General features: G+C 36.6%; 1 pseudogene; it reads right to left on the bottom strand.

Moving 5' to 3' along the window:
* Positions 1-24,279: 24,279 nt before the first annotated feature.
* Positions 24,280-120,767, bottom strand: LOC128659756 (zinc finger protein 721-like; annotated as a pseudogene).
* Between the last annotated feature and the right edge of the window lie 23,412 nt (positions 120,768-144,179).

The following is a 144,179-nucleotide window of genomic DNA, read 5'->3' on the forward strand; positions in this document are numbered from 1 at the left end:
GTGTGTATTAACCCTTCACTAGCACAGAGAGCAGCACAGTGTGTATTAACCCTTCACTGGCACAGAGAGCAGCACAGTGTGTATTAACCCTTCACTAGAACAGAGAGCAGCACAGTGTGTATTAACCCTTCACTAGCACAGAGAGCAGCACAGTGTGTATTAACCCTTCACTAACACAGAGAGCAGCACAGTGTGTATTAACCCTTCACTAGTACAGAGAGCAGCACAGTGTGTATTAACCCTTCACTAGAACAGAGAGCAGCACAGTGTGTATTAACCCTTCACTAGCACAGAGAGCAGCACAGTGTGTATTAACCCTTCACTAGCACAGAGAGCAGCACAGTGTGTATTAACCCTTCACTAGCACAGAGAGCAGCACAGTGTGTATTAACCCTTCACTAGCACAGAGAGCAGAACAGTGTGTATTAACCCTTCACTAGCACAGAGAGCAGCACAGTATGTATTAACCCTTCACTAGCACAGAGAGCAGCACAAAGTGTATTAACCCCCTCACTAGCACAGAGTGTATTAACCCCCTCACTAGCACAGAGAGCTGCAGTGTGAAATTACCCCTCACTAGCACATAAATCTGTAGTGGGTATTAACCCTCCACTAGCACAGAGCAGCTAATGTGTATTAACCCCTTCACTAGCACAGACAGTAGCACAGTGTGCATTAACCCTTCACTAGCACAGAGAGCAACACAGTGTGTAATAACCCCTTCACTAGCACAGAGAGCAGCACAGTGTGTATTAACCCTTCACTAGCAGAGAGAGAAGCACAGTGTGTATTAACCCTTCACTAGCACAGAGAGCAGCACAGTGTGCATTAACCCTTCACTAGCACAGAGAGCAGCACAGTGTGTATTAACCCCTTCACTAGCACAGACAGTAGCACAGTGTGCATTAACCCTTCACTAGCACAGAGAGCAGCACAGTGTGTATTAACCCTTCACTAGCACAGAGAGCAGCACAGTATGTATTAACCCTTCACTAGCACAGAGAGCAGCACAAAGTGTATTAACCCCCTCACTAGCACAGAGTGTATTAACCCCCTCACTAGCACAGAGAGCTGCAGTGTGAAATTACCCCTCACTAGCACAGAAATCTGTAGTGGGTATTAACCCTCCACTAGCACAGAGCAGCTAATGTGTATTAACCCCTTCACTAGCACAGACAGTAGCACAGTGTGCATTAACCCTTCACTAGCACAGAGAGCAGCACAGTGTGTAATAACCCCTTCACTAGCACAGAGAGCAGCACAGTGTGTATTAACCCTTCACTAGCAGAGAGAGAAGCACAGTGTGTATTAACCCTTCACTAGCACAGAGAGCTGCACAGTGTGTATTAACCCTTCACTAGCACAGAGAGCAGCACAGTGTGTATTAACCCTTCACTAGCACAGAGAGCTGCACAGTGTGTATTAACCCTTCACTGGCACAGAGAGCAGCACAGTGTGTATTAACCCTTCACTAGCACAGAGAGCAGCACAGTGTGTATTAACCCTTCACTAGCACAGAGAGCAGCACAGTGTGTATTAACCCTTCACTAGCACACATAGCAGCACAGTGTGTATTAACCCTTCACCAGCACAGAGAGCAGCACAGTGTGTATTAACCCTTCACTAGCACAGAGAGCAGCACAGTGTGTATTAACCCTTCACTAGCACAGAGCGCAGCACAGTGTGTATTAACCCTTCACTAGCACAGAGAGCTGCACAGTGTGTATTAACCCTTCACTAGCACAGAGAGCAGCACAGTGTGTATTAACCCTTCACTAGCACAGAGCGCAGCACAGTGTGTATTAACCCTTCACTAGCACAGAGAGCAGCACAGTGTGTATTAACCCTTCACTAGCACAGAGCGCAGCACAGTGTGTATTAACCCTTCACTAGCACAGAGAGCAGCACAGTGTGTATTAACCCTTCACTAGCACAGAGAGCTGCACAGTGTGTATTAACCCTTCACTAGCACAGAGAGCAGCACAGTGTGTATTAACCCTTCACTAACAAAAAGAGTTGAACAGCACTTAGTATCCCATTGCCTGGCACAAGCAGATTAATAACAAGCATTAAAAGAACATGTATAACAATATATAAACTTTTTAAGCAGACTAGAAAGTGACTAAAACGTTTATCACACAATACACAGCCTGACTCACTCACCCAGCAACAGCTGCACAGGAAGTAAATGGGAGGGGAACAAATGTCCGTTCAATACTGAACTACATCTCCCAGAATACATGCAGAGAAGTCACATGTTAAGCAGCAGCCAATCAGACAAAAGATGCAATAATTTCAAAGACAAATTGGATGCTTTTTAACATTGTTTAAATGCTGGAAATTAATAGAATTAGTAACTGAGCCCATTGTCACTGTCATATCCTCTACTAGTGCATTACAGCTACACTATATACATAAAGCTACACAATATATATTAGCACTTTCACTAGCACTGAGCACATTGTCACTGTCATATCTTCTACTAGTGCATTACAGCTACACTATATACATAAAGCTACACAATATATATTAGCACTTTCACTAGCACTGAGCACATTGTCACTGTCATATCCTCTATTAGTGCATTACAGCTACACTATATACATAAAGCTACACAATATATATTAGCACTTTCACTAGCACTGAGCACATTGTCACTGTCATATCCTCTACTAGTGCATTACAGCTACACTATATACATAAAGCTACACAATATATATTAGCACTTTCACTAGCACTGAGCACATTGTCACTGTCATATCCTCTACTAGTGCATTACAGCTACACTATATACATAAAGCTACACAATATATATTAGCACTTTCACTAGCACTGAGCCCATGGTCACTGTCATATCCTCTACTAGTGCATTACAGCTACACTATATACATAAAGCTACACAATATATATTAGCACTTTCACTAGCACTGAGCCCATTGTCACTGTCATATCCTCTACTAGTGCATTACAGCTACACTATATACATAAAGCTACACGCTATATATTAGCACTTTCACTAGCACTGAGCCCATTGTCACTGTCATATCCTCTACTAGTGCATTACAGCTGCACTATATAAATAAAGCTACACAATATATATTAGCACTTTCACTAGCACTGAGCACATTGTCACTGTCATATCCTCTACTAGTGCATTACAGCTACACTATATACATAAAGCTATACAATATATATTAGCACTTTCACTAGCACTGAGCACATTGTCACTGTCATATCCTCTACTAGTGCATTACAGCTACACTATATACATAAAGCTACACAATATATATTAGCACTTTCACTAGCACTGAGCACAGTGTCACTGTCATATCCTCTACTAGTGCATTACAGCTACACTATATACATAAAGCTACACAATATATATTAGCACTTTCACTAGCACTGAGCCCATTGTCACTGTCATATCCTCTACTAGTGCATTACAGCTACACTATATACATAAAGCTACACAATATATATTAGCACTTTCACTAGCACTGAGCACATTGTCACTGTCATATCCTCTACTAGTGCATTACAGCTACACTATATACATAAAGCTACACAATATATATTAGCACTTTCACTAGCACTGAGCACAGTGTCACTGTCATATCCTCTACTAGTGCATTACAGCTACACTATATACATAAAGCTACACAATATATATTAGCACTTTCACTAGCACTGAGCCCATTGTCACTGTCATATCCTCTACTAGTGCATAACAGCTACACTATATACATAAAGCTACACAATATATATTAGCACTTTCACTAGCACTGAGCACATTGTCACTGTCATATCCTCTACTAGTGCATTACAGCTACTCTATATACATAAAGCTACACAATATATATTAGCACTTTCACTAGCACTGAGCCCATTGTCACTGTTATATCCTCTACTAGTGCATTACAGCTACACTATATACATAAAGCTACACTATATATATTAGCACTTTCACTAGCATTGAGCACATTGTCACTGTCATATCCTCTACTAGTGCATTACAGCTGCACTATATACATAAAGCTACACTATATATATTAGCACTTTCACTAGCACTGAGCACATTGTCACTGTCATATCCTCTACTAGTGCATTACAGCTGCACTATATACATAAAGCTACACAATATATATTAGCACTTTCACTAGCACTGAGCCCATTGTCACTGTCATATCCTCTACTAGTGCATTACAGCTACACTATATACATAAAGCTACACAATATATATTAGCACTTTCACTAGTACTGAGCACATTGTCATTGTCATATCCTCTACTAGTGCATTACAGCTACACAATATATATTAGCACTTTCACTAGCACTGAGCCCATTGTCACTGTCATATCCTCTACTAGTGCATTACAGCTACACTATATATATAAAGCTACACAATATATATTAGCACTTTCACTAGCACTGAGCCCATTGTCACTGTCATATCCTCTACTAGTGCATTACAGCTGCACTATATACATAAAGCTACACTATATATATTAGCCCTTTCACTAGCACTGAGCACATTGTCACTGTCATATCCTCTACTAGTGCATTACAGCTGCACTATATACATAAAGCTACACAATATATATTAGCACTTTCACTAGCACTGAGCACATTGTCACTGTCATATCCTCTACTAGTGCATTACAGCTACAAATAGTGAGTGAGTGACGTTATTTCTATGTGTTTATTGCATTATTAGTCACTGTACGTCTGTGACACACAGATAATATCCCGGCACACAGCTGATATAACAATAAAATTAGACATTAAATAGTGAGTGAAGTTATTTCTATGTGTTTATTGCATTATTAGTCACTGTACGTCTGTGACACACAGATAATATCCCGGCACACAGCTGATATAACAATACTATTAGACATTAAATAGTGAGTCAGTGAAGTTATCTCTATGTGTTTATTGCATTATTAGTCACTGTACGTCTGTGACACACAGATAATATCCCGGCACACAGCTGATATAACAATACTATTAGACATTAAATAGTGAGTGAGTGAAGTTATTTCTATGTGTTTATTGCATTATTAGTCACTGTACGTCTGTGATACACAGATAATATCCGGCACACAGCTGATATAACAATAAAATTAGACATTAAATAGTGAGTGAAGTTATTTCTATGTGTTTATTGCATTATTAGTCACTGTACGTCTGTGACACACAGATAATATCCCGGCACACAGCTGATATAACAATACTATTAGACATTAAATAGTGAGTCAGTGAAGTTATCTCTATGTGTTTATTGCATTATTAGTCACTGTACGTCTGTGACACACAGATAATATCCCGGCACACAGCTGATATAACAATACTATTAGACATTAAATAGTGAGTCAGTGAAGTTATCTCTATGTGTTTATTGCATTATTAGTCACTGTACGTCTGTGACACACAGATAATATCCCGGCACACAGCTGATATAACAATACTATTAGACATTAAATAGTGAGTGAGTGAAGTTATTTCTATGTGTTTATTGCATTATTAGTCACTGTACGTCTGTGACACACAGATAATATCCCGGCACACAGCTGATATAACAATACTATTAGATATTAAATAGTGAGTGAGTGAAGTTATTTCTATGTGTTTATTGCATTATTAGTCACTGTACGTTTGTGATACACAGATAATACCCCAGCACACAGCTGATATAACAATACTATTAGACAATGAAAGTATACGGTAAAGTTGTTTTCCTAGGAATAATTAGTCAGTTTATATTACAGTCTCAAGGTGTTTACTGTCATTTTAGTCAGATCTAGCTTTGTGCTATCTTGTTGTGAATCCTTGTTTAATGAAGATAACATTGTGACAAATCTAACAAGATATTGATTATCTAGAATACCATTTTTATTATCTATTATTAATTAAAGAGATATAAAGGTGCAATAATGTTTAATATGTTAGATCAGTTTATTATTGTACCACTGATTGTATATAACTATTTATTTAAAGGGACAGTCTACACCTTGATCATCTTAAAGTCTTACCTTAGATTAAGCTGCAAATAGCCTGCTGCACCTTTTCTATACCATGCAGCAGGAACAATAAAAAAGTTATTTTAAAATGAATATTGTATCTGGCCACTTTTAAATGGCTGCCAAGCTCAGCCCACTGATGACATCATTATGGTAGCGGTAAGATGGCAAAACGTGCTTGTGCACGATCTCCCCATAGGAAACAATGGGGCTGAGCTGGCTGAAAAACAAACTGACACCTGCAAAAAAGCAGCGTTCAGGTCCTAACGCAGCCCCATTGTTTCCTATGGGAAAACACTTTCTAAGTCTACACCTAACACCCTAACATGAACCCTGAGTCTAAACACCCCTAACCTTACACTTATTAACCCCTAATCTGCCACCCCGACATCCTCGCCACCTGCACATTATATTATTAACCCCTAATCTGCCGCTCCGTACACCGCCGCCACCTACATTATAGCTATGAACCCCTAATCTGCTGCCCCTAACATCGCCGCCACCTACATTATATTTATTAACCCCTAATCTGCCATCCCCAATGTTGCCGCCACCTAACTACAATTATTAACCCCTAATCTGCCGACCGGACATCTCCGCCACTATAATAAATGTATAAACCCCTAAACCGCCGCACTCCCGCCTCACAAACACTAGTTAAATTTTAATAACCCCTAATCTGCCCCCCCCAACGTCGCCGACACCTATCAACAATTATTAACCCCTAATCTGCCACCCCCAACGTCTCCGCTACTATATTAAATGTATTAACCCCTAAACCTAAGTCTAACCCTAACCCTAACTTAAATCTATTTTTAATAAATCTAAATAAAATTACTATAATTAAATAAATTATTCCTATTTAAAAATAAATAGTTACCTATAAAATAAACCATAAGATAGCTACAATATAACTAATAATTACATGGTAGCTATTTTAGGATTTATATTTATTTTACAGGCAACTTTGTATTTATTTTAACTAGGTACAATAGCTATTAAATAGTTAATAACTATTTAATAACTACCTAGGTAAAATAATTACAAAATTACCTGTAAAATAAATCCTAACCTAAGTTACAAATACACATAACACTACACTATCAATAAATTAATTGACCTTGCATTCTATTGGCTGATCCAATGAGCCAATCGGATTAAACTTCAATCCGATTGGCTGATTAAATCAACCAATCGGATTTTTCCTACCTTAATTCCGATTGGCTGATAGAATCATATCAGCCAATCGGAATTCGAGGGACGCCATCTTGGATGACGTAATTTAAAGGACCAGCCATTCGTCGGGTAGTAGTCGACCGAGAAGGATGTTCCACACCGGAGGTCTTCAAGATGGAGCCGCTCATCGCCGGAAGGATGAAGATAGAAGATGCTGCTTGGATGAAGACTTCTGCTGGATGGAGGACCTCTTCTGCCCCGATCAGATGAAGACTTCTGCCCGGCTGGAGGACCACTTGTGCCCGGATCGGATGAAGACTTTGGCCCAGCTGGGTGAAGACGGCTTTATTTTTTGTAATTTAGTGGGGGTTTTTTTTTTAAATTTAGTTTAGTTGATTTAATTGTAGATATTTGTAGGTAGTTTAGTTAAATAATTTATTGATAGTGTAGTGCTAGGTGTATTTGTAGCTTAGGTTAGGATTTATTTTACAGGTAATTTTGTAATTATTTTAACTAGGTAGTTATTAAATAGTTATTAACTATTTAATAGCTATTGTACCTAGTTAAAATAAATACAAAGTTGCCTGTAAAATAAATATAAATACTAAAATAGATACAATGTAATTATTAGTTATATTGTAGCTATCTTATGGTTTATTTTATAGGTATTTATTTTTAAATAGGAATAATTTATTTAATTATAGTAATTTTATTTAGATGTATTAAAATAGATTTAAGTTAGGGGGTGTTAGGGTTAGACTTTAGGTTTAGGGGTTAATACATTTAATATAGTTGCAGCAACGTTGGGGGTGGCAGATTTGGGGTTAATAATTGTAGGTAGGTGGTGGCGACGACGTTGGGGGGGCAGATTAGGGGTTAATAAAATGTAACTAGTGTTTGCGAGGCGGGAGTGCGGCGGTTTATGGGGTTAATACATTTATTATAGTGGCGGCGATGTCCGGTCGGCAGATTAGGGGTTAATAATTGTAGTTAGGTGGCGGCGATATTGGGGGCGGCAGATTAGGGGTTAATAAATATAATGTAGGTGTCTGCGATGTTAGGGGCAGCAGATTAGGGGTTCATAGCTATAATGTAGGTGGCGGCGGTGTACAGTTGGCAGATTAGGGGTTAAATAATTTTATTATAGTGTTTGCGATGTGGGGGGGCCTCGGTTTAGAGGTTAATATGTAGTTTATGGGTGTTAGTGTACTTTGTAGCACTGTAGTTAAGAGCTTTATGTTCCGGCGTTAGCCATAAAACTCTTAACTACTGACTTTTTTATGCGGTAGGAGTCTTGGAGGTAGAGGCTGTACAGCTCACTTCTTCCAAGACTTGTAATACCAGCGTTAGGCAAATCCCATTAAAAAGATAGGATACGCATTTGATGTAAAGGGATTTGCGGTATGGAAAAGTCGTGGAAAAAAAGTGAGCGGTACACCTGTACCTGCCAGACTTGAAATACCAGTGGGCGTTAAAAAGCAGCATTAGGACCCCTTAACGCTGCTTTTTAAAGCTAACGCCGAACTCGTAATCTAGCCAATAGTGTTCCCTGAAAAATTGTATACAAAAGAGAGTTTCCGGTTCCTGTGGGTGGAGCTAGCACCTCTTGTGGACACTGAGCGTGGACGCAGAAAAGCTCGATACGAACTACCCAGCCTCTTTGCCCGTTATTGGAAGATCTTTACCTCCCTAGGGCAGTAGCATCTACTACAAGGTGCTGTTGGCAAGGAACTTCGGAACAAGCTTGGTAGCTCGGTTGCTGGAGCCAGATCAACGAAGCAAAGGAGTATTAGCCCCACTGAATTCCCTGGTTTCTGAAAGGGAGAAGTACGCAGTGTTGACTGCGAGGGGTGAACAGGTGAATTGAGTTGGAGTGGGAGACTGGGTTTTCCCACATACAGTTGTCGCCAGCAAGCATGAAAGTCTGTTGAACAGCGGTGTAAAGGCCCCACAGCAGAGACCGACTTTTCTGCGGAGTGATAACATATCTGAGGTGTGTTGGGCCACTGGTGCTTTTTGGGGGCCATAACCCGGTTTGGATGACAAAAATCATTGGAAGGAGAAGAACATATGGATGACAATAAGGATGGTAGAAAGGTGTCCCTGGACAGCGCAAGTATCCTATGCTTTACACCATATAGTGCTATAGTGAATTGATTACATATTCCTCTTGAGCTTAATTATATCAGCTCCTTTCTTGTGGCCCCCACGGTACATGCTTACTTTAAGTGACTAAGTGTCTAAGGCCCACGTTAAGAATCCTTGGTGTTGTGTAGAGGAAATTGGGCCTCAGCTGTTATCAATGACAAAGCTGAAAAACGGATATATGACAACAGAACTTTGTGTTTTCTTTGACATCTCAGTGAGATCCAACAGTTGAGATTTATTATGTTCCTTTGAATTTAATGGACTAACCCTGTCTATGTATTTGTATGCAACTATACAAAGAGTGGTGGCATATACTTACAGGCATAAAGGAATAAGGGTCTGCAGACTATGTGTAACAAAATAACATACTAAAATATCTTAATATTATATTCTATAAGGTCTCAGAAGAGCCCAAACCTGAATAATATTACAAAATAAGCAAACAGAGTATAGGGATAGCCTGAGAATATTAAGCCGTATTCTCTAACTTTATTTTTTGGTATTTTCTCTAAAGCAGAGTTATAGTGATATCTGTACTCTATAATAATATTCAGGAAGTTAGAGTGTGTTAGACTGAGATATATAAAGGAAAGCTGGATCCCACCGTTACTATTGACACAGATGAAATATGGATACATGCCAATAGATTTCTATGACCCCTGATATCTGACATTGATAGAATTGTCATCATGTTTCCTTTTAAATGATTAACTTTGTATATCTTTTCATATATAAACAAACAAACAACTGTGGTATTATAAGTATAAAAGAAGAGGGGTTATCAAAATATGTGTAATAATCCCATATAAAAACAATATATTAATATACTCAAGAAGATATGCTATAAGGTTTCAGTAGAAACACTAAGCAATGCATATAGATCATAGGAATAACTAGGAAACATTAAGCGGCATTTTCTAATAATATGTATAGTGATATTATATTCTCTTTTTATTTAATTTATAGTAATACCTCTATTGTTTAACAATACCATAGAAACTTAAAGTGCATCAGACGGCAGATATTGGTAATAGTGTTGTTGGTATAAAAACCTTAACTTGAGGGGAACCATAGTAACAAATTTACCATATGCAGTAACTCTTTAGGGATAATATGTGTTTTTACTCTATACATAGATAAGTTAAGAGAAGAGGCGTGGTCGGCGAATAAGCCTTCACTTATTTGGATTTGGCCTTTTTCCCCCCTATAGATAGATCAGATAGATACTTATTTGTTTGTCTTTCACAGGTTATATTAATTTCACATATATAAAAAAACACTGACACATGGATAAATACATCACTAACATTAAAGTTAAGTCCCCGGCCATGCCTGCCAAGCAAAAGGATAAAAGAGTACGAACATCTGAAGCACATTTAGAACATTTGAATGAGTCAGTACTGCATAAAATCGACATACAACCACTTGTAACTCAGATGTCTGAGATTTGTTTGCCACAATTTGAATTGTTGAAAACACAAATGACAAACATAATGGTTGAGTTAAGACAATTTTCTAGTCGACTCACAGAAGTTGAGAACAGAGTATCAGGTAACAAAGATTTACTATACAAACAAGAACAAAACATAGAGGATAATAGTAAAACACTGAAAATACTGCAGGATAAAATACATGAATTAGAAGACCGATCACGCCGAAAAAATCTGAAAATGATTGGCCTTCCAGACAATGGAGATTTTTCAGACCTGATGGCTTTCGCTAGTTCCACATTATCATTGGCGGTGGGTATACCACCAAATAATCCCCCACAGACTGGGTATAATTAGAGATAGCCAAAGGGATAAAAATTACAATAGGCCGGTGATGGTTAAATATTTAAATTATCAGGACAAAATTAATATATTAAAACTTTACAGAAAAATGGGAAGTTTATACATAGGCCAATCTAAAGTGTTAATTTTTCAGGACTACTCTAGTGAACCCTCGCTTAGAAGGAAAGAGTTGGCTTCTTATTGCACCAAATTAATTAATGCAGGCCTTAAAGCCAGACTTATATATCCTGCTAAGATAATCATTGAGGAACCAGATGGTAATGTTACTATAACAAATGAGGAATATGCCAGAGAATTCTGTAAAAAAAGAGGGTACTCTAATTAGGGTTTGGTAAACCATATTCTCGATTTCAAGTATAAATGGTTCATGGGTCTGAATGTTTTTAACATATTTGTTTTTTCATTCCCTCTGCTGTTTTGTTTAGACAGAAGTCAAAAGAGAACTATGCTAAAAATAGGGAAATGGTTTAGTTACTGGATTTGGAACATACCAGAAATACAATTATATACAAATGTAGTGGTGTTCACTCTACAGCTGTTAATGTTTGGTTCGATGAGAGGGGTTGGGTTTTTTTTTCTCTCTTCCTTCCTCTGCTCCCTGCCCTGGATTTACCCCCTGTTTTCCAGTGGTTGTAAATAGCTATAAGGCATAGTATCTCAAAAAATCTAGATGAGGAAAATTAAGTTTATCTCATGGAACATAGGCGGGATAACGTCAACTAAAAAAAGGAAGTTGATAATTAAGCATCTGGCGAAATTTAGACCTGATATTGTTCTATTACAGGAGACTTACTTAAAAAAATCGGAAGCAGAGAAACTTAAATGTAAATGGGTCGGTCAAATAATAGCTTCAGATTGCTCCAGGAGGAAGAGGGGTGTTGCTGTTTTATTTAACAAAGAATTGGAGAATAGCATACAGAGAGTGCAAGCAGACTCAGATGATAGATGTATAATCCTTTCAATTGAGATCCTGAAGATAAAGTATATAATATGTAATGTATATGGCCCTAATAATACAGATCAGCCTTTCTGGGACAATATTATTGCTAGACTTTGTGTAAAATCTGAACAAAATATAATACTTGCTGGCGATTTTAATTTAGCACCAATATCTTTATTGGATAGATTTTCGCCTAGACAGAGCTGTGTGGCTCCTCAGAAATCCAAGATTTTTTTTCAAATATGTAAAAATTTAAAGCTACATGATATATGGCGTATTCAACATCCTGATAGTAAAGGTTATACTTGTGAATCTCGCGTGCATAGATCTTTTTCAAGGATTGATTTTTTTCTAATTTCTGATTCTCTTCTTAGAGATGATACTAGGGCAGAGATAAATGATATTGTACTATCGGATCACGCTTCATTATCATTGGTGATTGGAGCCCGATCAGCCCAGACGGCTACAGTAAATAACTTTTATTTCCCAAAACACCTGTTAAACAACATACCATTTCAAAACTGGCTACAAAATAAATGGGGCGAGAATATAGCATAAATAATCAGAGCTATGCAAATAAATTAGAGGTGTTTTGGGAAGCCGCAAAAGCGTATCTTGGGGGGGAGATAAAAGCTTATATGATTATGACTAAAAAGAAGTTTAATGCACACAAGTTACAATTGGCAAACACCGTTACCAAAGCCTATAAAAAATATATAAATACCCCACTTAGGAAATATTGGGATAAGTATAAAATAGCCAGACAAGATAGAGATCTGTTCCTTAGCTCCAAAATGACAAATGAGGAGACTAGAATGAATGCATTATATGCTGGCCGATACGGCAAGTCTGCTAAATATCTTGCAAGGTTAGACAGGAGTAGAAAAAAGAACAATATAATTGAGAATATTATTATGGGAGATCAGAATTATACACAACCTACTGATATTAAAAATGCTTTTCTAAATTATTACAAGAACATATACTCCGCTAAATCAATAGATGTACATAGTAATACGTTTTTCTGGAATAAGATTATCTGTCCCAGGGTTACACCAGAACAGGTCGAATCAATTAATGCTCCTATATCTCTGGACAAAGTCCTAAAGGCCATAGAGGAAACTAAACTAGGTAAGGCCCCAGGACCGGACCAACTACCGGCTGAGTTTTATAGATTGCTTAAGTCGGAGATTGTTCTCACTTTGACTTGTGTAAGGGTTAACTGACTGTACCTTTAAATCTGTCCCAGCTTCCTGCTCCTCTTGATTGGCTGCTACACCTTTATTACACCTGTTCTCATTACACTCAATGCTTAGTATTGTTTTAGTTCTAGTGACTGCGTGATACAAGCCACCTCGCTAACTAACAGCTATTTGATTCTGTTTCCTATCGTCAAGAGCTTTACACTTCAACTACTTTTCAGCTCAAGCATCGTTTGGGACCCTGCAATCCTTTTCCAACCTTATTAAACTCACTGGGATTTGAGGTAAACAGATTGTGTTGGTGCCAACAGTGTGATCAAACCTGCTGCAGTAATTTTCTGCTTTCAGAGCGCAGTTAACTTTGAGTAGCTAAACGGACCTCACACTGTGACGTCACTTCCTGACTTCTCCGTGACTGAAACAAGCCGCAAAAAACTCAAGCTAACCAAGAGACTGTGTGGACAAACAAACATTCTAGTAACAGGTACCACTAAAAAAATGTGCTAGCTGAATCTTCATTTAAGAACTTTACCGCTACTGTTTGAAGTGTTAAGTAAATCTCTTTCACTCAGGACTGTTTCCGCTTGTTTTACTCCTGCTTTGCTCCCTCATACTAAACAGCTCCGTATCTGCATAAATCCTTGCTTGTCTGCATAAATCTTTGCTTGTCTGCATATATTTGTGGATTGAGAGAGTATAGTAGTACGCTGGCAATAAGGGTTAAATACCAAACACCTAAAAAATAGAAAGATCCTTCCGTCTTTCAACAAACGATAGAGTATATGATTAGGAGTGGTAGGTGCGCTACGAGTAGCTAAAGGTATATTTTAAGAGTATTGTAAAGAATTTTCTAACTTGTGTGAGATATATCTCTGTGTAATAGAATACGATGTGAGATCTTATAGGGTGGATTGAAAAGTTTTTCACATATATCAAAAATTATATAGTGTTCGTGTCTGTATAAAAGTAGTGTTATCTAACACTATTACAAATTGTAAAGAAAAGAAAATTATATAACCACTGTTGGTAAGAAAATATATTTATAAAATGATGAGATACATATACACAATGTAACGGTTAATATAAAAACATCAGATTAAAGGGACGTCTCCCTAATTTCAAGGAAAATCACAGAAAATAATATTAAAACAATGATTGTGTTTGCGACACTCTAAATAGTATTTAGGTAAGCTGCCCCATACATAAAATTATGTATAAGTGTCCGTTTCTTTGAACGTATAAGAAAGTTCAATGTAGTATCCGTATACCCAGCTTATGTAAAAATTGACAATGGACAGTCCAAATATTTGTGACCATATCAGCCAGTGGTAGATAGAGAAAGTTATTTCTTAAATTAGTATTACCTCCGGGTAAGACAGGTTACCATACATATGCTTTACAAATAGGATCGATTACCTGTTTTTCTTTAGACCCGTTTCACAGCATCCGTCTCCCCTTCTCACCTGGTGACTGAACAGCGCCGCATGTGTCTTGGCGTCTGACGTCACAACTTGGTATCTCGGGTGGAATTGGCTGGAGGTGTTAAAGGACGATCAACTTCTTTTAGATGATAAAAACAGATCCTTCATATGAAATAAAGATATTGTAGACAAATCCTGCACTTAGTGCTAAGTGCACGCAGGAGTGAGGAGGTTCCGATAAGTGTATGATAGACAACCCGGGTTGTTGCAGCATTAGAACTGTTTCCACTTGATAAAGCTCTCTTGAGCGAAACGCGTCGACCTTGTGACTGCTGACCCTAAAATGATGTGAAATAAATACACAAAGAGACTTTTTAATATCAAGTGGAAACAGTTCTAATGCTGCAACAACCCGGGTTGTCTATCATACACTTATCGGAACCTCCTCACTCCTGCGTGCACTTAGCACTAAGTGCAGGATTTGTCTACAATATCTTTATTTTATATGAAGGATCTGTTTTTATCATCTAAAAGAAGTTGATCGTCCTTTAACACCTCCAGCCAATCCCACCCGAGATACCAAGTTGTGACGTCAGACGCCAAGACACATGTGGCGCTGTTCAGTCACCAGGTGAGAAGGGGAGACGGATGCTGTGAAACGGGTCTAAAGAAAAACAGGTAATCGATCCTATTTGGAAAGCATATGTATGGTAACCTGTCTTACCCGGAGGTAATACTAATTTAAGAAATAACTTTCTCTATCTACCACCGGCTGATACGGTCACAAATATTTGGACTGTCCATTGTCAATTTTTACATAAGCTGGGTATACGGATACTACATTGAACTTTCTTATACGTTCAAAGAAACGGACACTTACACATAATTTTATGTATGGGGCAGCTTACTTAAATACTATTTAGAGTGTCGCAAACACAATCATTGTTTTAATATTATTTTATGTGATTTTCCTTGAAATTAGGGAGACGTCCCTTTAATCTGATGTTTTTATATTAACCGTTACATTGTGTATATGTATCTCATCATTTTATAAATATATTTTCTTACCAACAGTGGTTATATAATTCTCTTTTCTTTACAATTTGTAATAGTGTTAGATAACACTACTTTTATACAGACACAAACACTATATAATTTTTGATATATGTGAAAAACTTTTCAATCCACCCTATAAGATCTCACATCATATTCTATTACACAGAGATATATCTCACACAAGTTAGAAAATTCTTTACCATACTCTTAAAATATACCTTTAGCTACTCGTAGCGCACCTACCACTCCTAATCATATACTCTATTGTCTGCATATATCCTTGCTAAAGCTGATAGTAAAGACTGACTTTCAACTGCTGCAAAACAACATATACCTAATTGTCATTAGCATTTCCTGCTGTGCCAAAGTCTGAAGTTAGTGAGCAAGAGACAGTACATTTTGAATCTGTACAACTAATCTTACAGATATAAAAAAATCCACTTTATCAACTTCACTAAAAGAAAGATACCATTTGCTTGTAGTGATATCTGATATTTAGTGATACAAAACAAATATTTAGTATCTACAGTTGTGTTCCACTTTATATATTGTTCCAGTTCTTATATAATACTAAGCCCAAAATGCAAATAGAACCAGTAGATCTTCCCCAAATTGTATACAACCTGACACAAAGGGTTGATCAACTAGCTCAAGGGCTACATGACCTACAAGTAGAAAATGTGGCTTTAAGGAATATTATAAACGATTCTATTGCAGTCAAATCTACTAATTTGGATATGAATATAGAACCCCAAATCTCATTACCAGATCTTTTCTCAGGTGACCGGAAAAAATATAGGCAGTTTAAAAATGCATGCCAATTACTTTTTACCATGAAACCCAGATCTTACCCCACTGAGAGAGTGAAAGTCCTAACAACTATATCCTTTCTCAGAGGGGAACCAAGAAATTGGGCTGATAAATTCTTCGAAACTGAGGATCCTATACTGGGTTCCTTAGATGCATTCTTTATAAGTATGGATGAATTGTTTCAAGACACCAACATTCAGCTAACAGCTGAAAACTCTATGAGAAGCCTTAAACAAGGCAAAAGGCCTGTGGAAGAGTACATTTCGGACTTTAAACAACTAGCAACCGACACCCTCTGGAATCCAATAGCCTTACGGAATCAATTCCGTCTAGGACTCTCAGAGACACTCAAAGAAGAATTCGCCCGGATTGAGATCCCACAGAATCTAGAAGAATTCATGAGAATGGCAACTCAGATTGATCGCCGATTGAGGGAGAGAAAGGCAGAAAGATACTCAACTGATCAGAAATTCAAACCCACAGGTACAACTACACCCAGTTCCTCCTATACACCTACTAGGTCGCAGGCTGAAGCAATGGAGATAGGATTTCTGAGAGGTCCCTTAACACCTGAAGAAAAGCTCCACAGAAAGGTGAAAAACCTTTGCATGTATTGTGCGAGTCCCTCCCATAACGTCCAGGACTGTACAACTGATGAAAAACAAGAAATGTAAGTTTAAACACATATACACTTCTGTACAACCACAACCTAAACCTATATATTGTGCATTATCTCTTTCTCTACAGCTACATCAAAGCCATCTGAGGATTGAGGGTGCCATAATCGACACTGGAGCTTCTGGGAATTACCTGGATCTCCAATTCTGCTTGATGCAAAAAATTCCATTAATCGAGAAGAAGATACCTATACCCATTAAGGTTATTGATGGGTCACCAATTGCCTCTGGCCCTATAACTCAAGAAACTGTACCGATACGTGTAAATATCCTAAATCACACTGAATTAATATCTTTTGATGCGTTACCCTCTCCCCATTTTACTTTAGTTTTAGGCTTGAAGTGGCTACAACTTCACAACCCCTCTATTGATTGGTTTCCATTCCAAATAAAATTCACATCTGATTATTGCAAAAACACCAGTTTTCATGCTCATTTGTTATGTCAACCTATTTCTCCTATTCAAGGTTTGCCATCTGAATATATTGATTTTGAGTAGACATGTGCATGGCGAAAAAATTTGGTTCGGATCGATTCGGAATTTTTCGAAGTTCGGTTCGGATCGATTCGAATTTGGAAAATTTCGAATCGATTCGTTTCGGCTTTGTTTCGGATTCATTCAGATTCGAAGAAATTCGGCTGGATTCGGTTCGATTCGTAAATTCGGCAATTCTGTAAGTGTTAGGTGTGATTAGACTAGTATTATACTGTATATTAGGTGTTAACCTAACATACTGTATAATACTAGTGTAATCCAATGGCCATCTGAATTTACGAATTGATTCGATTCGGAAAATTCGGCAAAAGTTTAATTTTGAAATTCGGTTCGATCCGAATCGCCGAATTTTCCGAATTTCCGAATCGAACCGCACATGTCTAATTTTGAGGACGTGTTTAGTAAAACCGAAACAGAGTCCCTACCACCCCATAGGGTCTATGACTGCCCTATAGAGCTTCAACCAGGAGCTCGGATTCCATTTGGTCATCTATACCCATTAAGCGAACCAGAATTACAACATCTGAAAGAATATTTAGAGGAAAACTTAAGAAAGGGCTTTATAAGAGCCTCCACATCTCCAGCAGGTGCTGGAATATTTTTTGTTCGCAATAAAGATGCCAGCCTAAGGCCAATAATTGACTACCGCGAACTAAACAAGTGTACAATACAAAATAGGTATCCTCTCCCGTTAATACCTGAGATGATTGAACGCCTGTCAGACGCAACAATTTATTCAAAACTTGATCTCAGAGGGGCATACAATTTAATTCGCATAAAAGAGGGCCATGAATGGTTGACAGCATTCAGGACCAGGTATGGCCTGTATGAATACCTCATTATTCCGTTTGGGCTATGTAATGCCCCTGCCACGTTCCAACATTTCATTAACAATGTTTTTCGGGATTTGTTGGATGTGTGCCTTGTCATCTATTTAGATGATATACGTATCTATTCAAGGACAAAAGAAAAGCATATAAGACATGTAAGACAAGTACTCTCCAGACTTAGAGTGCATAAATTATATGCAAAGCCAGAAAAGTGTTTCACACAAAGCACGTATCGTTTCTAGGATATAATATATCCCCCTCCGGCATCCAAATGCAAAAGGAGAAAGTTGATGCTGTGGTTAATTGGCCAGAACCCAAAACCAAGAAGGAATTTCAACAATTCTTGGGATTCTCCAATTACTATAGAAAAGTAATTAAAAAATTTTCATCAATAGTAAAACCGCTCACTCACCTTACTGGATCAACGATACCCTTTTCTTGGAACAAAGAAGCTGCTACAACCTTTCAAAATCTAAAGACTAAATTCACAACTGCCCCCATACTACAATTTCCTAACCCATCATATCAATATACCCTGGAGGTAGATTCATCAGATTACGCCATAGGAGCAGTATTATCTCAACAAAAATCTCTCAATGAGCCCTTGCACCCCATCTCCTATTTCTCAAAGATTATGTCATCAGCAGAAAGAAACTATGCCATTGGTGATAAAGAGTTATTAACCATCCGACGTTCACTGGAACACTGGAGACATCTCCTAGAGGGAACAACATTACCTATCAACATCTTCACGGACCATAAAAACCTGCAGTACCTGCAAACTAACAAGACTCTTTCTGCACGACAGGTACGTTGGAGTTTGTACTTCGATCGTTTCAATTTTAATATCATATACAGACCAGCTGAAAAGAACAAAAAAGTGGACGCACTATCACGTTCTTTAGAAAAACCAGTAAACGAACCATTCAGGAATTCTATCCTGTCACCAGATTGCTTCATTGGTCTCACCACTCCATTCCTCTCGGAACTTAGAACTTACTACAAGGACTCAACAACTCCACCTGAACCCAAACTTATCAAGTCTTCTGGAATATTCTATTACGTAGAGTAGGTTAAAATTAACACTTTATTAAACATTTATGCAAAGACAGACAAATTATTCAAATTGGATCTCACTATAGAAACCGGTAATCACCAAATGTTCCTATATTGTAGTCATTGTGAACATGTTCACAATGACTACAATATAGGAACATTTGGTGATTACCGGTTTCTATAGTAAGATCCAATTTGAATAATTTGTCTGACTTTGCATAAATGTTTAATAAAGTGTTAATTTTAACCTACTCTATCTAATTACTATAGTGCCTAATTCAGCACTTGACTTAAATGTCACAAATCCTTTGAATTTCCCCTAACCTACCAAATATTCTATTACGGCCAGAAGATTTATCTACCTCCACATTTGATAAAAGAAATTATCAAGACCTCTCACGACTCTCCACTAGCTGGGCATCCAGGCATTCAACGAACTCTGGATCTCATTAAACGAACATTCTGGTGGCCTGATATGAAAAGTGAAATACAGACTTATATTGAGACCTGTAAAACGTGTGCCACAGCTAAGCCAGAACGAAAACCCCCATACGGTTTATTAATGCCTCTACCTGTACCTAAAAAGCCATGGAATCATGTTTCCATGGACTTCATTGTGGATTTACCACCATCCAATAAACAAACTACAATTCTTGTCGTGATTGACCTCATAACAAAGATGGCACATTTTATTCCCTATCACAAAGTCCCCACGTCCTCTGAAACAGCTCATTTGTTCATAAACAATATTGTCAAGTTACATGGCATACCCCATATTCTGACAACAGATAGGGGGACACAATTCACCTCCAAATTTTGGACAGAATTATGCAGGACCACAGAAATTGACCACTGTTTTACTACAGCTTTTCACCCACAGACTAATGGCCAGTCGGAGAGATTAAATCAATGGCTTGAACACTATTTAAGATGCTATTGTTCCTACCATCAGTCAGACTAGATGAAATTTATTTCCATGGCAGAATAAGCATATAATAATTCCATAAACTCTTCAACAAAACTGACACCGTTTTACGCCAATTATGCATACCACCCAGATATTACCCTATCTACAGAAGGCAGCATTAACTCACCACTAGTAGATGACATTCATAACTCACTACAGGAAAACTTCAAATTCATCCAAGAAAATATCTTGAATGTCCAAAAATCTCAAAAATACCATTACGACTTGAGAAGGATGAAACCATCTGAGTATGTTGTAGGGGATTTAGTGTGGTTATCCACTAAAAATTTAAAGCTCCAGATACCTTCAAAGAAGTTGGTCAGTCTTTTCATTGGACCATTTCCTATACAGAAAATTATCAATGAAAATGCAGTAAGATTGCAACTACCTCAAACCATGAAAATACATCCGACTATACATGTCTCATTGCTGAAACCTTATATAAAAACTAGGGATGATCAGGTTCTTCTGCCTCCAACTAGACCCGATCTTGCAGATGATGAATATGAGGTTGAATCTATACTTGATTCAAGGTATTATAAGGGGGTTCTGTAATATCCGGTAAGATGGAAACATTTCTCAGCAGATGAGGATTCTTGGGAACCTGTCTCCAATTTGAATTCACCCAGACTTCTGTCTCTGTTCCATCGCAGACACCCGGATCTTCCCAGACCAGTCGCTGAGGATCAGCTCCCTTGAGGGGGGGGTCATGTAAGGGTTAACTGACTGTACCTTTAAATCTGTCCCAGCTTCCTGCTCCTCTTGATTGGCTGCTACACCTTTATTACACCTGCTCTCATTACACTCAATGCTTAGTATTGTTTTAGTTCTAGTGACTGCGTGATACAAGCCACCTCTCTAACTAACAGCTATTTGATTCTGTTTCCTATCGTCAAGAGCTTTACACTTCAACTACTTTTCAGCTCAAGCATCATTTGGGACCCTGCAATCCTTTTCCAACCTTATTAAACACACTGGGATTTGAGGTAAACAGATTGTGTTGGTGCTAACAGTGTGATCAAACCTGCTGCAGTAATTTTCTGCTTTCAGAGCGCAGTTAACATTGAGTAGCTAAACGGACCTCACACTGTGACGTCACTTCCTGACTTCTCCATGACTGAAACAAGCCGCAACGAACTCAAGCTAACCGAGAGACTGTGTGGACAAACATTCTAGTAACAGGTACCACTAAAAAAATGTGCTAGCTGAATCTTCATTTAAGAACTTTACCGCTACTGTTTGAAGTGTTAAGTAAATCTCTTTCACTCAGGACTGTTTCCGCTTGTATTACTCCTGCTTTGCTCCCTCATACTAAACAGCTCCGTATCTGCATAAATCCTTGCTAAAGCTGATAGTAAAGACTGACTTTCAACTGCTGCAAAAAGTCTGAAGTTAGTGAGCAAGAGACAGTACATTTTGAATCTGTACAACTAATCTTACAGATATCAAAAATTTCACTTTATCAACTGCACTAAAAGAAAGATACCATTTGCTTGTAGTGATATCTGATATTTAGTGATACAAAACAAATATTTAGTATCTACAGTTGTGTTCCACTTTATATATTGTTCCAGTTCTTATAACTTGTTTGTTCAATGATTATTTTATCGGGGAAAAAACAATGTCACGGTTTTTCTCGGCATCAATCATCTACCTTATTCTTTAAAAAAGATAAAAATCAATCAGACCCCGGGTCATATAGGCCTATCACTTTGCTGAATACAGATTATAAATAGCTTACTTCTATAATAGCCAATCGATTAAAAAAACCACTACAAGAAGTCATACACCCGGATCAATACGGGTTTATGATTAATAGATCTCCTACTAAGAATATTCAGAAAACATACATGGTATTGGAATATTCTTGGAATAAGTTACACCGGGATAAACTAGTATCTAAACAGGACCTTGCTATGGTGATGGTTGATGCCGAGAAGGCTTTTAATTCCATAATTTGGGAACATTTATATAACGCTTTGTTTAACTTTGTTTTTTTGGGGGAATTTGATAAATTTTATTAAAACCATATATAATTATCCGATTTCAGCTATTCTGGTTAATAATAGTCAAACACCTTTCTTTAAATTAGAGAAGGGGACACGACAGGGATGCCCACTTTCTCCCCTCCTCTTTAATGTAGCCTAGAGCCGTTAGCAATTTACTTAAGACAAGAACTAGAAGGAATACATTTCGGGAGTCAAAAATGTGTTCTATCACTTTATGCTGATGATTTGCTACTATACTTCAAAAACACTAGTATAAACATACCAATAGCCCTGAGGTCATTGGACTTATTTAGTGCAATCTCAGGATATAAGGTTAATACCACAAAATCAGAGATTCTTTGGATATATAGAAACAAAGATAGTTTGAAACAGCATAATCTAAAAGAGGTTGAGAGTTTTAGATATTTGAGAATTAAACTACATAAGGATCTGAATAAAATGTGGTATAAACTTAATTTTACACATATAACATTGAAGTTGCAACATTGGACCCTTTTTCTGATCCCATTATCAGCTAAAGTGATGTTGATCAAAACGATCCTCTTCCCCCAAATAATATATATTATGAACAATCTCCCTTTATTTATCAAGGATAAAGATATTAGGGATCTAACATGCTTGCGATAGTAAAATTATCACAGTTCAAGGAATTTGGAGGTTTAGCATTTCCTGATATAAGGACATATAATATTGTTATTTTAGCACGTTATGGAGTTGAATGGCTTCTATCCTCAAATTATCTGACCAATTCAATAATCGAAGATAATCTTATACAACCAATTTCTCTTAAAGCAATTTTACATTGTCCTCATTTGCAACTTCCGGACAATATTAAGATTGCCATTAGTTTTTATAATGTGGCCAAAGCATCGCAGCAATTATTCGCCCGTTTGAAGATTAATTTCCATATGTCAGTTTTTTACCAGTTAGAGGAAATTCTGAATTTTTACCAGGGTGCCAGTATATGATATTTAGAAGATGGGCCGAAAAGGGTCTTACAAGTATAGTACAATTTCTCGATGAGAGGCTCAATATGAGAACATTTGAGAATATTACTGCTGAATATAATCTATCTAATAAGAGTTTCTATGCATATTTGCAGCTTCAACATTTTTTAAACAAAAAATTGCAGATAGGAATCTGGTCGAAAATTTTTTAAATAATTGGGGATTATATCAATATATATAGACAAGGAAACCAATCAATATCATTACTATACAAGATTCTACTGGCAAAGCAAGGTTAGTTAAATCTAGAGCAGTTTCCACTATATTGGTCTAAACATTTTGAAGAGATTAATTATGATAATATCAAGAGGGGCATTAAATGGCTAAACGCAGCTCCTCTTCATTTCTCCTGGAAGCAATCACATCTAAAGCTCCTTAACAATTCCTATATTTCACCAAAGAGACTAGCTAAATGGACATCAGGACAATTAGGTCTTTGTTATAAATGTTATATGCCTGGGGCAGATTTGCTCCACTGCTTTTGGTATTGCCCCCAAAAAAGACAATTTTGGCAGAAAGTAAATTTCTGGTTAAACAAATGTACATTGGAGCATTTTCTCTTTGTACCAAGAGTTATCATCCATTTAACTATAGAAGAACAGAGTCAGGACTTAATACGATTATTTTAGTAGTCCGCAATCTGATATTGAGAAATTGGAAGAATAAGAAACCTAGTCCTTCAGAGTATTTATTGAAGCAGTTAAACTACAGATCATTTTTGAGCAACATAATATATCAAATATACATAACAATTAAGTACAACATTTTTTTAATAAATGGATGAAAATTATTCAGTCATATCCTATTTCCACACAATATATACTTACTAAAGTGTTTCATAAATCTGAATACTTTGAGGGTTTGATACTAAGGGAGATATTTCCAGTATTTTGGTACTGAGCTATCAAATTTTTGGATTCAGGTATAGAGACTGTGGTAGTGGAGGCTGAAGTGGAGGTAATTTCATTTCTTAGGATACTATTGCACTTTTTTGGATATGGGGGGGGGGGGAGAGGAAGAAGGAAACTTTCCCCTTTTGCTTTTTTTTCCCTGCCCATCCCCTCTCGCCCTTAAAGTGTGTATAATGCCATGATTTCACCTTGTCCAGTAAAAGCTGGATATTCTTGTTCTGTTCACTGTCAATATAATATGTATAAAATGTCAGGATATGGATTACATTTTCCTATGTAATTAATGTGTGGATTTTCTTTTTATATACAAGCTACACAGAGCCTTGTATGGCTAAATGCATACTTTTTTGTTTTGTTTATTATCCTGACAATCAAAATAAAAGATATATATATAAAAAAGACATATAATGTTCCCTTTATATATACAGTATGTGCTATTATCAGTTCTTGTGGCTTCTAACTAACATGAAAACATCTAACAGACATAATATCAAGTTACAGAACATGACATACATATTACATACCCAGTATACATGTAGGTTATAGTAGCCATTTAAATTAAACTGATTATGATCACATGACACACATATTACATACCCAGTATACATGTAGGTTATAGTAGCCATTTAAATTAAACTGATTATGATCACATATGTACCGGTTACTGATATTGTGTCTAATTAAATAAAATCAGTTCCCCCTCAGTAATTCCTCTGGTATATAACATGTACAATGCTAAGCATCTATTGCTATAAGAAAAGGTTTATCCACATGATGTGCACAATAAATATATCTCCCAGATGTCAATCATTTGAGACTGATGTTCTTGTTTATATAATTCTCTAACACTCTATTCATGTAATTATTTCCTCCCCTATGTAAAACAAACGTACAACTCCTAACACTGACATATTAATAAACAATATTGGGGTGCTTTAGTGGTGAATGGTTGTGTAAACTGGTCAGTATGAGGACAGATCTGTATATTCCTGTGTGGTGTTTGTATTCTATCACTTTGATATGAGAGAAACTGAGGTGCATATATATAAAGGAACAAAGGACAGCAGGAGAGCACTTCAAATCTTAGGGTTTTTATAACTGGGATTTAGAAAGTATTATTTACAATAGGATCCTTTTTGATGCTTCTATTTAGAGAGTTTGTCCTGTTTAGGATAAATGTAAAAAGGTTTGTACACTGTGTATATAAAATTTATTTGCGAGTAAATATTTGGGTTTTGTGATACTTCATTTCAATAAAAACCTTTTTCCACTTTCCAATCATGTTAAAGGTTTCTTCCATTGTGAATCAATTCATGAGTTTTCAGAAATTTAATTTGTTTAAAACTTTTTCCACACTCTGTACATGTGAAAATCTTTTCTCCTGTGTGAATCAATTCATGAGTTTTCAGAAATTTAATTTGTTTAAAACTTTTTCCACACTCTGTACATGTGAAAGGCTTTTCTCCGGTGTGAATCATTTCATGATTTTTCAGATCACTCTTTTTTGTAAAACTTTTTCCACACTCTGTACATGTGAACGGCTTTACTCCTGTGTGGCTCCTTTCATGAGTTTTCAGATTATCTATTCGTGTAAAACTTTTTCCACACTCTGTACATGTGAAAGGCTTTTCTCCGGTGTGAATCCTTTCATGATTTTTCAGATCACTCTTTTGTGTAAAACTTTTTCCACACTCTGTACATGTGAACGGCTTTACTCCTGTGTGGCTCCTTTCATGAGTTTTCAGATTATCTATTCGTGTAAAACTTTTTCCACACTCTGTACATGTGAAAATCTTTTCTCCTGTGTGAATCCTTTCATGAGTTTTCAGACTATCCATTCGTGTAAAACTTTTTCCACACTCTGTACATGTGAAAGGCTTTTCTCCGGTGTGAATCCTTTCATGATTTTTCAGATCACTCTTTTGTGTAAAACTTTTTCCACACTCTGTACATGTGAACGGCTTTACTCCTGTGTGGCTCCTTTCATGAGTTTTCAGATTATCTATTCGTGTAAAACTTTTTCCACACTCTGTACATGTGAAAATCTTTTCTCCTGTGTGAATCCTTTCATGAGTTTTCAGACTATCCATTCGTGCAAAACTTTTTCCACACTCTGTACATGTGAAAGGCTTTTCTCCGGTGTGAAACCTTTCATGATTTTTCAGATCACTCTTTTGTGTAAAACTTTTTCCACACTCTGTACATGTGAACGGCTTTACTCCTGTGTGGCTCCTTTCATGAGTTTTCAGATTATCTATTCGTGTAAAACTTTTTCCACACTCTGTACATGTGAAAATCTTTTCTCCTGTGTGAATCCTTTCATGAGTTTTCAGACTATCCATTCGTGTAAAACTTTTTCCACACTCTGTACATGTGAAAGGCTTTTCTCCGGTGTGAATCCTTTCATGATTTTTCAGATCACTCTTTTGTGTAAAACTTTTTCCACACTCTGTACATGTGAACGGCTTTTCTCCTGTGTGAATCCTTTCATGATTTTTCAGATCACTCTTTACTGTAAAAGATTTCCCACACTCTGTACATGTGAAAGGTTTTTCTCCTGTGTGAATCTTTTCATGAGTTTTCAGATTACTCTTTTGTGTAAAACTTTTTCCACACTCTGTACATGTGCAAGGCTTTTCTCCTGTGTGAATCCTTTTATGATTTTTCAGATCACTCTGGTGTGTAAAACTTTTTCCACAATCTGTACATGTGAACGGCTTTTCTCCTGTGTGAATTCTTTCATGACTTTTCAGATACCTCTTTTGTGTAAAACTTTTTCCACACTCAGTACATGTGAAAGTTTTTTCTCCTGTGTGAATCCTTTCATGACTTTTCAGATGATCAATTTGTGTAAAACATTTGCCGCACTGCGTACATATGTTTGGCTTCTCACCTGTGTGAAATTTGTGGTGTTCTAGAAGACGAGACTTCAAACTAAAGCTTTTTTCACATTCTGTAGATTTGAAAGGTTTTTCCGTTGTATGAATCATTTGGTTAGACTGTAGACTTGTGCCTTCTTTAAACTGTTTTGAGTACTCAGTAAATGTGTGTGGTTTATCTTCTGGGATAATCATTTCACTAGATAAGGCATAAATGTCCTCTAGTTTGATGACTAAATTACTCTCTGTAAATAATGATTGCTGCCCAGTTCCTTCCAATTCATCATCTTCTTTAAATATCTGCTGTGATTTCCCCAATGTTTGTGAATAGTCATTGGTGTCTAAGATTTTTGGAGTTTGCGGTATCATTCTGATGCTCCCTTTAGTAAAGGATAGATATGAACTATTCACGTGTTTGTCTACATAAAAAGAAATGGAATAAAGAAAAATAAGACTGTTAATAATATAATCCATCTTAATAAAAAACATTTTTTTATACTCAAAAATGTCTTCCGTTTGGTATTTTTAAATTTACTTACCTGTCAATCACAAATTAAAAAGGATGAGATAGAATGTAAACATTACTACATCATAGCAACATAAATTACTAATTCCTGATGAAAACAAGTTATAGGGCCACATTATATAAGGTGTGTGTGGATAATGTTCTCAGCCAGGGAACAAGTACATCTGTATTCTGGGCATGAGAGGTGTCATCCACCATCCTCATGTCAGTATAATTATAAGAATCTCAGTAGTGCTCTCCAAATAATATGTCAGTCTATATACAATATATTTAATAATTATCCTTTTAAAAATAAACCCTCAATCAATATGCATCTACTAGAAACCATAAAATGAATATAAATACCTGAATTATTTTTATTAGTTAATGTCTATGAATACATTGGAATATATTTGTGATACCAGAATATGAATCAATATCATATGCGTTTAAAAACTATTAAAATATGGTATGCAGAGTTCATACCAGTTTACCCTTAAAATTAGCCTTACTTACAATAGCCTTTCATTCAATTAACACAATGAGACTAAAGTATAAACCACTAAAACATTCAGACTGGTACTATTTTAATAGTGCTTATATGAACAATAGAACAGTATATATATGGCGACTTCCGGTTGGGGGAAGGAGAGTGAGCACGCTGCTAAGACTCTCTACTAGGCTCTCTGGGCCCAGCAACAACTCCCCACATCATAGGACGCCTTTGCCGGTCACTACCGGCTTGGATAACGGACCATTGGGTCCCAGATGCGGAGGTCGCTACATGCCAATTTAAGCTTTGTGGCAGAAGCTGCTCTACTACCTATCTCTACAAGCGACGAACAGGTACCAAAGACAAAGCACCGACCACACAGGTAGATGAGACGGGACTACAACAAGACCGTAAGGTGCCGTTGTCAGTGTGAGGATTTAAAGCCACTGAGTGGACCGGAAAAGTGGAGGACCTGAAGAGAACGCAGGCTTGAAGTTCTGCCCGGTGTGGGACGCCTGAGGAGCTGGTCCGAGGAGTGATCGATGGTAGCAATCCCGGCACGGCACAGAGTGGAGATGCCATGGAGGTGATTCGCCCCTGAGGGCTCCTGGCTAGCGTAGCCTACGGTGGCCCCAGAGGAGACGGAGAAAAGCGGAGCCAGAAACCGGCCTGAGTGAACTAAGCACACGGAAAGCCTAAAGCCGGTGAGGAAAAAAAAAAAAAAGCAACAGGTATTCATTCTCTACCCTTGGGGCAACTAAGCGACGACTATACAACGGCATGTTAGGAGGCAAGCCATCTGCCTCATAGAGAAAGAAGGGTCCTGGTCGGCAGCAAGTTAAAAAAAAAAAGAAGGTACTTTTTATTTGACATTTTCTGTCTATATGTGGAAAGGTGATAACTAAGCGCCAACTATATAACGCAATAGACCTCCAGCTCTAATATATTGGCACCTAGTTGCCAAGGGTGGATTCAATTTTAAGATTGGATATCAGAGCACCAAACAACGTAGGCAGGGTCTATGGGCAGATAGTCAAATACCAAAGGTAACAATAGGTTGAAATAATATGATTTAATACATAAGATAAAAAAGTTGGTACATTTAAAATTATGCAACAATTAGTCATGGATCCATGTTACACTTTAAAATATATATTGAAACAATAAGAACAATTTAAAAATGCTTGTAGAACAATAAATAACAAAACAAAAAAAATCTAACAAATAATGTCTATCGCTTAAAACTTAAATTCTAATATGTGAATGCTAGGAGCGCTTATGCACACTCTATTTATAAAAACAATGGGTTACAATGCACAGGTGGATAGATTCCAGGTTGCTTGAAACCGGTGGGTGTGAAATGTAAGTGGCTCCGAATTGGGGTTTTGCCTATGTGTTTATCCAAAATTGTGTAAATCCTAACAGGTGGACAAAAAATGTTACAGGAATGTCTTGAACCTGAATTCAAAATATAAGACCTGAGGTTGTGCCTATGTGTTTATCCAAAAAGGGTGTAAATCCTAACAAGTGAAAAAACCGGTTGACTGGTAAGGAGTATTTTAATTGTGATCACATTAAGAAGCCATCACTATTGTTTGCCTTTCCTTTTTTGGCAGGTAAGGGACAACATTGCAAGTTGGAATTATTTGTTAACTACCGCCCAAGAAGATTTCTACATAATCAGCAGTTGGGATCCATATTGAGATAGACTATAGCAAGATTCTTATTATCCAATTTGAATATTTATTTGGACTTTTAAACATTTTATGTTATATCATCCGTTTTTTAACCCACTGTTGTTATATGGTCTCTTTTAATTAACATCTCGAGGCTCTTTGAGCAAGTCCCTTATATCTAGCTCAGCAACTCTGAGCCCTTTAGATTTGTATTTTAGGGTATCAATTTAGAGCCTGTGCTCAATTTCAATCCAATCACAAAGTTTTGCCACTATTCAGTGTTTATAATAGATATTTGTTCACATCACATCACAGTTTGCAAGCAGAAACACATTTGAACACACGTTAAAGTTGTGCTGTTGGGTTTTTTTTTTGTTTTTTTTTTGGTTCTATTTATGCTTTATGTTTGCATTAGTTGATTTGTCAAAAATTCACTTGTATATCGTTTTATTTTGAATTAATTGTTTATTTTGAAAATAAGGTTCAGACACCCCTGCAATATTTTTCTCACATTTTTTCACTTGTTAGGATTTACACCCTTTTTGGATAAACACATAGGCACAACCTCAGGTCTTATATTTTGAATTCAGGTTCTAGACATTCCTGTAACATTTTTTGTCCACCTGTTAGGATTTACACAATTTTGGATAAACACATAGGCAAAACCCCAATTCGGAGCCACTTACATTTCACACCCACCGGTTTCAAGCAACCTGGAATCTATCCACCTGTGCATTGTAACCCATTGTTTTTATAAATAGAGTGTGCATAAGCGCTCCTAGCATTCACATATTAGAATTTAAGTTTTAAGCGATAGACATTATTTGTTAGATTTTTTTTTGTTTTTTTTTTGTTATTTATTGTTCTACAAGCATTTTTAAATTGTTCTTATTGTTTCAATATATATTTTAAAGTGTAACATGGATCCATGACTAATTGTTGCATAATTTTAAATGTACCAACTTTTTTATCTTATGTATTAAATCATATTATTTCAACCTATTGTTACCTTTGGTATTTGACTATCTGCCCATAGACCCTGCCTACGTTGTTTGGCGCTCTGATATCCAATCTTAAATTTTTCTGTCTATATAACTGTTCATCTGAAAGGGGTGCCTGCTGTTAAAGGGCCCAAAAAGGTTATATGTTTACGTTAAAGCGATACTACTTATAACTGGGGACAGAAGCCACGGCAGAGCGGATTACAATATGAACCTGAGATAAGTAACATTGTAACAGTCTTAGACATTTTGAGGATCTGGTGATCTTGGAAGAAGTGTCCTTTTTGTGTTGCTGTTTGTTGCAAAGATTATCGATTTACAAAGTTCAGGCTGTTACAGGAATAGTGATAGCTGAATATGAATATGCATGTCTTATTTTAGAGCACGGTCTAAAGTTGGAATATAAGAAAATGTTTTTTTTGCAACTTATTGTAATAGGGTACAAGTTATCATAATATTCTGTCAAAATTTAATCTGGGTTAGAAAGATTGGTGATATTTTTTTTTTTTTTTTTTTTATATATCTTGTAGCTATACTGTTAGCAGGGGCTGTTTGAAGTTTTTTTAAGAAAAATAGGGTAACCTGCTGTGTCTGATTTTATGGTTAAATATATATTACTTATCTGTTTGATTATACGCCCGCAAACATATGAGTTAGTGTTCTCTGCCTCTTTGCATGTCAAAAGTTTCTCTATATGCTAGCTCTGACAAATTTGTTTCAAAAGGGGTTTAAGGAGAATATGAATTAACTATTGCTGGCGTCTAACACGATCACTGAAGCTGAACTCAGCGCTTAAATAGCTTTTTTGTTCACTTTTTCTTTTTTTCTCTTTTTTTTCTTTCTTTGTGTGTTTCTTTTTTTTTTTTTTTTTTACCCCTTTTTCACTACTTGCACCTGCCCTGATAGTGTGGGGAAAGGCACACTCCACCCTGCGGTTGTTATCTGTGTGTGTATATGTATATACATATATATATGCATATATAGGTGTTTGTATGTGTGTGTGTATATATCTATACACTTTTTTGCACTTTACTGGTCTGTTCAATTAATCATACCCACACTGACAGGGTATAAATAGGGAAAGCACACTATCACAAACACATGGATAGATTCATCACACAATCAAAAAAATCGCCAGCAATACCACCTAAACGCGATAAGAAAGCAACAAAAAACTTGGAGTTAGAACTTAGTATGGAGACACAAACGGTACAATCTGATAAGCAGGAGACTCAGACACTTATGCAACAAATTACTGATTTAATAATGCCACAATTTAATTCTATTAAAAATGATATAAGTGGTCTCACGGAGGAAGTTAGACAATTTTCAAAAAGGATAACAGAGGTAGAATTAATAGTCTCCGATTTGGAGGACCAGGTAGGATTACAAGATAAGAAAGGCAAAGCTCAGGAAGTAACAATAACAAAATTATAAGCTAAAGTGGAGGAACTAGAAGATTAGTCACGCAGGAATAATATAAAAATAGTTGGTCTGCCAGAATCTATTATGCCCCAGGATTTAAATAAATTTGCCTCTCAAGAACTTCCAACTTTACTAGGTTTGCAAATTGCAGATTCATTGTTTATGGTAGAAAGGGCACATAGACTAGGGCCACCCAAAGGGGGTCCTGAAAGCACAAACAAACCAAGACCTATTATGATAAAATATCTGAATTTTCAAGCTAAGGTTACAATAATGAGACAATTTAAACAGAAAAACACGTTAATGGTAGGTCAGAATAGGATACTTTTGTTTCAAGACTATTCAATGGAGACACAAATGAAACTTAAGGAAATGGCCCCTTATTGCACAACTTTAATCCAGAGAGGTGTACAGGCTAGGCTTATATATCCAGCAAAAATTTGTTTTAAAGCAAATAATGAAAATTTGACATTGAAAACGGTTAAAGAAGCTCAAGATTTCATTAGTGCATTATAGCCGAAGATATAGGTTTAGAGGTGTCGCTCTGTTTAGTTTTTGCAATGTATGATAACACTAGAATCAATAGGCGACCACTTACGGGTCACCAAAAAGGTTCTATTTTTTAGATCATAATCGTATTAAACCTATGATGGTGTTGAGTTTAGTTGTACAGAGATATGGTTTGCAGAGTAAAGAGCTTTTATTTTATGTAATGGTTGGTTTGTGTTTTTTTTTTTGTTTGTTTATTATTCTGCTCTATCGACAGAATTCTGGTTTTATAGTTTAAAATAGTCAATATTCTGTCATGGAATGTTGGGGGAATAACTTCCCCAGCAAAGAGGAGTATAATTTTAAAATTACTAAAAAAAAATAAGCCAGATATTGCTCTCATACAGGAGATGCACCTACAAGATGATGAAATCGCTAAACTTAAACGTAATTGGGTAGGCGAGATATTATCCGGCCCTGGACCGAAACGTAAGAGAGGGGTCGCAATATTATTTGCAAGAAAGTTCATGTACAAAATTGTTAACCAAATACAGGATCCAGAGGGGAGGTACATCATAGCTGAAGTAGAACATGGTGACACACACTTAGTAATTTGTAATATATATGGCCCAAATGAGCTAGATGCAGAGTTTTGGGAAAAAATCTATATTAAATTATTCCCATATATTAATAAAAATGTGATTGTCGCGGGAGACTTTAATATGACGACCAACCCAATGCTGGATAGAATTAGAACTGGTCACTCCCAGATAGGCAGGAAATCGGAAGAAAAATTATTCGCCTCTTTTCGCAGTAAGCTGAATTTATTTGATATTTGGCGAATAAAAAATCCAGATACAAGAGTGTTTACTTGCGAGTCTAAGACACATAAAGCGATGTCTCGGATAGATCTCTTTCTAATAACTGAATCTATGTTTTCACTTGACTTTAATCCTAGGATCCAGGATATACTAATTTCAGACCATGCAATTGTTGGACTGGAGATAGATGGGATTAGGAGACAGAAGAGTGGTGTTAACAATTTTTACTTCCCTAAATCTTTAGTACAGGATAGTGACTTTAACAGGTTTTTAATAAAAAAATGGAAATTATACTACGAAGAAAACATAAACTATTACCACAAGATTGAAATATTCTGGGAGGCTGCCAAGGCAGTCCTCCGGGGAGAAATAAAAGCCTATATGGTTAAATGGAAGAAAAAAATCACAGCAAAAGATGTGCAGTTGGCAAATCAATTAAAAAACAAGTATAGAGCTTATATTATTACGCCTAATGAGAGAAGCTGGGCTGACTACACAAAGGCAAAGACAGAAAGAGAGGACTTCTTGAAAATAAAAATGGCCAAACAGGAAAAAAAAATGAATGCTTTTTTTGCCAGTCATCATGGGAGGTCAGCTAAAGTATTGTCAAAAATAATGAAGAACAGGCAGGCCGAGAAAAGATATTTAACATCAATTAAAATCGGGGAAACAAGGTATACTACTGTGAGTAAAATAAGACAGGCAATGTATGAATATTATAAGGAAATTAACATGGCAGGAGCTTGTGATAAAAAGATAAAAGAACAGTTCTGGGGAAAAGTTACTCCACCAAAAATTGACCCAGACGAATTAATGGAACTAAATCTACCAATAACAGAAGAGGAAATTATTAAAGAGATAGGAAAGGCCAAATTGAATAAATCTCCAGGTCCAGATCAAATGCCGGCGGAATTTTATAGAATACTTAAAAATGAACTCCCGGGTACGTTAAGTGATCTCTTTAATCAGTACTATAGGGATAATTCTGCAGAGTCCGATTTGTTTTTTGCATCCACAGTCACATTAATATATAAGAAAGATAAAGATCCAGGAAACCCAAATGCATACAGACCAATATCATTATTAAATAATGATTACAAGTTACTTACATCAATAATTGCAGATAGACTAAAAAAGTATATAAATAACTTGATTCATCAGGATCAATCAGGGTTTATGCCAGGAAGAAACGCCTCAAAAAATATAAGAAAAGTTCTATTGACCTTAAACCATTATTGGAATGAAATTAAGGTAAAGGGAAATAACTGTGAAAATGATGCAGCCTTAGTAACACTAGACGCCGAAAAGGCTTTTGATCTAATTACCTGGGACCATCTGTTTACCACATTAACACAATTTGGCCTAACAGGGAATTTCTTTAACTTTGTGAAATTGATTTACAATACACCATACTCCTGCCTCTTAATAAATGGTCAATTGTCGCCAAAAATAAGGTTAACAAAGGGAACAAGACAAGGGTGCCCGTTGTCACCCTTGTTATTTAATTTGTCATTAGAACCATTTGCTATAAGACTTAGACAAATCTTACCGGGGGTAAAGGTAGGAGATGGCAGGGTTTCTTTGGCTCTCTATGCAGACGACATAATACTTTTTCTGCCTAGAACATCATAAAATATACCAGTACTATTAGAATTAATAGATGAATTTAGTGCGTTTTCTGGTTACAAGGTCAATCAGGGAAAATCAGAAATACTATGGATTAGAAAACCCTATGGGCAGTTGATTAAGCATCCCTTTCATGAGGTAGAACAAATTAAATACTTGGGTATATATGTAAGTAACAATCCAGGATTATGGTATAGTTTAAATTTTTCAAAATTTTTTCAAGAAAGTAAAAGGCTGCTAGACGGATGGAGACCACTACCCATAGCACTATCAGCCAAAATTACGATCTTGAAGACTTATTTATTTCCCCGTCTATTATACCTATTACAAAATTTACCTATTTTTGTCAAAAATATCGACTTGAAGAAATATGAAAAAGATTGTAACTCCTTCTTATGGGGGAAGAGAAGGGCCAGATTAGCTAAAAGATTGCTGTATCTGGATAAAGAGGTTGGGGGATATGGTCTGCCTAATATTAAATTATACAACCAGGCTACCATGGTAAAATTAGCTGCTGATTGGATCACACAAACAAACCAATTCTCTTTGCCAGAGATAGAAGAAAGTTTAATAAAACCTTTTTCCTTAAAAGATATACTGCATATCCCAATTTCTAAATTACCTTTAAAAATTCGAAATATGAGAGTGATAAGTAACATAGTAAAGGCATGGCAAAAATTCTGCAACACTCTCAATATTAATTATAAGGTATCCAAGTATCTTACATTTCTGGGACACATAGATTTTGGACCTGGCTTGAATCATGGAATATTCCACATTTGGAGAAATGCAGGCTTGGAGTACATAGTACAACTGTTAGATAAAAGAACTGGGATGATAAAATCATTCATACAAATTCAAGAGGAATTTGGTCTACCGAGACATCACTTTTTCGGCTATCTTCAGGCAAGACAATTTTATAATCATCTAACGTATAACCAAGATAGTAATTGGGAGTTAGGAATAGTTGGAATAGGTATTCAAATTTATAGGGCGGGTTTTTTCTCAATTGCAACATGGTATAAAATGATTATGAAAAACTTAGGTAAGATACATTTAGAAAATCTACAGAACAAATGGCAAAAGATCGTGCCAGAAATTACAGAAATAAATATTAAACAAAGTATAGAAATAGTTGGAGATAGGAATACGCGGTGGAAGGAAACGCATAGTTATATTATGAACAATGCATATATTACTCCTAAATTATTGGCTAAATGGGATAAAAATTCCAAAGGAGATTGCTTCCACTGTCACAAAGTATAGAAATAGTTGGAGATAGGAATACGCGGTGGAAGGAAACGCATAGTTATATTATGAACAATGCATATATTACTCCTAAATTATTGGCTAAATGGGATAAAAATTCCAAAGGAGATTGCTTCCACTGTCACACCCCGCAGGCAGATATCACACATTGTTTCTGGTATTGCCCTAGGATATTACAGTACTGGAAAAAGGTGGCATATTGGTTAAACAGATTTCTAACACAAAGTTTTTCCCCTACCCTTACTTCTATATTTTTTTTTGCGCTACCAATCCAATTTAAGAAAGAAGAATATTTGCTGATAACGACTATAATACAAGTAGCTCGGAATCTAATATTACAATATTGGAAAGCACAAAAATATCCCAGCATAGCAGAATTTAGACAGAAGGTGACTGCCCAACTGATATATGAACAACTGAATATAGAACCCGGTAATGAGAATCAGTTTAAAGTCTTTTTTACTAAATGGAGGAAGATCATTAAGATTCAGACAGCTGAGTTTATAGAGGAAATAATGAAACCTTTCTTCAAAGCAGGCTACATAGGTAGGGAGGATTTGTAAATTTGGCGGTACAAAGTCTCTGTCCAGGGGCTGATAGTAAGTCTTTGACAGGAAGTTATATATATATATATATATATATATATATACAGGATCAAAATGGGTTTTTTTTTTGTTTTTTTTGTCCTTTCTTTCTTTATTGTTGTGTTGTTTTGTTTTGTTCCGCTTTGTTCTGTGTTGTTTGGTTTGGATTTGTGCTGTGTTAATTGAACCAATGGCCATTCTTATGTGTGTTTTAAAATAATGTTTTGAAAACCCCCAATTCAAGTGATAAGAGTATAGCATATTAGCTAGACGAGTGTTGGTCTTGTTCCTTTTTCGTTTTTTTTTGTTTATGATAAACGAAGATATAAGATTTTATTTTTCTGATATATATGATAAGTGATTTTTGTATGCTCTTATTTTATGTTGCATCCTCTTAATTGTTATACAATTTGTTTGCTTGAATTGGTATATAAATAAAGAATTAAAAAAAAAAAGAACAGTATATATATATACTCAGCTATTTTGCTGCAATTGATTCTAATACAATTCTAATTAGGATACTAAAAATACATATACTCTTACTGTAAACCGTTACTTAAATGTCTATTTATTTAAACTGGAACAAATTCTTATTTACTTATAATTAAAACCAATTCTAGGATATATGTAAATATTCTATATTTTGCTTTAAATAAATTACTTAGCATACAAAAGATAAACTTGATCCTACACAGGGCTATGAATATAAGCAAAAATACAGACTGCTCTCTTTAAATCTATTTATTATAACTTGACTATGTTCTTACCAATAACCTTTTATATGCATGTATATACTTTACCAGATGATATTCAGCTTCAAGACTTGTCCCACCTCATATGAAAATAAGTGTAATAGCAATTGATAAGAGAAAGTATGGCCCACTCTGCTTATAGCTTGACTGTATCCCACGCAACCGTTTTCAGTCAGTTTAGCAAAGAAAAATCACAGCCAGTTCCCTGCTCCTATCCTGCATACATCTTATATTGTTTAATCATAGGTGTGGAATATGGGCGGCCCTTCGGAAACCTTGTCCCTTCTGATTGTATATCTGGAATATCTTATCGGATTGGCCCTTGGAAATTTCATTTTTAACAGCCAAAAAGCCTTCTGGCTGTATTTCTCGCATCACAGCACAGGGGGACAGCATGACAACACAAAACATCCTGAATGCATAAATCTTGTCTATGCAGATCTGAAATTATATGTCTGAAAAATAAAAGAAAATACAGAGGTTATTATTCTGACCCAAATAAACATTTTGGACAGACTAAAATAGTCACCTATCAAGCTTAGTAAATACTCATGTAATATTAGAAAATTAGACAATCTCCCAAATTTCTACAGTCAATACATTCTAAGGCATACATTCAAATATGTTTATTTGCTGTATTTTTAGTAAATTTCAAAGTTACACTATAACATATGTCTTTGTTGGCCAAGTTTTCATTGCCCCACTTACATAGCATGGGGTCAATTTGCATGTGAAATGTAAATGGTTACTTTCTCACAAAATATCTCACTTAGACCAGACTACCAGGCAACGTTGTGATTTTATCACATATTTTCAGGCAGTAACACATATGGTCTCTTGAAATGGCTGTTAAAGTTAAACAAACCAAATGTTTATTGTTCTCACTTGTATGCCCTTTTAAATTTTGCATCCTGAATGGGGGAGAACTGACATGAGTTGAGTCAATTTTTCTGAATGAATGAATCATTTGCTACTAACTAGCCAAATATATGATTAATATATATATATATATATATATATTTATTCATCTTTATATATACCTTGACACTCAATTAACATTGCATAAGCAACTGCCGATACAGCAGAATTTAATCTTAAATTCTACTAACTTTGAGTTTGATAACTAACTCTAGGTTAATTTGTCAATATCCAAACTCAAAGTTAGTAGAATTTAAGATTAAATTACTTGTGCTTTAAATCTTAGACAAATGACTTATTATAGTTATTGCAGCATCACACTGTGAGTGGCTGTGCAAAACAACTTGGAATTGTTTAAATCCTCTTCAGCAAAACGTCTTAACCTTCACTACTTGGGATTTATGTTCATATGGAATTATAACTATTTCTGATTCCCGACACCAGCTGTATAGGAACAAACAGAAAGTATTGTGACTGACACGCATCTCTGCTACTCCATTACTTCAACAGGAGCTGATCAGAGCAACATATCCTACAGCAGAGGTCACTAGGAACCATAACTGCAGTTGAGGTTCATAACAAAATCAAGGTCAGAATATTACACCTAAGTTTCAAAGCTATCAACTTCCATATCACACTGGGGGTAGGGCTACACTGAGAATTTTCAAGTGCTCATCATGCAAGAAAACAAGTGAGGACACTGCTGGAAAGGTGATCTACCATACGTTAGGGGCAACACTTCTACTGGATCCTCTGTATTCTGTGCCATCCCCTGGGATTTCACTGCAGGAGGCCTAGTGAGCATTGCTCTATCCAGACATAGCGGCTACTTACCTCATATGGATTGAGGTTTTTTAAAGTTAGTGTTTTGTTATTGGGGCCTTTTCCCACATCGTAGACTACAGACTACTTTCATCTCTGTTAGTCCTATATTTATACTGTGTCGCCGATACAGCTACTTGCATTTCCATATAAATATAATAGTTTATATTTGTTTAAAGGGACAGTCAAGTCCCAAAAAAACTTTCATGTTTCAAATAGGGTATGTAATTTTAAACAACTTTTCAATTTACTTTTATCACCAATTTTGCTTTGTTCTCTTGGCATTCTTAGTTGAAAGCTAAACCTAGGAAGACTCATATGATAATTTCAAAGCCCTTGAAGGCCGCCTCTTATCACATGCTTTTTTATTTGCTTTTCACAATAGGGAAGAGCTAGTTCATGTGAGCCATATAGATAACATTGTGAGCATGCCCGTGGATTGTGGCAGACACTGCACTAATTGGTTAAAATGAAAGTCAGTGGATAATAAATAAAATGACATGTGATCAGGGGGCTGTCAGAAGATGCTTAGATACAAGTTATTTACAGAGGTAAAAAGTGTATTTATATAACAGTGTTGGTTATGCAAAACTGAGGAATGGGTAATAAAGGGATTATCTATCTTTTTAAACAACAAAAATTCTGGTGTTAACTGTCCCTTTAATGAGTGATCTATTCTATTTCCCAGTAATTAAAGTCAGCATAATATCTATTTTACTCACCTAACACATATGAGTTCATACTGATAACAGGCTCCAATGTCTGTGCTCAGGAAGAAGGTTCCCTTATTCACTCCAGTTACATCAATACCTGATATCTCTCAGTGCTCTGGCCGTGTCTGTAAAAAGTATATTAAATGGTTTAGACAGATAATAATAAATAATGGTTCTGATTAACTGTACGTATGGTATAATTAAAGGGATGCATAACAATTCATGTGATACAGATCAGCTGTTTAGGTTATTACATATGTGCTATTGATTCAGCACAAGCATTTAGTACAGTTAGCTCTGTGGGTGTTATAATTACATTGCATGTGATACAGATCAGCTGATTAGGTTATTACATATGTGCTATTGATTCAGCACAAGTATTTAGTACAGTTAGCTCTGTGGGTGTTATAATTACATTGCATGTGATACAGATCAGCTGTTTAGGTTATTACATATGTGCTATTGATTCAGCACAAGCATTTAGTACAGTTAGCTCTGTGAGTGTTATAATTGCCCCTTAAATATGAATCTCCCCAGATCTATACAACATAATGGTAGAAAATCTATTTATGAATAGGGCCATATCACAACTTTACAAATATATTATAATCTTTGTTTTAATCATTTCTATGAAACAATATTTTTTCCTGAAAGAAATTTTAAATCAGTTGTTTAAATATAAGATAAATTGGATACTGCAGTATTGGTATTGTACTTCCTACTAATTCTCACTGTCAGACATTTTGTCATGTGCTCCACCCCCAGTCCTTTAACTTCTCTTGAACAATATTCAGTTTACTTAAATCACACTGCAAGGGTGTGTGGGAGAGATAGGCACTAAAATGTTAATTGCAATTGTTATCTTGAATAGAGTTAAGAAAAGAAAGAATTTGTGTTTACATAGAGTGATAATATAATGAGATGTTCTTTTTGCAAATTCAGTCCATTTAAAAGGACCATAAAATATAGAATTACAAAACCACCGATGCATAATAAAAATACAATGCAATAAAACTTACTATGAATTTAAAAGAGCAGTAGATTGTTTTCTGATAAATGTAGTTCTGCACCTGTACCATGTGACAGCTATCAGCCAATAACAGACTCATATGTTTATATAAAGTGATCTCCTGCATATGCTAAGTAGGAGCCGGAGCCTCAGGTCATTTAAAAGGCTGTGTACAATTTAATAATGAAAATAAATTACAGACAGCAAACAGTTATTTTATATAAAAATAAAGCTAAATGTGAAATTTCCCATACACTTTATACTATTTTATACACCGGTAAAACAAGTCATTAGAAACACATTAAAGGGACAGCAAAGTCACAATTAAACTTTATTATTCAAATTTATACTAATAAGGTATACCAAAGCGCCCAACTATACGAAGGCTGGGTCTGGACCTAATGCAATATTATCAAATGATTACAATAAACAATTTATTGAGTACACAAATAAGTTAAAAACATGGATCCATGTATAAACAATCAAATTTAAACAATAATAATAGCTAAATGAATAGTTAAAACAAATAGTTATGTAACAGATATAGCATTTACAATTGTGCAAACATTGCTCTTAAAAATATTCCTAAAAAATTCCAAATTTATTATAAGGCTCACAACAGAAATTCAACTTTGTGTTTACCACATACACAAATTTATACAGCAATAATAGCTATGCAATGCTCCTAAATATTGCCAATAGTGACTAATGTGTAAGGCTCTGAGTAAGACCTTCAACTGTGTGTTTAGTAAAAAATATTGTGACAGCAATAAGCCAATGTAAAAAATGTGTATCAAAAAAGTTGTGTGCAAAAATTATTAATGGTCAAAAAATTGGTTGATCTTCAAAAAACGTGAATTAAGAACAAAGATTGTGAAAAAAGAAAAACCAAAAATTTACAAAAACATTGTGGTGTGTTCAAATAGTAACTTATATAAATGTAAATAATAGTGCAAAAACTAGTCCAACAGTGAAAATTTAATAGAAAAAATAATCCAACAATAAATTATAATAAGTAGTGTGTCTCTTTAAGAAAAAACAATAATCCTTAAAGTGTTGTGATCCTAACAGCAATAGTTATGGTGATTTTCCAAGTGTTTTATACTGAATAGCAGTGTCAGTACTTGTTAGCCATAGTAGCCAAGTGTTTTATACTGAATAGCAGTGTCAGTACTTGCTAGCCAAGTGTTTTATACTGAATAGCAGTGTCAGTACTTGCTAGCCAAGTGTTTTATACTGAATAGCAGTGTCAGTACTTGCTAGCCAAGTGTTTTATACTGAATAGCAGTGTCAGTACTTGTTAGCCAAGTGTTTTATACTGAATAGCAGTGTCCGTACTTGCTAGCCAAGTGTTTTATACTGAATAGCAGTGTCAGTACTTGCTAGCCAAGTGTTTTATACTGAATAGCAGTGTCAGTACTTGTTAGCCAAGTGTTTTATACTGAATAGCAGTGTCAGTACTTGTTAGCCAAGTGTTTTATACTGAATAACAGTGTCAGTACTTGCTAGCCAAGTGTTTTATACTGAATAGCAGTGTCAGTACTTGTTAGCCAAGGGTTTTATACTGAATAGCAGTGTCAGTACTTGCTAGCCAAGTGTTTTATACTGAATAGCAGTGTCAGCACTTGCTAGCCAAGTGTTTTATACTGAATAGCAGTGTCAGTACTTGCTAGCCAAGTGTTTTATACTGAATAGCAGTGTCAGTACTTGTTAGCCAAGTGTTTTATACTGAATAGCAGTGTCAGTACTTGCTAGCCAAGTGTTTTATACTGAATAGCAGTGTCAGTACTTGTTAGCCAAGTGTTTTATACTGAATAGCAGTGTCAGTACTTGCTAGCCAAGTGTTTTATACTGAATAGCAGTGTCAGTACTTGCTAGCCAAGTGTTTTATACTGAATAGCAGTGTCAGCACTTGCTAGCCGTTTTCCAACCCAAAATTCTATCTTCATGGCAAATATTTTGTTATAATCCCTGGATGATCCTTCTGTAAAAGAAAGATATGATGGTGTAGATTGTTTTTAGATCAATAGAAAATGAAATTGTGCTTACCAGTCGACAGAAGTCTTGATAAAGATCTCTTTGTGACCGATTAATACATTTTGTACACTAATTTTTGCACACAACTTTTTTGATACACATTTTTTACATTGGCTTATTGCTGTCACAATATTTTTTACTTGACAATGCGTATGTGTTAAACACACAGTTAAAGGTCTTACTCAGAGCCTTACTCATTAGTCACTATTGGCAATATTTAGGAGCATTGCATAGAATCGAGAACATTATTGGTTAGATAATATTATATAACTTACTAATATATTTCACCTATTATGGGGTCGATCCAATAAAAATCGTCGCCCGCAAAAGCTGGCGACGCCAATATTTGCGCGGGTTTGGTATCCTATATACGGCGTAACCTAGAAGTTACGCGCGTATATTTCTGCCGTCGCCCGTAGTTTTTTGGGCCATAGGCAGGTATACCAAACCCGCGCAGTTTGGTATCCAATATACAGCGTAAGGACTTACGTGGCGAAAATGGAGAAATCTTACTCCATTTTCACCTCGCCACAAAAAGCAGCCGTAAGATGCCTTACGCTGACTATTGGAGCCCCGTAACTCCCTAAACTGGCTGATAAATAAACCTAACACCTAACGCATGCGCAATGTCTATCTCCCTGTCAACCGCGATCTGCTAAATAAAACCTAACACCTAACGCATGCGCAATGTCTATCTCCCTGTCAACCGCGATCCCCCGCCGCAATCCCTAATAAAGTATTTAACCCCTAAACCACCGCCATCTACATAAACTAACCCCCTACTGTGAGCCCCTAAAACCACCACCATCTAACTAATCTATCCCCTAATGTGAACCCCTAAAACCGCCACCATCTAACTGATCTATCCCCTAATGTGAACCCCTTACACAGCCGCCATCTACCTTATCTATCCCCTAATCTGACCCCTTACACCGCCGCCACCTATATAAAAATTATTAACCCCATACTCTAATCCCCCTATACCGCCGCCAGCTATATTAAAATTATTAACCCCTAATTTAATCTACCTACCCCACCGCCAGCTATATTATCTATATTAACCCTAAGTATATTATAGTTAATATAGTTATTACATTATATATATTAACTATATTAACCCTAATTATATTAGGGTTAATATAGTTAATATAGTTACTATAGTATTTATATTAACTATATTAACTCTATCTAACCCTAACACCCCTAACTAAATTCTTATTAAATAAATCTAATTCATATTATAAACTAAAATATTCCTATTTAAATCTAAATACGTACCTATAAAATAAACCCTAAGATAGCTACAATATAATTAATAATTACATTGTAGCTATGTTAGGGTTTAGATTTATTTTACAGGTAAATTGTTAATTAATTTAACTAGGTATAATAGCTATTAAATAGTTATGAACTATTTAATAGCTACCTAGTTAAAATAATTGCCCAATTACCTGTAAAATAAATCCTAACCTAAGTTACAAATACACCTACACTATCAATAAATTAAATAAACTACAAATATCTATCCAAAATAAAAAAAATTCCATACCCTATTCTAAATTAAAAAAAGTTCAAAGCTCTTTTACCTTACCAGCCCTTAAAAGGGCCTTTTGTGGGGGCATGCCCCAAAGAAAACTGCTCTTTTGCCTGAAAAAAAAAACACAATACCACCCCCCAACATTACAACCCACCACCCACATACCCCTAATCTAACCCAAACCCCCCTTAAATAAACCTAACACTACCCCCCTGAAGATCTCCCTACCTTATCTTCACCACGCCAGGCCGAACTCCTCATCCGAGCCAATCAGATTGAGCTTGCGTTCTATTGGCTGTTCCGATCAGCCAATAAAATGCGAGCTCAATCTGATTGGCTGATTGGTTCAGCCAATCGGATTGAACTTGAATCTGATTGGCTGATTCAATCAGCCAATCAGATTTTTCTACCTTAATTCCGATTGGCTGATAGAATCCTATCAGCCAATCGGAATTCGACGGACGCCATCTTGGATGACGTCATTTAAAAGGTACCTCATTCGTCGTTCAGTCGTCGGCCGGGATGGATGCTCCCGGCCGACGACTGAACTATTTAATAACTTAATAACTATTTAATAGCTATTATACCTAGTTAAAATAATTAACAATTTACCTGTAAAATAAATATAAACCCTAACATAGCTACAATGTAATTATTAATTATATTGTAGCTATCTTAGGGTTTATTTTATAGGTAAGTATTTAGATTTAAATAGGAATATTTTAATTAATAATATTAATATTAGATTTATCTTAATAAGAGTTTAGTTAGGATGTTAGAGTTAGATAGGGTTATTATACTTAATATATATATATATATATATTATAATAACGATATTAACTATATTAACCCTAATATAATTAGGGTTAATATAGTTAATATATATAATATAATAACTATATTAACCCTAATATAATTAGGGTTAATATAGCTGGCGGCGGTGTAGGGGGATTAGATTAGGGGTTAATACATTTATTATAGGTGGCCGCGGTGTAGGGGGATGTAGATTGTAGGCAAAAGAGCAGTTTACTTTGTGACAAAGCCCCGCCAAAAGCCCTTTTAAGGGCTGGCAAAAGAGCTGAATTATTTGGGGCATGCCCCGCAAAAAGCCCTTTTAAGGGCTGGCAAAAGAGCTGTTACTTTGGGGCAATGCCACGCAAAAAGCCCTTTTCAGGGCTATTTGTAGGGTTAGACTTAGGTTTAGTGGTAGGGATAGTTTAGTATTTTAGGTGTTAAATAATTTAATATAGATGGCGGCGGGGTAGGGGGATTAGATTAGGGGTTAATAATTTTAAAATAGATAGCGGCGGGGTAGGGGCTCACTTTAGGGGGTAGGTAAGGTAGATGGCGGCGGTGTTAGGGGCTCACTTTAGGGGGTTATAGATTTAATATAGCTGGCGGCGGTTTAGGGGTTAATAACTTTATTAGGTAGCGGCGGGCTCCGGGAGCGGCGGTTTAGGGGTTAATACATATTTTATTGTTAGGATAGTGAGGGGGGATAGCGGATAGAGGGTTAGACGTGTCGGGCTATGTTAGGGAGGCGTGTTAGACAGTGCGGGTGATTTAGACTTTAGTCAGGTTTTGTAGGCGCCGGCAGTTTAACTTGCCGTAAGTCACTGGCGACGCCAGAAATTTGTACTTGCGCAGATTTCTGGACATCGCTGGTTTATCAGACTTACGGCACGTTAGCATCTGACGGCGCCGTATATGGGATAGCTCGAGTTGCGAGCTGAAACTGCGGGCGACGTGGGTTCCCTCGCTTGCGCCACAAACTACGCCGTTTATCGGATCGCGCCCTATGTGTATGTGGTAAACACAAAGTTGAATTTTTGTTGTGAGCCTTACACTTAATTTGGAATTTTTTAAGAGCAATGTTTGCACAATTTTAAATGCCACATCTGCTATTTAACTATTTGTTTTAACTATTCATTTAGCTATTATTGCTGTATAAATTTGTGTTTGTGGTAAACACAAAGTTGAATTTCTGTTGTGAGCCTTATACTAAATTTGGAATTTTTTATGAATATTTTTAAGAGCAATGTTTGCACAATTGTAAATGCTATATCTGTTACATAACTATTTGTTTTAACTATTCATTTAGCTATTATTGTTGTATAAATTTGATTGTTTATACATGGATCCATGTTTTTAACTTATTTGTGTACTCAATAAATTGTTTATTGTAATCGTTTGACAATATTGCATTAGGTCCAGACCCAGCCTTCGTATAGTTGGCGCTTTGGTCCAGACCCAGCCTTCGTATAGTTGGCGCTTTGGTCCAGACCCAGCCTTCGTATAGTTGGCGCTTTGGTATACCTTATTAGTTTCATCTTTCCATTTGACGACTAGGTGTCAAATTATCAAAGCCAGAGGTCTTATTTAGTAGGCGATAGGTGTACTCCACTATCAATTCAAATTTAAACAACTTTCCAATTTCCTTCTATTATCAAATCTGCTTTATTCCCTTGGGGACCTTTGTGACAAAGCATATAATGCACTATGGTGCGCTAGCTGCTGATTAGTGGCACATACAAGCCTCTTGTCATAGGCTCACCTTATGTGCTCAGCTAGCTCCCAGTAGTACATTGCTGCTGCTTCAATAAAGGATACCTAGAGAATGAAGAAAATATCATAAAAGAAGTCAGTTGGAAAGTGGTTGAAAATTATATGTTCTATTTAAATGATGAAAAAACATTTGGGGTTTCTTGTTATTTTAAGGGAAAACCAAATTTACAGGACACTGTCCCTTTAAGTCTGTGATCATGTGACATAAACAGCAGCAGCTGAAGGTGCAGAATACACTTACTAAGGTCTTTACTAACAACAAGAATCAGTCACAGATCAGTGGGATAAACGTTCTGATGATAAACAGGTGCAGCTAATAGAAATAAGAAATGTATTATAAAATAACCTCATTAGAAATAAAATAATATGCAGATCACAAGATATTTATCATTAGATCAGTAAATGTGATGAGACTGATACAACAGGGCCATAAGCTGAGTGATATTTATTACTGGAGCAAATAGCAGCTTCACACTAATATTAAATGACAATGGTTTATCTGGGCTCTACAGTTAGTTATAAACCTATAGGGAAATACAGGATTCTAATTGGCTGATACTTAATTATAAACCTATAGGGAATACAGGATTCTAATTGGCTGATACTTAATTATAAACCTATAGGGAAATACAGGATTCTGGTTGGCTGATAATTATAAACCTATAGGGAATACAGGATTCTAATTGGCTGATACTTAATTATAAACCTATAGGGAAATACAGGATTCTAATTGGCTGATACTTAATTATAAACCTATAGGGAAATACAGGATTCTAATTGGCTGATACTTAAGAATCTATTGCTCATTGGATAACAGGAACAACCCCGCAAATATATTATTGGTCAGACCCCCTCAAGCATGAAAATATGGTTTGGTTCTGCTACAAACAATCATTATACAAAATGCTATAAATCATTATGTATTAAATTCGGCTTTTAAATGAAAAAAACTTAATGTTAAAGGGACATTGAACCCAAATTTTTTCTTTCATAATTAAGATAGAGCAGCAATTTTAAGCAACTTTCTAATTTGCTCCTATTATCAATTTTCCTTCATTCTCTTGGTATCTTTATTTGAAAAAGGAGGAATGTAAGTTTAGGAGCCGGCCCATCTTTGGTTCAGCACCTGTGTTGCGCTTGCTGATTGGTGGCTAAATGTATCCACCCATCAGCAAGCGCTACCCAGGGTGTTGAACCAAAAATGGGCCGGCTCCTAAGCTTACATTCCTCCTTTTTCAAATAAAGATACCAAGAGAATGAAGGAAAATTGATAATAGGAGTAAATTAGAAAGTTGCTTAAAATTACTGCTCTATCTGAATCATGAAAGAAAAAATTTGGGTTCAGTGTCCCTTTAAATTTATTAACACAGCATGACAAACATAGAAAACTAATTATTTTTTTTATTTAACCCCTTCGCGACCGAGGATGTGCCAGGAACGTCCTACAAATAAAATACCCTTTAAGACCAAGGACGTTCCTGGCACGTCCTCTGGGGTTTCAAGCAGTAGAAGCGATCCTGATTACTTCCATGATATTGCAGCGATGCCTCGATATTTAGGCTTCCTGCAATACCATTTATTTACCCACCGATGCAGAGAGAGCCACTCTGTAGCCCTCTCTACACCGGTAGCGATGGTGCCGATCATTGGTGAGTGGGAGCTTTAGCTGGGAGGTGGGTGGGCGGCCTATCACTACCCGGCATCCGGTTCCTGTTTGTGTAATGAGCACATCAGGTGCCGGGAGCGTGCTAGGGGGCCTGCGGGGGCAGGCATGCAGCTACTACTGCCACCAATGTATCTGAATGGGAAGGAGGGAAAGGGAAAAAAATTAAAATCAAAATGATCTGGGAGGGGGGCAGCTACACTTTAGAAAAATTAATATTTTATAAAAATAAAATAAAAACTTTTTTGGGGTGGACAAACTGGGTACTGGCAGACAGTTGCCATTACCCAAGATGGCGGCAAATAGGTAGCGGAGCTGTTTGGGGGGGGGATCAGGGAGGTTGGGGCTAAGGGGGGTTCATCACAGCTGAATAGATATTTCAAAAAAGAAATAAAAAAAACAACTTTTTTTATATAATGGCAGACTTTCTGCCAGTTCTTAAGATGGCTGGGACAATTGTGGGGTGGGGAAGGGAAGAGCACTGTTTGGGAGGGATCAGGGGGTGGGATATGTCAGGTGGGAGGCTGATCTCTAAACTAAAGCTAAAATTAACCCTTCAAGCTCCCTACAAGCTACCTAATAAACCCCTTCACTGCTGGGCATAATACAAGAGTGATGCGCAGTAACATTTAGCGGCCTTCTAATTACCAAAAATCAATACTGAAGCCATACATGTCTGCTATTTCTGAACAAAGGGGATCCCAGAGAAGCATTTACAACCATTTGTGCCATAATTGCACAAGCTGTAAATAATTTCAGTGAGAAACCAAAAGTTTGTGAAAAACTTTCTGAAAAAGTGAAAAAAAAAAATAAATTGATCGCATATGGCAAAATTTAGAAACTATTTAGCATGGGTGTTTTTTGGTGCTTGTAGATGTGTAACAGATTTTGGTGATCAAAGTTAGAATAAGTGTGTTTTTTCATCATATTTTATAATTTTTTTTATAGTAAATTATAAGATATGATGAAAATAATGGTATCTTTAGAAATTCCATTTAATGGCGAGAAAAACGGTATGTAATATCAAAACACAAAGGAAAAATGATATAAAGAATACCAAGATTCCCAAAGTATGCACTTGCAGCACTCTGGGCCCTGAACTAAAGGACGGAATATCCCAACAGGATTTTAAAATATAACCTTTATTATAGAAATTTAAAAAACCAAGTGGTTGGTTTATAACACACACAATTAAAATACACTCCAGTACCGAGATCAGTGTAGTAGGTAATATGTAAGATCACTAAATATTACGATTAGGCCTGTATAATATCACAGTTACAGGTATACCCCGCTCATACAGCGGGTTAGGGACCGGAGCCCCGCTGTAAAGTGAAAACCGCCTTAAAGTGAAACAAGGGAGTTTTAGCTTTCTTTTCAGTGTTTAAAATCCTGAAAACATGTTTGAACTAACATATATTAGGGGTGCAATAGTGCTATGTTTAGTTTAACACTAGCACAGCACAGTATTCAATAAATACTGTACCTGTAAAATTGTGACAATTACTGTAGTGAATTTGCCAGACTATAACACTGAGACACAGATTGCACTGTAATGCTATAAACAGAGTGAACTAAGCATAACAAAATGGTGCCATTCACTTTTCTAGCAATTTCACAATGATTACAGCACTGTTTCAAAATCCTTGGAGGTTAAACTTCAGCTCCACAAAGCGCTGTATTAGCGAATCGCTGTAAAGTGAAGCGCTGTAAAGTGAGGTATACCTGTATAAGTGATCTCAAATGTAACCCAAAATGATCGCTAGTTTAAATTCACTCAAAGGCTTGCAGCAAACAAGCTAGAACAAAAATTATAATCAGGATAAATTATGATCTGAGAATCAGAAAGAGTGTTATAAGCTTATACAGTTAGATACAAAGCTCAAAGATTATGAATAATACGTATATGTCTATTGGAATTAATACTAAATGATATTAGTGTATCCAATGTAACTTTAGTTAATATGCATATTAATGGTGAGCTGAGGATTATATCAAGTAGGCTTATATTTCTGCCTGAATCTAAGCATCTATTAATTCAAAAAAGGTTTCAGTGTGCCAGTCTTATAGCAGTGATCAAATGCTACAGAACAGTAGCAATAACACAGTCACTTTTTGAGAAAACTTCTCTTTTATAAGTAAGAATACAAAATATGTGTAAACTTGTAGCAGTAGAGTCACTTTATTAAGTGGTAGAATATATTCTGTGTTAAAGCAAATAAATAGGAACCCCAATTTTCTGCTACAATAAAAATAGCTCAAAGATAAGCAGTTTTCACTGCAGTGTATGTGACTGTAATTATAAATTTCGATAGAATCAAAATATTAATTCACCATCCAATCCATGTTTAGATCCACTTATACAAAAACGTTTAAATCAACCTTGACTAAATACAAGGTAATTAGACTGGTTTATCTATATGGTTGATGCCACGAATGTGACAGAGTTTACTATAACCAAACTTAAATCTATATTCAGTTCGTATGGCCTTCCAGCGTTGTGGAATTACGCTGAGTTTGGCGCAACCCAGGCTATATTTGATAGATATCTTACAGCTTTTTAGCACAGCTTCTATACATGTGATGTAAAGGTTATAGAGGTAATGGATTTTGGAACCTGTACTAGTTAGAAAATAAGAGTAACACTATAGACTAAGTCTGGCACAACCCAGGCTGGTAGTAGAATTATTAATGTATAGTGAAATGAAACTACTTATGTTACTATTCGTGAAAGGTTAAATGCTCATATGGTCGATACCTGATAGATTCTATCACTGTTCATGTTTAGCAGTTTGCTAAATCCAACACCACCCAGGTGGTGTGTAAAAATAAGAATCACTCAGTTAACAGCGCTATATGCAGTCAGATTTTAATATATATATTTTGGATATTAATATTGTATATTCCGGAAGTAGTCCAGTCATGTAATAATTTGTACAAAAATATATATAAAAAATATATTTCTTATATTGTAATAGCACTAGATCTGGCACAACCCAGACTAAAGATTGATTTAGTATTGCTCTATTAGTTAGCACGGTTTATATTGTGGATACAGTTTAAACTATTTCTGGCACAACCCAGATTAAATTAGTAACAAATAGTTCTCACAGCATCAATATGGCAAATGCTGTAAGTATCAAGCAGTTTAACAGTCATACAGTATTCCTTACATTCATCTGACATACATTTATCTATGTATATAGAGGCTATGTTGAATGATAGGCTAAGTCTGGCACAACCCAGGCTGTATATTTGATAGTATTACCAGTTAAATGCTGAAGTAGATGATTCTAAGTGAATCAATATAGCCGGTGCTGCGCTTCTCCGGTTGTTCAACATTCATACATGACTCATAACATTCACCAAACATTGCTATTGAATGGATTATTTGGACCGTTAAATTAATTAGGCACAAGCTATTAGTAGATATTAAAGTTAGATGCTAGAATGGCACCTCGGTGTAACAATACAGATCATTATTTGTTGTGAACAGTGTTCACTCATCTATATAGACCCCGATAGTCTGTGATCATGCTGAGTATTGCAAGTGAACTTAGCGGCACATAGATACAAGGTACTGGGCACTTAAAATTAACACAAAAGATAGAGTGTGAACTCGTTCAGCACTCTCCCCTGACGCGTTTCGCCCGATAGGGCTTTATCAAAGGCAGCGAGCCGCCGAATTTGTGGGGATTTAAACCCTGAAGAGCCGGAAGTCCTGCCCCCGCTCCATTTTCATTGGAATAAGGATTGTGTGTATCCATATTGATAGACAGTTGTCTTGACCAATGAATTCGTTAGATTATCGTTCTTAGAGTGTTTACTAGGTACTAGCCCTGAAAATCCAATGTTATTCCTGTGACATCCACAAATATAATTACATTCTTGGAAATTTCGTCATTCATCTTAAATAAACTCATATCTTTGTACTTATTGAATAAAGGATTAAAAACCCCTTAGTGTGACATTCTTGTTATTCGCATCTAACAGGATTTCTTATACAAGTCAAAGACAGCTTTATTGATTATTACAGTATAGATCGTTACTAAAAAGTTTTTATTATTAACCACAATGATCAGTTGTTTTACGTAAACAACTGATCATTGTGGTTAATAATAAAAACTTTTTAGTAACGATCTATACTGTAATAATCAATAAAGCTGTCTTTGACTTGTATAAGAAATCCTGTTAGATGCGAATAACAAGAATGTCACACTAAGGGTTTTTTAATCCTTTATTCAATAAGTACAAAGATATGAGTTTATTTAAGATGAATGACGAAATTTCCAAGAATGTAATTATATTTGTGGATGTCACAGGAATAACATTGGATTTTCAGGGCTAGTACCTAGTAAACACTCTAAGAACGATAATCTAACGAATTCATTGGTCAAGACAACTGTCTATCAATATGGATACACACAATCCTTATTCCAATGAAAATGGAGCGGGGGCGGGACTTCCGGCTCTTCAGGGTTTAAATCCCCACAAATTCGGCGGCTCGCTGCCTTTGATAAAGCCCTATCGGGCGAAACGCGTCAGGGGAGAGTGCTGAACGAGTTCACACTCTATCTTTTGTGTTAATTTTAAGTGCCCAGTACCTTGTATCTATGTGCCGCTAAGTTCACTTGCAATACTCAGCATGATCACAGACTATCAGGGTCTATATAGATGAGTGAACACTGTTCACAACAAATAATGATCTGTATTGTTACACCGAGGTGCCATTCTAGCATCTAACTTTAATATCTACTAATAGCTTGTGCCTAATTAATTTAACGGTCCAAATAATCCATTCAATAGCAATGTTTGGTGAATGTTATGAGTCATGTATGAATGTTGAACAACCGGAGAAGCGCAGCACCGGCTATATTGATTCACTTAGAATCATCTACTTCAGCATTTAACTGGTAATACTATCAAATATACAGCCTGGGTTGTGCCAGACTTAGCCTATCATTCAACATAGCCTCTATATACATAGATAAATGTATGTCAGATGAATGTAAGGAATACTGTATGACTGTTAAACTGCTTGATACTTACAGCATTTGCCATATTGATGCTGTGAGAACTATTTGTTACTAATTTAATCTGGGTTGTGCCAGAAATAGTTTAAACTGTATCCACAATATAAACAGTGCTAACTAATAGAGCAATACTAAATCAATCTTTAGTCTGGGTTGTGCCAGATCTAGTGCTATTACAATATAAGAAATATATTTTTTATATATATTTTTGTACAAATTATTACATGACTGGACTACTTCCGGAATATACAATATTAATATCCAAAATATATATATTAAAATCTGACTGCATATAGCGCTGTTAACTGAGTGATTCTTATTTTTACACACCACCTGGGTGGTGTTGGATTTAGCAAACTGCTAAACATGAACAGTGATAGAATCTATCAGGTATCGACCATATGAGCATTTAACCTTTCACGAATAGTAACATAAGTAGTTTCATTTCACTATACATTAATAATTCTACTACCAGCCTGGGTTGTGCCAGACTTAGTCTATAGTGTTACTCTTATTTTCTAACTAGTACAGGTTCCAAAATCCATTACCTCTATAACCTTTACATCACATGTATAGAAGCTGTGCTAAAAAGCTGTAAGATATCTATCAAATATAGCCTGGGTTGCGCCAAACTCAGCGTAATTCCACAACGCTGGAAGGCCATACTGAATATAGATTTAAGTTTGGTTATAGTAAACTCTGTCACATTCGTGGCATCAACCATATAGATAAACCAGTCTAATTACCTTGTATTTAGTCAAGGTTGATTTAAACGTTTTTGTATAAGTGGATCTAAACATGGATTGGATGGTGAATTAATATTTTGATTCTATCGAAATTTATAATTACAGTCACATACACTGCAGTGAAAACTGCTTATCTTTGAGCTATTTTTATTGTAGCAGAAAATTGGGGTTCCTATTTATTTGCTTTAACACAGAATATATTCTACCACTTAATAAAGTGACTCTACTGCTACAAGTTTACACATATTTTGTATTCTTACTTATAAAAGAGAAGTTTTCTCAAAAAGTGACTGTGTTATTGCTACTGTTCTGTAGCATTTGATCACTGCTATAAGACTGGCACACTGAAACCTTTTTTGAATTAATAGATGCTTAGATTCAGGCAGAAATATAAGCCTACTTGATATAATCCTCAGCTCACCATTAATATGCATATTAACTAAAGTTACATTGGATACACTAATATCATTTAGTATTAATTCCAATAGACATATACGTATTATTCATAATCTTTGAGCTTTGTATCTAACTGTATAAGCTTATAACACTCTTTCTGATTCTCAGATCATAATTTATCCTGATTATAATTTTTGTTCTAGCTTGTTTGCTGCAAGCCTTTGAGTGAATTTAAACTAGCGATCATTTTGGGTTACATTTGAGATCACTTATAACTGTGATATTATACAGGCCTAATCGTAATATTTAGTGATCTTACATATTACCTACTACACTGATCTCGGTACTGGAGTGTATTTTAATTGTGTGTGTTATAAACCAACCACTTGGTTTTTTAAATTTCTATAATAAAGGTTATATTTTAAAATCCTGTTGGGATATTCCGTCCTTTAGTTCAGGGCCCAGAGTGCTGCAAGTGCATACTTTGGGAATCTTGGTATTCTTTATATCATTTTTCCTTTGTGTTTGGATTTAGATTTATGCACAAGCACCATTTCCTCTAGAGATTTTTAGGAGACTAATATAGTATACACAACTACACTACCTGAGGAAAAGCCCGAGTAGTGCCACTGTTCATTTGGTGTGTTAGTAACGGTATGTAATATGTTTGGGTACAGTAAATGAGTAAGAGGAAAATTACAGCTAAACACAAACACAGCAGAAATGTAAAAATAGACCTGGTCCCAAACGGTCAGCAAATGGAAAAGTGCTGTGGTCACGAAGGGGTTAAGCTCAGTTTGTTATATGAAGTGAAATATTTTATCTTTATCATAACAAAACATAGAACAATATTTTCGCATCATTATATAAAACACAACAGTGTGAGGCTGTTAATAAAGATTTATATCAGGGTTTGCATATTACCGTTTAGCAGAAGCTCTGTAAGTATAAAGTCTCTCTGGTTCCTCCTGTGATATCACTGAGTGTTACACAGATATTTATACTAATGTGGGAGTGTCACCTTTCTCTGTGTGACTCACATGAGTACAACTTGTCAGTTGGGAGACAATGAGAGGGTCACACCTGGACTTTTGTTCTCATATAGATGTCTATTGTCCCCTCTGGTGTCACATGAATACAGAGTCCCTGCCTCCCCATCAGGGTATGAATATCATATGGATAAGTAAGGAGGAAATAAACTTTATTTAAATGTGAGATTTTTCTGTTGTGTCCTAAAATATCTCAGGATACAGCATTATATTATGTGTTTATTGATGGAAATTGTTATTTTAACAGAACTTAGTTGCAAACAGATGAATAATATTAACATTTTATTAGATACATACGAGATACCATGCTGAGTATTTCAATACTAATAATGTGATACTTTTATTATTTGTTTACTAACTGTATTATCTAATGTTTGAGACGGTTTGAGAGGGTAAGAAGCAGTGATCTTCTGATAATTTAAGTTTGTGGTTGCAGTTGTTTGATTTATTTAAACATCAAAAAAATGGCTTTAATGTCCCTTTAAGAAAAATCAGCTGAGACAATTAACTAAGGAATTTGTTTTTCCCTAATAAATAAATAAATACATAAATATTGTCCCTAATAAATTCTATTAAAGCAGGAATCTTTTTTTGTAAGTAAAATACTGTTTCATATTAAAAAAAAAACAGCAAAATGTGCCCAGGGTTAATAGTGTGATTTAATAAGTACATATCTGTGTGTAAATGTACCCAGGCTTTATAGTGTGATTTAATAAGTACACATCTGTGTGTAAATGTACCCAGGATTTATAGTGTGATTTAATAAGTACACATCTGTGTGTAAATGTACCCAGGCTTTATAGTGTGATTTAATAAGTACACATCTGTGTGTAAATGTACCCAGGCTTTATAGTGTGATTTAATAAGTACACATCTGTGTGTAAATGTACCCAGGCTTTATAGTGTGATTTAATAAGTACATCTGTGTGTAAATGTACCCAGGCTTTATAGTGTGATTTAATAAGTACATTTGTGTGTAAATGTACCCAGGCTTTATAGTGTGATTTAATAAGTACATATGTGTGTAAATGTATCCAAGCTTTATAGTGTGATTTAATAAGTACATATCTGTGTGTAAATGTATCCATGCTTTATAGTGTGATTTAATAAGAACATCTGTGTATAAATGTATCCATGCTTTATAGTGTGATTTAATAAGTACATCTGTGTGTAAATGTACCCAGGTGTTATAGTGTTATTTAATAAGTACATCTGTGTGTAAATGTACTGAGGCTTTATAGTGTGATTTAATAAGTACATCTGTGTTTAAATGTACCCAGGCTTTATAGTGTGATTTAATAATTACATCTGTGTGTAAATGTACCCAGGCGTTGTAGTGTAATTTAATAAGTACATATCTCTGTGTAAATGTACCCAGGCTTTATGGTGTGATTTAATAAGTACATCTGTGTTTAAATGTACCCAGGCTTTATAGTGTGATTTAATAAGTACATCTGTGTGTAAATGTACCCAGGCTTTATAGTGTGATTTAATTAGTACATATGTTATTAAATCACACTATAAAGCCTGGGTACATTTACAAACATATGTACTAATTAAATCACACTATAAAGCCTGGGTACATTTACACACAAATGTGCTTATTAAATAACATTATAAAGCCTAGGTACATTTACACACAGATGTACTTATTAAATCACACTATAAAGCCTGGGTACATTTACACACAGATGTACTTATTAAATCACACTATAAAGCCTGGGTACATTTAAACACAGATGTACTTATTAAATCACACTATAAAGCCTGGGTACATTTACACACAGATATGTACTTATTAAATTACACTATAAAGCCTGGGTACATTTACACAGATGTACTTATTAAATCACACTATAAAGCCTGGGTACATTTACAAAGTACATCTGTGTAAATGTACCCAGGCTTTATAGTGTAATTTAATAAGTACATATCTGTGTCTAAATGTACCAAGGCTTTATAGTGTGATTTAATAAGAACATATCTGTGTGTAAATGTACCCAGGCTTTATAGTGTGATTTAATAAGTACATCTGTGTGTAAATGTACCCAGGCTATATAGTGTGATTTAATAAGTACATCTATGTGTAGATGTACCCAGGCTTTATAATGTTATTTAATAAGTACATATCTATGTGTAAATGTACCCAGGCTTTATAGTGTGATTTAATAAGTACATATCTGTGTGTAAATGTTCCCAGGCTCTATAGTGTGATTTAATAAGTGCATCTGTGTGTAAATGTACCCAGGCTTTATAGTGTGATTTAATAAGTACATATCTGTGTGTAAATGTACCCAGGCTTTATAGTGTGATTTAATAAGTACATCTGTGTGTAAATGTATCCAGGCTTTACAGTGTGATTTAATAAGTACATATCTGTGTGTAAATGTACCCAGGCTTTATAGTGTGATTTAATAAGTACATATCTGTGTGTAAATGTACCCAGGCTTTATAGTGTGATTTAATAAGTACATCTGTGTGTAAATGTACCCAGGAATTATAGTGTGATTTAATAAGTACATATCTGTTTGTAAATGTACCCAGGCTTTATAGTGTGATTTAATAAGTACATATCTGTGTGTAAATGTACCCAGGCTTTATAGTGTGATTTAATAAGTACATCTGTGTGTAAATGTACCCAGGCTTTATAGTGTGATTTAATAAGTACATATCTGTGTGTAAATGTACCCAGGCTTTATAGTGTGATTTAATAAGTACATATCTGTGTGTAAATGTACCCAGGCTTTATAGTGTGATTTAATAAGAACATCTGTGTGTAAATGTACCCAGGCTTTATAGTGTGATTTAATAAGTACATATCTGTGTGTAAATGTACCCAGGCTTTATAGTGTGATTTAATAAGTACATATCTGTCTGTAAATGTACCCAGGCTTTATAGTGTGATTTAATAAGTACATATCTGTGTGTAAATGTACCCAGGCTTTATAGTGTGATTTAATAAGTACATCTGTGTGTAAATGTACCCAGGCTTTATAGTGTGATTTAATAAGTACATATCTGTTTGTAAATGTACACAGGCTTTATAGTGTGATTTAATAAGTACATATCTGTGTGTAAATGTACCCAGGCTTTATAGTGTTTTTAATAAGTACATCTGTGTGTAAATGTACTCAGGCTTTATAGTGTGATTTAATAAGTACATCTGTGTGTAAATGTACCCAGGCTTTATAGTGTGATTTAATAAGAACATCTGTGTGTAAATGTACCCAGGCTTTATATTGTGATTTAATAAGAACATCTGTGTGTAAATGTACCCAGGCTTTATAGTGTGATTTAATAAGTACATATCTGTGTGTAAATGTACCCAGGCTTTATAGTGTGATTTAATAAGTACATATCTGTGTGTAAATGTACCCAGGCTTTATAGTGTGATTTAATAAGTACATATCTGTGTGTAAATGTACCCAGGCTTTATAGTGTGATTTAATAAGTACATCTGTGTGTAAATGTACCCAGGCCTTATAGTGTGATTTAATAAGTACATATCTGTGTGTAAATGTACCCAGGCTTTATAGTGTGATTTAATAAGTACATCTGTGTGTAAATGTACTCAGGCTTTATAGTGTGATTTAATAAGTACATCTGTGTGTAAATGTACCCAGGCTTTATAGTGTGATTTAATAAGAACATCTGTGTGTAAATGTACCCAGGCTTTATAGTGTGATTTAATAAGAACATCTGTGTGTAAATGTACCCAGGCTTTATATTGTGATTTAATAATAACATCTGTGTGTAAATGTACCCAGGCTTTATAGTGTGATTTAATAAGTACATATCTGTGTGTAAATGTACCCAGGCTTTATAGTGTGATTTAATAAGTACATATCTGTGTGTAAATGTACCCAGGCTTTATAGTGTGATTTAATAAGTACATATCTGTGTGTAAATGTACCCAGTATTTATAGTGTGATTTAATAAGTACATATCTGTGTGTAAATGTACCCAGTATTTATAGTGTGATTTAATAAGTACATATCTGTGTGTAAATGTACCCAGGATTTATAGTGTGATTTAATAAGTACATATCTGTGTGTAAATGTACCCAGGCTTTATAGTGTGATTTAATAAGTACATATCTGTGTGTAAATGTATCCATGCTTTATAGTGTGATTTAATAAGTACATCTGTGTATAAGTGTAGCCATGCTTTATAGTGTGATTTAATAAGTACATCTGTGTGTAAATGTACCCAGGCTTTATAGTGTGATTTAATAAGTACATCTGTGTGTAAATGTACCCAGGCTTTATAGTGTGATTTAATAAGTACATATCTGTGTGTAAATGTACCCAGGCTTTATAGTGTGATTTAATAAGTACATCTGTGTGTAAATGTACCCAGGCCTTATAGTGTGATTTAATAAGTACATCTGTGTGTAAATGTACCCAGTATTTATAGTGTGATTTAATAAGTACATATCTGTGTGTAAATGTACCCAGGCTTTATAGTGTGATTTAATAAGTACATATCTGTGTGTAAATGTACCCAGGCTTTATAGTGTGATTTAATAAGTACATCTGTGTATAAATGTACCCAAGCTTTATAGTGTGATTTAATAAGTACATATCTGTGTGTAAATGTATCCAGGCTTTATAGTGTGATTTAATAAGTACATATCTGTGTGTAAATGTACCCAGGCTTTATAGTGTGCTTTAATAAGTACATCTGTGTGTAAATGTACCCAGGTTTTATAGTGTGATTTAATAAGTACATATCGGTGTGTAAATGTACCCAGGCTCTATAGTGTGATTTAATAAGTACATCTGTGTGTAAATGTACCCAGGCTTTATAGTGTGATTTAATAAGTACATCTGTGTGTAAATGTATCCAGGCTTTATAGTGTGCTTTAATAAGTACATCTGTGTGTAAATGTACCCAGGTTTTATAGTGTGATTTAATAAGTACATCTGTGTGTAAATTACAAAACATAATAAACAATGTGGCCACACTCTGGTAAAAGAAAAAGGGTTAATTTAAACAAAAATGGCTTCCAGTGAGGACCCTTTGTGCCAGCTAAAGGGTTAAAGCTGGAATGTTTCACGTGTCCCTTATATGCATCATCTGCTGCTCCGTATATCAGTGTGTGGTAGCGATGCACAGAAATGGAAATTCTGGACTGAAACCAAACTATTTAATGAGTGAATCTGAATTGAAAAACTGCAATGCAATAAAATAAATAACCACACTTTTATTGAAAGTAACAAACTAAAATTGGACAAAAAAAAAAGATCTTAAAACAATAATATGCTACGCAATAATTTTACTAAGAAAAAAAAAAAAACAGGCAAAAAAAAAAAAAAAAAATTGAAAAAAAAATAATATTTTGGCCAAAAATGTTTCTGCATCCCCACTTAAAACAATATTAGATATCAATATACTGTATTATTCTGTATTTAGTTCTGTATAACAGAATCAGATGTAACAGTTGTTTTTATAGCAATTATACAAATAGTTTAGTCCTAGAAAACTCATTATATGCAAACAGTAAGTCACGTAATGAACACAAACAGCAGCTCTAGGATAGCATCACATTTGTAACTCCCTACACAATCATTTTGTAGAAAACAGGCAAAAAGAACGAAAACCAAAATAATCGAAAATGCCATTTTCTGCCGAAACGTTTCTGCGGACGAAATTTCGGTGCATCCCAAGTGGATAGCAGAATTGTATGGTAATTAAAGGGACAATATATACTTCCGTGCATCACTAGGTACACTTAACACTACTCAGTAGGCGCAACACCTGGGTTAACTCAAGCAGATTACATATAAAATATGTTAAATATTGATTCAGGCAATGACAGAAACTAAAAAGTACAGACCAGTGATTTCTCTGTGTGTAAATGTACCCAGGCTTTATAGTGTGATTTAATAAGTACATCTGTGTGTAAATGTACCCAGGTTTTATAGTGTGATTTAATAAGTGCATATCTGTGTGTTAATGTACCCAGGCTTTAAAGTGTGATTTATTAAGTACACCTGTGTGTAAATGTACCCAGGCTTTATAATGTTATTTAATAAGTACATCTGTGTGTACATGTATCCATGCTTTATAGTGTAATTTAATAAGTACATATCTGTGTGTAAATGTATCCATGCTTTATAGTGTGATTTAATAAGTACATCTGTGTGTAAATGTATCCAAGCTTTATAGTGTGATTTAATAAGTACATATCTGTGTGTAAATGTACCCAGGCTTTATAGTGTGATTTAATAAGTACATCTGTGTGTAAATGTATCCAAGCTTTATAGTGTGATTTAATAAGTACATATCTGTGTGTAAATGTACCCAGGCTTTATAGTGTGATTTAATAAGTACATCTGTGTATAAATGTATCCATGCTTTATAGTGTGATTTAATAAGTAAATCTGTGTGTAAATGTACCCAGGCTTTATAGTGTGATTTAATAAGTACATCTGTGTGTAAATGTACCCAGGCTATATAGTGTGATTTAATAAGTACATCTGTGTGTAATTGTACCCAGGCTTTATAGTGTGATTTAATATGTACATATCTGTGTCTAAATGTACCAAGGCTTTATAGTGTGATTTAATAAGAACATATCTGTGTGTAAATGTACCCAGGCTTTATAGTGTGATTTAATAAGTACATCTGTGTGTAAATGTACCCAGGCTTTATAGTGTGATTTAATAAGTACATCTGTGTGTAAATGTACCCAGGCTTTATAGTGTGATTTAATAAGTACATATCTGTGTGTAAATGTACCCAGGCTTTATAGTGTGATTTAATAAGTACATATCTGTGTGTAAATGTACCCAGGCTTTATAGTGTGATTTAATAAGTACATCTGTGTGTAAATGTACCCAGGCTTTATAGTGTGATTTAATTAGTACATCTGTGTGTAAATGTACCCAGGTTTTACAGTGTGATTTAATAAGTACATCTGTGTGTAAATGTACCCAGGCTTTATAGTGTGATTTAATAAGTATATCTGTGTGTAAATGTACCCAGGCTTTATAGTGTGATTTAATAAGAACATATCTGTGTGTAAATGTACCCAGGCTTTATAGTGTGATTTAATAAGTACATATCTGTGTGTAAATGTACCCAGGCTTTATAGTGTGATTTAATAAGAACATATCTGTGTGTAAATGTACCCAGGCTTTATAGTGTGATTTAATAAGTACATCTGTGTGTAAATGTACCCAGGCTTTATAGTGTGATTTAATTAGTACATCTGTGTGTAAATGTACCCAGGTTTTACAGTGTGATTTAATAAGTACATCTGTGTGTAAATGTACCCAGGCTTTATAGTGTGATTTAATAAGTATATCTGTGTGTAAATGTACCCAGGCTTTATAGTGTGATTTAATAAGTACATATCTGTGTGTAAATGTACCCAGGCTTTATAGTGTGATTTAATAAGTACATCTGTGTGTAAATGTACCCAGGCTTTATAATGTGATTTAATAAGTACACATCTGTGTGTAAATGTACCCAGGCTTTATAGTGTGATTTAATAAGTACACATCTGTGTGTAAATGTACCCAGGCTTTATAGTGTGATTTAATTAGTACATATGTGTGTAAATGTACCCAGGCTTTATAGTGTGATTTAATAAGTACATCTGTGTAAATGTACCCAGGCTTTATAGTGTAATTTAATAAGTACATATCTGTGTCTAAATGTACCAAGGCGTTATAGTGTGATTTAAAAAGAACATATCTGTGTGTAAATGTACCCAGGCTTTATAGTGTGATTTAATAAGAACATATATGTGTGTAAATGTACCCAGGCTATATAGTGTGATTTAATAAGTACATCTGTGTGTAAATGTACCCAGGCTATATAGTGTGATTTAATAAGTACATCTATGTGTAAATGTACCCTAGCTTTATAGTGTAATTTAATAAGTACATATCTGTGTCTAAATGTACCAAGGCTTTATAGTGTGATTTAATAAGAACATATCTGTGTGTAAATGTACCCAGGCTTTATAGTGTGATTTAATAAGTACATCTGTGTGTAAATGTACCCAGGCTATATAGTGTTATTTAATAAGTACATCTGTGTGTAAATGTACCCAGGCTATATAGTGTGATTTAATAAGTACATCTGTGTGTAAATGTACCCAGGCTTTATAGTGTAATTTAATATGTACATATCTGTGTCTAAATGTACCAAGGCTTTATAGTGTGATTTAATAAGAACATATCTGTGTGTAAATGTACCCAGGCGTTATAGTGTGATTTAATAAGAACATATCTGTGTGTAAATGTACCCAGGCTTTATAGTGTGATTTAATAAGAACATATCTGTGTGTAAATGTACCCAGGCTTTATAGTGTGATTTAATAAGAACATATCTGTGTGTAAATGTACCCAGGCTATATAGTGTGATTTAATAAGTACATCTGTGTGTAAATGTACCCAGGCTATATAGTGTGATTTAATAAGTACATCTGTGTGTAAATGTACCCAGGCTTTATAGTGTGATTTAATAAGTACATCTGTGTGTAAATGTATCCAGGCTTTATAGTGTGATTTAATAAGTACAGCTGTGTGTAAATGTACCCAGGCTTTATAGTGTGATTTAATAAGTACATATCTGTGTGTAAATGTACCCAGGCTTTATAGTGTGATTTAATAAGTACATATCTGTGTGTAAATGTACCCAGGCTTTATAGTGTGATTTAATAAGTACATCTGTGTGTAAATGTACCCAGGCCTTATAGTGTGATTTAATAAGTACATATCTGTGTGTAAATGTACCCAGGCTTTATAGTGTGATTTAATAAGTACATCTGTGTGTAAATGTACTCAGGCTTTATAGTGTGATTTAATAAGTACATCTGTGTGTAAATGTACCCAGGCTTTATAGTGTGATTTAATAAGAACATCTGTGTGTAAATGTACCCAGGCTTTATAGTGTGATTTAATAAGAACATCTGTGTGTAAATGTACCCAGGCTTTATATTGTGATTTAATAATAACATCTGTGTGTAAATGTACCCAGGCTTTATAGTGTGATTTAATAAGTACATATCTGTGTGTAAATGTACCCAGGCTTTATAGTGTGATTTAATAAGTACATATCTGTGTGTAAATGTACCCAGGCTTTATAGTGTGATTTAATAAGTACATATCTGTGTGTAAATGTACCCAGTATTTATAGTGTGATTTAATAAGTACATATCTGTGTGTAAATGTACCCAGTATTTATAGTGTGATTTAATAAGTACATATCTGTGTGTAAATGTACCCAGGATTTATAGTGTGATTTAATAAGTACATATCTGTGTGTAAATGTACCCAGGCTTTATAGTGTGATTTAATAAGTACATATCTGTGTGTAAATGTATCCATGCTTTATAGTGTGATTTAATAAGTACATCTGTGTATAAATGTAGCCATGCTTTATAGTGTGATTTAATAAGTACATCTGTGTGTAAATGTACCCAGGCTTTATAGTGTGATTTAATAAGTACATCTGTGTGTAAATGTACCCAGGCTTTATAGTGTGATTTAATAAGTACATATCTGTGTGTAAATGTACCCAGGCTTTATAGTGTGATTTAATAAGTACATCTGTGTGTAAATGTACCCAGGCTTTATAGTGTGATTTAATAAGTACATCTGTGTGTAAATGTACCCAGTATTTATAGTGTGATTTAATAAGTACATATCTGTGTGTAAATGTACCCAGGCTTTATAGTGTGATTTAATAAGTACATATCTGTGTGTAAATGTACCCAGGCTTTATAGTGTGATTTAATAAGTACATCTGTGTATAAATGTACCCAAGCTTTATAGTGTGATTTAATAAGTACATATCTGTGTGTAAATGTACCCAGGCTTTATAGTGTGATTTAATAAGTACATATCTGTGTGTAAATGTACCCAGGCTTTATAGTGTGCTTTAATAAGTACATCTGTGTGTAAATGTACCCAGGTTTTATAGTGTGATTTAATAAGTACATATCGGTGTGTAAATGTACCCAGGCTCTATAGTGTGATTTAATAAGTACATCTGTGTGTAAATGTACCCAGGCTTTATAGTGTGATTTAATAAGTACATCTGTGTGTAAATGTATCCAGGCTTTATAGTGTGCTTTAATAAGTACATCTGTGTGTAAATGTACCCAGGTTTTATAGTGTGATTTAATAAGTACATCTGTGTGTAAATTACAAAACATAATAAACAATGTGGCCACACTCTGGTAAAAGAAAAAGGGTTAATTTAAACAAAAATGGCTTCCAGTGAGGACCCTTTGTGCCAGCTAAAGGGTTAAAGCTGGAATGTTTCACGTGTCCCTTATATGCATCATCTGCTGCTCCGTATATCAGTGTGTGGTAGCGATGCACAGAAATGGAAATTCTGGACTGAAACCAAACTATTTAATGAGTGAATCTGAATTGAAAAACTGCAATGCAATAAAATAAATAACCACACTTTTATTGAAAGTAACAAACTAAAATTGGACAAAAAAAAAAGATCTTAAAACAATAATATGCTACGCAATAATTTTACTAAGAAAAAAAAAAAAACAGGCAAAAAAAAAAAAAAAAAATTGAAAAAAAAATAATATTTTGGCCAAAAATGTTTCTGCATCCCCACTTAAAACAATATTAGATATCAATATACTGTATTATTCTGTATTTAGTTCTGTATAACAGAATCAGATGTAACAGTTGTTTTTATAGCAATTATACAAATAGTTTAGTCCTAGAAAACTCATTATATGCAAACAGTAAGTCACGTAATGAACACAAACAGCAGCTCTAGGATAGCATCACATTTGTAACTCCCTACACAATCATTTTGTAGAAAACAGGCAAAAAGAACGAAAACCAAAATAATCGAAAATGCCATTTTCTGCCGAAACGTTTCTGCGGACGAAATTTCGGTGCATCCCAAGTGGATAGCAGAATTGTATGGTAATTAAAGGGACAATATATACTTCCGTGCATCACTAGGTACACTTAACACTACTCAGTAGGCGCAACACCTGGGTTAACTCAAGCAGATTACATATAAAATATGTTAAATATTGATTCAGGCAATGACAGAAACTAAAAAGTACAGACCAGTGATTTCTCTGTGTGTAAATGTACCCAGGCTTTATAGTGTGATTTAATAAGTACATCTGTGTGTAAATGTACCCAGGTTTTATAGTGTGATTTAATAAGTGCATATCTGTGTGTTAATGTACCCAGGCTTTATAGTGTGATTTAATAAGTACATCTGTGTGTAAATGTACCCAGGCTTTATAGTGTGATTTAATAAGTACATCTGTGTGTAAATGTACCCAGGCTTTAAAGTGTGATTTATTAAGTACACCTGTGTGTAAATGTACCCAGGCTTTATAATGTTATTTAATAAGTACATCTGTGTGTACATGTATCCATGCTTTATAGTGTAATTTAATAAGTACATATCTGTGTGTAAATGTATCCATGCTTTATAGTGTGATTTAATAAGTACATCTGTGTGTAAATGTATCCAAGCTTTATAGTGTGATTTAATAAGTACATATCTGTGTGTAAATGTACCCAGGCTTTATAGTGTGATTTAATAAGTACATCTGTGTGTAAATGTATCCAAGCTTTATAGTGTGATTTAATAAGTACATATCTGTGTGTAAATGTACCCAGGCTTTATAGTGTGATTTAATAAGTACATCTGTGTATAAATGTATCCATGCTTTATAGTGTGATTTAATAAGTAAATCTGTGTGTAAATGTACCCAGGCTTTATAGTGTGATTTAATAATTACATCTGTGTGTAAATGTACCCAGGCTATATAGTGTGATTTAATAAGTACATCTGTGTGTAAATGTACCCAGGCTTTATAGTGTGATTTAATATGTACATATCTGTGTCTAAATGTACCAAGGCTTTATAGTGTGATTTAATAAGAACATATCTGTGTGTAAATGTACCCAGGCTTTATAGTGTGATTTAATAAGTACATCTGTGTGTAAATGTACCCAGGCTTTATAGTGTGATTTAATAAGTACATCTGTGTGTAAATGTACCCAGGCTTTATAGTGTGATTTAATAAGTACATATCTGTGTGTAAATGTACCCAGGCTTTATAGTGTGATTTAATAAGTACATATCTGTGTGTAAATGTACCCAGGCTTTATAGTGTGATTTAATAAGTACATCTGTGTGTAAATGTACCCAGGCTTTATAGTGTGATTTAATTAGTACATCTGTGTGTAAATGTACCCAGGTTTTACAGTGTGATTTAATAAGTACATCTGTGTGTAAATGTACCCAGGCTTTATAGTGTGATTTAATAAGTATATCTGTGTGTAAATGTACCCAGGCTTTATAGTGTGATTTAATAAGAACATATCTGTGTGTAAATGTACCCAGGCTTTATAGTGTGATTTAATAAGTACATATCTGTGTGTAAATGTACCCAGGCTTTATAGTGTGATTTAATAAGAACATATCTGTGTGTAAATGTACCCAGGCTTTATAGTGTGATTTAATAAGTACATCTGTGTGTAAATGTACCCAGGCTTTATAGTGTGATTTAATTAGTACATCTGTGTGTAAATGTACCCAGGTTTTACAGTGTGATTTAATAAGTACATCTGTGTGTAAATGTACCCAGGCTTTATAGTGTGATTTAATAAGTATATCTGTGTGTAAATGTACCCAGGCTTTATAGTGTGATTTAATAAGTACATATCTGTGTGTAAATGTACCCAGGCTTTATAGTGTGATTTAATAAGTACATCTGTGTGTAAATGTACCCAGGCTTTATAATGTGATTTAATAAGTACACATCTGTGTGTAAATGTACCCAGGCTTTATAGTGTGATTTAATAAGTACACATCTGTGTGTAAATGTACCCAGGCTTTATAGTGTGATTTAATTAGTACATATGTGTGTAAATGTACCCAGGCTTTATAGTGTGATTTAATAAGTACATCTGTGTAAATGTACCCAGGCTTTATAGTGTAATTTAATAAGTACATATCTGTGTCTAAATGTACCAAGGCGTTATAGTGTGATTTAAAAAGAACATATCTGTGTGTAAATGTACCCAGGCTTTATAGTGTGATTTAATAAGAACATATATGTGTGTAAATGTACCCAGGCTATATAGTGTGATTTAATAAGTACATCTGTGTGTAAATGTACCCAGGCTATATAGTGTGATTTAATAAGTACATCTATGTGTAAATGTACCCTAGCTTTATAGTGTAATTTAATAAGTACATATCTGTGTCTAAATGTACCAAGGCTTTATAGTGTGATTTAATAAGAACATATCTGTGTGTAAATGTACCCAGGCTTTATAGTGTGATTTAATAAGTACACATCTGTGTGTAAATGTACCCAGGCTATATAGTGTGATTTAATAAGTACATCTGTGTGTAAATGTACCCAGGCTTTATAGTGTAATTTAATATGTACATATCTGTGTCTAAATGTACCAAGGCTTTATAGTGTGATTTAATAAGAACATATCTGTGTGTAAATGTACCCAGGCGTTATAGTGTGATTTAATAAGAACATATCTGTGTGTAAATGTACCCAGGCTTTATAGTGTGATTTAATAAGAACATATCTGTGTGTAAATGTACCCAGGCTTTATAGTGTGATTTAATAAGAACATATCTGTGTGTAAATGTACCCAGGCTATATAGTGTGATTTAATAAGCACATCTGTGTGTAAATGTACCCAGGCTATATAGTGTGATTTAATAAGTACATCTGTGTGTAAATGTACCCAGGCTTTATAGTGTGATTTAATAAGTACATCTGTGTGTAAATGTATCCAGGCTTTATAGTGTGATTTAATAAGTACAGCTGTGTGTAAATGTACCAAGGCTTTATAGTGTGATTTAATAAGTGCATATCTGTGTGTTAATGTACCCAGGCTTTAAAGTGTGATTTATTAAGTACACCTGTGTGTAAATGTACCCAGGCTTTATAATGTTATTTAATAAGTACATATCTATGTGTAAATGTACCCAGGCTTTATAGTGTAATTTAATAAGTACATCTGTGTGTAAATGTACCCAGGATTTATAGTGTGATTTAATAAGTACATCTGTGTGTAAATGTACCCAGGCTTTATAGTGTGATTTAATAAGTACATCTGTGTGTAAATGTACCCAGGCTTTATAGTGTGATTTAATAAGAACATCTGTGTGTAAATGTACCCAGGCTTTATAGTGTGATTTAATAAGAACATCTGTGTGTAAATGTACCCAGGCTTTATAGTGTGATTTAATAAGAACATATGTGTGTAAATGTACCCAGGCTTTATAGTGTGATTTAATAAGTACATATCTGTGTGTAAATGTACCCAGGCTTTATAGTGTGATTTAATAAGTACATCTGTGTGTAAATGTACCCAGGCTTTATAGTGTGATTTAATAAGTACATCTGTGTGTAAATGTACCCTGGCTTTATAGTGTGATTTAATAAGTACATCTGTGTGTAAATGTACCCAGGCTTTATAGTGTGATTTAATAAGTACATATCTGTGTGTAACTGTACCCAGGCTTTATAGTGTGATTTAATAAGTACATCTGTGTGTAAATGTACCCAGGCTTTATAGTTTGATTTAATAAGTACATCTGTGTGTAAATGTATCCAGTCTTTATAGTGTGCTTTAATAAGTACATCTGTGTGTAAATGTACCCAGGCTTTATAGTGTGATTTAATAAGTACATCTGTGTGTAAATGTACCCAGGCTTTATAGTGTGATTTAATAAGTACATCTGTGTGTAACTGTACCCAGGCCTTATAGTGTGATTTAATAAGTACATCTGTGTGTAACTGTACCCAGGCTTTATAGTGTGATTTAATAAGTACACATCTGTGTGTAAATGTACCCAGGCTCTATAGTGTGATTTAATAAGTACATCTGTGTGTAAATGTACCCAGGCTTTATAGTGTGCTTTAATAAGTACATCTGTGTGTAACTGTACCCAGGCTTTATAGTGTGATTTAATAAATACATCTGTGTGTAAATGTACCCAGGCTTTATAGTGTGATTTAATAAGTACGTATCTGTGTGTAAATGTACCCAGGCTTTATAGTGTGATTTAATAAGTACATCTGTGTGTAAATGTACCCTGGCTTTATAGTGTGCTTTAATAAGTACATCTGTGTGTAAATGTACCCAGGCTTTATAGTGTGATTTAATAAGTACATCTGTGTGTAAATGTACCCAGGCTTTATAATGTGATTAATAAGTACATCTGTGTGTAAATGTATCCAGGCTTTATAATGTGATTAATAAGTACATCTGTGTGTAAATGTACCCAGGCTTTATAATGTGATTTAATAAGTACATATCTGTGTGTAAATGTACCCAGGCTTTATAGTGTGATTTAATAAATACATCTGTGTGTAAATGTACCCAGGCTTTATAGTGTGATTTAATAAGTACGTATCTGTGTGTAAATGTACCCAGGCTTTATAGTGTGATTTAATAAGTACATCTGTGTGTAAATGTACCCAGGCTTTATAGTGTGATTTAATAAGTACATCTGTGTGTAAATGTACCCTGGCTTTATAGTGTGATTTAATAAGTACATCTGTGTGTAAATGTACCCAGGCTTTATAGTGTGATTTAATAAGTACATCTGTGTGTAAATGTACCCAGGCTTTATAGTGTGATTTAATAAGTACATATCTGTGTGTAACTGTACCCAGGCTTTATAGTGTGATTTAATAAGTACATATCTGTGTGTAAATGTACCCAGGCTTTATAGTGTGATTTAATAAGTACATATCTGTGTGTAAATGTACCCAGGCTTTATAGTGTGATTTAATAAGTACATCTGTGTGTAAATGTACCCAGGCTTTATAGTGTGATTTAATAAGTACATCTGTGTGTAACTGTACCCAGGCTTTATAGTGTGATTTAATAAGTACATCTGTGTGTAAATGTACCCACGCTTTATAGTGTGATTTAATAAGTACATCTGTGTGTAACTGTACCCAGGCTTTATAGTGTGATTTAATAAGTACACATCTGTGTGTAAATGTACCCAGGCTCTATAGTGTGATTTAATAAGTACATCTGTGTGTAAATGTACCCAGGCTTTATAGTGTGCTTTAATAAGTACATCTGTGTGTAAATGTACCCAGGCTTTATAGTGTGATTTAATAAGTACATGTGTGTGTAAATGTACCCAGGCTTTATAGTGTGATTTAATAAGTACGTATCTGTGTGTAAATGTACCCAGGCTTTATAGTGTGATTTAATAAGTACATCTGTGTGTAAATGTATCCAGGCTTTATAGTGTGCTTTAATAAGTACATCTGTGTGTAAATGTATCCAGGTTTTATAGTGTGATTTAATAAGTACATATCTGTGTGTATATGTACCCAGGCTTTATAGTGTGATTTAATAAGTACATCTGTGTGTAAATGTACCCAGGCTTTATAGTGTGATTTAATAAGTACATATCTGTGTGTAAATGTACCCAGGCTTTATAGTGTGATTTAATAAGTACATCTGTGTGTAAATGTATCCAGGCTTTATAGTGTGATTTAATAAGTACATCTGTGTATAAATGTACCCAGGCTTTATAGTGTGATTTAATAAGTACATATCTGTGTGTAAATGTACCCAGGCTTTATAGTGTGATTTAATAAGTACATCTGTGTGTAAATGTATCCAGGCTTTATAGTGTGATTTAATAAGTACATGTGTGTGTAAATGTACCCAGGCTTTATAGTGTGATTTAATAAGTACATCTGTGTGTAAATGTACCCAGGCTTTATAGTGTGATTTAATAAGTACATCTGTGTGTAAATGTACCCAGGCTTTATAGTGTGATTTAATAAGTACATCTGTGTGTAAATGTACCCAGGCTTTATAGTGTGATTTAATAAGTACATCTGTGTGTAAATGTATCCAGGCTTTATAGTGTGTTTTAATAAGTACATCTGTGTGTAAATGTACACAGGCTATATAGTGTGATTTAATAAGTACATATCTGTGTGTAAATGTACCCAGGCTTTATAGTGTGATTTAATAAGTACATATCTGTGTGTAAATGTACCCAGGCTTTATAGTGTGATTTAATAAGTACATATCTGTGTGTAAATTACAAAACATAATTAACAATGTGGCCACACTCTGGTAAAAGAAAAAGGGTTAATTTAAACAAAAATGGCTTCCAGTGAGGACCCTTTGTGCCAGCTAAAGGGTTAAAGCTGGAATGTTTCACGTGTCCCTTATATGCATCATCTGCTGCTCCGTATATCAGTGTGTGGTAGCGATGCACAGAAATGGAAATTCTGGACTGAAACCAAACTATTTAATGAATGAATCTGAATTGAAAAACTGCAATGCAATAAAATAAATAACCACACTTTTATTGAAAGTAACAAACTAAAATTGGACAAAAAAAAGATCTTAAAACAATAATATGCTACGCAATAATTTTACTACGAAAAAAAAAACCAGGCAAAAAAAAAAAAAGAGAAAAAAAAAACTACAGTATACCATTTTTGGCCAAAATGTTTCTGCCTCCCCACTTAAAACAATATTAGATATCAATATACTGTATTATTCTGTATTTAGGTCTGTATAACAGAATCAGATGTAACAGTTGTTTTTATAGCAATTATACAAATAGTTTAGTCCTAGAAAACTCATTATATGCAAACAGTAAGTCACGTAATGAACTCAAATAGCAGCTCTAGGGTAGCATCACATTTGTAACTCCCTACACAATCATTTTATAGAAAATAGGCAAAAAGAACGAAAACCAAAATAACCGAAAATGCCATTTTCTGCCGAAACGTTTCTGCGGACGAAATTTCGGTGCATCCCTAGTGGATAGCAGAATTGTATGGTAATTAAAGGGACAATATATACTTCCGTGCATCACTAGGTACACTTAACACTACTCAGTAGGCGCAACACCTGGGTTAACTCAAGCAGAATACATATAAAATATATTAAATATTGATTCAGGCAATGACGGAAACTAAAAAGTACAGACCAGTGATTTCTCAGTTGTATGGATCTAATTATTCCCTAGACCAGAGCTTTCCAAACTTTTCATGTTGGTGACACACTAGACCTACATCATTTTGCAACAGAGTAATTCAGTTGTACTAGCAAACAGGAGGTTAAACTAACTTGCTTTAAGAGATACAGACACATACATAAATGATTTAATAATAAATGTATTTACAAGTAACAGTAAGTAAGTAAGTGCAAGAATTAAAAAAAAGTTTAATATTACCAATAGCTACTTACTATTTTAATAAGATGTATGAGGTTGATGGGATGAACACAGCTTCTGAATATTTGGTGGAATATTAGATAAAGACACTCGCATTTCATCATCAAGCATTTCTAAGCTTCCACTTCATATCCATATATGAAGAGCAGGAGCAGTGATGCACTACTGGGAACTAGCTGCAAAAAAACCCAACTGACTTCTGCTCAGCATTTAAGCTGCTGCCCTCAGAGCTCGGTGAGTCTGATTGACTACCCCCTGCGCTGCAAACACACTGCTGTCCCACTCACTGACTACACGTGCAGTCAGGAGCCGATTGAGGAGACTACACGTGCAGTCAGGAGCCGATTGAGGAGACTACACGTGCAGTCAGGAGCCGATTGAGGAGACTACACGTGCAGTCAGGAGCCGATTGAGGAGACTACACGTGCAGTCAGGAGCCGATTGAGGAGACTACACGTGCAGTCAGGAGCCGATTGAGGAGACTACACGTGCAGTCAGGAGCCGATTGAGGAGACTACACCTGCAGTCAGGAGCCGATTGAGGAGACTACACGTGCAGTCAGGAGCCGATTGAGGAGACTACACGTGCAGTCAGGAGCCGATTGAGGAGACTACACGTGCAGTCAGGAGCCGATTGAGGAGACTACACGTGCAGTCAGGAGCCGATTGAGGAAACTACACGTGCAGTCAGGAGCCGATTGAGGAGACTACACGTGCAGTCAGGAGCCGATTGAGGAGACTACACGTGCAGTCAGGAGCCGATTGAGGAGACTACAGTGCAGTCAGGAGCCGATTGAGGAGACTACAGTGCAGTCAGGAGCCGATTGAGGAGACTACACGTTCAGTCAGGAGCCGATTGAGGAGACTACACGTGCAGTCAGGAGCCGATTGAGGAGACTATACGTGCAGTCAGGAGCCGATTGAGGAGACTACACGTGCAGTCAGGAGCCGATTGAGGAGACTACACGTGCAGTCAGGAGCCGATTGAGGAGACTACACATGCCTTCAGGAGCTGATTGAGGAGACTACGCATGCAGTCAGGAGCTGATTTAGGAGACTACACATGCAGTCAGGAGCCGATTGAGGAGACTACACGTGCAGTCAGGAGCCGATTTAGGAGACTACACGTGCAGTCAGGAGCCGATTGAGGAGACTACACGTGCAGTCAGGAGCCGATTGAGGAGACTACACATGCAGTCAGGAGCCGATTGAGGAGACTACACATGCAGTCAGGAGCCGATTGAGGAGACTACACATGCAGTCAGGAGCTGATTGAGGAGACTACACATGCAGTCAGGAGCTGATTGAGGAGACTACACATGCAGTCAGGAGCTGATTAAGGAGACTACACATGCAGTCAGGAGCTGATTAAGGAGACTACACATGCAGTCAGGAGCTGATTGAGGAGACTACACATGCAGTCAGGAGCTGATTAAGGAGACTACACATGCAGTCAGGAGCTGATTGAGGAGACTACACATGCAGTCAGGAGCTGATTGAGGAGACTACACATGCAGTCAGGAGCTGATTGAGGAGACTACACGTGCAGTCAGGAGCCGATTGAGGAGACTACACGTGCAGTCAGGAGCTGATTGAGGAGACTACACAAGCAGTGAGGAGCCGATTGAGGAGCCTACACATGCAGTCAGGAGCCGATTAAGGAGACTACACATGCAGTCAGGAGCCGATTGAGGAGACTACACATGCAGTCAGGAGCCGATTGAGGAGCCTACACGTGCAGTCAGGAGCTGATTAAGGAGACTACACATGCAGTCAGGAGCCGATTAAGGAGACTACACATGCAGTCAGGAGCTGATTGAGGAGACTACACAAGCAGTGAGGAGCCGATTCAGGAGCCTACACATGCAGTCAGGAGCTGATTAAGGAGACTACACATGCAGTCAGTAGCCGATTAAGGAGACTACACATGCAGTCAGGAGCCGATTGAGGAGACTACACATGCAGTCAGGAGCCGATTGAGGAGCCTACACGTGCAGTCAGGAGCTGATTGAGGAGACTACACATGCAGTCAGGAGCCGATTAAGGAGACTACACATGCAGTCAGGAGCTGATTGAGGAGACTACACATGCAGTCAGGAGCCGATTGAGGAGACTACACATGCAGTCAGGAGCTGATTAAGGAGACTACAAGTGCAGTCAGGAGCTGATTGAGGAGACTACACGTGCAGTCAGGAGCTGATTGAGGAGACTACACATGCAGTCAGGAGCTGATTGAGGAGACTACACATGCCGTCAGGAGCTGATTGAGGAGACTACACATGCAGTCAGGAGCTGATTGAGGAGACTAAACGTGCAGTCAGGAGCTGATTGAGGAGACTACACATGCAGTCAGGAGCTGATTAAGGAGACTACACGTGCAGTCAGGAGCCGATTAAGGAGACTACACATGCAGTCAGGAACTGATTGAGGAGACTACACGTGCAGTCAGGAGCTGATTTAGGAGACTACACATGCAGTCAGGAGCTGATTGAGGAGACTACACATGCAGTCAGGAGCTGATTGTGGAGACTACACATGCAGTCAGCAGCCAATTGAGGAGACTACACGTGCAATCACGAGCCGATTGAGGAGACTACACGTGCAGTCAGGACCCAATTAAGGAGACTACACATGCAGTCAGGAGCCAATGTGCCGCCAATGGGGATAGTTTCAGTTCTCACTGAGCTGCGCCAATGGGTTAAGATGATTTGTATCCCCCCTAGGTATCAATCACGAGTCAACCATGTGATATGCGTAGCAGGCAGGCGGAAAGTCGGAAACCAAAAAAAAAATTGTGCTGAAGCTGGGACACACGTACACACTGCTGCCGACACACAGTTTGGAAAGCACTGCCCTAGACCATGCACATGGGCTCTCACAGGTGGATTTTCTATGTATTTCTCTTTTTTGGGATCATCTATGGGAAATTAGGGTGAATAACACATTTATTTGAATGCGCATCTATAGGGTTTCTGTGAATGACAGCTCTAATCTTTGTGGTTACTGGAATTGAATTTATATTTTCTGTGTCAGAGTAAAATGCTTATTTGGGCTCTAGGTATTTATCGGAACCCTGGGAAATGATAAATTAATTTTATGCAATTTGTTTCCTCCAATTATAACACTTAAAGCAATCTTGTTCTGATGGTTCTGTCTTCTAAAAAAATAAACTTTAAAAGGGATAAGAAACCCAACTTTTTTCTTTCAAGATATAGAGCATGAAATTTTAAAGAACTTTCTAATTTTACTTTTATTATCATTTTTCTTCATTCTCTTTGTATCTTTTGTTAAAAAGCAGGCTTGCTACTTTTTTATGGCAATAAAAAACATGGTGGGGGAGGGGCATATGAGGTGGGAGGGGCAGAGGAGGTAGGTAGGTGGAGCAAAAAGAGGGTGGAGGGCCCTGTCACACTTTTTGCCAGAGGCCTTGGTTGGTCTCAGTCTGCCCCTGTATATACATTTATATAAACTAATGTTATTGTCATAAAGGGCTTTGTCAGCTGTAAAACACAAAGACCTAAATACCATTGAGGAGGTAAATTGTGAAAACTAAGTGATAAAAACATTTATCCCCAATCATGACAAAGGCACGTATATGGGAGTGGTGAGGGACATATGTTAACAATTAAAAATAACTACAAACATTTTCTAAAGGAATTCACCTTAACCCTTAATATATTCAAAGGAAAAGGAAAATGAGTGACATGTAAAATACTTTTAGAAACAAAGAAACTGAAAATTCAGCTTATGATGATAAAAAAGATTTTGAAATTGATCTGCTGTATATCTAGAAAAATGGCAAACATTTGAAATGCACAGTTCAATTTTCAATCTTACTGCAAATGACAACACAGATAACATTGTGCGCCCAGTCTCATTTCACATAAGATAAACAGTGACAAGCAACTAAAATATCATCTTTGTTATTGCTTTGAACGTCAATCTGTAAAAAATGTTTTATATATATATATATATATATATATATATATATATATATATAATGTAAAACATGAATCGAGTGCATAGTGGTGAGAACCGATCAGTGTCTAAACATCGGCATTTACATAATAAATAGTGCATATATGCACATCTCACCTCATGTTAATTTGTCATAGGTACTAATATGGTAAATAAAGTGTTGACTAACACTAAAAATGATAGCTCAGAATAATACCTTTTGAATACCTTAATATAATTTAGCCTCTGCCGCAATTAACCTGTATGTACTGAACTGTTATAATAGTTCAATACCACGCTGCCCACAACAATAAAAACAAATTTGATAATTCATAAATATTCATTTAACTGTAGTTTTCATTTAATGAAGATTCTGGACATTAGCATGTCGGATTTTAATCTACAAAGAGGCTTATATCCCATTCTTTGTTCAAGCCACAAGGTTCTCTAGTATTAAGTGTGAAAATCCAGCTCCTTTTTAGCGAGAATCTTACTCTTATTGCCACCTCTAGGTGGCAATGATACACAATCAATTACTTTAAAACCAAAGTTGGGGACATTAGTGAAGTGTAGTCCATTAAAATGATTGGCCACACTGGACGTTTTCACATAATTCTTCACATCTCTCCTATGTTCCCCAACTCTGGTTCTAAGTGTGCGTGAGGTCTGACCTACGTATTGTGCTTGACAAAAATTGCACTCCAATAAATAGACCACAAAAGTGCAAAAACAATTGGCATAATGGTTCAAATTATAACTCAACCCTGTTGTAGTACTATTAAATGTGTCCACTCTAGTAATAACTTCACAGGACCCACAATTTAATGTAAGACACTGAAAAGTGCCTTTTCGTGTTAACCAGTTTGACTTGGGGTGCAGAGGTATATATTCACATGTTGTATACTCACCTGTTAACCTATGATTAACTGCCGCACTGCACGAAATGTGTAAGGCCACGCCCCCTATCCCCTCCATTGCACATGTGTGTTTGTGTATCACCATGTACCTGCTGGATTAAACATCCGTTTTTTTCAAGATATCTAAGAGTGCTGCCTCTCCTTCTCTCTTGTGCACTTTTGGGATCATTTGGTCCCTTCTCGTTTTGTGCTTGCACCTTCCATTCACCTGCCTAGTCTCTCCGTTGGAGTCCGTTTGCCTTGGTACAAGCGGACTGGTGAGCAGCGTTCCTCATTGGTTTGCCTGCAGCCACGCCCCCACCTCTTTTTGTGTTTATATCCCGCTGTCTCATAGGCCAAGTGAATCAAGCTCCTTAACCAAAAGGATAGGGAAGTAGAAGAGGCCCTCTGCCCCCTACGCTTCCCCGAATACACAACAAATAAGGATGAAGTCTGTCTGAATTCTTTCGTGGCCCGAAGATAGAACTTCAAGGCCTGAACCATATCCAAATTATGAAGCAAACTTTCCTTTAAAGAAGAAGAAGGGTTAGGACACAAGGAAGGAACTACTATTTCCTGATTAATGTTACGACTTAACACCACCTTGGGAAGAAATACCAAACCAGTGCGAAGAACAGCCTTATCGGCATGAAAAACCAGGTAAGGAGGCTCACATTGCAAGGCTGCTAGCTCAGAGACTCTGCGTGCCGATGCAATATCCAGTAAGAATAGAACCTTCCATGACAGAATCATGCGAGTGCATAGACTCAAACGGAGCCCTCTGCAAAACCTTAAGTATCAAGTTTAAACTTCAAGGGGGAGCAGAACTTCTAAAGACAGGTCTGATTCTAGACAGAGCCTGAACAAAGGACTGAATATCAGGAAGCTCCACCAGCTTCTTGTGCAACAGTACAGATAAAGCCAAAATCTGTCCCTTTAGGGAACTGGCAGCAAGTCCCTTGTGCAACCCATCCTGGAGGAAGGAAAAGATCCTGGATACCTTAACCTTGTGCCAGGGATATCCATGTTCCTCCCACCAGGACAAGTAGATCCTCCACACCTAATGATAGATGCAACGAGTGACCGGTTTCCAGGCTTGAATGAGCGTATCAATCACTCTTTCAGAAAATCCTCTCTTGGCTAGGACTAAGCATTCAATCTCCACACAGTCAGCCTCAGCAAATCGAGATTTTGATACAGAAAAGGACCCTGAATCAACAGATCCCTGCAACAACCTCCAAGGAGGTGACAATGACATCCCCACCAGATCCGCAAACCAAATCCTTCGTGGCCACGACGGAGCAATCAGAATAGCCGAGGCTTGTTCCTGCTTGATGTGGGCCACTACTCGAGGTAGAAGTGGTAACGGTGGAAAACTGTAGACATCGCTAACCCTTCACTAGCAACGGGAGCTGCACAGTGTGTATTAACCCTTCACTAGCACCGGGAGCTGCACAGTGTGTATTAACCCTTCACTAGCACCGGGAGCTGCACAGTGTGTATTAACCCTTCACTAACACAGAGAGCAGCACAGTGTGTATTAACCCTTCACTAGCACCAGGAGCTGCACAGTGTGTATTAACCCTTCACTAGCACCAGGAGCTGCACAGTGTGTATTAACCCTTCACTAGCACAGAGAGCAGCACAGTGTGTATTAACCCTTCACTAGCACAGAGAGCAGCACAGTGTGTATTAACCCTTCACTAGCACAGAGAGCAGCACAGTGTGTATTAACCCTTCACTAGCACAGAGAGCTGCACAGTGTGTATTAACCCTTCACTAACACAGAGAGCAGCACAGTTTGTATTAACCCTTCACTAACACAGAGAGCTGCACAGTGTGTATTAACCCTTCACTAGCACAGAGAGCAGCACAGTGTGTATTAACCCTTCACTAGCACAGAGAGCAGCACAGTGTGTATTAACCCTTCACTAGCACAGAGAGCAGCACAGTGTGTATTAACCCTTCACTAGCACAGAGAGCAGCACATGGTGTATTAACCCTTCACTAGCACAGAGAGCAGCACAGTGTGTATTAACCCTTTACTAGCACAGAGAGCAGCACAGTGTGTATTAACCACTTCACTATCACAGAGAGCAGCACAGTGTGTATTAACCCTTCACTAGCACAGAGAGCAGCACAGTGTGTATTAACCCTTCACTAGCACAGAGAGCAGCCCAGTGAGTATTAACCCTTTACTAGCACAGAGAGCAGCACAGTGTGTATTAACCACTTCACTATCACAGAGAGCAGCACAGTGTGTATTAACCCCTTCACTGGCTCAGAGAGCAGCACAAAGTGTATTAACCCCTTCACTGGCACAGAGAACAGCACAGTGTGTATTAACCCCTTCACTAGCACAGAGGGCAGCACAGTGTGTATTAACCCTTTACTAGCACAGAGAGCAGCACAGTGTGTATTAACCACTTCACTATCACAGAGAGCAGCACAGTGTGTATTAACCCCTTCACTGGCTCAGAGAGCAGCACAGTGTGTATTAACCCCTTCACTGGCTCAGAGAGCAGCACAGTGTGTATTAACCCCTTCACTGGCACAGAGAACAGCACAGTGTGTATTAACCCCTTCACTAGCACAGAGAGCAGCACAGTGTGTATTAACCCTTTACTAGCACAGAGAGCAGCACAGTGTGTATTAACCACTTCACTATCACAGAGAGCAGCACAGTGTGTATTAACCCCTTCACTGGCTCAGAGAGCAGCACAGTGTGTATTAACCCCTTCACTGGCTCAGAGAGCAGCACAGTGTGTATTAACCCCTTCACTGGCTCAGAGAGGAGCACAGTGTGTATTAACCCTTTAACTAGCACCAGGAGCTGCACAGTGTGTATTAACCCTTCACTGGCACAGGGAGCAGCACAGTGTGTATTAACTTTTCACTAGCACAGAGAGCAGCACAGAATGTATTAACCTCTTCACTAGCACAGAGAGCAGCCCAGTGTGGATTAACCCTTCACTAGCACAGAGAGTTGCACAGTGTGTATTAACCCTTCACTAGCACAGAGAGCTGCACAGTGTGTATTAACCCTTCACTAGCACAGAGAGCTGCACAGTGTGTATTAACCCTTCACTAGCACAGAGAGCTGCACAGTGTGTATTAACCCTTCACTAGCACAGAGAGCAGCACAGTGTGTATTAACCCTTCACTAGCACAGAGAGTTGCACAGTGTGTATTAACCCTTCACTAGCACAGAGAGCAGCACAGTGTGTATTAACCCTTTCACTAGCACCAGGAGCTGCACAGTGTGTATTAACCCTTCACTGGCACAGAGAGCAGCACAGTGCGTATTAACTCTTCACTAGCACAGAGAGCAGCACAGTGTGTATTAACCTCATCACTAGCACAGAGAGCAGCACAGTGTGTATTAACCCTTCACTAGCACAGAGAGCAACGGTGTGTGTAAACCCTTCAATGGCAAAGAGCAGCACAGTGTGTATTAACCCTTCACTGGCACAGAGAGCAGCACAGTGTGTATTAACCCCTTCACTAGCACAGAGAACAGCACAGTGTGTATTAACCCCTTCACTAGCAGAGAGAGCAGCACAGTTTGTATTAACCACTTCACTAGCAGAGAGAGCAGCACAGTTTGTATTAACCTCATCACTAGCACAGAGAGCTGTACCGTGTGTATTAACCCCCTCACTAGCACAGAAAAGAGCACAGTGTGTAATAACTATTCACTAGCAGAGAAAGCAAAACAGTGTGTATTAACCCCTTCACTAGCACAGAGAGCAGCACAGTCTGTATTAACCCTTCACTAGCACAGAGAGCAACAGTGTGTATTAACCCTTCACTAGTACAGAGAGCAGCACAGTGTGTATTAACCCTTCACTGGCACAGAGAGCAGCACAGTGTGCATTAACCCTTCACTAGCACAGAGAGCTGCACAGTGTGTATTAACCCTTTCCCTAGCACAGAGTGTATTAACCCTTCACTACCAGAGAGAGCTGCACAGTGTGTATTAACCCCTTTACTAGCACAGAAAGTAGCACAGCGTGTATTAACCCTTCACTAGCACAGAGAGCAGCACAGTGTGTATTAACCCCTTCACTAGCACAGAAAGTAGCACAGCGTGTATTAACCCTTCACTGGCACAGAGAGCAGCACAGTGTGCATTAACCCCTTTACTAGCACAGAAAGTAGCACAGCGTGTATTAACCCTTCACTGGCACAGAGAGCAGCACAGTGTGCATTAACCCTTCACTAGCACAGAGAGCTGCACAGTGTGTATTAACCCTTTCCCTAGCACAGAGTGTATTAACCCTTCACTACCAGAGAGAGCAGCACAGTATGTATTAACCACTTCACTAGCACAGAGAGCAGCACAGTGTGTATTAACCCCTTCACTGGCACAGAGAGCAGCACAGTATGTATCAACCCTTCACTAGCACAGAGAGCAGCACAGTGTGTATTAACCCTTTCACTAGCACCAGGAGCTGCACAGTGTGTATTAACCCTTCACTGGCACAGAGAGCAGCACAGTGCGTATTAACTCTTCACTAGCACAGAGAGCAGCACAGTGTGCATTAACCCTTCACTAGCACAGAGAGCTGCACAGTGTGTATTAACCCTTTCCCTAGCACAGAGTGTATTAACCCTTCACTACCAGAGAGAGCTGCACAGTGTGTATTAACCCCTTTACTAGCACAGAAAGTAGCACAGTGTGTATTAACCCTTCACTAGCAGAGATAGCATCACAGTGTGTATTAACCCTTCTCTAGCACATGGAGCAGCACAGTGTGTATTAACCCTTCACTCGCACAGAGAGAAGCACAGCGTGTATTAACCCTTTCACTAGCACAGAGAGCAGCACAGTGTGTATTAACCCTTCACTAGCACAGAGAGCAGCACAGTGCGTATTAACCCTTCACTGGCACAGAGAGCAGCACAGTGTGTATTAACCCTTCACTAGCACAGAGAGCAGCACAGTGTGTATTAACCCTTCACTAGCACAGAGAGCAGAACAGTGTGTATTAACCCTTCACTAGCAGAGAGAGCAGCACAGTGTGTATTAACCCTTCACTAGCACAGAGAGCAGCATAGTGTGTATTAACCCTTCACTAGCACAGAGAGCAGCACAGTGTGTATTAACCCTTCACTAGCACAGAGAGCAGCACAGTGTGTATTAACCCTTCACTAGCACAGAGAGCAGCACAGTGTGTATTAACCCTTCACTAGCACAGAGAACAGCACAGTGTGTATTAACCCTTCACTAGCACAGAGAGCAGCACAGTGTGTATTAACCCATCACTAGCACAGAGAGCAGCACAGTGTGTATTAACCCATCACTAGCACAGAGAGCAGCACAGTGTGTATTAACCCTTCACTAGCACAGAGCTGCACAGTGTGTATTAACCCTTCACTAGCAGAGAGCAGCACAGTGTGTATTAACCCTTCACTAGCACAGAGAGCAGCACAGTGTGTATTAACCCTTCACTAGCACAGAGAGCAGCACAGTGTGTATTAACCCTTCACTAGCACAGAGAGCAGCACAGTATTAACCCTTCACTAGCACAAAGAGCAGCACAGTGTGTATTAACCCTTCACTAGCAGAGAGAGCAGCACAGTGTGTATTAACCCTTCACTAGCACAGAGAGCAGCACAGTGTGTATTAACCCTTCACTAGCACAGAGAGCAGCACAGTGTGTATTAACCCTTCACTAGCACAGGGAGCAGCACAGTGTGTATTAACCCATCACTAGCACAGAGAGCAGCACATTGTGTATTAACCCTTCACTAGCACAGAGCTGCACAGTGTGTATTAACCCTTCACTAGCACAGAGAGCTGCACAGTGTGTATTAACCCTTCACTAGCACAGAGAGCAGCACAGTGTGTATTAACCCTTCACTAGCACAGAGAGCAGCACAGTGTGTATTAACCCTTCACTAGCACAGAGAGCAGCACAGTGTGTATTAACCCTTCACTAGCACAGAGAGCTGCAGTGTGTATTAACCCTTCACTAGCACAGACAGCAGCACAGTGTGTATTAACCCTTCACTGGCACAGAGAGCAGCACAGTGTGTATTAACCCCTCACTAGCACCGAGAGCAGCACAGTGTGTATTAACCCTTCACTAGCACAGAGAGCTGCACAGTGTGTATTAACCCTTCACTAGCACAGAGAGCTACGCAGTGTGTATTAACCCTTCACTAGCACAGAGAGCTACGCAGTGTGTATTAATCCTTCACTGGCACAGAGAACAGCACAGTGTGTATTAACCCTTCACTGGCACAGAGAGAGTAGCACAGTGTGTATTAACCCTTCACTAGCAGAGAGCAGCACAGTGTGTATTAACCCTTCACTAGCAGAGAGCAGCACAGTGTGTATTAACCCTTCACTAGCACAGAGAGCTGCACAGTGTGTATTAACCTTTCACTAGCACAGAGAGCAGCACAGTGTGTATTAACCCTTCACTAGCACAGAGAGCAGCACAGTGTGTATTAACCCTTCACTAGCACAGAGAGCAGCACAGTGTGTATTAACCCTTCACTAGCAGAGAGAGCAGCACAGTGTGTATTAACCCTTCACTAACACAGAGAGCAGCACAGTGTGTATTAACCTTTCACTAGCACAGAGAGCAGCACAGTGTGTATTAACCCTTCACTAGCACAGAGAGCAGCACAGTGTGTATTAACCCTTCACTAGCACAGAGAGCAGCACAGTGTGTATTAACCCTTAACTAGCACAGAGAGCAGCACAGTGTGTATTAACCCTTCACTAGCACAGAGAGCAGCACAGTGTGTATTAACCCTTCACTGGCACAGAGAGCAGCACAGTGTGTATTAACCCTTCACTAGCAGAGAGAGCAGCACAGTGTGTATTAACCCTTCACTAGCACAGAGAGCAGCACAGTGTGTATTAACCCTTCACTAGCACAGAGAGCAGCACAATGTGTATTAACCCTTCACTAGCACAGAGAGCAGCACAGTGTGTATTAACCCTTCACTAGCACAGAGAGCAGCACAGTGTGTATTAACCCTTCACTAGCACAGAGAGCAGCACAGTGTGTATTAACCCTTCACTAGCACAGAGAGCAGCACAGTGTGTATTAACCCTTCACTAGCACAGAGAGCAGCACAGTTTGTATTAACCCTTTACTAACACAAAGAGTTGAACAGCACAGTGTGTATTAACCCTTCACTAGCACAGAGAGCAGCACAGTTTGTATTAACCCTTTACTAACACAAAGAGTTGAACAGCACAGTGTGTATTAACCCTTCACTAGCACAGAGAGTTGAACAGCACTTAGTATCCCATTGCCTGACACAAGTAGATGAATAACATGTATTAAAAGAACAAGATTTATAACAATTATAAAACTATTTAAGAAGACCAGAAAGTGACTAAAACGTTTATCACACAATACTCACAGCCTGACTCACTCACCCAGCAGCAGCTGCACAGGAAGTAAATGGGAGGGGAACAACAGAACACTGGAGCTCCACTCTAGACAGGAAACATGTGACCTCCACTCAAAGTTTTTTTATTAAATAAACTTTAATGTAACAAACAAACAATAGACAATAATTCTGAACACTAAACATTTTGCAGCTTTCTTGTTCTTAATGTTCACTCACAGTGGTTTATGCTGATTGTCATTTATAAAGTAACCACTGTGACTGTCATTTATAAAGTAACTACTGTGACTGTCATTTATAAGGTAATCACTGTGACTGTCATTTATAAAGTAACTACTGTGACTGTCATTTATAAGGTAATCACTGTGACTGTCATAAGGTAACCACTGTGACTGTCATTTATAAAGTAATCACTGTGACTGTCACTTATAAGGTAACCACTGTGACTGTCATTTATAAAGTAATCACTGTGACTGTCATTTATAAGGTAACCCCTGTGATTGTCATTTATAAGGTAACTACTGTGACTGTCATTTATTAGGTAACCCCTGTGATTGTCATTTATAAGGTAATCACTGTGACTGTCATTTATAAGGTAATCACTGTGACTGTCATTTATAAGGTAACTACTGTGACTGTCATTTATTAGGTAACCCCTGTGATTGTCATTTATAAGGTAACTACTGTGACTGTCATTTATAAGGTAACCACTGTGACTGTCATTTATAAGGTAATCACTGTGACTGTCATTTATAAGGTAACTACTGTGACTGTCATTTATAAGTTAACCACTGTGATTGTCATTTATAAGGTAACTACTGTGACTGTCATTTATAAGGTAACCACTGTGACTGTCATTTATAAGTAGGCTTACCAGAAGTCCCACTTTTTACTGGGATTGTCCCGGTTTGGAGGCACTGTCCCAGTGTCCCACCCAGTTGTTCATTCTGTCCCAGTAGGGTTGCCACCTCCAGGTTTCAAATCATGTGTCTGGGTTTCAGCCCACCTGAAACCCAGACACATTATTCAAAATGACTGGACTGTGGCTCTCCAGCATAGTTGGATGCTGGTACTTTGTTACATACAGCCCTGCTTAGCTTAACGTTCGTGTCCTTCAAAGTTTACATTTAGTAATACCGGCTGAGTGAGCAGCATAGGGTTTTTTAATTTTGTAGTACTACTTGGTTTATTTTTCTAAGAATTTAACAACCCCCGACCCCTGGTGACATTGCCGGTAATACACCTTTAGGGGAATCATTTGGGTATGACTAGGAAGTACGGACAGGCAGGATTTTTGGCCTGGATCTTGCTTTACTTCATGCAGGATAGCATTTTGGTTATAATCTTTCTGCATTATGGTATAGAGTAGCCTCTTAAACAGCTTTAGCAGGTACGTGTTTCTTTTTTACTTTCATTTAATGTTGTATTTATGCCTTATCAGTATTTGGCTCTGTTCCTTAATTAGACACATAAAACACATATTACACTGCAGATATTAAATTGTGAAATTGATAATTATGAAAGTGATAATTATGCTTGATGTTTGGCATTATTTAGAATCTGAGATTTAGATTAATGATTTATTTGCCATCACAATGTAATGGTGCCTTTTTCACTAGGGGGTGGTGTTATAGTCTATTTAAACTGTGTGATTCACTTGTTTGACTGAGGAAGGGTAGAGTATCCACGAAACATTACACACAGAAAAGCTACTACTTTAAAAGGACCATAATTGCCACGCCCCCTTGACCACGCTCCTGACCACACCCCCACTAGCACCGCACCAGGTGGTCCCAGTTTCACCTCTACAAATTTTGGTAAGCCTATTTATAAGGTAACTACTGTGACTGTCATTTATAAAGTAATCACTGTGACTGTTATTTATAAAGTAACCACTGTGACTGTCATTTATAAGGTAACCACTGTGATTGTCATTTATAAGGTAACTACTGTGACTGTCATTTATAAGATAACCACTGTGACTGTCATTTATAAGGTAACCACTGTGACTGTCATTTATAAAGTAACCACTGTGATTGTCACTTATAAGGTAACCACTGTGACTGTCATTTATAAAGTAACCACTGTGACTGTCATTTATAAGGTAACTGCTGTGACTGTCATTTATAAGGTAATCACTGTGACTGTCCCTTATAAGGTAATCACTGTGACTGTCACTTATAAGATAACTACTGTGACTGTCACTTATAAGGTAATCACTGTGATTGTCATTTATAAAGTAATCACTGTGATTGTCATTTATAAAGTAATCACTGTGATTGTCATTTATAAGGTAACCACTGTGACTGTCATTTATAAAGTAAACACTGTGACTGTCATTTATAAGGTAACTGTGACTGTCATTTATAAAGTAACTACTGTGACTGTCATTTAAGGTAGCCACTGTGACTGACATTTATAAGGTAATCACTGTGACTGTCATTTATTAGGTATCACTGTGAGTGTCATTTATAAAGTGAACACTGTGACTGTCATTTATAAGGTAATCACTGTGACTGTCATTTATAAGGTAATCACTGTGACTGTCATTTATAAGGTAACCACTGTGATTGTCATTTATAAGGTAACTGTAATGATGTGTATGCTTTATGTTATATTTTAAGTTCAGTATTTATGCTTAGTTCACTCTGTGTATTATAAACAGTTAACATTTTAGTCATGTGATCGGAGGGGGCAGGCAGTTGTTGTTAAGATGTATGCTGCTGAATAAAGTTTGTATTCTTGTTCTAGCTCCTTGCTGTTTGCTAATACATGATAAAATCATCACATGGTACCAGAAGTGGGGTGAAAAGTGGCATGGCAGCAAACAGCAACACAAAGAACATTTCTTCTCTGGATTTAGAGTCAGGGAACATTTCTGACAATTGGTCAAAATGGAGGGAGCTGATTGAACTTGTGTTTGCAGGCCCAGATGCAGACAGATGGACTGATCAACAGAAAGCAGCACACTTGACCCCCCATAGTCAAGTTGTCCCATAACCCAACAACAAAAACACTTCACACACTGTTTGAGTAGAAAAGGCCGCAGCTCATTTATTAACATAATTTATAAACATCATAACTTAAAATGAACCAATCACAGTGCTTGCCCCCTTTTGTTAACTCCTCAGCCCCACCCGTCTTCTGGGAGGGGCTACCACCACTAAATCATTCCCCTGCTGCTCCAACAGGAAATACAATCCATCAGATTCCAGGCATAAGCCTCAACCAACCAGAGCAAGCATCCCGCCACCACACACTTCCCGAGTGAGTACCGCCACCCAGAGCGAAGGCCTTTTCAATCCCTTCCTTCAACGTGAAATTAAAGAGGTGTAAACCCACCTCATTCAGGTGTACCCTATCCTTTGAATAGAAACATTTCCCTGATTCCCCTTCAAACTCCACATGTCTCAACCCGACACCCCCAAGCCTTCTCACATACCCGCTCACCATCCTGTTAATCTTCTGTCTGGAAGCTTCCAACCACAACATATCCCACGCTGACCTCCAAACCAACCTGCTCTCAATCTCTGTCCACACTATGACCAGCCCAGGGAAGAGCTGCCGTAATCTATCCATACTCCTTTTTATCTCCTCCACTAAGTCTTACTGGGACATGAATCCCAGAGCATTACCCCCTGCATGAATAAGCAGAATTTGAGGAGGGGCGAACAGCCTAGCGTACTCCACCACCTTACCCACTACCTGTCCCCATTTCATACCCCTGACCCCGAACCATTTAACTAAAACTTGCTCCTTGGACAGGCCCAACTGCACTCCATCTTCTTTCACCGCGGCAGCTTTCCTGGCCCAATACACATATTAATGCCCGATCACCCAACATCGCACCAGACCTGCCAAGAAAACAAACAAAAGCTGTATCAGCTACCCCCCTTTTTAAACCACCATCCCAGGCCTCACATAGACCCGAAATCTCTCAGACCTCCACCTCCCAATTCTTATGACCCCTGATTCATCCAAGCCAAGCCCTGCAGCTTCAGTCGCCGCCCCAATTTTGAAAGAATGGGACCCAAACTCCAAACCCCCTATGTCCAACCCCTTTAATGCTTTCCTAAATACTGACACAAACTGAAACCTGGACAGGGATGATTCATCCTCATGGATCAACAACAGGCCACCCACTTCTGGATGGCAACAGAGGAAAGCCCGCACCGCTGCCACCGGGCAACACTCCCCTCCAGTTTCCCTAAAAGAAATCAAGCATCCGGTTCCGGCCTGATCCGTCTTGGACCTCCGCAACCATAGTTCCACCCCACCTTCCCTTAATACTACCTCATCCTTGCAAAGTCCCCCATCATCTTTCCTATTCTTCCCCAACAACTCCGACACCCTAAACGCCCCAAAAAGGCTAAGATAAATGCCGTCTTAAACAGCATCTCCTCGGAACTGGAAACACACAAACCTTTTGAACTACCCACCACCTTTTCCAAAACTGAAAACGTCACTGGTCTCCTACCGTCCCTCTTCCCCTTTCCTCGACACAAACCCCTTAATGACATACCCACCATGAAAATCTTGGTTAAATCGTCCTCCCCCAATAACTGAAACAAGAAGGCTAATGCCGCAACCCTTTTCCGTATCATCGACAGCCTCTCCTCACCTCATCTCTTGATCCATGACAACAACATCCCCAGTTGCCCTCCTTTGCCCCCACTAACGTGTCTTCCACTGACCAATTCCCCCCAGCTCCGCCACACCCGGGCGTACGTCTTCCATGTGTTAGGAGCTAGATCCCCTTTTAACAAACTGATCACTCCATGATCACTCCATCACTCACACAGTGTTTGCTATCAAGATTGCTATTAAGCCAAGAACTGGTTAATACTTACCGCTACGGCGGAACACGATTCCCTAAATATTGGAAATTGCTGATTACCAAGAACTGGTTAATGTTTACCGCTACGGCGGAATATGTTTCCTCACACAGTGTCCTGAAGCTAAGGATTGGTCCACAGTTATCGCTACGGCGGTACTAACTTTTATGAATTGTAACCAATCTGCAGGTTGTTTAACAGCATCAAATGATATTTACAAATTATCCATTTGTGGCCTACTTTCCACACTGTTTATTAAGATAAGATGAGGACCATTAAGGATTTCTCTTCTATACTACTGACTGGGACTTTTTAACTATCCTGTGATTATTAACAGGCAAATCTTTGTTTCTTTTGATGTTAACGGTTGCAACATGTTATGAGCATTATTACTATAAATATTATATGATTTTTCCAGCTGGTAGATATATTCATAGTGCACTATGATAGGAATTGTTAGAGAATCCTGCAGGCTGTTATGCATAATTTTCTCAAGTTTATTTCTAATAAACACTCCGTTAATGCTCCTTTTGGTCTAGTAAAAGACTGATTTATAGTATTATTTATTGTTTATGCCACTATAAGGTTTGACACTTCAGATAATGCATATCCAATTATATTGATAGGGATTGGTCAGTGCTGGACAGGATAAGCTTCCAATTTCTAACATTAAATAATTTAAATTGCCACTTTCCCCTTGCACCAGGGGTCTGAGAAGTACTAATAATTCAGACCACTGTAACCTCCCCTTCTTTATTGGTAATACTGATAGTGCTGACAACACCCTCTTTCTTAATTTAATTTCTGACCATTTATGTGGTCTTTCTTGTTGCCTTGCACATCTAGTTTTATAATATATGAAAATTCTTTGGTGTTATATATCCTCTAGATAGCATAATCAGATATGGTGGGTTTTGATAAGACAGAATGGGATTTTGACATGGATGAAACTTTTTCACTTCCTAGCAGTACAGCTAACTCAAACCAAAATTCAGAAGAAAGCCAAAATATTTTTAAAGTATTTAAAACTTATAAATCAAAAATACTAAAAGAACAAAAATTAAAATGGGAGATTTCAAGCTTAAATAAATATTTAGAAGCAAAAATGATACCAAGGGGCCTAAGGGTAAGAAAAAGACCAGGCTCTAATCTGAATGAACCACTCTTAGAGGATTTCCAGAAAAAATGGGATAATTATGCAAGTGAGTGTGCCTTTAACTGGATGAAGTTAATGATTGATGAGAATGAATTAAGACTGAAGCAAGTGCAGACTGAACTGAATGTAGCAACAGAAAAAATAGATGAATGGAAGACAAATGAGCAATATGATAAATTAATGGGTGTGGCGCAATTGGAAGTGAGAAAAATCCAAGACACAATAAAATTTAGGAAAAGGAGAAAATTTGAAAGAGACTGGGATGAATATCAAAAAAATCAAGTTGATAATTATGTATACCAAACAAGCAGCTCAGAATCAGGAGGTTCATCAACTGAGGATAAAAATAGACAAAAATTTAGATCAAGACGAGGTAGAAGAAGGGATTTTTTTAGGCCAGAGACAACAGGAAACAAAAGGACCAGGAGAGGAGGGAGGAAATACAAAGCAAACTATACAAGAAGGGAGAAAATACCCATTTAAGAATCAATTGAAAGAGAAGCAGAAAGCTTAATAAAATAAAAAAAAAAGTGGTGAACCTCTCTGAAGCCAAGCTAACTGACTATCAAATTGAGGTATTAGGCAAGGGGCTATCTTTTGCTCCTACAAATAAATGTGACAAATTTACAGTAGTAAAGGATTTAAACTTGTTTGCAAGAAAACTAATTTTAAAGAAAACTTTTGAAAATAAAACACCAGATACAACTTTAGATATTCATGATCGCCAAATATTGGTCTAGAAAAATTAGCTTCAGAGAGAGACCCAAATGAACAATCATCCTTATCCCATATAGGATTTAGTACATTGAAAAATAAATCCACCTACATGCCCTCCTTATCAATGGTCCCAAGTGTACAAAACTTTGTCAAACTTGTTGAAAAGGATATCATTGAAATGGATGAGAATACATATGCAAAGAACAATTTAACATCTTAACAGCAGTTAGCTTTAAAAGAATTACAAAAGAACCCTGACATTACTATTAAACCATCAGATAAAGGCAGAAACGTTGTAGTTCTAAACACAAAAGATTATTTAAAAAAATGTATTCTCCAAGTCCAAGATAGAACTCATTACAAAAATATTAAAAATGACCCTACTGAACAATATTCTTCTGAATTAGATAAAATCTTATCAGAAGCACTAAAAGAAGGCCTTATTAATAAACGTGAGTTTGACTATCTCAAAGTTAAGTTTCCAATCACACCAACTTTTTATACCATACCCAAACAACATAAGGGGAGACTACCGCCCCCGGGTGGACCAATAATTTCGGGGATGGGGTCCCTGACCAAAAAAATCTCTGAATATGTTGACTATAACTTAAGACCATTCCTTGACAATCTCCCATCCTTTGTAAAAGACTCACTAGATGTCCTTAAAAAAACTTGAAGGCCTAACAGTCTAAAAAGATACATTTTTAGTAACGATTGATGTAGAAGGGTTATACTCTTCGATTCCTCACGCTAAAGGAGTCGAAATGTGCAGATACTTTTTGGAACAGAGGGGGAAAGAATATACTGAACATACAAATTTTGTATTAACACTCCTGGATTTTCTGCTGCGACATAATTATTTCACATTTAATAAAAAAAAAATATGTACAAACACTAGGCACAGCCATGGGTACTTGTTGTGCACCAACTTACGCATGTCTGTACCTAGGATATTGGGAAAAAGAAGTAATCTGGGATGGCAACTATAAGGATAATATAGGACTATGGATACGCTTCATAGATGACACCCTACTACTATGGGAGGGATCAGAAGAAGAATTAATTCAATTTATGGAATTTTTGAATCAAAATAGTTTCAATTTGAAATTTACATATACAAGTAGCAAAACAGAAATAAGCTTCTTAGATTTAAATATCACTAATGTAAATCAAACTATCATAACATCTACTCATAGAAAACTTACAGCTGGTAATACATTACTACGTGCTGACAGCCATCATCCAACACACCTATTATTTAACATACCACATGGCCAATATTTAAGACATAGGAGAAACTGTACACAAATTGAAACATTTAAAATGGAGGCTAGTGATTTACAAAAAAGATTTAAAGAAAGAGGGTATTCTCAAAATTGCCTAATATAGAAAAACAAGATACCGGGATAGACAGGAAATTCTATACAAATCAAAAGAAAAACTGCAAGGAGACACAGTGAGATTTATCAGTACTTATGACAACTAGGCAAAAATTAGAGCAATTCTGCTGAAACACTGGCACATTTTAACTCTAGATAACTCTATAGCGAAGCAAATCAGCAGTACTCCCCAAATGACAGCGAAAAAAGCCCCCAATCTTAAAGACAAACTTGTTAGAAGCCATTTTCTTATTAATAAGCCTGGTAACTGGTTGTCACAATACAAAACTAAGGATGGTAATTTTAAATGTTCAGTCTGTCCAAATATGACCACCGGAAATAAATTCATTGAAACATTTGGTAAACAGTGGTACATCCAGGGACACATAAACTGTACAAGTATCATACCATCTGATTATACCACACATGAGGCGCCCCTCTGTCTTCTTGTACTTTTTTAAACTGTACAAGTGAAGGAGTAGTATATTTAGTTTACTGTAACTGCCCATGTTATTACGTTGGTAAAACGTACAGAGACTTAAAAGAGAGAATAAAGGAACACAAGAGAGATATAAAGAACAAACTGATTGATACTAGTAGTGTAGCACAACATTTTTTCCATTTTCATAATAGCAATAAACATGAATTAAAATTTAGAGGCCTGCAAAAAATAGACCTCAGAGAGACAGGTGGTGACCTGGATAAAAAAAATTATTGCAGCATGAATGTAAATGGATCTTTAATTTAAAAGCACTAGTCCCTCTAGGCATGAATGAGGAAATTAATTATGCATGCTTTTTGGGTGAATGAAATATTGCATAAGTTTGCTATTTATATTTTCTTTCTTCATTAAATCAAATATTGGAAGTTAAGGATTAATCCATGTCAGGATCCCTTACGTGAATTTGATATTTCATGTTTAAAATAATTCCTAAAGATTATCTTGATTTTTCATTAAGTCAAAAAGGGTTATTTAATATTTTAAAAATTTAAAAACTGTCATATCAGCAGCTATGTACTGCTTTTACTATAATCAAAAATGCGAGGAAAAATCTTTTGCCCTTTCATTTATTTAAAAAAAAACAACTTTTCAGCAAAAAAATCTGTAAATCAACATTAAGCTATACTATACCAATAAGGAGCATTTCTATTTTCATAACTGCGGTATTTCTCTACAACTCCGTAGTTATAATTCTTAATGTTTAACACCCAAATATGTATCAATGATTAAGATACATTGTCTTAGTTAAACTAAGTTACTATTTTACCCCAAATATAGAATGTAATTCAATAAAGGCTTCAAGAAAGGGAGGAGTTTTCCTCCGTAATGTTTTTCTTTAAAGGGAACTCCATATACACCTGTTGATCACTGATTGTATTTGGAGCCGGAAGAAGCCCCATAGCCTTAGGGGTGAAACGCGCGTAGCTGGCTGGAGTGTTTGTTGGAACACAGTGAGACCAAAGATTTACTGTCCGTTCACCAAGATTGATGTGATTTAGAGGCCGCAATACAACCGCAGAAAAAAAGGGTTAAAAAAGTATTTGAGAGGAGCACCCCAGGATTTACCTGTCTTACAGCACTGAGAGAATGGACCCAGGAGGTGCAGCACCGCGATAGTGGGACTCTCAAACAACCGCAAGTATAACCGCTATGGCGGACCACACTTTCAGACACAGGCCCCTAGTTATCAAGCCGTCAACCTCAAATACGCTGGAATTCCGCAGCGTATTTGTGGCGAGGCTGATTCGCCTTAGTTATCAAAGGCTAGAGACCGGCAAAAGTAGAATTTAGTGACGTAAGCTTCGATCCGCCGGACTCAGTCTGACACAGATCGATTCTTACGTCACTCCAGATGTTCCACACACAAGTTCGGCACAATCTGACTACTTCTGCTAGTTATCAAAAAACTAGCAGGTACGCTTGGCACTTATCCGGCCCAGCATACCTGGTTTTCAACCCGCCGCCCTGGAGGCGGCGGATCCCATAGGAATCAATGGGAGTCTGACCATAGCGAAAGTTCATGTTCGCTGCTGCCCGACATCCCATTGATTCCTATGGGAGATGTCTGCACCTACCCGAGTCTAAACACCCCTAATCTGTCCCCCCCTACACCGCCGCAACTAAATAAATGTATTACCCCCTAAACCGCCGCTCCCGGAGCCCACCACCACTATAATAAACTGATTAACCCCTAAACCGCCACTCCTGGACCCCGCTGCCATTATAATAAATATGTTAACCCCTAAACCGCCGCTCCCGGACCCCACCGCCACCTACATAATACTAATTAACCCCTATCCTGCCCCCCTACACCGCCGCCACTATAATAAAATTATTAACCCCTAAACCTAAGTCTAACCCTAACACCCCCCTAACTTAAATATTAATTAAATAAATCTAAATAAATATTACTCTTATTAACTAAATTAATCCTATTTAAAACTAAATACTTACCTTTAAAATAAACCCTAATATAGCTACAATATAAATAATAATTATATTGTAGCTATTTTAGGATTTATTTTTATTTTACAGGCAACTTTCAATTTATTTTATCTAGGTACAATAGCTATTAAATAGTTATTAACTATTTAATACCTACCTAGTTAAAATAAAGAGAAAATTACCTGTAAAATAAAAACTAACCTAAGTTACAATTACACCTAACACTACACTATACCTAAATAAATTATTCCTATTTAAAACTGAATACTTACCTATAAAATAAACCCTAAGATAGCTACAATGTAATTAATAATTACATTGTAGCTATTTTAGGGTTTATATTTATTTTACAGGTAACTTTGTATTTATTTTAGCTAGTTAGAATAGTTATTAAATAGTTATTAACTATTTAATAACTACCTAGCTAAAACAAATACAAAATTACCTGTAAAATAAATCCTAACCTAAGTTACAATTAAACCTAACACTACACTATCATTAAATTAATTAAATAAATTACCTACAAATAACTACAATTAAATACAATTGCATAAACTAACTAAAGTACAAAAAAATAAAAAAGCTAAGTTACAAAAAATAAAAAAAATAAGTTACAAACATTTCAAAAATATTACAACAATTTTAAACTACTTACACCTAATCTAAGCCCCCTAATAAAATAACAAAGCCCCCCAAAATAAGAAAATGCCCTACCCTATTCTACATTAAAAAGTTAACAGGTCTATTACCTTACCAGCCCTTAAAAGGGCCTTTTGCGGGGCATGCCCCAAAGAAAACAGCTCTTTTGCCTGTAAAAAAAAAAATACAACCCCCCCAACATTAAAAACCACCACCCACACACCCCTACTCTAACCCAAACCCCCCTTAAAATAAACCTAACACTACCCCCTGAAGATCATCCTACCTTTAGCCGTCTTTAGCCAGCCGACCACCGATGGAACAGAAGAGGAGATCCGCAGCGGCAGAAGTCATCATCCAAGGGGCGCTGAAGAAGTCTTCCATTCGATTGAAGTCATCATCCAAGGGGCGCTGAAGAGGTCTTCCATCCGATTGAAGTCATCATCCAGGCGGCGTCTTCAATCTTCATCCATCCGGAGCAAAGCGGAGCCATCTTCAGACGAGCCGACGCGGAGCCATCCTCTTCTACCGACGGACTAACGACGAATGACGGTTCCTTTAAGTGACGTCATCCAAGATGGCGTCCCTTGAATTCCGATTGGCTGATAGGATTCTATCAGCCAATCGGAATTAAGGTAGGAAAAATCTGATTGGCTGATTTAATCAGCCAATCAGATTGAGCTTGCATTCTATTGGCTGTTCCGATCAGCCAATAGAATGCGAGCTCAATCTGATTGGCTGATTGGATCAGCCAATCGGATTGAACTTCAATCTGATTGGCTGATTAAATCAGCCAATCAGATTTTTCCTACCTTAATTCCGATTGGCTGATAGAATCCTATCAGCCAATCGGAATTCGAGAGACGCCATCTTTGATGACGTCTCTTAAAGGAACCGTCATTCATCGTTAGTCCGTCGGTAGAAGAGGTTGGCTCCGCGTCGGCTCTGAAGATGGCTCGGCTCCGCTCCACTACGGATGGATGAAGATTGAAGACGCCGCCTGGATGATGACTTCAAATCGGATGGAAGTCTTCTTCAGCGCCCCTTGGATGATGACTTCTGCCGCTGCGGATCTCCTCTTCTGTTCCATCAGTGGTCGGCTGGCTGAAGACGGCTAAAGGTAGGATGATCTTCAGGGGGTAGTGTTAGGTTTATTTTAAGGGGGGTTTGGGTTAGAGTAGGTGTGTGTGGGTGGTGGGTTTTAATGTTGGGGGGTTGTATTTTTTTTTTACAGGCAAAAGAGCTGGTTTCTTTGGGGCATGCCCCGCAAAAGGCCCTTTTAAGGGCTGGTAAGGTAATAGACCTGTTAACTTTTTAATGTAGAATAGGGTAGGGCATTTTTTATTTTGGGGGGCTTTGTTATTTTATTAGGGGGCTTAGATTAGGTGTAAGTAGTTTAACATTGTTGTAATATTTTTGAGATGTTTGTAACTTATTTTTTTTATTTTTTGTAACTTAGCTTTTTTAATTTTTTGTACTTTAGTTAGTTTATTTAATTGTATTTAATTGTAGTTATTTGTAGGTAATTTATTTAATTAGTTTAATGATAGTGTAGTGTTAGGTTTAATTGTAACTTAGGTTAGGATTTATTTTACAGGTAATTTTGTATTTCTTTTAGCTAGGTAGTTATTAAATAGTTAATAACTATTTAATAACTATTCTAACTAGCTAAAATAAATACAAAGTTACCTGTAAAATAAATATAAACCCTAAAATAGCTACAATGTAATTATTAATTACATTGTAGCTATCTTAGGGTTTATTTTACAGGTAAGTATTTAGTTTTAAATAGGAATAATTTATTTAAGTATAGTGTAGTGTTAGATTTAATTGTAACTTAGGTTAGTTTTTATTTTACAGGTAATTTTCTCTTTATTTTAACTAGGTAGGTATTAAATAGTTAATAACTATTTAATAGCTATTGTACCTACTTAAAATAAATTGAAAGTTGGCTGTAAAATAAAAATAAATCCTAAAATAGCTACAATATAATTATTATTTATATTGTAGCTATATTAGGGTTTATTTTAAAGGTAAGTATTTAGTTTTAAATAGGATTAATTTAGTTAATAAGAGTAATAATTATTTAGATTTATTTAATTAATATTTAAGTTAGGGGGTGTTAGGGTTAGGCTTAGGGGTTAATAATTTTATTATAGTGGCGGCGGTGTAGAGGGGGCAGGATAGGGGTTAATAAATGTATTATAGGTTGCGGCGGTGTAGGGGGGGCAGGATAGGGGTTAATAAATTTATTATAGGTGGCGACGGTGTAGGGGGGGCTGATTAGGGGTTAATAAGTTTAATATAGGTGGCAGCGGGGTTCGGGAGTGGCGGTTTAGGGGTTAATACATTAATTATAGTTGCGGCGGTGTCCGGGAGCGGCGGTTTAGGGGTCAATAAATTTATTAGAGATGGCGACGGTGTAGGGGGGGCAGATTAGGGGTTAATAAATTTAATCCAGGTACTTCCACACAGGTGGAAAAGTTCCAGCAGTAAATGGATCAATTAATCATTTATTTTTATGCTGAACACCTTTTGTTGCAACATCGGTCCAGGCTAAACATGCAAATGAAGCATTGTAAATGTATGACACACAACACGAATCTAGTAAATCTGTTCCTTATTGGACAGAGTCAAGCTGCTTAGTTTTGATTGGACCAGGTATGTATTTAACAGGTGAACAGTTAACCCTTTACTATCCCTGACGAAGTGCTGTACCAGCACGAAACATATTGGTCTGTTTGATATAGAGCTTTTGGGCCGACAAGCTTACTGGCTGTGATATTGTAACTTTTCTCTGTGATTTCTCACAGTACACTTTCTACGGATATTAATAAAGAAACTTTTAAACTTTCAATCTCGATCCATTTACTGCTGGAACTTTTCCACCTGTGTGGAAGTACCTGGATTGCATTATTTTTTTGGTGGTTTGTCCTGGCTTCAAACTGCTCCCAGCAGCTGCACAAGCACTCTCTCTCACTGGACGCACCACACAGCGTGTATACTACAGGAGGCATTTCTAACTTCGCTGTGATTTTCAGCATTGCTACATACCAGTGACTGTTGAAAGTTAAACAACCCGGCTCTCATATTCAAGAAGAAGGGTGAGTGAGTGACTTGTTATAGATGTGTTTGTTTGGACTTCCAAATATTAAAATTATCACCACACATATACATAGTGTGATTTTTCTACACCGTTCAATAATTACAGGGGCTGTGAAGAAATAGGGGTTACAGGACTCATTGGAACTTTATATTTTTTCGTATACATTTACTATACCTGTTCAACCTGAATACAGCTGCCCTGACTTGAAGAGAATCAAAAACACATAATTTATTCCCTTATGCTTGTGTTTGACATAGATACAAGTCATTTGTTTGGGATATAGTTCAGTGTTCTTTTTTCAAATTTCTAATTAGGAGTCAGCCCACTATTGATCTTAATGAACTGGACCTGGCAAGCCTGTTTTCAAAGAGGGAGCAATTGGAAGTAAAAGAATTAAAACTGTGGTGGGAGATTGAATTCTTGCAAATTTATATCGAAGAGAACAAAATCCCTAAGGATGAAAAAATATCCAGCCTATGCAACACAGAAAAAAGGCTTTATGACGGAATGGAACAACACCTTAACCCAATGCTCCCTAATTTTGATGAAACAATTACTTAATAGTAAAAAGGAAGATCATGGCGAGGTCCTGGATGAATTAAAAACAGTTAAAAACAGCATCTCTGTTTTCGCTTCTGATCCAAAATATGAAAGCTACAATAATCAATTAACTGAAACCTTGACAGAACTTAATGAGGAACTATCAGATCGCAAAGCTAAAAAATATCATCGTGACTGCAAGGATTATGACCTTGATGTGGTCTATAATTGGACTACCATACAAAAGAACTCTAATAGATCAAAAAACAGGAGAGGTCACAATAACAGTAACAATAGAGGGCAAACAAATAAAAAAGTAACCTTTTCTAGCTTTGAAACTTCCTCTGTGGAAAGCCCAAGAGCATCAACTCCTAGGGCAGAAACCTCATCTGATAATAGTGTTCGCCCAAAAGATGGCAGCAGTCCCATTGCAGTTCCTGAGATGACAGCTACTAATACATCTAATAAAATGAAAGAAGTAAGCCAAAAGAGGCAGTCAAAAAACGAGGAAGAAGAAAGAGAACTGCCAGTGAGGTACCCCAGCAGAAGAAGGGGAGGCACAACACGAAAGAATTAAAACTTTCAATGAACAGAACTAAGGACTTTTCTAATATTGATAAAGTAGAATCTGGTCCTAATACAACTAATGAAATTAATGTTATTAATCTTTCGGATGTCAATTTATCAAATTTGGAAACAAAAGTTCTATCAAAGGGTTTAACATTTGCACCAACTACTGATTTTTCATTATTTGAAACTCTAATAGATGTAAATAAGTTTATACGAAATCTTACTTTAAAGAGGCATTTCAATACGGCACACAAAATGAGTCTGAATGTGATACTAATGACACTGCAGACTCTGAAACACATTTGACCAATTTTAATAGCATTTCTAATTTTGAAGAACAATGCAGTCTTATTGATCTAATAAGCCTCAATAGTGAAAGCCTTAGATATGACACCAGTTCACACATTATACATCTGTAAAAGTGAAAACAAAAAATGAAAAGTTTTATCCCATCCAAATGAGGGGTGACCTAATAGAAGCATTTCACACTATAGTGGAAAAAGAACTAACTGAGCTACATCAGAATACACATAAGAATAATAAAAGAAAGAAAATCAAAGGTGGCAACCTCAGTAAATTAGAAAGAATGGCTCTGAATAAGCTAAAAAGTAATGACAATCTTGTCATCACTAGCTCAGATAAAGGAGGCTCAGTGGTGGTCCAAAACAGAGACTGCTACATTAAGGAAGTCAACTTGATGATGCTGACACCTATAGCAGACTTAGTTTCAATCCAACCATAAAATTTCAACAAGACCTTGATAAGTTTTTAAACCAATCAGTACACAGAGGTTTCATCACGAAAACTACAGCAGATAAACTTAAAGTGACACACCCACAGATTTCAGTTTTAAAACACATACCTAAAATACATAAAGACCCTAAGTTTCCCCCTGGCAGGCCCATTATCTCTGGTATTGGCACACTAGGGGAGACATTGGGTGCCTTTATAGATGAACATTTACAACCTATTGTTAGCTCTACACCAGGTCATGTCAGGGACACCAAACATCTCCTGAATATGCTCGAACAGGTTGAATTGGATGACAATTGTATCCTTGTCTCTATTGATGTCTCTTCCCTGTATTCTTGCATCCCCCACAATCAAGGGTGTTATGCACTTTATCACATGCTGAGAAGACACACCAATTATGATTTGGATTACATTGAATTTCTTATAGAGACAGTAGGTTATCTCCTAACTCATAATTATTTTTTGTTCTTGGGACAATATTATTTGCAAAAATGTGGTACTGCGATGGGGGCAAAATTTGCCCCCTCGTATGCAAATTTATACCTAAGCTTCTTTGAATTAATTAAAATCTATACTGATACAAATCCATTTAAATCATGCATAAAAGCATATTTTAGGTATATAGATGATCTGTTGGTCATTTGGAGAGGCACTGATACACAATTACAATGTTTTTTGGAATATATAAATGATAACAACATGAACCTTAAATTCACACATAGCAGTTCTAAGACCCAATTAGCTTTTTTGGATGTTCTGCTTAAAGTCCATGCTAATAAAATAGAGACCGAAACTTATCGAAAGCCTATAGCAGGGAATACCATTCTTAGGGCAAATTCTCATCACCCTGAACACTTAAAAAGAGGGATTCCTAAGGGCCAGTATATGCGCCTTCGTAGGAACTGCACCAATATATCACAGTATAAACAACAGGCTGAAGATCTTACGAAAAGATTATCAGCCAGAGGTTATAAAAAGAACACACTAACAAATATATCAAATGAAGTCCTATCCATGGACAGAAATGGATTACTAACAGATAAGATAATAAAAAAAACTGATTTTTCAGGATCAACAGTAGTTTTTTCAACTAAATACAGTAGCCAATACCAACAAATTTGCTCAGTGATAAGAAATAACTTAGTTATATTAGAAAAAGACAAACTTCTTGACAGTAGCACTTTAAACAACATAAAATTTGTATCTAGGAAAGCAAGGAATATTGGCAACAGCCTAAAGAGACATTTTGACAAAAAAATTGACCATGCACAGAGAACTTGGTTAGAACCAAAATTGTTTTTTTTTTTTTAAATGTGGCACCAATCCATGTAAATCATGTGAATACGCTGAAGTTGAATCTTCATTTTCATCCAATCACACTGATGAAACATTTAAATTAAAACACAATTTAACATGCAATTCGATCTTTGTGGTATATCTAATTACCTGTAAATTATGTAAGAAACAATATACAGGTCGCACCTCTCGCATGCTCAAAGACCGAATAAGGGAGCACCTTCTATCTTTATCAGATAAGGAGCCTAAGACTCCGGTGGCCAAGCACTTTAGGTCACATAGTGATAAACCACATAAGTATTTCTCATTCAAGGCTATTGATTATGTTCCTAAATTAAACATTGGAGGAAATAGACATGATAAATTAAATAAATGTGAAACCTTCTGGATATTCAGATTACAAACAGGAGCTCCAATGGGTATAAATGAAAAATCAGATTTAAAATTATTCATAGGATAAATAATTATCACAATTTTCACTCATTTATTTTAAGGTTTATTTCACAGTAGTTTATTCACAAGTTTAGTTATTTTAGTTTGTATTCACTTGCCATAAATGTTTCAATATGGTCTTTTAACTCAGGATCTACACAGTAATGATCCGATAAAAACACATAGAGTCGTTATTATTCTCACTAAAATCCCTATTTCATTATGGAAATACACTTTTTTACTTTTTCTCTTTTCTCACCACGAATACACATTCCAGCTAAGATACACAGCAAAGGAGATATTAATATAAATAATAATAAAAAAATCATTTTTTCTTTTTGCCTAATCAGTTGCTTATTGTTAGAGATATGGAAATATTACTTCTGGCTCCCTTTGGTAGCTTTACTGTAAACCAGTATTATAAAATAGAACAAATCAATCTGTTAAATATATTTATCCATAAGGGATTTATTCCAAACATTTTAGCTGCACCTAGTTAGTTCTGCACATTACGGATTATATCCCTCTACAGGTCAGACTAACAAGGATAGTTAGAAGTCGAATAATACCTAGGACACTTCTTGAAAAGACTAACGCATATATATTTTGTTACAACTTTTGAGATTCCGCAATGTATATCAAGTTGTCATTATAAGCATGTATTCTATATAACTTTTTTATGCATGTTTCACTCTTCCGTAAATATTACAAATAATGACATTAATGATATACTCTGTATACCTTTGTACATCAAACTGTAGATCGACCACTATATTCAACCGATATTACTTTTTTAGCTACTTAGCTGGATACACAATATAAAATGGTCAGTTCTACATTTCGGTATACAGATGTATAATTAAAATAATTTGCTGTCACAACACAGCATTCACCGGTTGTGAACAGAGGTGCTCTCAGTACTATATGGATATTTAACTGTGTTGCTTTTTATTTCATCCACATTGAGATCTTATTAACAACAGTTAGCTCAATATCTATCATTGTATTTTAATGTATATACAATTAATCATTTATTTTTATGCTGAACACCTGTTGTTGCAACATTGGTCCAGGCTAAACATGCAAATGAAGCATTGTAAATGTATGACACACAACACGAATCTAGTAAATCTGTTCCTTATTGGACAGAGTCAAGCTGCTTAGTTTTGATTGGACCAGGTATGTATTTAACAGGTGAACAGTTAACCCTTTACTATCCCTGACGAAGTGCTGTACCAGCACGAAACATGTTGGTTTGTTTGATATAGAGCTTTTGGGCCGACAAGCTTACTGGCTGTGATATTGTAACTTTTCTCTGTGATTTCTCACAGTACACTTTCTATGGATATTAATAAAGAAACTTTTAAACTTTCAATCTCGATCCATTTACTGCTGGAACTTTTCCACCTGTGTGGAAGTACCTGGATTGCATTATTTTTTGGCGGTTTGTCCTGGCTTCAAACCGCTCCCAGCAGCTCCACAAGTACTCTCTCTCACTGGATGCACTACATAGCGTGTATACTACAGGAGGCATTTCTAACTTCGCTGTGATTTTCAGCATTGCTACATACCAGTGACTGTTGAAAGTTAAACAACCCGGCTCTCATATTCAAGAAGAAGGGTGAGTGAGTGACTTGTTATAGATGTGTTTGTTTGGACTTCCAAATATTAAAATCACCACCACACATATGCATAGTGGGATTTTTCTATACTGTTTGAAAACTACAGGGGCTGTGAAGAAATAGGGGTTACAGGACTCATTGGAACTTTATATTTTTTCGTATACATTTACTATACCTGTTCAACCTGAATACAGCTGCCCTGACTTGAAGAGAATCAAAAACACATCATTTATTCCCTTATGCTTGTGTTTGACATAGATACAAGTCATTTGTTTGGGATATAGTTCAGTGTTCTTTTTTCAAAGTTAATAAGTTTAATATAGGTGGGGGCGGGGTCCGGGATCGGCAGGATAGGGGTTAATAAATTTATTATAGGTGGCGGCGGTATAGGGGGGGCAGGATAGGGGTTACTAGGTATAGTGTAGGTGGCAGTGGGCTCCGGGAGCAGCGGTTTAGGGGTTAATACATTTATTATAGTTGCAGCGGTGTCCGGGAGCAGCTGTTTAGGTGTTACTAACTTTATTTAGTTGCGGGGGGCTCCGGTATAGGGGGTAGAACAGTGTAGTTTAGTGTGGGTGCTTAGTGACAGGCTAGCAATAAAGCTGGGAAAAAGCCAAAGAGCAGTGAGATCGGATGAGTGATAACTATCACAGTCCCATAGGGGGTATATATTTTATATAAAAAATATACAAAATATAAATAAGGTGCGCCAAAAAAATTTGTCACAAAAAGAAGATTTGTGTGATAATAGGTGTTGGTGTATGTGTGTCTGAAAGTGAATAGGGACAGAAAAGAAACACCTGTATCGCAAAAATGTTGAAAAAGGAAAATTGTATAATATAGTGCTGATGTTTGTGTGTCTAGAAGTGAGTTAAAACAAAAGAGAGACACCTATATCGCAAAAGATAGGTGTAAATCACTAAGCGTGTCCCAAGTTCCGTGTGAAGGACTTGTATAAGTGTGATAGTATTGTAAAACTAAGAAGTGTTATGTCATATAATATGTGTTTTTAAAAAATAATCAACTATAGAATAGAGATGTATACTAATATAATGTGGGACAACCTAAATAAATACACAGTGATCGGAAAAAACTGTGGAGAAAAAATGAAGGTCACCAATAAATACGTGTGGCCTGTAACAGTATCTGTTAATAAAAAGTGTAATATCATAAACGAGGAAAAAGTCCAGACATAAATTGCCAATGCAAACCAAAAATAGTCCGTTGTTAGACAGGAATCTTCGAGAGGTCCAAAAATCTCGTGTTGTGAGGCTGCTTCTCTTGATGCTGTTGGTGAGACAGGTATCTAAAAATTGAGAGGAAAAAGAGAGCGCCTCATAGTGCAGATATCTCTATGCAATGGGAGAATACAGTGTTATCCAATAAAAAGGTACTCACAAGTGGAGTGGCACTTTTTGTTATGAAAGTGCAAGCAGGCAGGCTGACATTTCCAGCAGTCAGTACGCTGACAAGGGCAGTATAGTGCAGGTCCGTGAGCATCTCACAGTCGGAATATCCACCGGTATGTCCCTGGTGATGAAAGGAGCCGTGCTCCGCAGGAAACCTCTTTGTCTCTACCGGTATCGGATCCTTCTCTGAGGTGACCAGTGTGGGCTGGTAAGGAACGTTTCTGCAACGTCTCTAAAATTGGAAAACTGGTACAAATTGGAACACAGTCCAGACTAGGTAGTTAAAAAGTGAATTAAATGGAGCTGATAACGCGTTTCTCGGCTGTTAGCTCTTGGCCGTTTCATCAGATCAATTGTCAGCGTACTGACTGCTGGAAATGTCAGCCTGCCTGCTTGCACTTTCGTAACAAAAAGTGCCACTCCACTTGTGAGTACCTTTTTATTGGATAACACTGTATTCTCCCATTGCATAGAGATATCTGCACTATGAGGCGCTCTCTTTTTCCTCTCAACTATCACAGTCCGCTGCTCATCACCCCATACTTGGTGCGCTGCTTTTTGACAGCTTTATTGATAACTTTGGCGAGATTATTCAGGTCCGCGGCGGCGATGGTAGGCGAGCTTAGGCGGGCGTATTGGGGCCGGCGAAGGCAGGTAAGTAGACACATTGATAACTAGAGGCCACAGTGTTTGCTATCAAGTTTGCTATTAAGCCAAGAACTGGTTAATACTTACCGCTACGGCGGAACACGATTCCCTAAATATTGGAAATTGCTGATTACCAAGAACTGGTTAATGTTTACCGCTACGGCGGAATATGTTTCCTCACACAGTGTCCTGAAGCTAAGGATTGGTCCACAGTTATCGCTACGGCGGTACTAACTTTTATGATTTGTAACCAATCTGCAGGTTGTTTAACAGCATCAAATGATATTTACAAATTAAACATTTGTGGCCTACTTTCCAAACTGTTTATTAAGATAAGATGAGGACCAGTAAGGATTTCTCTTCTATACTACTGACTGGGACTTTTTAACTATTCTGTGATTATTAACAGGCAAATCTTTGTTTATTTGATGTTAATGGTTGCAACATGTTATGAGCATTATTACTATAAATATTATATGATTTTTCCAGCTGGTAGATATATTCATAGTGCACTATGATAGGAATTGTTAGAGAATCCTGCAGGCTGTTATGCATCATTTTCTCAGGTTTATTTCTAATAAACACTCCTTTAATGCTCCTTTTGGTCTAGTAAGAGACTGATTTATAGTATTATTCATTGTTTATGCCACTATAAGGTTTGACGCTTCAGATAATGCCTATCCAATTATATTGATAGGGATTGGTCAGTGCTGGACAGGATAAGCTTCCAATTTCTAACATTAAATAATAATATATATATAAAATATGTATATATGCAATTATCTTTTATTTGTTATCATCACAATCTTCACATTGTGTTATAAACAAATGTATTGGGTGTTTTTTTTTGGTTGGACTTAAATATTAATGGTTTATCTATGAAGAAAATATTGAATGTGTAACTATTTGTATACATAGCATATTTGTCTAAAAGAATGATTTGTATTTTAATCAGTACTATGTCTCTTTGCTCTAATTTTATTATGTTATTGAATTATTCTTCCTTTGTAATTGTATTATTCTTTAGGTTGTGATTTTGGTGAGATGTAGTGCCAGAGACAGAAACACCTATGGCTCTGAACAAAAGGCTGATTAGCTAGCCTAAAACGGAAACGTAAGGAGTATATTGTGTTCGAAGCTCCTCAGGTGGGCTAGGTGTTATGGAAATTAGTGAAATGTGTGCATAAAAAGTTTAATTATAAACCTGTTCAAAAATGAGTTAAAACATACCAATGGTAAGTGCATAAGCAATAAAATACAATAAGATGTGGATCCACACTTTCACAAATTGAACAAAAATAAAATCTGTTAAAAACGCTATAAATTTAAAAACTCCAATGATTGTATGAGAAATAAGACTCCAATGGGTGGAAAGGAGACCTAATTAGATTGACTTGCAAGTGTTAACTTGTGAAAAAGGACATGTGTGATTGTGCTATATCAACACTTATAATTGGTGTTGATTCTGTGATCAAAAATAGTGGTCAAAGAAATGGTGAAAAAAACGGATTGCAGTCCAGAATAAAAATTTCAAAAATTGTGCGAACTATATGTGAAGAAATATTGAAAAAAATGGAAAAAAATTAGAAAAATAAAAATGTGAAAAAATGTGAGAAAAAAAGAAGAGAACAAAGTCAGTACTTGTAATCCAAAAACAGTGTCCCGTATTTAGTCTAGGTAAAGGGATCCAAAATAAAGTCAGAGAATAATTGTGTGCAATATAAATGTTTGGAAAAAAGGAAACCTTATTTTCCTGGTGGTGAGATTTTGTTTGTGGTTCCTGATGGTGAGAATCCAACCGACGGTCTTTAGGTGACTCTCAGTGGGTGGACTGAGATTCCTATTCCTGGTGGTGAGAACTTGGCTTGCTGGGCTCCATGACGGTACTGTTAAAGATCATGGGGAAGAGTTATTAGAAGATGATTTCTTGGAGGAGCAATTGCTTTCCCCATATAAAATATACAATGAGGACCATTGTCAAACATTACCATGGGTATATATTGATGGTTGTTCTTACCATGCCACTATTGAAAATGAGCACAGATTAGTCGCTGGCATTGGTATAGTTTAGGTGAATGGATTCCCAAATATTTCTGTAAGTTTCAACATTGGACCAAGATCCAGTCAAGTTGCAGAACTAGCTGCTGTTCTCAAAACCATTGAGATGGCTATTGAACAAAGTATTCATGAATTTGTGATCATTACTGACTTAAATTATGTGAGTGACAGTTTTGTTGAATACCTGCCAATTTAGAAAAGAAATGGCATGCAGAAAACTACATCAAACCAATCAAACATGGCAAGTTGTTCTAAGAAATTGATAAGTTAGTGGTGTCCAATGGTTAATCCATACACTGGAAAAAGACCAAGGGCTCCATGTACTAAGCCGTCAATTCATCCGTCATTTTAGACGCGGATAAACTCGCCGTTACTCGCCGCGGGCGAAATGGTGTCCGCTGTCACTATGTACTAATAATCCCCCAATAAATAGACAAGTCTAGCCCGCCGCGAGCAGTGGCGGATTATTGATAAATTTGACGCCTCGCTCGCCGCGACTAAGCTGATGTACTTAACTTTCAGTTGAATTGTCTGGCCAATTATTAACACGTGACATGCAAGGTGTCACGAACATCATAGTAGTCGCGGGGAATAGAATTTTGCTCCTATAAAAGTTCAACTTATCTAAACAACTTTATTATTGTTCAAAATTTTTTGAAGAGTGATAACAGAGCGTTATTTTTGTAATATTTATTTACAATTTGGATATGGCTTCATCTGGATCTGATAATATATAAATATTAATATAAAAATAATTATAAAGATTGACAACTATACAATACAAATTTAAAATATAGATTACTCTTTAATTACAGTCGACAAATTTGGCGCAATTTATGTACATGGAAATGAGAGACAAATTAGACGCCAGTTATGCTGTACAATGCTGATATTACTGCTTTTTATATATGTCTAGACTGGCGTCTAGATTGACTTTCCTATTGTTTTGTACCTTGCCCGCCACCTAAAAGGTGGCGAGGCAAAAATAACGAGGTGGGAGCGGAAATTGTAGTGAGCGGACAAATAGATTTTTTAGTACATTCGTTTTTGGCGAGTTGGTGGTCAAATGTGTCTAATTACAGTGAAAAATGGAGAGGTAGCGAGGTTTGGCGGATAAGTACGCTCGCAATTTTAAAGATGCGAGTTTGAACATAGTTGACGACTTTGTACATATCAGTTTGCGAGTTTTGACGCGAGATTTGTTGCGGGTAGCTCGCTAACTGCTTAGTACATGGAGCCCCAAGTGTCATTCCAGGATTCTATGTCCTGATAAGGAAGGCAATGATCTTGCAGATTCTTAAGCCAAACAAGAAGCCATAACTGGAGAACTCCTTAATATTGATCACTTAATGGGTGCAATTCAGGTAGAAGCCATTACCAGTAACCAGGCTAAACAACAGAGTGAGCCTAACCTGGTACAATGGAATCAGGATTCTCCTAGTGAGGACATGATCACTAGTCAAAAAGAAGACCCCATTGTAGGCATCTTCTATAAACACATAGAAGATCCTGAAAGCAACCCCATCTCAAAAGATGATTGTATTGGCAAGGAAGATCTTAGAATATTAATGAAGTCCAGATCCCAATTCAAGTTACAGGATGGTTTGTTAATAAGAACCTCCAAAACTGGTATCCAGCAATGGTTTGAACCTACCAAGTTCAGAGGTCTAATGCTTCAACATGCCCATGATGCTCCCACATCTGGCCATCGGGGTGCCAAACTCACATATGAAATATTGCATGATTACGCCTTCTGGCCATACATGTTAAAAGATGTTCAAACTTACTGTCAAGGTTGTTTAATCTGTCGAGAGTTCCAACCCACTGCACCAACGCATAGAGCACCATTGCAGAAAAGGGGGATGGTCATGTCATGGTCAGATATACAAATTGATTTTATTAGTCCAGTAACTAGGTCATAAAGAGGTAAAAATACATGTTGACAGTGACATGCCTATTCACTAAATAGGTAAAATGCATCAGTGCACCTAACAATAGCACTGAAACATGCGCAGCATTACTCATCAACCACGTGTTTTCCAGATTTGGTTTGCCCCAGAGAATCGAATCCGAACGGGGGACCCACAAAATGTGGACAATACTAGGGGTCAAAAGACAGCTCCACATTGCATATAGAGCTGCCTCAAGTGGTGGTGTAGAGCGTTACAACCAATCCATTGTGAAAATCCTCAAAAAGTTTGTTAGTGAAACGAGTAAAGACTGGGATGTAAAACCACCTCTAGTCTTAATGGCATTAAGAGCAACTCCAAGTAGTGCTATCAAAATGTCACCTTTTGAATTGATGACTGGAATAAAAATGGTTCTACCTCAGCATCTACTGTACCGTACATCAGACCAGAACTTGATAAACGCTGCCAATACGCATCAATAATATGGAGAACCTAAGGAAACACTTTCAATATGCATTTGCTCAAAGGTACTTAGAGACAGCTGCAACTACCACTACAACCTATTATGATCTCAAATTGTCCAAAAAGGAATATGAAATAAATGATAAAGTTTATCTTTATAACTTAGGAAGAGATCAGGTTAAGGAGAAGAAATGTCTCTCATCATGGAAGGGTCCTTTTGTCATTACTGACAAAATATCTCCAGTGGCCTATAAAATAAGGATCCCCAAAAATGATAGTTTCATAGATAAATGGGTCCATATTAATCAGTTGCAAGCGTGCCATCCCAGGTCCCAACTACAAGTTATAGAGGGAGAATGAAGTGTCATATCCCCACATACACTAAAGAAATAATGTAGTTTAAGGATACCTAGCTAATGAGCATAGGGGCTCAAAAATAATGGACTCTCTGCATAGAAGACTGTCTATGATGCATACTGTTAATGTACTCACCAAATACCAATGACTGTAAGCCAATTCCAATACATGTGTTCTACATACATAAAAAATTGGAAGGGGGATTAAGACAAAAGAATGTGTTTATATATGAAGCCATATTTTTATCAGATATTTCTATAAGGTTACAATTCTGATGTCAGGAATTGACTTAAAACCCATGTAATCTGGATACACATCTCAAAGCTCAATGCAGACAAGATGTCCCAAAAACATAAAAAGAGAACATTTGCTCCCTAGCTAAAAGTACAAACTTCAAAACATTCTTTACCTCACCACTTAATGAGATTAGATCTTTTCAAACAAAGATAAACATGGTACCCAACTGTGGTGAGGGGGACACCGAGTCTGTAATCAGCAGTGGGAAGAAGCTCAAAATCCCAGGGAAATGGTAATTAGCACAGACCAGTTAATTGCCCCTGAACCTCAGATACACATCTGTATTGCTAGCTAAATAGAAAATATATGTTGTATTGTGACTTTGAAATTAATTGAAAGTACAACTTGTATAATATTAAATATTAACAGATAAATATGGGAGATTGTCTAATATTAGATGGGTATTTACTAAACTTGATAGGTGGCTATTTTAGTCAGTCTAAAATGTTTAACTGTGTCAAAATAATAACCTCTGTCTCTCTTTATTTTTCAGACATATAGTAACAAGATGTCCTATGAATATGGGTCATAAACAAGATTAAACAAAATTCATGCATTAAACATTTATTAGAAATATTAAATATACTGTATTCATGTTAAGATACAATACCAGGATATTGAATGCTATAATTCCGTGAAGAAAAATAATTAACAGTATAAATTGCTATTAATATGATTACTGAAAATATACTTATGTCTGGTATTAAAATGATCAGAGAAAATAGCACTATATGGTCCTATGAATATTAAACACATAGTTTATTAATATCAAATTATAGTGTACATATTAAAAATATACAAGAATCTGTATTTTCGGTTAGCAGTATTGAAAATGAAATTGTTTGTTTTTGTCATGTTGCCCCTGTTGTTGCAATACGAGAATTACAGTCCAAAGATTTGACTGTTAACATAGATGCGTTTCCCTAGTAACCATGCATTACCAGTGAACCAATGGAGTCACAAGCTTTCGTTAAGGGCCTAGCCAATTCACCAATGATGGAACAGAATAAAAAAAGGGTGGGGTTACATCACATGATTTAACCCCATGCATGGAGATAGTGTGGGCGGTCTTTTCTGCTAAGCTGGTGACTGATAATTGCTGTCTGGAACAAGGTCACTATAAGTGAAATTGGGCTACCTTTTCTTATCCACATTGCAAAATACTTCTTTTGTTTGCTGAAGTGAATTGGACTTATTGAGAAATTCTGGAAGCTGGAATATTCATTGTTATCTGGTAAATTATAAGAGGTTGCTAAATATAGGTAATATTTAAAACAAATACATTCATTATTGCTACAATCAAACTGCAGTTAACAGATTTAAAAAGGTACTTTGTATTTTAGCTGCATTCATAATTCTGTGTGGTTTAAAACTACTCTTTTGTATGTTAAGTAATTTATTTTTGCATATATATATATATATATATATATATATATTAGAATATATATTTTAGAATTTACTTAATTGCTGCTAAATAATTTATTTCATCTCAGATAACAGCATAGAAATAGACTGGCAAAGTGTATTGTTCTATTGTTTAACTAATGACTGTTAAAGTTAGTGGCTCATATCTTGGAATCTCATTGTGGTATTTTAATGAAATTCACCTGTGAATAAGGTTAAATAAATAAGGTAACTTTTGTGATCTTTGCATAGCATATTATAATAGTTTAAATGTGTATAGTTCGATTCAGGTCTGACTTTCTATAAATATATTTCAATGTGTCTATAAATTTTAACTAACATAAAGAATTTAGGATTTTACATTAATTTTATTGTTTTGTATATGCATTTTTATTGGAGGTTTATTTGGTGGTGAATGGTTGTGTAAACTGGTCAGTATAAGGATGGATCTGTATATTCCTGCGTGGTGTTTGGATTCTATCACATATATAAGAGAAGGTGCACATATATAGAGGAACAAAGGACAGCAGGAGAGCTCTTCTAATCTGGGGCTTTTATAAATGGGATTTAGAAAGTATTATTTACAATATGATCCTTTTTGATGCTTCTATTTAGAGAGTTTGTCCTCTTTAGAATAATTGTAAAAAAGTTTGTACACTGTGTATATAAAATGTAGCTGTGTGTAAATATTTGGTGTTTTGTGATACCCGACTTCAATAAAAAAATCTTTTTTCCACTTTCATGAGTTTTCAGATTACTCATATATGTAAAACTTTTTCAACACTCTGTACATGTGAAAGGCTTTTCTCCTGTGTGAATCCTTTCATGCTTTTTCAGATCACTCTTTTGTGTAAAACTATTTCCACACTCTGTACATGTGAACATCTTTTCTCCTGTGTGAATCATTTCATGATTTTTTAGATAACTCATATGTGTAAAACTTTTTCCACACTCTGTACATGTGAAAGGCTTTTCTCCTGTGTGAATCATTTCATGAGTTTTCAGACTATTTATTTGTGTAAAACTTTTTCCACACTCTGTACATGTGAAAGGTTTTTCTCCTGTGTGAATCTTTTTATGAATTTTCAGATAACTTATATATCTAAAACTATTTCCACACTCTGTACATGTGAAAGGCTTTTCTCCTGTGTGAATCCTCTCATGAGTTTTCAGATGACTCTTTTCTGTAAAACATATTCCACACTCTGTACATGTGAAAGGCTTTTCTCCTGTGTGAATCCTTTCATGTTTTTTCAGACTACTCTTTTGTGTAAAACTTTTTCCACACTCTGTACATGTGAAAGGTTTTTCTCCTGTGTGACTCCTTTCATGATTTTTCAGATGACTCTTTCCAGTAAAACATTTTCCACACTCTGTACATGTGAAAGGCTTTTCCCCTGTGTGAATACTTTCATGAGATTTCAGATGATCCATTCGTGTAAAACTTTTCCCACACTCTGTACATGTGAAAGGCTTTTCCCCTGTGTGAATCCTTTCATGTTTTTTTAGATCATTCTTTTGTGTAAAACTTTTTCCACACTCTGTACATGTGAAAAGTTTTTCTCCTGTGTGATTTCTTTCATGTTTTTTCAGATAACTCTTTTCAGTAAAACATTTTCCACACTCTGTACATGTGAAAGGCTTTTCCCCTGTGTGAATACTTTTGTGAGATTTCAGATGATCCATTCGTGTAAAACTTTTCCCACACTCTGTACATGTGAAAGGCTTTTCCCCTGTGTGAATCCTTTCATGTTTTTTCAGATCATTCTTTTGTGTAAAACATTTTCCACACTCTGCACATGTGAAAGGTTTTTCTCCTGTGTGACTCCTTTCATGTATTTTCAGATCACTCTTTTGTGTAAAACTTTTTCCACACTCTGTACATGTGAAAGGATTTTCCCCTGTGTGAATCCTTTCATGAGTTTTCAGACTACTCTTTTGTGTAAAACTTTTCCCACACTCTGTACATGTGAAAGGCTTTTCTCCCATGTGAATATTTTCATGCTTTTTCAGATCACTCTTTTGTGTAAAACTATTTCCACACTCTGTACATGTGAAAAACTTTTCTCCTGTGTGATTCTTTTCATGTTTTTTCAGACTACTCTTCTCTGTAAAACTTTTTTCACACTCTGTACAGCTAAATGGTTTCTCCCCTGTGTGGGTCCTTTTATGAGCTATAAGTTTTGTCATTTGTGTAAAACCTTTTCCACACTCAGGATATGTGTTTGGCTTCTCACCTGTGTGAATTTTGTGGTGTACTAGGAGACGAGACTTCCATCTAAAGCTATTCTCATATTCTGTACATTTGAAAGGTTTCTCCTTTGTATGAATCATTTGGTTAGACTGTAGACTTTTCTTTTCTTTAAATTTTTTTGAAAGCTTGGTAAATGTTTGTGGTTTATCCTCTGGGATAATCATTTCACTAGATAAGGCATAAATCTGGTCCTCTTTTTTGATGACTAAATTACTCTCTGTACATAATGATTGCTGCTCAGTTCCTGACAATTCATCAACTTCTTTAAATATCTGCTGTGATTTCCCAAATGTTTGTGAATAGTCATTAGTGTCTAAAAATGATGGAGCCTGTGGTATCATTCTGATGCTTCCTGTAGTGAAGAATGCAGATGAATTTTTCACATGTTTGTCTACATAAAAATAAATGAAATAAAGATAAATAATATTTATTCTTTATAATATAATCCATCTTAATAAAAAATCATATTATTCTTTTAAAGGCAACAAAATGTCTTCTGTTTTGTGTTTATTTTTAAATTTATTTACATGTAAATCACAAATTAAAGAATGACCACAAAGAATATTGCATAATTTTCTCAGCCAGGGAACAAGTACATCTGTATTCTGGTCAAGAGAGGTGGCATCCACCATCCTCTTTTAACATTGAACAAGCATTTGCACATACAGTCCTGCACGGCTAATGCTTAACAAGTTGGGTGAGAATATGATGTCTTAATTATCACAGACTAATAATCAGTTTGAGATGTTTTGAGAGGGTAAGAAGCAGTAATTTTACAATACTTTTAAGCTTTCAGCTGTGGTTGTTTAATTTATATAAACAACCAAAAACTTTATTAGTTTAATAATATTTACTGCAAAATTAAGCACACAAATCAGGGGTGGTTCTGGGATGGGGAACACTCACTGGGAAGAAGGTAGTCATTTAAGTGTAGTTATGGGTGTTCCATGAGTGAGCTCAGGGCAGGGGAAGGTAGAGTTGCAGGTGTTCTGAGTACAGAAGTCTGAGGGTGAGGTTAGGCAGTTAGACATGATCTGTCTAAAAGGACAGAGTGGGAGTTGTATTTTTTACCCTTCTTCTTATCCCAATGGGAGTTGCTCCTTCTTTATAATGGTCACTGACCAAAAGGTGCAGATATAAATATAATAGTTTATATTTGTGTAATGAGTGATTTATTCTATTTCCCAGTAATTAAAGTCAGCATAATATCTATTTTACTCACCTAACACATACAAGTTCATGCTGATAACATTCTCCAATGTCTGTGCTCAGGAAGAAGGTTCCCTTATTCACTCCAGTTACATCAATACCTGATATTTCTCAGTGCTCTGGCCATGTCTGTAAAAAGTATATTAAATGGTTTAGACAGATAATAATAAATAATGGTTCTGATTAACTGTACGTATGGTATAATTAAAGGCACGCATAACAATTCATGTGATACAGATCAGCTGTTTAGGTTATTACATATGTGCTATTGATTCGGCACAAGCATTTAGTACAGTTAACACTGTGTGGGTTATAATTGCCCCTTAAAAATAATATTAAAGTCCAAATTAATCTTTATGATTCAGATAGGGCATGTCATTTTAAACAACTTTCTAATTTATTTTTATCATCAAATTTGCTTTGTTCTCTTGGTAATGTTAGTTTAAAGCTAATCCTAGGAGGCTCCTATACTAATTTCTAAGCCCTAGAAGGCTGCCTCTTATCTAAATGCATTTGACATTTTTTCACATCTAGAGGGTGTTAGTTCATGTGTTTCATATAAATAACATTGTGCTCACGCATGTAGAGTTATTTAAGAGTCAGCACTAATTGCCTGAAATGCCAGTTTGTCAAAAGATCTAAAATACGGAGGCAGTCTGCAGAAGATTAGATACAAGGTAATTACAGAGGTTAAAAGTATATTTCTATAACAGATAAGGAGGCAGTCTGCAGAAGATTAGATACAGGGTAATTACAGAGGTAAAAAGTATATTTCTATAACAGATAAGGAGGCAGCCTGCAGAAGCTTAGATACAGGGTAATTACAGAGGTAAAAAGTATAATTCTATAACAGATAAGGAGGCAGCCTGCAGAAGCTTAGATACAGGGTAATTACAGAGGTAAAAAGTATATTTCTATAACAGATAAGGAGGCAGCCTGCAGAAGCTTAGATACAGGGTAATTACAGAGGTAAAAAGTATATTTCTATAACAGATAAGGAGGCAGCCTGCAGAAGCTTAGATACAGGGTAATTACAGAGGTAAAAAGTATATTTCTATAACAGATAAGGAGGCAGTCTGCAGAAGCTTAGATACAAGGTAATTACAGAGGTAAAAAGTATATTTCTATAACCGTGTTGGTTATGCAAAACTGGGGAATGGTAAATAAAGGGATTATCTATCTTATTAAACAATAACATTTTGGGTGTTTACTATCCCTTTAAATATGAATCTTCCCAGATCTATACAACATAATGGTAGAAAATCTATTTATGACAGGGGCCATATCACAACTTTACAAATATATTATTATCTTTATTTTCTATCGTTTATATGAAACAATATTTTATCCCGAAAGAAATATTAAATATCATTTGTTTAAATATAAGGACATTGGATACTGCAGTATTGGTATTGTACTTCCTACTAATTCTCACTGTCAGACATTTTGTCATGTGCGCCACCCCCAGTCCTTTAACTTCTCTTGGTCAATACTGAGTTGTCTTAAATCACAATGCAATGGGGTATGAGAGAGGCAGGCACTAAAATGTTCATTTAAATTGCTATCTTAGATATAGAAAATAAAAGGAAGAATTTGTGTTCACGTAGAGGGATAACATAATGAGATGTTCTTTTGACAAATTCAGTCCATTTAAAAGAACCATAACATATAGAATTACAAAACCACAGGTGCATAATAAAAATACAATACAATAAAACTTATTATGAATTTAAAAGAGCAGTAGATTGTTTTCTGATAAATGTAGTTCTGCACCTGTACCATGTGACAGCTATCAGCCAATAACAGACTCCTGTACCATGTGACAGCTATCAGCCAATAACAGACTCATATGTTTATATAATGTGATCTCCTGCATATGCTAAGTAGGGGCCGGAGCCTCAGGTCATTTAAAAGGCTGTGTACAATTTAATAATGAAAATAAATTACAGACAGCAAACAGTTATTTTATATAAAAATAAAGCTAAAGGAGAAATTTCCCATACACTTTATACTATTTTATACCCCGGTAAAACAAGTCATTAGAAACAAATTAAAGGGGCAGCAAAGTCACAATTAAACTTTATTATTCAAATTTAAAAAAAATTCTAATTTCCTTCTATTATCAAATCTGCTTTCTTCCCTTGGGGACCTTTGTGACAAAGCAAATAATGCACTATGGTGCGCTAGCTGCTGATTAGTGGCACATACAAACCTCTTGTCATTGGCTCACCTTATATGCTCAGCTAGCTCCCAGTAGTACATTGCAGCTGCTTCAATAAAGGATACCTAGAGAATAAAGAAAATATCATAAAAGAAGTCAGTTGGAAAGCGGTTGAAAATTATTTGTTCTATTTAAATAATGAAAAGCATTTGGGTTACTTGTTATTTTAAGGGAAAAACAAATGTACAGGACACTGTCTCTTTAAATCTGTGATCATGTGACATAAACAGCAGCAGCTGAAGGTGCAGAATACACTTACTAAGGTCTTTACTAACAACAAGAATCAGTCACAGATCAGTGGCATAAACGTTCTGATGATAAACAGGTGCAGCTAATAGAAATAAGAAATGTATTATAAAATAACCTCATTAGAAATAAAATAATATGCAGATCACAAGATATTTATCATTAGATCAGTGATGAGACTGATACAACAGGGCCATAAGCTGAGTGATATTTATTACTGGAGCAAATAGCAGCTTCACACTAATATTAAATGACAATGGTTTATCTGGGCTCTACAGTTAATTATAAACCTATAGGGAAATGCAGGATTCTAATTGTCTGATACTTAATTATAAACCTATAGGGAAATACAGGATTCTAATTGGCTGATACTTAATTATAAACCTATAGGGAAATACAGGATTCTAATTGGCTGATACTTAATTATAAACCTATAGGGAAATACAGGATTCTAATTGTCTGATACTTAATTATAAACCTATAGGGAAATACAGGATTCTAATTGGCTGATACTTAAAAATCTATTGCTCATTGGATAACAGGAACAACACCCACAAGTGTATTATTGGTCAGACCTCCTCAAGCTTGGAAATATGGTTTGGTTCTGCTACAAACAATCATTATACAAAAAGCTATAAATCATTATCTATTAAATTGGGCTTTTAAATGAAAAAACAATGTTAAAGGGACATTGAACCCAATTTTTTTTCTTTCATGATTCAGATAGAGCAGCAATTTTAAGCAACTTTCTAATTTACTGCTATTATCAATTTTCCTTCATTCTCTTGGTATCTTTATTTGAAAAAGGAGGAATGTAAGTTTAGGAGCCGGCCCATCTTTGGTTCAGCACCTGTGTTGCGCTTGCTGATTGGTGGCTAAATGTATCCACCCATCAGCCAGCGCTACCCAGGGTGTTGAAGCAAAGATGGGCCGGCTCCTAAACTTACATTCCTCCTTTTTCAAATAAAGATACCAAGAGAATGAAGGAAAATTGATAATAGGAGTAAATGAGAAAGTTGCTTAAAATTGCTGCTCTATCTGAATCATCAAAGAAAAAATTTGGGTTCAATGTCCCTTTAAATTTATTAACACAGCATGACAAACATAGAAAACTATTTTTTTTTTTATTTAACCCCTTCGCGACCGAGGATGTGCCAGGAACCTTCTACAAAAAATACCCTTTAAGACCAAGGACGTTCCTGGCAAGTTCTCTGGTGTTTCAAGCAGTAGAAACGATCCTGATCACTTCCATGGTATTGCAGCGATGCCTCGATATTTAGGCTTCCTGCAATACCATTTTTTCATCCACCGATGCAGAGAGAGCCACTCTGTGGCCCTCTCTGCACCGTTAGCAATGGTGCCGATCGTTGGTGGGTAGGAGCTTTAGCGGAGAGGTGGGTGGGCGGCCCATCACTACCCGGCATCCGGTTCCTGTTTGTGCAATGAGCACATCAGGTGCCAGGAGCATGCTGGGGGGCCTGCGGGGGCATGCGCACAGCAACTACTGGCACCAATGTATCTGAATGGGAAGGAGGGAGAGGGAAAAAAATCTAAATGATCTGGGAGGGGGCAGCTACACTACAGAAAAATTTATATTTTATAAAAATAAAATAAAAACTGTTTTGGGGTGGACAAACTGGGTACTGGCGGACAGTTGCCAGTACCCAAGATGGCGGCAAATAGGTAGCGGAGCTATTTGGGGGGGGGATCATGGAGGTTGGGGGCTAAGGGGGGTTCATCACAGCTGAATAGATATTTAAAAAAATAAATAAAAAAAACAACTTTTTTATATACTGGCAGAGTTTCTGCCAGTTCTTAAGATGGCTGGGACAATTGTGGGGTGGAGAAGGGAAGAGAGCTGTTTGGGAGCGATATGCCAGGTGGTAGGCTGATCTCTACACTAAAGCTAAAATTAACCCTTCAAGCTCCCTACAAGCTACCTAATAAACCCCTTCACTGCTGGGCATAATACAAGAGTGGTGCGCAGTGACATTTAGTGGCCTTCTAATTACCAAAAAACAATGCTGAAGCCATACATGTCTGCTATTTCTGAACAAAGGGGATCCCAGAGAAGCATTTACAACCGTTTGTGCCATAATTGCACAAGCTGTTTGTAAATAATTTCAGTGAGAAACCTAAAGTTTGTGAAAAACTTTGTGAAAAAGTGAACTTTTTTTTTAATTGATCGCATTTGGCAAAATTTAGAAACTATTTAGCATGGGTGTTTTTGGTGGTTGTAGATGTGTAACAGATTTTGGGGATCAAAGTTAGAAAAGGTGTGTTTTTTCATCATATTTTATAATTTTTTTATAGTAAATTATAAGATATGATTAAAATAATGGTATCTTTAGAAATTCCATTTAATGGCGAGAAAAACGGTATATAATACGTGTGGGTACAGTAAATGAGTAAGAGGAAAATTACAGCTAAACACAGCAGAAATGTAAAAATAGACCTGGTCCCAAACGGTCAGAAAATGGAAAAGTGCTGTGGTCAGGAAGGGGTTAAACTCAGTTTCTTATATGAAGGGAAATATTTTATCTTTATCATAACAAAATACAGAACAATATTTTCTCATCATTATATAAAACACAACAGTGTGAGGCTGTTAATAAAGATTTATGTCAGGTTTTGCACATTACCGTTTAGCAGAAGCTCTGTAAGTATGAAGTCTCTCTGGTTCCTCCTGTGATATCACTGAGTGTTACACAGATATTTATACTAATGTGGGAGTGTCACCTTTCTCTGTGTGACTCACATGAGTACAACATGTCAGTTGGGAGACAATGAGAGGGTCACACCTGGACTTTTGTTCTCATATAGATGTCTATTGTCTCCTCTGGTGTCACATGATTACAGAGTCCCTGTCTCCCCCTCAGGGTATGAATATCATATGGATAAGCAAGGAGGAAACTGTTTATTTAAAATGTCAGATATTTTTCTATTGTGTCCTAAAATATCTCAGGATACTGCATTATATTATGTGTTTATTGATGGAAATTGTTATTTTAACAGAACTTAGTTGCAAACAGATGTTTAATATTAACATTTTATTAGATACATATGAAATACAATGCTGAGTATTTCAATACTAATAATGTGATACTTTTTTATTATTTGTTTACTAACTGTATTATCTAATGTTTGAGAAGGTTTGAGAGAGTAAGAAGCAGTGATCTTCTAATAATTTAAGTTTGTGGTTGCAGTTGTTTGATTTATTTAAACAGCAAAAAAATGGGTTTAATGTCCCTTTAAGAAAAATCAGCTGAGACAATTAACTAAGGAATTTGTTTGTCCCTAATAAATAAATACATAAAGATTGTCCCCAATAAATTATATTAAAGCAGTAAAATACTGTTTCATATTAAAAAAAAAAAAAAGCAAAATGTGACCAGGCTTTATAGTGTGATTTAATAAGTACATCTGTGTGTAAATGTACCCAAGCTTTATAGTGTGATTTAATAAGTACATCTGTGTGTAAATGTACCCAGGCTTTATAGTGTGATTTAATAAGTACATCTGTGTGTAAATGTACCCAGGCTTTATAGTGTGATTTAATAAATACATCTGTGTGTAAATGTACCCAGGCTGTATAGTGTGATTTAATAAGTACATCTGTGTGTAAATGTACCCAGGTTTTATAGTGTGATTTAATAAGTACATCTGTGTGTAAATGTACCCAGGCTTTATAGTGTGATTTAATAAGTACACATCTGTGTGTAAATGTGCCCAGGCTTTATAGTGTGATTTAATAAGTACATCTGTGTGTAAATGTACCCAGGCTTTATAGTGTGATTTAATAAGTACATCTGTGTGTAAATGTACCCAGGCTTTATAGTGTGATTTAATAAGTACATCTGTGTGTAAATGTAACCAGGCTTTATAGTGTGATTTAATAAGTACACATCTGTGTGTAAATGTACCCAGGCTTTATAGTGTGATTGAATTAGTACATCTGTGTGTAAATGTACCCAGGCTTTATAGTGTGATTTAATAAGTAAATATCTGTGTGTAAATGAACCCAGGCTTTATAGTGTGATTTAATAAGTACATCTGTGTGTAAATGTACCCAGGCTTTATAGTGTGATTTAATAAGTACATATCTGTGTGTAAATGTACACAGGCTTTATAGTGTGATTTAATAAATACATCTGTGTGTAAATGTACCCAGGATTTATAGTGTGATTTAATAAGTGCATCCGTGTGTAAATGTACCCAGGCTTTATAGTGTGATTTAATAAATACATCTGTGTGTAAATGTACCCATGCTTTATAGTGTGATTTAATAAGTACATCTGTGTGTAAATGTACCCAGGCTTTATAGTGCGATTTAATAAGTACATCTATGTGTAAATGTACCCAGGCTTTATAGTGCGATTTAATATGTACACCTGTGTTTAAATGTATCCAGGCTTTATAGTGTGATTTACTAAGTACACCTCTATGTAAATGTACCCAGGCTTTATAGTGTGATTTACTAAGTACACCTATGTGTAAATGTACCCAGGCTTTATAGTATGATTTAATAAATACACCTATATGTAAATGTATCCAGGCTTTATAGTGTGATTTAATAAGTACATTTGTGTGTAAATGTACCCAGGCTCTATAGTGTGATTTAATAAGTACATCTATGTGTAAATGTACCCAGGCTTTATAGTGTGATTTAATAAGTACATTTGTGTGTAAATGTACCCAGGCTCTATAGTGTGATTTAATAAGTACATCTGTGTGTAAATGTATTCAGGCTCTATAGTGTGATTTAATAAGTACATCTGTGTGTAAATGTACCCAGGCTCTATAGTGTGATTTAATAAGTACATCTGTGTATAAATGTACCCAGGCTTTATAGTGTGATTTAATAAGTACATATATGTGTGTAAATGTACCCAAGCTTTATAGTGTGCTTTAATAAGTACATTTGTGTGTAAATGTATTCAGGCTCTATAGTGTGATTTAATAAATACATCTGTGTGTAAATGTATCCAGGCTTTATAGTAAGATTTAATAAGTACATATCTGTGTGTAAATGTATCCAGGCTTTATAGTGTGATTTAATAAGTACATATTTGTGTGTAAATGTACCCAGGCTCTATAGTGTGATTAAATAAGTACATCTGTGTGTAAATGTACCCAGGCTTTATAGTGTGATTTAATAAGTACATATCTGTGTGTAAATGTACCCAGGCTTTATAGTGTGATTTAATAAGTACATATATGTGTGTAAATGTACCCAGGCTCTATAGTGTGATGTAATAAGTACATTTGTGTGTAAATGTACCCAGGCTCTATAGTGTGATTTAATATAATAAGTACATCTGTGTGTAAATGTACCCAGGCTTTATAGTGTGATTTAATAAGTACATATCTGTGTGTAAATGTACCCAGGCTCTATAGTGTGATTTAATAAGTACATCTGTGTGTAAATGTACCCAGGCTCTATAGTGTGATTTAAAAAGTACATCTGTGTGTAAATGTACCCAGGCTTTATAGTGTGATTTAATTAGTACAGGTGCCCCTCGTTTTACAACGGTTCAATTTACACCGTTTCAGAATTACAACCTTTTTTTCCAGTCATGTGACTGCTATTGAAAAGCATTGAGAAGCAGTGCATTTATTAAAATAGCCAGTAGGTGGAGCTGTCCGCTTGTGTTGCAGCAAAGCCAAGCAAGCTGAAATTAATCATCTTATCCAAACCTGAGCTATCGAGCAGATTTCAAAGGAAGAAGATCTTCTTGTCTATAAATCAGTCCAGATTAGAATGCATAGAAAGAACTGTTTGCAGAAAAATGAAAGTGAAGTCTGTGTTGTGTGATTATTTTATTAGGTTTATAATGCTGTTTAGCATTTAAAGTCTTAATTTCAAAGCTTTAAAAATAATGTATTAGGTGTTATTTATGACAATTTTGAGAGGGTCCTGGAACCTATCTCCCTTACTTCCTATTCACTTACATTATAAACTGGGTTTCAATTTACAACAGTTTCGATTTACAACCATTCCTTCTGGAACCTAACCCCGGCGTAAACTGAGGGCTACCTGTACATCTGTGTGTAAATGTAACCAGGCTTTATAGTGTGATTTAATAAGTACATCTGTGTGTAAATGTATCCAGGCTTTATAGTGTGATTTAATAAGTACATCTGTGTGTAAATGTACCCAGGCTCTATAGTATGATTTAATAAGTACATATGTGTGTAAATGTACCCAGGCTTTATAGTGTGATTTAATAAGTACATCTGTGTGTAAATGTACCCAGGCTCTATAGTGTGATTTAATAAGTACATCTGTGTGTAAATGTACCCAGGCTTTATAGTGTGATCTAATAAGGAAATATTATATATAATATATATATAATAAGGATTCTTGCTGACCTCACAAACCAGAACTACTTAATTGTTAGAACAGATACACTGAAACAGTTTGTCTAACACAGTAACCGTTTGAATCTCTTACAGCATGCAAACAGATTCTGCAAACAGATTCTACAAACCCTGGAAATCTTCTGATAACGTAGACATTCTATAACTCCTGTTACGTAAGGTAAACATTTATATGATATAGAGTGTATCCCGAAAGATACTAGTAACATTTTGGGACTCTATTGGCATTTACAATGGATGGTTTAACAGACACAGTTGTATCATTCTCTAACTGTTAGACTATATATTGTATGTTAGCGGATACTGTATTTTAGCGGATCTAGCGGATATACTGTCATATTACCATTCGTTTCTAGATATTGTTGTTTTATTTATTTCCTTGATGCCGGCATCTTTTATAGATTATATTTTATCAATTATTTTAAGATTTTTTGGATTTTGGCATATTAAATATTTGTTGTATTTACAATTATCTTATCCTTTTATTTGTTTTTATTTATTTTATCCATCACTTTGTCACCATCACATTAGATTTTGGATCACAGTATCAAGTTAATTAATTGCTCACACCAGATAAGGATTTCTATTAATTACTATTTATTTTCAAAGGCTCATTCACACTTAACATATAGGGTCTTTAAAGGGACACTGAACCCAAAATTTTTCTTTTGTGATTAATATAGAGCATTCATTTTTAACAACTTTCTAATTTACTCCTATTATCAAATTTTCTTTATTCTCTTGGTATCTTTATTTGAAATGCAAGAATCTAAGTTTAGATGCCGGCCCATTTTTGGTGAACAACCTGGGTTGTCCTTGCTGATTGGTGGAAAAAATCCATCCACCAATCAAAAAGTGCTGTCCAGAGTTCTTAACCCAAAAAAGCTTAGATGGCTTTTATTTCAAATAAAGATAGCAAGAGAACGAAGAAAAATTGATAATAGGAGTAAATTAGAAAGTTGCTTAAAATTGCATGCTGTATCTGAATCACAAAATAAAAAAATTGGGTTCAGTGTCCCTTTAACATTATCTTTCACTAAGAGTGCACACAATTCATTTTATTATTATAAGTATACTCATTGAAGTCAATCTTATATGTTTTTTATTATATGAGTAAGTTTTCTCGTATCTGAATGCCTTTTTATTAAATGACCTTTATTCTCTTAGCTGCATAGCGCTATCCCAACCCCCCTTCTCACATTCTAGCACAGAGAGTAGCAGAGCGTGTGTTAACTATTCACTAGCAGAGAGAGCAGCACAGAGTGTATTAACCCTTCACTAGCACATAGAACAGCAGTGTGTATTAACCCTTCACTAGCACAGAGAGCAGCACAGTGTGTATTATCCCTTCACTAGCACAGAGAGCAGCACAGTGTGTATTAACCCTTTACTAGCACAGAGAGCTGCACAGTGTGTATTAACCCTTCACTAGCACAGAGAGCAGCACAGTGTGTATTAACCCTTCACTAGCACAGAGAGCAGCACAGAGTGTATTAACCCTTCACTAGCACATAGAACAGCAGTGTGTATTAACCCTTCACTAGCACAGAGAGCAGCACAGTGTGTATTAACCCTTCACTAGCACAGAGAGCAGCACAGTGTGTATTATCCCTTCACTAGCACAGAGAGCAGCACAGTGTGTATTAACCCTTTACTAGCACAGAGAGCTGCACAGTGTGTATTAACCCTTCAATAGCACAGAGAGCAGCACAGTGTGTATTAACCCTTCACTAGCACAGAGAGCAGCACAGAGTGTATTAACCCTTCACTAGCACATAGAACAGCAGTGTGTATTAACCCTTCACTAGCACAGAGAGCAGCACAGTGTGTATTAACTCTTCACTAGCACAGAGAGCAGCACAGTGTGTATTAACTCTTCACTAGCACAGAGAACAGCACAGTGTGTATTAACCCTTCACTAGCACAGAGAGCAGCACAGTGTGTATTAACCCTTCACTAGCACAGAGAGCAGCACAGTGTGTATTAACCCTTCACTAGCACATAGAACAGCAGTGTGTATTAACCCTTCACTAGCACAGAGAGCAGCACAGTGTGTATTAACCCTTCACTAGCACAGAGAGCAGCAGTGTGTATTAACCCTTCACTAGCACAGAGAGCAGCACAGTGTGTATTAACCCCTTTACTAGCACAGAGAACAGCAGAGTGTGTATTAACCCTTCACTAGCACAGAGAGCAGCACAGTGTGTATTAACCCTTCACTATTAGAGAGAGCAGCACAGTGTGTATTAACCCTTCACTAGCACAGAGAGCAGCACAGTGTGTATTAACCCTTTACTGGCACAGAGAGCAGCACAGTGTGTATTAACCCTTACAATAGCACAAAGAGCAGCACAGTGTGTATTAACCCTTCACTAGCACAGAGAGCTGCACAGTGTGTATTAACCCTTCACTAGCACAGAGAGCTGCACAGTGTGTATTAACCCTTTACTAGCACAGAGAACAGCAGAGTGTGTATTAACCCTTCACTAGCAGAGAGAGCAGCACAGTGTGTATAAAGGCAAAAAAAGTAGTGGATAAGAGAAATCCACTGAAAGAATGCAAGCAGCACTCTATGCCTAGACTTAAAGGCGTGCAGACCGAATGTAATTAAAATATAACTTTTATTGGTAAAGAAATAAAAACACACACAAACACACATATAAAAGTTAAAATTTAAACTCTGTTAAATACTATTTCTATATCAAGGTGATAGCTATTGTGTACCAAATTATGGCCTATAATAAATTCCGCTATCACACAAATAGGTATAGTTAGGGTTGAGTTCAGTGGGGGGCTCCCAATGGCCACCTAGGATCAATAACAGAACTAAATAATATCTGGCTGTGAAGCTTAGTACTAATATCACTGATAAATGCTAGTACCTCATCTAAGCCTGATTCCGTTCTGTATATGAGTTTATCCAAATTAGGGATGTACATACATCGTGTGGATCACTGTTTGTTTCCAGAAGTAACTACCAATAAGTCTCTTGGTTAGTAGGGTATCCCTAGGTGTGGGATCACTGGGATTGCGAGTATCCTGATATCAGGCACGTTCTGTAGGGGGACGTATATAGTTCTCATCAATACATATGAGATTATGATTACTTTCAATATCAAGGTGAGACCCTCGTAATTAATGGAACTGTGTCAGATTACACGTGTTTTAATCAACCAGATGGTATCTAGTTGCTCCACTCCTGTTAGTTGTGAAATAAAGATATAAATATATGAGTCTCAAATACTACAGTTTCTATTGTATTTAATGCTTCTGTACTTGGTATGTGTATAATAGAAATTGTGTTTTCGTTATACCTGTAGGGTAAACGGTACTTTCTAGCGCATATCAACAGAAAACTTGTAGAGATAAATGGTATTCTCCTGTGTACAACAACAGGTTCTATATGTAATTACTAATAATGGTGGTTATTATTATCCACCCAAATATTTAATTATATAGTGCTTTCCTGTATGTATTCACAGGTTATGCATTATTTTGTGGAGTGATAGTTCATATACTTCGCCTTACTGACGAAGGTCTTTAAATCAATCTCAGTCAGTATCTTATTTCACAAGTAGTACATATCAGGAAATAACAACGTCTATTCAAACATCATTCCTCGTATCTCAGTCGGGTAGGCGGTACTAGAGAGCATAAAGCAGTGACATAGAGAATTCTTAATAAGTTAATAGTTATACGATGATTGTCCAACCAATGTGAGTCTCTCACTCCAATGATCACTTGGGTTCTAATATGTTTATGATTATATTGCTGCCCATACCCCCTTACTGAGTCAAATTTGAACAGTCTGTATCGGGTTTTCTAATTATTAGTGCTCGGTACCCTGTGATTGTAGTAAATTATGCTGCTGACAACCCATCTATATATCCTAATAGTCTAGGGTAGATAAACCCCCAACTGAAAGGCAGCTTAGAGCAACAAATGCCCGACTCAGTATGATTTAAGAGTGTAATTTCTAGATCTAGCTAGTAATCCCATAATAATAGTGTCCCCCTACAGCTCAGCGTGATATAGCAGTTAAAGAAATTTCCCGTTCTAGAAAAGTAAGCTAAGAATGATAAATTAACTTAGCGGTATCAATTCTAGATACTATTGAATATATCTTTAAGGTAATTCTGGTAACCAGATAGCGATCCCGTCTCCCTACAGGTTCGGCACAATGTAACAGCTGATCGGAGTTCAGCGTTCTAAACTAAAGGCTCAGAGTGCCAAAATGGCTTAGTGTGTATTTGTCACTCACGATTTTTTAAAGAATTAAAGTTGTAACTTCTATCATTAACAACTTAACATAGTTAATAGCGGAGTGGCTTAAAAGAGCGTCTTAACTGCTAGCTCATAAACCTTCTAAATAATAATAATAAATTCTAAATAAGTAGGCTGAGAATGTCAAAATGGCTTAGTCGTATCGTTGCTAGATAATGTTATGCATAATATGGCGGTATAGCTTCTGGGCAAATCTAGTAACTAAGAGACAGTCCCGTCTCCTTACAAACTCAGCACAGTATGACAGCTGAACATAATTCAGCGTTCTGAATTACAAGCTAAGAGTGCCAAAGTGGCTAAGCGAGTATCCCTCACTTACGATATTATGATAAGTAAAAGTTAAAGTTTCTATCGTTAACAACTCAACATTATTATTTAGTAGCTTAAAAGAGCGTCTAAACTGCTGACGCGTTTCGCCCGACTGGGCTTTTTCAAAGACAGCGAGCCCCTAACATTGATCTTATTTATTGCTCCGTGCACCGGAAGTTCCGCATTTTCATGTAATGGATTGGATTTTGACCTGTCCATCATCAGGATCTCATCATTAAGGTGGTATATACCTAGTCTCTATTGGTAATGGTATAAAAGTCTTATTATTGTGGTACATTTTCTCAGATCGTGATTGTGTATTACTCAGCTCATATCATGTAGTATTTTCCAATTTCATAACGATAAAAGGTCTTATCATTATGATACATTTTCGTCATTGTGTATTATTCAGCTCATATCATGTAGTATTTTCCAATTTCATAATGGTGCCCATCATTTGTTGTTTTATTATTTTATGTGTAATTTAAGGATGATTTAGTAATGGTAATTTCAGAGGTAAAGTGCGCTCTATAACAGCATCATATCTTTCATACTAAGATTAAGGATGTTATGTAGTATACACAGATTTTCTAGTTGGAGACTAAACTTGTAGTTCCTGTTAATATTATCTCAATGTGTTAGGTACCAATAGTATACCATATTATGTTCTGGGTATGTTTATTCGTATACGAAATCTTATTCTCATCTCCTTTAGTACATCATACATTAGATACCAATAGTACATAATATTACGTTCTAGTTATATCTATACATATATGACTTCTAGTTCTCATTTCCTTTAGTCCATCATGTGGCCTTAACTTGAGATACAGATATAACGTTGTAATTCTCTATAGTGATTAATTCACTCAATTTATCTGTACTTATTTGGACTTAGATTTTACACTTCACTTGATCTAAGATACTGGAGTCTCGCCATTATATATATAGTTTAATGCTTATTGTGAAGCATTGCTAATGTTTATCCATTATGACCTATAGCTCGGGCCAAATAATTGCTGATATCCCACTTCAACGGATGAATGAAGAATATACATACACACAGGGGGGGTAGTTATCAAGCCGTCAACCTCAAATACGCTGGAATTCCGCAGCGTATTTGTGGCGAGGCTGATTCGCCTTAGTTATCAAAGGCTCGAGACCGGCAAAAGTAGAATTTTGTGACGTAAGCATCGATCCGCCGGACTCAGTCCGACACAGATCGATTCTTACGTCACTCCAGATGTTCCGCACACAAGTGCGGCACATTCTCACTACTTTTGCTAGCTATCATAAAACTAGCAGGTACGCTCGGCACTTTTACGGCCCAGCGTACCTGGTTTTCAATCCGCCACCCCTGGAGGCGGCGGATCCCATAGGAATCAATGGGAGTCTGACCATAGCGAAAGTACAAGTTCGCTGCTGACAGACATCCCATTGATTTCTATGGGAGCTGTCTGCACCTAACACCCTAACATGTACCCCGAGTCTAAACACCACTAATCTGACCCCCCCTACACCGCCGCAACTAAATAAAGTTATTACCCCCTAAACCGCCGCTCCCGGAGCCCACCGCAAGCTACTCTATACATATTAACCCCTAAACCGCCGCTCCCGGAGCCCACCGCAACTATAATAAATGTATTAACCCCTAAACCGCCGCTCCCTGAACCCGCCGCAACCTATATTAAACCTATTAACCCCTATCCTGCCCCCCCTACACCGTCGCCACCTATATTAAACTTATTAACCCCTAATCTGCCCCCCCTACACCGTCGCCACCTATAATAAATTTATTAACCCCTATCCTGCCCCCCACTATGCCGCCGCCACTGTAATAAAATGATTAACCCCTAAACCTAAGTCTAACCCTAACGCCCCCCTAACTTAAATAAATCTAAATAAATTAACTCTTATTAACTAAATGAATCCTATTTAAAACTAAATACTTACCTTTAAAATAAACCCTAATATAGCTACAATATAAATAATAATTATATTCTAGCTATCTTAGGATTTATATTTATTTTACAGGTAACTTTCAATTTATTTTAACCAGGTACAATAGCTATTAAATAGTTATTAACTATTTAATAGCTTACCTAGCTAAAATAAAGAGAAATGTACCTGTGAAATAAATCCTAACCTAAGTTACAATTACACCTAACACTACACTATACTTTAATAAATTATTCATATTTAAAAATAAATACTTACCTGTAAAATAAACCCTAAGATAGCTGCAATGTAATTAATAATTATATTATAGCTATCTTAGGATTTATATTTATTTTACAGGTAACTTTGTATTTATTTTAGCTAGTTAGAATAGTTATTAAATAGTTATTAACTATTTAATAACTACCTAGCTAAAAGAAATACAAAATTACCTGTAAAATAAATCCTAACCTAAGTTACAATTAAACCTAATACTACACTATCATTAAATTAACTAAATAAACTACCTACAAATAACTACAATTAAATACAATTACATAAACTAACTAAAGTACAAAAAATAAAAAAAGCTAAGTTACAAAAAATAAAAAATTAAGTTACAAACATGTTAAAAATATTACAACAATTTTAAGCTACTTACACCTAATCTAAGCCCCCTAATAAAATAACAAACCCCCCCAAAATAAAAAAAAATCCCTACCCTATTCTAAATTAAATACATTTCAAAGCTCTTTTACCTTACCAGCCCTTAAAAGGGCCATTTGTGGGGGCATGCCCCAAAAAGTTCAGCTCTTTTGCCTGTAAAAGAAAAATACAACCCCCCCCAACATTAAAACCCACCACCCACATACCCCTAATCTAACCCAAACCCCCCTTACAAAAACCTAACACTAATCCCCTGAAGATCATCCTACCTTGAGTCGTCTTCACTCAGCCGAGCCACCGATGGAACTGAAGAGGACATCCGGAGCGGAAGAAGTTAATCCTCCAAGCGGCGCTGAAGAAATCTTCCATCCGATGAAGTCATCATCCAGGCGGCGCTGAAGAGGTCTTCTATCCGGGCGAAGTCATCTTCCAAGCCGGGTCTTGAATCTTCCTTCCGCCGACGCGGAACCACCTTCTTCACCGACTGACTACGACGAATGACGGCTCCTTTAAGGGACGTCATCCAAGATGGCGTCCCCTCAATTCCGATTGGCTGATAGGATTCTATCAGCCAATCGGAATTAAGGTAGGAAAATCTGATTGGCTGATGGATTCAAGTTCAGCCAATCAGATTCAAGTCATCTTGGATGACGTCCCTTAAAGGAGCCGTCATTCGTCGTAGTCCGTCGGTGAAGAAGGTGGTTCCGCGTCGGCGGAAGGAAGATTCAAGACCCGGCTTGGAAGATGACTTCGCCCGGATAGAAGACCTCTTCAGCGCCTCTTTGAAGATGACATCGGCCGGATCGAAGACTTCTTCAGCGCCGCCTGGATGATGACTTCATCGGATGGAAGATTTCTTCAGCGCCGCTTGGAGGATTAACTTCTTCCGCTCCGGATGTCCTCTTCAGTTCCATCGGTGGCTCGGCTGAGTGAAGACGACTCAAGGTAGGATGATCTTCAGGGGATTAGTGTTAGGTTTTTGTAAGGGGGGTTTGGGTTAGATTAGGGGTATGTGGGTGGTGGGTTTTAATGTTGGGGGGGTTGTATTTTTCTTTTACAGGCAAAAGAGCTGAACTTTTTGGGGCATGCCCCCACAAATGGCCCTTTTAAGGGCTGGTAAGGTAAAAGAGCTTTGAAATTTATGTAATTTAGAATAGGGTAGGGATTTTTTTTATTTTGGGGGGGTTTGTTATTTTATTAGGGGGCTTAGATTAGGTGTAAGTAGCTTAAAATTGTTGTAATATTTTTAACATGTTTGTAACTTAATTTTTTATTTTTTGTAACTTAGCTTTTTTTATTTTTTGTACTTTAGTTAGTTTATGTAATTGTATTTAATTGTAGTTATTTGTAGGTAGTTTATTTAGTTAATTTAATGATAGTGTAGTATTAGGTTTAATTGTAACTTAGGTTAGGATTTATTTTACAGGTAAGTATTTAGTTTTAAATAGGAATAATTTATTAAAGTATAGTGTAGTGTTAGGTGTAATTGTAACTTAGGTTAGGATTTATTTCACAGGTACATTTCTCTTTAGTTTAGCTAGGTAAGCTATTAAATAGTTAATAACTATTTAATAGCTATTGTACCTGGTTAAAATAAATTGAAAGTTACCTGTAAAATAAATATAAATCCTAAGATAGCTAGAATATAATTATTATATATTGTATTATTATTATATATTGTATTATTTATATTGTAGCTATATTAGGGTTTATTTTATAGGTAAGTATTTAGTTTTAAATAGGATTCATTTAGTTAATAAGAGTTAATTTATTTAGATTTATTTAATTAATATTTAAGTTAGGGGGGCGTTAGGGTTAGACTTAGGTTTAGGGGTTAAACATTTTATTACAGTGGCGGCGGCGTAGTGGGGGGCAGATTAGGGGTTAATAAATTTATTATAGGTGGCGACGGTGTAGGGGGGGCAGGATAGGGGTTAATAGGTTTAATATAGGTTGCGGCGGGTTCATGGAGCGGCGGTTTAGGGGTTAAACTATTTATTTAGTTGCGGAGAGGTGCGGGATCAGCAGGATAGGGGTTAATAATTTTATAATAGAGGGCGACGGTATAGGGGGGGCAGGATAGGGGTTACTAGGTATAATGTAGGTGGCAGCGGTGTCCGGGAGCGGCGGTTTAGGGGTTAATACATTTATAAGAGTTGCGGCAGGGTCTAGGAGCGGCGGTTTAGGGGTTAATACATTTATAAGAGTTGCGGCAGGGTCTAGGAGCGGCGGTTTAGGGGGTTAATACATTTATAAGAGTTGCGGCAGGGTCTAGGGGTTAGTAACTTTATTTAGTTGCGGGGGGCTCCGGGGGCGCCGGTATAGGGGTTAGAGCAGTGTAGTTTAGTGTGAGTGCTTAGTGACAGGCTAGCAATAAAGCTGGGAAAAAGCCGAAGGGCAGCGAGATCGGATGAGTGATAACTCTCACAGTCCGCTGCTCATCGCCCCGCGGCTTTTTGACAGCTTTATTTGATAACTTAGGCGAACGTATTCAAGGTCCGCGGCGGCGAAGGTAGGCGAGCTTAGGCGGACGTATTGGGCCGGCGAAGCCAGAAAAGTAGACGGCTTGATAACTACCCCCCACAGTGTGTCAAGTAAAAAGGGAAAGGGGGAGATTTTGGGAAATGTGCTGTGTGTCAAAACAAGTGAAGAGTTTTGTAGTGTGATCTGAAATCAATTGTGACATGTCAATTTGAATGATAAACAGATTTGTGTGGCTGCTGTTATTATAACTGTGTTGACTCTTACTGATAAGGTGTCACTAAATCATATAAATATATGTGATATGTGATTATTATTCCCTCTTCAGATTGTGAAGATGGTATCTCAACTGAAGTGTATTAAAAATAACTGTGATGGTGACAATTCGACTTGAACACAAATTATTAGTGAGATGAAAAATGTGTTGGTGAAATAATAATGAACTAAAATAGTGATTTTAATAGGATTGAAATATGATGGTCAAATTTCAATGGCTAAGTCATTTTTATTAGTTTGTGTTAGTGAATTTTCTATGATTATTTTTCCTAGAATAGAAATCTTATCTATTAAATACATATATATGTTGTTCTCATTTACTACTCCCCTTTTCCCTTATATCCTGTTGGTTGTCTAAAGATAAATGGTATATACGGAGAAGTTTACAGAAAGACGTGATAACTATTCTGTTCATTCATTCCATTAGGATAAACTGTATTTAACAGGTAAATCCACCTGCTCTCTGCCCGAAGGAGGGCTGTTTCCAGATCACCCCCTCTGATACCAAGGGAGACTTTCTCAATCCCCCAGCACTCCAGTTCTTCTTTATTGGAATTATGCTGTTTGAGAAAATGTAAAGCTACACTCGTTAATGTTCTGCCTTTTTCCAGATCTTTTGCTGCATTATGGATGTTCCTCAAATGCTCCATTAGTCTGGTTCTGAGCTTGCGGGTTGTCATTCCGACATATAATAACTTACATCTACAGCGTAGGATATATATTACCCCTTTTGTGTTGCAGCTAATATACCGTTTGATCGGATGTTTGACTCCAAACCTGTCCTCGATATTCGAGGTTTTCACAATGTGGTGGCATGTGCTGCAATTACCACATTTAAATGATCCAGGGTTGAATGCGGATTTAGTCCTTTTCGTATTTAGATGACTGCTGCTAATCATGTCTTTTAAATTTTTGACACGTCTGTATCCTATAGTTGGTCTGTCTCCTAATTTACTTTTCAAAATAGGGTCAGTCATGAGTATGTTCCAATGTTTGTTGATGATACTGATCACCTCAGGCGTCTGACTATTATGTGTGAGGATCAATCGTGGGATATTCTCATTGGTTTTAAATTTCTTGCTTAATAATTGTTCTCTGTTAGTTTGTGAAGCTCTGTACTTAGCTTTTTTTATACTTCTCTTGCTATAGCCTCGATCAAATAATCTTTCCTCCAGTTCTTGATCTCTTAGTTTAAATGTTTCCCTATCAGTACAATTTCTCCTTATTCTAAGGAATTCCCCTGTTGGTAAGCACCTGATTGTTCCTGGCGCATGGGCACTTGTACTGTATAAGAGGCTATTGGTGGCTGTCTTTTTCCTATAAAGGTCAGTTTTGATATCTCCTTTATCATCCTTGTAGATGGTTATATCCAGGATACTTCCAACAAATTTTCCATGTTTTGGATACATTCCAATTCATCAGCATTCCAGCCTAGATCATTTTCCGTACTGGAAAAGAATTTATTTAGAGCCAATTTGTGTATATACAATTGTACGTCCTTGATGGTTTCGAACTTGTCAACCCAGAGACAGAACTTCTTTTCACTTTCTGCGATGATTTTTTTTTAGTGAAATTTTTCTGCAGGTCATTTTTAAATGAAATAAAATTGTAAATGTATCAGTTACACTAAAGCACCAGATCAATTGCAATGTGTTGGTTAACTGGATAATAAAGCAATATTTAAAGTGTTATAATCTAGTGCAGTAGTTGAAAATTGCATTGCAAATTCGCTGCAGACAAAAAAGGAATTGTAAAATGTCTCTTGAATTAATTGGTTTCCTTTTCTCTTAGTCTAACATAGAAATGTAGTAATAGAAAAGGTGCATTGCTCATACGAACATCTTACAGCTTTGCAGACTGTGGAAAGCTAGGGAACGAGCTTGCAAAAATCTGAGCCAGACAACAATCAATGTACTGCTGCTTTGCAGCACTACTGCATATTTGACTGTTGTCTTCAAACAGCACTTTGCTCTGGATGCACTATGTTAAGGAAAACGTATGCAATGCAGCAAGAGAACAGCTCTGTTTAAAGAGAAGAGCCTAATGTGGAGCAGCGCTGAAAAGTTAAAGTGCTAACAGTTCCTGTTCTTTCTGCAGACATGCTGCATTTTCTGCGATGACATCTCAGATCACTCTATGTTCTGCCTTGGGGCTTGTCAATATTAGTTGTGGGACAGAATGACAAACCTTTTGACAGTATTGATATATGATCTTTAGTTAAGGGTATTGGTGACAGATTTATTACATTTAATGATTGAGTCGAATCCGGGAGAAGATTGTCTCCAATTGCTCTGCTGTTCCATTTGGTTCCGATTCCGGTTCCTTGCGGGCTTTTTGTTTTTTGCCCCTCCCTCTGCGAGTCCTTCTTCTTTTCCATCCGCGTCTAAAAAATCCTTCCGTTTGTTTCGGCTGGAGGCTCTAGATGTAAACGTGTTAGGAGTAGTGCTAGAAGAATTGCCATCAGTAGAGCTCCCTTCTTCCCCATCGGTGTCTGATATGTCACTTTGCACTATTGTCACCTTGGGGTTTCTTGTTGGATTTCTGAAGAATCCTCTATTTCTCCATTTATAGACTCTGTTGTTAGTATAGTCCTGTATGTCCCTGTTAAGCTTGCCTTGTTTGGTGGATTTCAATTCTTCTTTATATTTATCCAGTTCCTTTTGATAAGTTTTATATAGTTTATCAAAATCGGGGTTAAGTTAGAACTTTTTTAACGCTTCATTATATTCCTTAATTTTTGTCTCCAATAAATCATATTCAGCCTTATCGTGCTTTATGAGAATTTTAATCAATTTAGCTGAACATTCGGAGAGCGCTTCCTCCCATTCAAGCGCATGTGTTTGATCCCTAAACTCAAAGGCTGGAAAGAGCTGTATACGTAGCCCTCTTGGTATAAGTTTCTTTTCCAGATATTTATTGAAAAAGTGTTTGTTCCACCAAACTCGATCTTGCTTTAGCATAGTTTTATGGGCATCTTTTAACAGTCCATCAAGAGTACTTGGTATTACATTACTTCCCTGATTACTCCCTTCTTCAAAGATTTCATGTAAATCTGCCATTCTTTTGGTTTGTCGGGCCTGCCTATCTCTGTCCCAAGTGGATTCCATATTAGTTATTAAGTCTGTGTGCTCTATTGTGATGAAACTCTGGACTCACCAGAGTATTAGACTGTATCTACACAAAAAGGGTTTACAATGGCACTACTGTGGCAATCCCCACAAGTAAATATCTAATTCACTCAGTCCTATTTATAGCCTCTCAATTATGCTATAAGTGGAGTGTACTTTATTAGAGAATGTGGGTTGGTGCTATGCATTAAATTGAATTTTGGCAAAAAAGTAGTGGATAAGAGAAATCCACTGAAAGAATGCAAGCAGCACTCTATGCCTAGACTTAAAGGCGTGCAGACTGGATGTAATTAAAATATAACTTTTATTGGTAAAAAAATAAAAACACACACAAACACACATATAAAAGTTAAAATTTAAACTCTGTTAAATACTATTTCTATATCAAGGTGATAGCTATTGTGTACCAAATTATGGCCTATAATAAATTCCGCTATCACACAAATAATAGGTATAGTTAGGGTTGAGTTCAGTGGGGGGCTCCCAATGGCCACCTAGGATCAATAACAGAAATAAAAAATATCTGGCTGTGAAGCTTAGTACTAATATCACTGATAAATGCTAGTACCTCATCTAAGCCTGATTCCGTTCTGTATATATGAGTTTATCCAAATTAGGGATGTACATACATCGTGTGGATCACTGTTTGTTTCCAGAAGTAACTACCAATAAGTCTCTTGGTTAATAGGGTATCCCTAGGTGTGGGATCACTGGGATTGTGAGTATCCTGATATCAGGCACATTCTGTAGGGGGACGTATATAGTTCTCATCAATACATATGAGATTATGTTTACTTTCAATATCAAGGTGAGACCCTCGTAATTAATGGAACTGTGTCAGATTACACGTGTTTTAATCAACCAGATGGTATCTGGTTGCTCCACTCCTGTTAGTTGATTAGGGATTACTAGCTAGATCTAGAAATTACACTCTTAAATCATACTGAGTCGGGCATTTGTTGCTCTAAGCTGCTTTTCAGTTGGGGGTTTATCTACCCTAGACTATTAGGATATATAGATGGGTTGTCAGCAGCATAATTTACTACAATCACAGGGTACCGAGCACTAATAATTAGAAAACCCGATACAGACTGTTCAAATTTGACTCAGTAAGGGGGTATGGGCAGCAATATAATCATAAACATATTAGAACACAAGTGATCATTGGAGTGAGAGACTCACATTGGTTGGACAATCATCGTATAACTATTAACTTATTAAGAATTCTCTATGTCACTGCTTTATGCTCTCTAGTACCGCCTACCCGACAGATACGAGGAATGATGTTTGAATAGACGTTGTTATTTCCTGATATGTACTACTTGTGAAATAAGATACTGACTGAGATTGATTTAAAGACCTTCGTCAGTAAGGCGAAGTATATGAACTATCACTCCACAAAATAATGCATAACCTGTGAATACATACAGGAAAGCACTATATAATTAAATATTTGGGTGGATAATAATAACCACCATTATTAGTAATTACATATAGAACCTGTTGTTGTACACAGGAGAATACCATTTATCTCTACAAGTTTTCTGTTGATATGCGCTAGAAAGTACCGTTTACCCTACAGGTATAACGAAAACACAATTTCTATTATACACATACCAAGTACAGAAGCATTAAATACAATAGAAACTGTAGTATTTGAGACTCATATATTTATATCTTTATTTCACAACTAACAGGAGTGGAGCAACTAGATACCATCTGGTTGATTAAAACACGTGTAATCTGACACAGTTCCATTAATTACGAGGGTCTCACCTTGATATTGAAAGTAATCATAATCTCATATGTATTGATGAGAACTATATACGTCCCCCTACAGAACGTGCCTGATATCAGGATACTCGCAATCCCAGTGATCCCACACCTAGGGATACCCTACTAACCAAGAGACTTATTGGTAGTTACTTCTGGAAACAAACAGTGATCCACACGATGTATGTACATCCCTAATTTGGATAAACTCATATACAGAACGGAATCAGGCTTAGATGAGGTACTAGCATTTATCAGTGATATTAGTACTAAGCTTCACAGCCAGATATTATTTAGTTCTGTTATTGATCCTAGGTGGCCATTGGGAGCCCCCCACTGAACTCAACCCTAACTATACCTATTTGTGTGATAGCGGAATTTATTATAGGCCATAATTTGGTACACAATAGCTATCACCTTGATATAGAAATAGTATTTAACAGAGTTTAAATTTTAACTTTTATATGTGTGTTTGTGTGTGTTTTTATTTCTTTACCAATAAAAGTTATATTTTAATTACATTCGGTCTGCACGCCTTTAAGTCTAGGCATAGAGTGCTGCTTGCATTCTTTCAGTGGATTTCTCTTATCCACTACTTTTTTGCCAAAATTCAATTTAATGCATAGCACCAACCCACATTCTCTAATAAAGTACACTCCACTTATAGCATAATTGAGAGGCTATAAATAGGACTGAGTGAATTAGATATTTACTTGTGGGGATTGCCACAGTGAGCTGCACAGTGTGTATTAACCCTTCACTAGCACAGAGAGCAGCACAGTGTGTATTAACCCTTCACTAGCACAGAGAGCAGCACAGTGTGTATTAACCCTTCACTATCACAGAGAGCAGCACAGTGTGTATTAACCCTTCACTATCACAGAGAGCAGCACAGTGTGTATTAACCCTTCACTAGCTCAGAGAGCAGCACAGTGTGTATTAACCCTTCACTAGCACAGAGAGCAGCACAGTGTGTATTAACCCTTCACTAGCACAGAGAGCAGCACAGTGTGTATTAACCATTCACTAGCACAAAGAACAGCACAGCGTGTATTAACCCTTCACTAACACAAAGAGCAGCACAGTGTGTATTAACCCTTCACTAGCACAGAGAGCAGCACAGTGTGTATTAACCCCTCACTAGCACAGAGAGCTGCACAGTGTGTATTAACCCATCACTAGCACAGAGAGCAGCACATTGTGTATTAACCCTTCACTAGCACAGAGAGCCGTACAGATTGTATTAACCCTTCACTAGCACAGAGAGCAGCACAGTGAGTATTAACCGTTCACTAGCACAGAGAGCTGCACAGTGTGTATTAACCCTTCACTAGCAAAGAGAGCAGCACAGTGTGTATTAACCTTTCACTAGCACAGAGAGCAGCACAGTGTGTATTAACCCTTCACTAGCACAGAGAGCAGCACAGTGTGTATTAACCCTTCACTAACACAGAGAGCAGCACAGTGTGTATTAACCCTTCACTAGCACAGAGAGCAGCACAGTGTGTATTAACCCTTCACTAGCACAGAGAGCAGCACAGTGTGTATTAACCCTTCACTAACACAGAGAGCAGCACAGCGTGTATTAACCCTTCACTAGCACATAGAGCAGCACAGTGTGTATTAACCCTTCACTAGCACAGAGAGCAGCACAGTGTGTATTTACCCATCACTAGCACAGAGAGTAGCACAGTGTGTATTTACCCATCACTAGCACTGAGAGCAGCACAGTGTGTATTAACCCCTTCACTAGCACAGAGAGCAGCACAGTGTGTATTAACCCCTTCACTAGCACAGAGAGCAGCACAGTGTGTATTAACCCCTCACTAGCAGAGAGCAGCACAGTGTGTATTAACCCTTCACTAGCACAGAGAGCAGCACAGTGTGTATTAACCCATCACTAGCACAGAGAGTAGCACAGTGTGTATTAACCCTTCACTAGCACAGAGAGCAGCACAGTGTGTATTAACCCATCACTAGCACAGAGAGTAGCACAGTG

Source organism: Bombina bombina, chromosome 5, assembly GCF_027579735.1.
Source record: "Bombina bombina isolate aBomBom1 chromosome 5, aBomBom1.pri, whole genome shotgun sequence".
Taxonomy (NCBI): domain Eukaryota; kingdom Metazoa; phylum Chordata; class Amphibia; order Anura; family Bombinatoridae; genus Bombina; species Bombina bombina.